The sequence below is a fragment of the Ctenopharyngodon idella genome, chromosome 11 (genome assembly GCF_019924925.1).
Source record: "Ctenopharyngodon idella isolate HZGC_01 chromosome 11, HZGC01, whole genome shotgun sequence".
Classification (NCBI taxonomy): domain Eukaryota; kingdom Metazoa; phylum Chordata; class Actinopteri; order Cypriniformes; family Xenocyprididae; genus Ctenopharyngodon; species Ctenopharyngodon idella.
This window is the reverse complement of record NC_067230.1, coordinates 2,967,476-3,075,840: the sequence shown is the minus strand read 5'-3', so window position 1 is coordinate 3,075,840 and position 108,365 is coordinate 2,967,476. Positions and strand designations below refer to the sequence as shown.

The 108,365-nt window shown below is 40.9% G+C and overlaps 1 protein-coding gene across 12 annotated transcripts; it reads left to right on the top strand.

Moving 5' to 3' along the window:
* Positions 1-16,409: 16,409 nt before the first annotated feature.
* LOC127522648 (uncharacterized) lies at positions 16,410-100,905 on the top strand. 12 transcript variants are annotated; one of them, XR_007932647.1, is made up of 10 exons: positions 31,249-31,379; positions 31,848-38,352; positions 97,682-97,833; positions 98,104-98,203; positions 98,294-98,374; positions 98,488-98,547; positions 99,127-99,214; positions 100,014-100,035; positions 100,123-100,223; positions 100,315-100,905. XR_007932647.1 is itself a non-coding variant. In XM_051912807.1 (8 exons), exons 1-8 carry the CDS (start codon positions 16,426-16,428, stop codon positions 100,362-100,364), a joined length of 480 nt encoding a protein of 159 aa, XP_051768767.1. In that variant the 5' UTR covers positions 16,410-16,425; the 3' UTR covers positions 100,365-100,905. The 12 variants fall into 12 exon arrangements, 2 of the variants coding, with proteins under 2 accessions (XP_051768767.1, XP_051768766.1); XR_007932646.1 differs by lacking the exon at positions 31,249-31,379 and adding an exon at positions 87,378-87,414 and having other exon boundaries at positions 31,386-38,352; XR_007932648.1 differs by lacking the exon at positions 31,249-31,379 and adding an exon at positions 68,533-68,581 and having other exon boundaries at positions 31,386-38,352.
* Positions 100,906-108,365: the final 7,460 nt, after the last annotated feature.

Sequence of the window (108,365 nt, the reverse complement as noted above, 5' to 3'; positions counted from 1 at the left end):
ATTAAACAAAATTAAGTTGATTTAAGTAAAGAAAGAAAATTTGTATTTTATTTTGATTTTTAGTTGACATTTTACCATACGTCACACTGATGTATTTGTGAGGATTATTTATATGTTCAGATAATGAAGAATAGTTTAGTTTGCTCTTTCCTGCATTTTGCAAAGAAGAACTTGCTTGCTTTTTCCGCAAAGAAGAAATTGCTTGCTCTGTTTTCTGCAAAGAAGAATTTGCTTTATTAAAATAAAGTACAGAACTGCTGTTGTCAATTGAATGAGACAAAAATTATCATTAAATCTCCTAAAATTAAGGAAAAGCAGAGCATATTGCTCATGTACAATTGTGATGACAATCTATGTGGGGTCGATTTGATTTATGCCATTCTCTGAGTGTTCAATTTCCAGAAGAGGCTGTCCCAACACAAACAAGAGCGAATGGACTGTGCATGCTAGTGGGGGGAAGAGACTTAAAGACCCAGGCTGCAGAGAAGCACTGGTTGATGGGCCTTCAGCTCACCCCTAAAAGAAGAAGCTGACACTTCTAAGGGGTTGGCAACGCAAAGACTGAGTTAATGCAGAAACAACAATGGAAACAACCTGCCATGAGATGCAGAGAGAGAAAGACAGCTGCATTCATAGTCAACCTTATGCTCTATCTGGTCCTCATCACAAGTGGGGGACTTCCATCTCTTTTCTCTTGTGTGTGCAGGTACTGCATATACAGTGATCACTACAGAGAATGCCTCTAAATTGGACTTGTCATCACAAATTACAAAATTGGTAATTCTCTAGTCTCATAGCAGTTCTTTATTTTGTTAACCTACCGCACTTTTCTTTCAATAAGCACCAGTCCAACCCTTTATGAAATGGAAGTTAAGTGTTTGCTTGACTCACGTTCAGTTAAAACTGGGTCTGGACTTAGTTAGAGTTAGTTACTTACTTAGGACTTAGTTTAGCTCTCATGACAAACGTTTATGTTACAGAGTTCTCTTAAATAGAATATAGATGGTAAAGATATGATATTATAGTCACTCCATCTTGGTTAATAGATATTTATTTATTTTTTATTATAAGGAAACATTCCAAAACTGTGAAATCATTATATCACAAATGCTGTCATCAGAGATTAAAGTTATAGTTAGCCATGGATCCAAAATTATGAGATCTCCAGTTTTATTAGAACAGCACATGAGCAACTGTAACAAGGATACTTTTTTTATTATACAGATGAATGATAAAATATATTTAAGAAATTGGTTCTCTTAACTGTGACATGCCTAGGCTTAAAATAATATTTCTTTAAAATTGGTGTTCGTCACCGCGGTGTTAAAATCAATTCTATTGCGACTGACGTTGTCTGACTAAATCCTTCAAAAAAAAAAAAAAAAAACCTAGACACTGTTGCATGGGGAATGCCACAGTGCCTATGTTTCGTCGTTTCCAACATCATCAAAAGAGTTTTATTCGATTCGACTTGGTGGTATTCCACCCTTAACAATATACATTCCCCATTCCGTTCACTGTTTGCAGAGGCAGTGACAAAACAAAAAAAGATGATACTCTGGCCAGAGACAGAAAGTGTGTGAAAGCGTGTGAGTGTGTGTGTGTGTGTGAGTGATGGTGCACCAAGGCAAAGAAAAATGCCATAAACAGCTGTATTAAATTTTTAATCCACATTATGTGGATTATGCCTAATAAAATAATGGTCATGGATGAATTTGGCTAAAAATCCTGACCTGGGTTATTGTGGCAGAAGAAAGAAACAATGCCACACCTGCGCAGGGGATTTTCTTGGGAAGGCAGAACAAGCAAGCTTGTCCTGTTTACCCCACACCTAACCTTTCCTTTCTTTTCAGCATGTCAGGATGGATTCCACTGAATGAACTGATTCGGTTCTAAATGTATAAAGTTTTATCTTGTGATTGTTAACACCAAGGTGGGATTATCCAGGGTGTTATCCAGGTAGAGAAATTTATATTACTGGGTAAAAAAAACAAACAAGAAATGATTTAATGATAATGTACTTATTTAAACCAACAAAGAAAATCAGATAACTATAAAATCAAATTATATATGATATTGCCAGATCAGGGAATATCATGGGTTCAAGCCCTGAACAGCCCTGGATAACCCTCACACCAAATGAAATTTTACAGGTTTTGTTACCCCAAGGTGGACTGGATGTGGTGATGTGTAAATACATGTTGTCTCTAACAAAAGCATTTCAAGGTTTTCATTCACAGGTCAAAGCCGTGCTGTTAATATTGAGGAAATTCATCCTACTAATCTGAGTGCTAATGTATTGTTAACTGTATGAAAAACGACAATGTTGTTGTCTTGTTTTGTTCTTGTTGTTTTTTTTCCTGTGTCCACTCCATCTTCTCCATGTCTAGGTACGGTACGAGTAGATGCAATCAGGAGATTACGTGTGGTATATTCATCGAACCAGTTTGCTTTTTTGTGTGACACCTGATTGTGACCCCTGGAAAGGAAGAGTCCCTTAGGGGAACCAACGAGGAGAACGAGCAGACCCAACTGGTGGCTTGAAAGCCCACTGTTTGCTCCAACTGATCAAGAGCATCCCAGAACCAAGGAAGGATCGACGAGCACCTCAGTGCTTAGCAACACAAGGGAAATGTGACAGAGAGACTGATTATATCGTCCTACTGATACTGAAGCACAGAAGAAAAAGATTGAGACTTTGAAGGATTGAGTTGTTTAGATAACTGGCTAAAATTAAAGATGAGTGGAAGAAATTTGACCACACCTTTATCCACCTGACAGTTGCGTTAATTCCTCAACCCAGCAGAAGTTCAGGGGACATTCGGGGTCGGGTTCTTTTAGTGGCCCTCGTCGGACCAGCCTGGTGAAGGCTTCCAGTCAATATTCTATGCAGTTAGCTGGAGTTAGAGAGGTACCCGTAGCTTCATCTAGATTTGATGTTTTTATATCTAATTTATTCTGTATCCATTTTGTATCTTTTTTAATTTTGTAATGAGTCTATCAAGACTCAAGTGGGGGATTGGTGGATCCAAAATGGTCAATATTCATATTCATGCATTTTATTCATATTTTATGTTAATCATTTAAGGCTTACGATTTATCAATATTACTTTTGATTTCATATATTCATGTACTCCTACTCCATATATTAATCCTCATCATATTTTCAAGTATTTACTCTTTATTGTACCCTTTATGGTTATTATTCTTTTATGTTTAAGAGTATGTATGCTTTCTATATTCAATTGTTCTTCAAAGTGTTCCATTGTGACAGGTCACGTTGACACGTTTGTGGTTAGATATTGGACACCTGCCAAGTACTGCAGAAGCGATGTTTTCAGAATTAGTTGCTCATTTGAACTCGATGTACCTTTTGTATCAAAATATGTCAATTTCTGTTTCTGCTGACATGTGATAATGTAAGATCTGCAAAATTCCCTTAAGGGGGTCAAAACATCCCCTATATCTATTTTCATCCAATTTTTTTTTTTTTTTTTTTTTTTTTTGACATCGGACCAGTCTATGACATAATGGATAAATTCATTTGACCTTTTCTCATTAGAACAAAACATAAGTTTATGTGGGATGTAAATTTCCCTATGCTTATGGTATAAAAAGGTACTGAGTCGTTGATAGTTTAGCCTTTCCCTTTGCCTTTCCCTTTGCTTTTCCTTTGCTTTTCTTTGCTCTTCTGCTTCTTCTCTTCTATCTCTCATTTCATTCTGCAAATGTCTTAATTTTGTTCCTTCTTTCTGTATATTCTGATCTTCATCTATTAGATACAATACTCTGGATTATACAATACTCTGGATTTTACAATACTCTAGATTTTATTAACTAATTAATTTGTTTGTCTCTATAATTTCTAATTAATAAATTTGTTATTCCTTATTCAAATTTGATCTCTGACATAATCATTGTTGGACTGCCTGGATCTCATTTTCTCAAGTTTTTGCATCAGTGAGAGAAAGGGAACGCTCCTGTTACTGACATAACCTCAGTTCCCTGAGATAAAGAGAATGAGCACTACGTACTCATTCAGCTGTATACATGCTATACAGCTGCACATGAGTCCACGCTGCTGATTCTCAGTCGAAAGATTCTGATAAGATGGCATTTGGTGCAGACTTATATAGGCAGTCGGCCTGCCTGTTTTGGTGGGCTGAAATGCCAAAGGTTTGTGCCACTGCACAGATGTTTACAAATCCAGTATTCGGAGAAAATGGAGAAAATTCGGAGAAAAAAACGAGGTTATGTTAGTAACAGGAGTGTTTTTTAGGTTCAAGAAGATGGATTGTTTTTTTAGCGATGTTCATTGCCACAGTAACTTGCTTTAGAGCAGGTTTTAATCTGGGTAAGAGATTGCAAAACAAAACTTGCAAAGTGACATACACTACCATTAAAAAGTTTGGGGTCAGTAAGATTTTTCAAATGTTTAAGTCTTTTATGCACACCAAGGCTGCATTTTCTCGATCAAAAATACAGTAAAAACAGTAATATTGTAATAATTTTATATATTGAGTTTATTTATGAGTTTCTTTGTTCTGTTGAACACAAAGGAAGGAAATACTAAATAGTTCAGTAAATTTGCTCAACTAAATAGTTGAGTAAATGATGACAGAATTTATATTTTTGGGTGACTATACCTTTAACTCTTTCCTTGCCCTTGACAGAATTTTCCAGCAATCCATGTTTTCACTGTTGTATGGTAGGGGGCGCTATTATGCATCTTCTGAAAGAGTACAGAATCTCCAGATTCAAAAACAAGAAGGCTAAAAAAGAATCAGAAACAAGTGACAAAAGCATTGCTTATGCTCATGCAAGCTAACGTTATCATCAAACATTAAACAGCATATAAATCAAAAATGAGAAGGGAATCTCCATGTGATTGACTTCATCACATACTTCACTGCTATATAGTAGGTGAAAAAAGTATGTGACAAGAATACACAGTACTCATAAAAGAGGTAGGCAAAAACTACCTGGATGACCTACTACTTCTGGTGAGATTCTGAAGTGCGCATTCAAAGGACACTATCCCATGAAGCCATGGGGGAGGATTTGATGAATGTAGAATGTCCAGTTTTCATTCATACAACACACACTCACAGAATATAGAACATTTAGCGGTCGCAAAGTAATTACTTATTAAAAAAAATACATACTCAGAGTGTGTGCTTTTGGACACAGCCATTGGCTGTTTGCTGTTGATGTCACACTTTCAGGTGCACACACTCCAGCCTACATCAAACGTGTGAACCCACTGAACCTGATCTAAACCAGAGTTTGTTCAATTATAGCTTCATGTAATAGGCCACTGGTCTTTGTTCTGTTTTTGTTTTGGTTGTATAAAAAAAATCTCAAAACAAAAATAAAATGCATGAATGCATGAAGTTCTGAGGTAATGGTGAATACTCATAGGTAATGAGGCCATTGAGTCATTCAACTAAACATTTAGCCATCATTCCCATTCATATACTGTAGGCAGTTTGCTATAACAGCAGTAAATTGTTACTGCTGTAAATTGTCACTTGTACCGGAAATTTCCAATTAAACCATATTTTTCATTTTAGAGAGCCTTAAACACTCTGGTAATATTTAACTTGAAATGGTGATACTAACATTGAAACCAGTGCTGTTGTTATGCAAATGACAACAAAAACAAAACAACAGGAATTGTGTGGAGAGGCAAATGCTACTGTGATAGCAATCTGTCCAAATTCTCATATTTGTTGTTTCTTCCTATGTGAGTGTGATTTGGACTTGAATAACATCTGAGAGTCCAGTGACTTCTTTTAGGTAATTTTTTTTTGTCATTTTCCAACTAATTTGAAAATGTTACACAGTCAAAAACTGTATTGCTCCAATATTGCATCACAAAAACTAACAGTCGTTGCCGGAAATGATGTTATTGTCACTAAGAAATATTATATTACACATTAAATTATTTACTCATAATTATTTAACAATTGCTTAATGCATACAATAACTTATTCCAACAATTATAACTGCTTGTTAATGCAAATATCTAGTCAATCACATGGCAGGAACTTATACATTTAGGCATGAAGACATGATCAAGATGATCTACTGAAGTTCAAACTGAGCACCAGAACAGGGAAGAAAGGTGATTTAAGTGACTTTGAATGTGGCATGGTTGTTGGTGCCAGACTGGCTGGTCTGAGTATTTCAGAAACTGCTGATCTACTGGGATTTTCACACACAAGCATCTCTAGGGTTTACAGAGAATGGTCCAAAAAAGAGAAAATATCCAGTGAGTGAAAACTGACTGACGAGCTGATCTGTGATAGGATAGTATGTGGCATCAACAGTGAAAGCTTAAGGAAAGTACTGTTGAGAGACAGCGATCTAACTCTAACTAAAGCCATCTCAATTTGTCGCATACATGAAATGACAGAGGAAAATAACAAAACGTTGGCTATACCTCAGACTGCTTCTAATGTGGATGCAATACAGCCAGTTTCCAGCAGGAGGCGCGAACACACAAGACATAAACAAAGAACAGAACAAGACAATTCACCAACCATAAACAATTGTAGAAACTGTGGAAGCAATCATGCAGCAAAGAAAGAGAAATGCCCAGCTTTTGGACAACAGTGTCATAACTGCAAGAAAATGAATCATTACAAGAAATGTTGCAAAGCACGTAGTCAGTTCGGTCAGAAGAAATTCAGTCACAGGAAAGCGGTACATGAGCTCGAAATAGACAAACCCCTTGACCATGATGACACTTTTTATGTTGATGGCATAGAATTTGACAAGTTTGTCAACACTGTTAACCCTCACATGCCAGGGTTGGAGGAGGGATTTGTCACTTTACATATAAACAAAACTCCAATTGAACTGAAGGTTGACACCGGGGCAAAATGTAACGTAATGTCGCAAATTACTTTTACATTGCAGTGTGGCCTAAATGGGCAAAACCATTCACTTCCATTCTTCTTGGTGAATCAAGATGTCCAACCGCTGCTAGGATTTCGTGCATGCCTCGACATGGGGATCGTTACAATCAGCCCAGATGTGCATCATGTCAGTATGGAGGGCAGCACTGAAGACATTCTCACTGAGTACAAAGACTTGTTCTCGGATGAGCTTGGAGAACTCCCGATAACATATTCTATGACAGTGGACCTCAGCGTACAGCCTGTAGTTCGCCCGGCTCATCGCACTCTTCTGGCAATGCAAAGCCGTGTCAAAGCAGAGCTGGACCGCATGGAGAGCCTTGGCGTCATAGCGATGATCTCAGAGCTGACGGATTGGGTCTCGTCCATGGTGGTTACACATAAAAAGGACAGACAAGAAATCAGGCTGTGTATCAACCCAAAAGATCTCAACACTGCCTTAAAAAGACCACATCACCCAATGCGCAGCGTAGAGGAAGTGGCGTCCCAGATGTCGGGAGCAACTGTATTTTCAGTGCTGGATGTGAAGAACCCTTTCTGGCAGATTTGCTTAGACCGCAAGTCCTCCATGATGACCACGTTCAGCACCCCATTTGGGCGCTATAGATTTCTTTGTATGCCTTTTGGCATAAACTCTGCAAGCGAAGTTTTCCAGCGCTCGATGGAGCAGTTATTCAGTTATATGTGGGACACATCTTTACAAGTGAAGGCCTGAAAGCTGATCCTTCCAAGACAAAAGCAATCTCTGAGATGCCAGCCCCCAAGGATGTCCCTGCACTACAGCGCTTCCTTGGAATGGTAAATTATCTGGAGAAATTTATACCAAACTTCAGCGACATTGCCGCACCCCTCAGAAAGCTGACACACAAAGAGACTGCATGGTGCTGGTACCAGCAACACCAAAACGCATTTGAAACCCTCAAGTCATGTTTGTCCACCCCACCTGTCTTAGCATACTATGATGTAAAGAAGACGGTTACACTAACCTGCAATGCCTCATGTTTCGGGCTTGGTGCTACTTGCATGCAGGAGGGCAGACCAGTTGCGTATGCGTCTCGCACACTCACAGACACAGAGACGCGGTATGCTCAGATAGAAAAGGAGCTGCTAGCTGTTGTGTTTGCCTGTACTAAGTTCAGAGACTATGTGTACGGAAAACCCACACTCGTTGAAACGGACCACCAGCCCCTGGTGACCATTCTAAAGAAACCCATCTACACAGCCCCTGCAAGACTACAAAGAATGTTGCTTAGGTTACAGTGCTACGACATCACTCTGGTGTACAAGAAGGGTAAGCACATGTATCTCGCAGACACCCTATCTCGATCTCCAACCACAGAAGTCCCTCCAGACATTGAAAATGACACATTTGAGGTCATGTCTGTCAATTACATCTCGACTGCCCGACTGGAGGAACTCAGAAAGCATACAGCAGATGATGAGGTGCTACAGGATCTCAGCACTGTGATTCAAGAGGTTGGCCTACTGTGGCAACAGATATGTTTGAGTGGCATGGCCAAAACTACCTGGTACTTGTGGATTCATACTCGGGTTGGTATGAGATTGGCCTTCTCCGTGACATAACATCGTCGGCTGTAATAAAGAAATTGAAGAGACATTTCTCTGTGCATGGCACACCTCACACACTCATTTCTGATAATGCTAGACAGTACACAAGTCAGCGATTCAAAGACTTTGCCAAACAGTGGGATTTTATCCATGTCACCAGTAGTCCAGAGTTCCCACAGTCAAATGGCCTGGTAGAAAGAGCGGTCCGCAGTGCTAAACAGCTGATGGAGAAATCTCACAGAGATGGGACAGATGTATTTCTCAATCTCCTAAATCTGAGAAACATTCCCCGAGACCCAACGTTGGGTTTCCCTGCACAACGCCTGTTGTCACGACAGACACGGTCAGCCATTCCTGTTAATTCTAGGCTATTAGAGCCAGCCTCCATCATAAGAGGATGACCCAAAAGCGGTACTACGATGCCTCAAGTCGTACACTGCAACCATTAGCAGAGGGACAAGTTGTCAGAATGCAAACCCCGAAAGGATACGACCAATTTGGCACAGTAAAGGAAGTGAATAAGGAGCCTCGGTCATACACTATCCAATGCAATGGGAGAACATACAGGAGGAACCGACGCCACATCCTTCCTGTTGCAGAGCCCCCTCCATCACGGCTCAACCCCGAAGACATTGACTCTCAAAACACCACTACACATACACAGGACTTTGCTCCCCCTACACCACACTCACCACAAATACACCTTCCACATCCAGAATCCACTCCTACTGACCTGCCAAAGCACATTGTACAGTCTCCTACTAAGGTCAGTAATGCACCTTACAGAACACGTTCAGGTCGCATCTGCAAGCCTAATCCAAGATACAAACAGTGAGTTCTAGTAATGGTATATTTAGTGACACTTTGGTTATTATTTTGAGTGCCTGTTTAAATGTGTTTATTATGGCCATTTCCATACTGCCAGTGCCATTCTTTGTTGATGTGTTTTCTTCATGCATACAGAGAACATCTTGAGATTTGTATCTGTTATCGTTCATTTATTCACTGCAATGGATACAAGGTTATAATGGAAGTCATTCATATTCTTGGTTGTTGATCAAGTCAGTGTCATGCCAGTACTGTTCATTGTTAAATATGTTTTCTTCCCTTTGATAGGAGGTTTCAGCTAAAGGAAGGGGATGTAGATCATTGTGACAAATGATCTGTTCAGAAATACAATGTGATTTGTGTATTCTAATGTGCTGCACCTCAAACATGTGTTGGGTCCTTTAAGAATGTCCTCCCACCCTCTAGGGCGTATGTACTAAGAATGCCTGAGAGCTATGTTCATGTGTGATGTGTCGTATGTGTGATGTGTCGTATGTGTGACACGAGCTCTGTTAATAAATATCATCACATCCACCTGTGGCTGTCACTGTATAATTTATTGGACAAACAACACCTTCTGTAAGTCATTCGTTCGTAAGATTGGTCTGGACCTTATCACTGTTGACCGTCTATACAAATATAATTCTGAAATTGTAATACACCCAGTGTTCAGTTAGGATAATGGCAAAGAATAAATTGCAAAGATTCACTGCTAAATTCAAATATGCTTTGGCACTGAGCCAGAGACAGACGCTCTCAGCGCTTGTCATATATCACAACTATTTAGTGTTTTCAACCACATCAGGTTTATTTTAGGTTTCAGACATTTAAATACACATTTGAATGAAGTACTAGGCTATATAAAAAAGACATTTATAGTTTGTTAAAATCAAATTCCATACACTGATGTCTATGGAAGTGTAATGAGGAGGCGGAAGCGTGTTGGAATCCATGTGCTGAAGTTTATTAAGGACAGTCCAAAAGGAGCGTGAAGCCAGGCAAAGGGTCAAAACCACAGTAACAGTCCAAAAGGCAAACAGGTAAAGGGGTAATCCAAAGGCAGGTGTCGAAAAGGCAGGCAAGAAGGTCAAACACAAAAGCAATCCAAACAGGCAGCTAAGTCAAAAATGGAAATCCAATAATCAGTAATCAGGGAAAGCAGGCAAATGGTCATACACAAGGTAAACAGACAGTAGATACTAAACGCTCGGTAAGGCAGTACAACTGGCAATACTTCGCAAGGCCTGTTTGGTCATGCCATGCTTAAAATGGCTGCCAAACAGGAAGTGACTGTAAAGTGAGCAGAGGGAGTGGCACACAGTCAGAATTCAGGTGAGGGATCCCTCTGCTGGTGTGACATTACATCGTAGAGAGCCAGGTCCCCCCTTTTTGTAGGGAGGGTGTGGACGTCGTTGTCTGTTGGCCTGGAACTCCTGTGTTCTGACGGCTCTCTGTAGACGGACATGGGCACTGTCCCACACCCTCTCACTATGCCTGATCCAGTCGTCCACAGCAGGGACTGACGAGGGTTCGCCAGACCACGGGAACAAGGGGGGTTGGTATCCCAAGACGCATTGGAAGGGAGTCATGCCAGTGGAAGAGAGAGTCAAGGAGTTTTGGGCATACTCAGCCCAAGGGAGGAATTCTGTCCAGCGGTGTTGTTCACGACTGCTGTAGCTTCTAAGGTACCTACCGATCTCCTGGTTTAGGCGTTCTACCTGTCCATTTGTCCAAACGACAGGACTTAGAGAAACGATCAATGATTACCAGTATAGCCGTAAAACCATTTGAGAGGTGCAGGTCAGTGACAAAGTCTATAGACAAGTGTGACCAGGGACGCTGTGGAGCTGGCAGTGGTTGGAGGAAGCCCGAGGGCAACTCCTTGGGGGTCTTGGATTGTGCACAGACATGGCAAGATTTAACATAGGTTGCAAAATCTTTAGTCATTGATGGCTACCAGAAGGAGTTTTGTAACAGGCGGAGGGTACGGGAAATTCCAGGGTGACCTGAGCTTAGAGATGTGTGGACCCATTGCATGACTCGTAGACGAAGAGCTTGTGGTACATAATGTTTGTTTGGGGGACTGTTGGCAGGTGGTGGTTCTTGTTGATGGGCCCGTTGGATCTCCTCCATTATGTCCCAAGTGACTGGAGCTATAATGACTGATGGAGGGAGAATAGACTCAGGTGGGAAACTTTCAGCAGGGGGATCATGGTGTCTGGACAGGGCGTCAGCCTTACTGTTCTTGCTGCCTGGTCTGTAGGTGACTGTAAACTGGAAGCAAGTGAAGAAAAGGGACCAACAAGCTTGGCGCGGATTCAGACGTTTAGCACTCTTAATGTACTCCAGGTTTTTATGATCTGTGATGACTTGAAAAGGATGAATAGCCCCCTCAAGCCAATTTCTCCACTCTTCAATGGCTGCCTTCATCGATAACAGTTCTTTGTTTCACACATTATAATTGTGCTCGGCTGAAGTCAATTTTCTTGAGAAAAATGCGCAGGGGTAGAGTTTACCTGGCTGACCATGACGTTGTGAGAGCATGGCGCCAATCCCACAATCTGAGGCATCTACTTCAACCACAAAGGGGAGATTGGGATCAGGATGCTTAAGGATGGGAGTTGTGGTAAAACTGTTCTTGAGTTTAGTGAAAGTTTTTGTGGCTTCTTCAGACCATTTGAGTTTAGCAGTTTGCCTTTTAAAAGTGATGTCAATGGAGAAGCAATCTGACTGTAGTTTCTAATGAAGCGTCTGTAGAAGTTTGCGAAGCCTAGGAACATCTGTAATTCCTTTATCGTAGCAGGTTGGGGCCATTCAGTTACTGCTTGAACCTTGGATTCATCCATTTTGACACCTTGATGGCTGATTTTATATCCCAAGAAGGTTGTTTGTTTCACATGGAACTCGCACTTTTCAGCCTTGACATACAGCTGGTTCTCCAAAAGACGGGTGAGCACTGTCTTGACATGACTAATGTGGTCGGCCTCAGACTTGGAATATATTAGAATGTCATCTATGTAGGCCACTACATACTGGTTCAAAAGATCACAAAAAATCTCATTAATGAAGGACTGAAAGACTGCAGGTGCGTTAGCCAGTCCATAGGGCATGACCAAATACTCATAGTGCCCCCTAGTGGTGAGGAAGGCCGTCTTCCATTCATCCCCTTCACAAATTCTGATCAAGGTGTAAGCACTTCTGAGATCAAGTTTTGTATAGATCTTGGCTTCACGTAGCTGTTCTAGGGCTGCAGGAACCAGTGGAAGGGGGTAACGGAACTTGACTGTGACGTTATTCAGTCCTCTGTAGTCAATACATGGGCGTAAACCTCCATCCTTCTTTTCTACAAAGAAAAACCCTACAGCAGCTGGAGATGTCGAGGGGCGGATAAACCCAAAGTCCATGGCCTCTTCTATATACTCCTCCATAGCCTGAGTTTCACTATGTGATAGAGGATACACCTTGCTTTTAGGGTGCATGGCACTGGGCAACAGGTCAATGGCGCAGTCCCATGGTCGATGAGGTGGAAGTTGTGTGGATTTAGCTTTACTAAACACTTTGGTCAGGTCATTATAACAGGCTGGAATCTTCGTGGCTTGCTTGGTGTCTGGGCTTTCAATGCTTGTAGTGAGACATGGTTGGGTTACGGTGGAGTGCATGCAATGGGCTAGGCAGAATTCAGACCAATGAGTCAGCTCACCATAATGCCAGGAGATAACTGGATCATGGATAGATAACCAGGGAAAGCCAAGGATGATTTCACGTCTGGGTGAGTCAATGACAAAGAAAGATATGGCCTCTTAATGGAACAATCCGATATGAAGTGTAAGGGGTTGTGTCTGTTAGGTGATTCCATCTCCTATGGGTGCATCGTTAACAGCACTGATCTTGATGGGTGGTGTGCATGGTTGAGTCGGAATGTTGAATTTAGTGATGAAGTCTTCATGAATAAGGTTCAGGGCTGCTCCAGAGTCGATCAATGCTGTTGAATCAATAGAAATATTTTCAGTAGTCAGCCGAACAGGAAAGGTCAGTGACTTGATAGGGAGGAGAGAAAATTGTTCAGTATTTACCCGGGTAGAAGTCTTGTTGGTTTTCCGGGCCTTGTGAGGGCATTCCATGCTGTAGTGGAATGCTTCACCACAGTAATAGCAGAGGTTGAACTGCCACCATCAAATTCTCTCCTCCTCAGAGAGTCTGGAGAACCCCAATTGCATGGGTTCCTGACTTGGCCTTGATTCATGTATTGAAGTGAGCTGAGGAAGATGGTGAAGCTGATGTGTGGTAGAAGCGCTTGGCTGAAACAATGAAGTTTACTCTATTCTTCTCCCAGTTCACTTTACTTCCAGCAGGATAACGCACCATGTCACAAAGCTCAAATCATCTCAAACTAGTTTCTTGAACATGACAATGAGTTCACTAAACTCAAATGTCCTCCACAGTCACCAGATCTCAATCCAATTGAGCAGCTTTGGGATGTGTAGAGCAGGAGATTCACATCATGGATGTGCAGCCAACAAATCTGCAGCAACTGTGTGATGCTATCATGGCAATATGGACTCAAATCTCTGAGGAATGTTTCCAGCAGTTTGTTGAATCTGTTCCAGAAAGAATTAAGGCAGTTCTGAAGGTAAAAGGGGTTCTGACCTTGTACTAGCAAGGTGTACCTATTAATGTATTATAATATAAATAAGGTTAACAAAGTAGCTAATGTACCCCACACCAGGGTAAACAGCGCATTTGATTTTATTTGCCACAACATTTTGACTTGATTTGATTTGCCACAAAACTTGCCACAGCACTTAATAGATGTTTCCATCAAGAGGTGCATTATTTTTTGGTCACAATCTTGTATTGACAATGCAAGAGTCGAGCACTCTGTAAAGTCTCCTCCAGCACATCCCAACGACTTTCAGTGAATTTAAGGTCTGTACTCAGAGGTGCCAATTCATGTTTGAAAATGATTCTTCATGCTCCCTCCCAACCATTCTTTCTCAATTTGAACCTGATGAATCTTGGCTTTGTCATCCAGGAAAATGGCCATGATACATCTTCCTACATGGTTAAGAAGTATCATTAAACAACAATGTATTTTTAAACAAAACTAACCAAGTTTACCACTTTATATTTCCATGCAAAATCTGTTGCTCCATCAATATTCAATTAAAAACATATTTTTTCTGCAATCATACACTATGGGAGTAGTGAAAAGCATATTTTTCTTAAGCTGTGCCTATAGCCCCGTTATACCCTACATAGAAGATATACAGGTGCTGGTCATATAATTAGAATATCATCAAAAAGTTGATTTATTTCACTAATTCCATTCAAAAAGTGAAACTTGTATATTATATTCATTCATTACACACAGACTGATATATTTCAAATGTTTATTTCTTTTAATTTTGATGATTATAACTGACAACTAAGGAAAATCCCAAATTCAGTATCTCAGAAAATTAGAATATTGTGAAAAGGTTCAATATTGAAGACACCTGGTGCCACACTCGAATCAGCTAATTAACTCAAAACACCTGCAAAGGCCTTTAAATGGTCTCTCAGTCTAGTTCTGTAGGATACACAATCATGGGGAAGACTGCTGACTTGACAGTTGTCCAAAAGACGACCATTGACATCTTGCAAAAGGAGGGCAAGACACAAAAGGTCATTGCAAAAGAGGCTGGCTGTTCACAGAGCTCTGTGTCCAAGCACATTAATAGAGAGTCGAAGGGAAGGAAAAGATGTGGTAAAAAAAAGTGTACAAGCAATAGGGATAACCGCACCCTGGAGAGGATTGTGAAACAAAACCCATTCAAAAATGTGGGGGAGATTCACAAAGAGTGGACTGCAGCTGGAGTCAGTGCTTCAAGAACCACTACGCACAGACTTATGCAAGACATGGGTTTCAGCTGTCGCATTCCTTGTGTCAAGCCACTCTTGAACAACAGACAGCGTCAGAAGCGTCTCGCCTGGGCTAAAGACAAAAAGGACTGGACTGCTGCTGAGTGGTCCAAAGTTATGTTCTCTGATGACAGTAAATCTTGCATTTCCTTGGGAAATCAGGGTCCCAGAGTCTGGAGGAAGAGAGGAGAGGCACACAATCCACGTTGCTTGAGGTCCAGTGTAAAGTTTCCACAGTCAGTGATGGTTTGGGGTGCCATGTCATCTGCTGGTGTTGGTCCACTGTGTTTTCTGAGGTCCAAGGTCAACGCAGCAGTATACCAGGAAGTTTTAGAGCACTTCATGCTTCCTGCTGCTGATCAACTTTATGGAGATGCAGATTTCATTTTCCAACAGGACTTGGCACCTGCACACAGTGCCAAAGCTACCAGTACCTGGTTTAAGGACCATGGTATCCCTGTTCTTAATTGGCCAGCAAACTCGCCTGACCTTAACCCCATAGAAAATCTATGGCGTATTGTGAAGAGGAAGATGCGATATGCCAGACCCAACCATGCAGAAGAGCTGAAGGCCACTATCAGAGCAACCTGGGCTCACCTGAGCAGTGCCACAGACTGATCGACTCCATGCCACGCCGCATTGCTGCAGTAATTCAGGCAAAAGGAGCCCCAACTAAGTATAGAGTGCTGTACATGCTCATACTTTTCATGTTCATACTTTTCAGTTGGCCAAGATTTCTAAAAATCCTTTCTTTGTATTGGTCTTAAGTAATATTCTAATTTTCTGAGATACTGAATTTGGGATTTTCCTTAGTTGTCAGTTATAATCATCAAAATTAAAAGAAATAAACATTTGAAATATATCAGTCTGTGTGTAATGAATGAATATAATATACAAGTTTCACTTTTTGAATGGAATTAGTGAAATAAATCAACTTTTTGATGATATTCTAATTATATGACCAGCACCTGTAGATATAGATCAAATATGAGCCCATGCTCACATAGCTACTCTTCAGTTAAACACGGCTGATCTCTGACAGCCTGCATATGAGACACTGATAATAAAAGTGGTTCACAGGAACTGCTATGCAAGCCACACCTGAAATGAGTCATTGTTTCTGGTGGTTAAAAGCAGATAGTCAAGTATAAAAGATTTTCAGAAAACATTGGTAAGAAACCCTTGTTGCAGCCGAAAACCTAAAATGAACCAAACAGACAGCAAACGTGTTTTGGTAAGTGTAAGAACTGTTCCCTTGCGATACTACACGAGTACTGCGTCGTTCATCTTATTAATTAATATTGATTATTAATAAGACAAGACGCTATGGGGAAAACTCATTTTTCTCCGATTCTGAAGCCTTTATACAATCACGCACTGTGAACTGCACGGCCATTGATTCGTGAAGTTAAAGAAAACGAACCAATGACGGCGCAGAACGCGCAAGCCAATGGTGAGCGAGCCCGCTCGAGCCCGCCAAAAGGGGTGGTGTCTCGGGCTATATAAGCAGCCGTCTCACCATGGCAAATTGATTCATTCTCCTTCAGGAATGCAGATATAATCTCTTCGCTTGATCTACGAGACTTGAAGCCGCCTTCACCTGCAAGCATCTGGAATTTGCCGCTGAGCAGCTCGCCACTCTGCAGCAGTTTGGTCAGCTCGTCTCTCGCTGCTCACCGCTCTCTATTCTGCTCGCCGCTCTCTAGCAGTCGCCGCCTACGAGTAGCCTGCAGCTCTTTCACCGCTCTGCCAGATCGCCGCTCTCGTGCAGCGCTGATCAACCCGCTGCTTCACAGCAGCCAGATCTGCTGAATATGACAGGACGTTCTTCCCTGGCTTAGGCGAGACTCATGATATATATTCTCCCTAAAAGAGTGCTTTTTCCTACATTTGTTGCAAAATGCTGAATCTCTGAACGTATCACTTGCCGGCCACACCCCCGTAAGCCGCTTTCATTGAAAAAATATGGTATGAATATGGTTATAGCTATGGTTCACTGAATATGGTATGACGCTCTCCCCTGACGGAGGTGAGACTCATGGAACATATATTCACTCTAAAAGAACGTATTTCTTTAGCATTGTTGTAATATGCCCAGTCTCTGAGCGTGTCGTTTGTCGGCCACACCCCTGCGAGCCGCTTTCATTGAGGGAGTGTGCTCTCACGTTGAGAGTGCTAGAACAAGCTCAATGCTGACAGCGCTCAGCTGAATATGACATGATGCTCTCCCCCGACTCAGGTGAGACTCATGGAATATATTAATTCTGAGAAAGCAGATTTCTCTGGTGTTTGTTATCTAATACTGAATCACTGTGCGCTTCGCTTGCCGGCCCCGCCCCGCAAGCCGCATTCACTGACCCAAACAGCCTCGTATGTGTTCCCAGTCGCCCCGTTCAATTCCGGGTGCGGGGAAAATGTGTTTATTGCACGCAAGGGGCCCGTTCTAGCGCCCAAGTGTATAACCGCTGTGGTAGCGGACAAGATAAAACACCCCATGTGTGCACCACAGTCCCTCACAGTGACTTAGTGCCAGAACCAATTCAGCCCATCGCCACACAGGCCTGGCAGGCCATCCCCGGAGTGTCAGCTTGGGTGCTGAACATAGTAAAACCAGGTTATGTACTTCAATTTACTCAAAGGGCTCCGTTTTTTAAAAAGCATGGTCCAAACCTCTGTGAAAAGCAAGGACGCAATGTCCTGTGTTCCGAGGTAAACACCATGCTGGCGAAAGGAGCCATAGAGGTGGTTTCCCCAGCACTGATCGAGTCAGGTTTTACAGCAGGTACTTCCTCGTCCCCAAAAAGGATGGCGGTTTCAGACCCATCCTCGATCTCAGACATCTGAACAGGGCCCTGATGAAGCTCATTCAGAATGATCACTTTGAAGCAGATCTTCCTGCAAATATGCCCAGGGGACCGGTTCTTTACCTTGGATCTGAAAGATGCTTATTTTTTACATCCGGACAGCCCCCCATCACAGGCGATTCTTGAGATCCGCCTTCGAAGGGGTGGCATATCAATACACGGTCCTTCCGTTCGAGCTATCTCTGGCTCCCCGCACTTTTACGAAGTGCATGGATGCGGCTCTCTCCCCTCTAAAACAGATGGGTGTGAGCACACTGAACTACCTAGACGACTGGCTCATTCTGGCCCAGTCGGAGGCGGAGCTAATATACCACTGATCCATCATCCTCAACCACTTTGAGTGCTTGGGGCTCAGGGTCAATTTTACAAAGAGCTCGTTATCTCCTAGCCAACGTGCCGTTCCTGGGGATAATTTTAGACTCGACCCACATGAGGGCCACGGTCACTTGAGCGTTCTCTGGCCATTCAGCAGCTCGTATGGACCTTTACGCCCGGGGCTTCTCTGCCGCTCAGAACGTTTGAGAAGATGCTAGGTCTAATGAGTTCAGCATCTCCGGCTCTGCAGCTGGGCTTGCTTCACATGTGCCCTCTGCAGCTCTGGCTGAAACCACAGGTCCCGCCCCAAGCCTGGCAACATGGTCGTTGCTCGCTCAAGGTGAAGCAGGCGTGTGTCACAACCCTGGCCCCTTGGACGAACCCTTGCTGGTTCAAGCAGGGCCTGGCAATCGGGGCGATAGACAAGAGGAAGGTCGTCTTCACAGATGCGTCCAAGATGGGTTGGGGAGCTCTTTGGCGCTTGGAACGGCCCAGAAAGTAAGCTCCATATCAACTGCCTGGAAATGATGGCGGTATATCGAGCTCTCCAGGCTTTCCTTCCTCTCCTGGTGGGTTACCACGTCTTGGTCAGGTCAGACAGCATGACGGTGGTGTCCTTCATAAATTGCCAGGGCTCTTCAAAGCTCCTCTTCACTCTAGCGAAAACCATCCTAGAGTGGGCCCAGTGCAACTTGCTCTTGTTGAGAGTAGTACACATACAAGGCGTACTGAACATAGGGGCGGACATGTTGTCCCGGAGCAACCTTTCCTCAGAGGAGTGGTCACTCCACCCCCGCTCAGTCCAGAGAATTTGGGGCGTCTTCGCAAGCCTGCAAGCCTCCCTGAGAATGTCTTAAACACTATATCTCTCAGGCCAGAGCTCCGTCTACAAGACGTCTCTACCCCCTGAAATGGGCCATCTTACCGCCTGGTGTACAGCCCGGGGCGAGGACCCATTGACTTGTAACATATTCTAGATATTGTCCTTCCTTCAAGACTTAATGGATAGAGGCTGTACTCCCTCTACCCTTACAGTCTATGTTGCAGCTATAGCAGCTTTTCACGCTCCTATAGCGGGGCAGTCGATAGGGAGAAACAACCTTGTTGTTCGCTTCCTTAAGGGATCCAGGAGGTTGAATCCCCCTCGTCCCCTCACGGTTCCTTCCTGGGATCTTTCTGTGGTTCTTGGAGGCCTTAAAGGCCCTCCCTTTGAACCAATCCAGGCTGCTGACCTACGACCCCTGTCGCTAAAAACTGCCTTGCTACTAGCTTTAGCATCAGTTAAGTGTGTGGGAGATTTACAGGCACTCTCTGTGAGCCCCTCGTGTCTTGAGTTCAGGCCTAACGACTCCAAAGTTGTCCTGAAACCGAGACATGGATATGTCCCGAAAGTCCTATCTACCCCCTTTAGGGTGCGGATGGTTGTTCTCTCCGCTCTTCTTCCTCCTCAGGATGAACAGGAGTTGAACCCACTCTGTCCTGTCAGAGCCCTGAGATCTTACATTGACTATTCCGCCTCCTTTCTTTAGGCGGAACAGCTTTTTGTCTGCTTCGGTGGCCGCACAAAAGGTCTTCCGGTCATGAAGCCCAGACTTTGCAGATGGATAGTTGACGCTATAACTGTTAGAAAGGCCGAGTTCTGTGCGCATGCGCTGATTCCGTCAGTCATCAGCGGAAGAGAGAGTGACTCAGCAGAAGGTGCGAGGGGGCTGTGTGTATCCAACGTGTGTGTTGATAAACAAATGTAAGTTGCTGCTTAATCAATAGCTGATAAATATTAGTTAAGGAGTAGGTGCAGCATTAGTACAATGTTATCCTGTTTCTGACAAACGAGTATTTATCTGTATTGAAACCATTATCGCGTGCTGTCGAGTGCCCGTGAATGTGTTGATTATGTTCAATATTACTTGCCATCCGAAGATATATCTTGTAATCAGTGTTTGATATATATGTATAGATGTATTATCATCACATTTGTCGCTGATATAGCTGCTATTTATAGTTTATGTATGCGATGTTTCTGATTACATGCAGTTCGTTTAAATAAATTCACAATTAGTTTCGTTTTGAGTGTTTTGCCGTTTTTGACCACTGGGTGGCAGTATTGTATAAGATTTTATTGCTTGTATGTTGATTTCTTTATTTCATTCTAGATTTAACGAACTTCTTTATTTGAGAGATTTGTGGCTGTTAATTAAAGTAATGTTGTGTAATAATACTCAAGACATATTTGTTAATATATATCTTTATTTCTTTCCTTTGTAGACCACACCCAAATTTACACACACAACAGCCTGTAAAGCCTGTGTACTGCTGTGTTGTGTACCACCTAAACTGTCAACATTAAACCTCCTTTTTCATGGAACTGATCCGATTCAGTGTGTTCTAACCGACACCCCATTGAGGAAAGCTAGAAACAGACCATCACCTAATACTGTCTGACCTTTTTAAACCTGCTATTGAACAATAACACTTGCTTACTCCTCCTTAGGCCTTCAATGCCCCTTGGGTGTGAGAGTGCATTACACGAGAGGTATGGCCTCCTCGTGGGCGTGGTCCTGTGGCGTTTCCATTGCCGACATCTGTGCGGTGGCCGGCTGGGCCTCACCGTCCACATTTGTCAAATTTTATAATCTGGATGTCCCTGTGCTTCAGTTGCAGGTCCTTTCTGCATGAGCCTCCCTGCTGTGTCCAGCTTATGGTTCTCCATTACGACCTCGACCACATCTGGGCGTAACTATGTTCTGTGCCCTCTATGTATGTACCCTAGGCCCCTCCGGTGCCCTAGTTATGGGCTTGAGTGGATGACTACAGTGTTTCAGTACCCCGTTGTCTGGGCTACCCTGTCTTGAGTGTCTGTCGCGAGCCCTTTTTCAAGTACTCTGCACTGATGCTCGGTCGTCCCCCTGCGTAGCACGACGTGATTGTACTGTCCCCATAGCGTCTTGTCTTATTAATAATCAATATTAATTAATAAGACGAACGACGCAGTACTCGTGTAGTATCGCAAGGGAACGTACTCGGTTACTAACGTAACCTCGGTTCCCTTAGATACGGAATGAGTACTGCGTTCTTTGCCGCGCTACGCGTACTCATGCCGTCGCTTCAGTCAAATTTAATCGATTTGCCATGGTGAGACGGCCGCTTATATAGCTCGAGACCCTGCCCCTTTTGGCGGGCTCGAGCAGGCAAGCTCACCATTGGCTTGCGCGTTCCGCGCCGTCATTGGCTCGTTTTCTTTAACTTCACAAACCAATGGCCGTGCAGTTCACACTGCGTGATTGTATAAAGGCTTCAGAATTGGAGAAAAAGGATTTCTTTTTAATCATTTTAAACATTTTCTTTCTTCTGTAGCATGGCAAAAAAGTACACATACTGAAAAGCAAAACAGGCCTTAAAAATGCAGTAAAAGTCAGTTTGTGTTGTGTTACATTTCAATAATTACGACAGTCAAAGTTGACAAGCTTTCTGATGAGAAACACCTTCATGGGTTCAGGCTGAAGATTTTCTTTGGATCTTTTGAGATTTCCATCTGATCTTTGACTTGGGTATTTGGTGCCATCAGGGTTGATTCTCGGAATGAACCTGCAAGCACAAAAAACAAAACAAATAAACATTACTTTTCAGATCAGTGTTTGCAGAATTTGCCCTAACTCTCAAACTTGGTTCCGTGTGCATTTTGATGTTAATAAAAGCACTACACACTACATCTGATTCTGAATGAACCTACAGAGATGGTACATAATTAATAGGGGTGTAACAGTTCAAATTACTCATGGCTCAATTTATCAGTTTTAGGGTCACGGTTTTGGCATGGTTTGGTATGTGCTATGCTCAGGGAAAATAGGACAACTGTGAAATAAAAATGAAAATAAGAACAAATAAACAAATATATATCCAGGTGAAAAAAAGTGCACATCTATATATACTTAAAGTGCTCTATTTTCATGCACTAATTTTGTACTTAATATACTAAAAATTATTCTTGAGTACTTCTTAAGATCATCTTAAGAACATCTAAGTGTACTCAACTGTGCTATTTTGAGACAGTATGAAATATGAACTAAAATGTGCTTTTAATATACTATCTCTGTATTAAAAAAAAATGTATTTAGATATCACTTATAGTACATTTGAACCTATATTTGAACCTTGTGCCGGTGTGTCCTTTAAACGGAGAAAAGTCAGCTGTTAATGCGGTGCTTGCGCAACAGAGGTGGCCGGAGGAATGGCCAAGCTTCAATCAGGGAGACGGATTTATAATGCTTCCTCCAACTTATGAACATTTACACCTTAAAGCTTCCTTTGGGCAAAATAGGAATAAAGCTAAAATATTATCATCAATGTTATCCACACATACATTATCCAGACATTGGTCCACACGTACGTTATCCAGACGTTTATCCACACGTACGTTATTCAGGCGTTTATCCACACGTTTATCCACACGTACGTTATCCAGACACAAAGTAAAAAATATACTTTCTCAACTACGTCGCCGCCATCGCCGCCGCGCACTTTGAGCGCAGCTCCAACACATGACCATGACGTCTAACGTCTCATATCTTACGTCTGACGCCTGAATACTATAGGATTTTGGCCAGACGGCTGGCGAGCGTATACACGTTAGTTCTCCTCTCAGTTTGCTAAGTGTTGCACGCTAGGAATATGTTAAAATTTAAATTTTTTTTTTTAATCGGATGTGAATTTTAGTTTTGAAAGGGGACTATATCAAAATTACATCCTAGTTCTATTGTGTTAAATTATGTTGACTGATTTTGCTACCGATACGTCGGAGGTGAGCAGAAGAGTGACGTCATCAGCCTGAGTCCTCGAGAAAAAAAAAGAGAGCGAACGTGCACTGTTGATTGTGTGTGTAGGCTATGTATAGAGAAATCCTTGCGTGTAAATACGAACTCCAACACTGAACTGAGAAGAATAAAGTTGTAAAAAGGAGAAGACGGAGTCTTGTCTTTCCAGGGGTGCAACATAAACTTGGTGTTTCCGCCCGGTCTGGAGTTTGGACCGCAAGGGGGCTGAGTGTGGCGTTGGCTACGGGCTGTGACGCGGCGAGAGCTGGCGGCTAGCGGGGGAGACCGACTGGGTCAACACTGAAACACTACACACAAGCTGTGGAGGTAAAAAAAAAAAACCAAACAAACAAAAAAAAAAAACTTTTTGCCATGTCTATAACACCACCGATGTCATCTGAGTGGGAAAATGTCGTGACGGAGATAGAAGAAAAGTTACTAACACTGTCCGCGTTGGAGCTGAATGATATTTGCGCAGCACTAAGCTTAAAAGTGGAGAGGAGTGAAAGAGACCTACCACGTAAGCTGAGAAGGCGAATTCTTCAGTATGTGGAAGGAGAAGAGGTCACGTCACGAGAGGATGAGGGTTTGTCGGTGTTATTGCAACTAAATGATAAAATTGACGATATAAAAGAGAAAAATGATGATGATGAAGCCCCACTTCAACAAATAGAGCAACAGTGCCCCCCCGTGGATGAAATTAGTATGACGCCCAGTAACTTAAATGGGAAAAGAGAGAATGTTGCCGCTGCAAACACAATAGAAGCCGCATCTGTTGCGAATCAGAGCGTAGCCTTTGTTCATCCAATGTACAGAAGAGACCTCAAAATAATAGGACAAATTGGAGAACCAAATCAAAAGGATAAATTAGCGTACACTAGTTTGGAAAGACAAATTCAGAGGGCGTTGAAAAAAGGATATGATGAAGGAGAAGTAGTTGAAGCTGTTATTCAAGCCATAGCCCCAGGAACAAAACTGAAGAGTTATCTTGAAAGCAGGGTTGATTTAACATTACAAGGGCTCAGACAGATACTACGAACTCATTACATTGAAAAGGATGCTACTGAGTTGTACCACTCCCTCACGCGTGCTGTCCAGGAGCCAAAAGAAACCCCCATACAGTTTGTGGTGCGCGCTATGGACCTGAGACAACAAATTGTTCTCGCTTCAGAACGAGTTAAATCTGGATTGAAGTACAGTGCAGAACTAATTCAAAATCAGTTTCTTCAAACAGTACTCACTGGTCTCCATGACGACACCATCCGAGCCGATGTGAAGCCATATTTACAAGATCCAGGAGTCAAGGATGAGGTTCTTCTGGGGAAAGTGACGATGGCGTACAACCTGGAGACAGAAAGAAAGAATAAGTTATCATCTACATCAAAGGCAAGAATGATCAGAGTTGCTGTGATTGCTGAGGAAAATGAGAAGGTGGATAAAGAGCTCCAAGCGCACAAAGCAGACAGTAAGAACAAACGTGACACACTGATGGAGAAGGTTGATCAGGGCAATAAAGCCATATGCAAGGCCATTCAGAATCTCACCACTCAAATAGCAAGTCTTCAGCAAACACCTAGGCTTCAACCAGTGAGAATGAGTGAACAGCCAGACAGGAAGTACAGACCACAGCCAAAGACCCCAAACGGTAAACGTTGTCAGATGTGTCAGCTGTCTAAGGTGGAGGGAAGGTGTGATCACTGTTATAAGTGTGGTAGCGCCGAACATTGGGCTTCGGGTTGTCAAAAGAAAAATGCCTCCGTCAGCACAAACAAGATTGATATTCGACTTCATCACACAGAAGACATGGAAAAAGCGGATCTGTTTAGTGCAAATACTCCACTCACTGGCGAGCAGGGACAGACTGCCAAGCTGGTAGGGAAAAGGTGTCTAGTTAGAGCCTCTCTGGGAGGAGTCGACACTACAATACTGTGGGACACAGGTTCACAGGTATCAATAGTGGGAACGAACTGGAAGAAAAAATACCTGCCAGACACTGAGGTGCGACCGGTGAAGGAGTTGCTTGAAGAAGGAGTGTTGGAACTCTCAGTTGCAAATGGAACAGATATTCCATATGAAGGGTGGATGGAGATTGAATTCACATTGTGTAAGGATACAGTAGCTGGAATGAGTGACAAACCTGTACTGGTTCCGATCCTGGTTGCTAGCAGTAACATTGATCGACCTATAATCGGATTCAATGTGGTTGAAGAATTAGCGCTGATAAATGATCCATCTGGAGATGGCACACGATCGGGTGACATGGTGAAGAGGCTGTGCTCAGCAATGGAGGTGGGGCGTAAAACTGCAAGGGCTGTTTTATCTGTTTTAAAGAAACAGAAGCCTGAAGTTCAACCCCATACAGTCAGAGTAGGCAGGCGGCCAGTGACCATACCCAAGAATAAAGTGATGGCGGTGCATTGCAGTTGGCCGAAAAAGAGAGTGTTAAGTGCATCACATGCAGTGTTAGAACCGAGCTATGAAGCACCCTGGCCAACAGGGCTAGTGATCAGAGAACAGTTGGTCTATCTACCTGCAGATGATGAGGGTGAAATTGAGATCTCTGTGGAAAATGTAACGGAAAATGATTTCACACTGGGCAGCTGCACTATACTTGGCTGGTTGCACAATGTGGATGTTGTCTGCCCGCTGCAGACAAAGCCTACTGAGGAGCAGAGCTCAGGGGTGTTGGATGATAATGTCACCTTACCAGTGCAGCAGCCCGGTCCTGATCCACCAGCTGAGCCCTGGGATCCACCTGTGGATCTGAGCCATTTGCAAGATGACCAACAAGAAAAGGTACGGCAGATGCTCAGAGACGAATGTGATGTCTTTGCAAAGGATGAGTGGGATACAGGATGCATTAAAGAGTTGGAGATGGACATACAGTTAAAAGACAATGTACCTGTACAGAAAACATACAATGCAATCCCTAGGCATCTCTACCAAGAAGTTAAGACACACATTCAGGATCTACTCAACCGTGGGTGGATCCAGAAGTCCTGTTCCCCGTATTCCTCACCTGTTGTATGTGTCAGGAAGAGAGATGGGGTCTTCGTCTATGTATAAACTATAGACTGTTAAACGGGAAGACGCTGTCTGACCGTCATCCAATCCCGAGGATACAGGAGATCCTGGAAAACTTGGGCGGTAACTCTTGGTTCACGGTGCTGGACCAGGGGAAAGCTTACCACCAGGGCTTCATGAGCGAGAAGAGCAGACCCTGCACCGCATTCATTACACCCTGGGGGTTATACGAATGGGTGAGGATCCCGTTTGGGCTGACTAATGCCCCAGCGTCTTTTCAACGCTACATGGAGGGATGCCTGGGAGATCTCCGAGATGAAATCTGTGTCCCGTATTTGGATGATGTCCTGGTGTTTAGCCCCACCTTTGAACAGCATGTTCAGGATGTGCGTCAAGTTCTCCAACGGCAACGAGAGTGTGGAATAAAACTAAGGCCAAAGAAATGTGATTTCTTCAAGGGTGAAGTCTGCTATGTGGGCCGGGTAGTCTCTGCGGAGGGATACAAAATGAATCCCAAAGAGGTGGAAGCGGTCCAAAAATTGAAACAAGAGGCTCCAACCACTGTACGAGGAGTGAGAAAGCTGATGGGTTTCCTCAGTTATTACAGAGCTTATATACCAGACTTCTCTAGGGTGGCTAGACCTCTTTATGAACTCTTGGCTAAGCCCAAGTCTGAACTGAAACAGAGCCGAAAGAAAAAGGGAACTGGCCGAAAGTCTGTTCAGCTGCCGCCATCCCACCCAATCCAGTGGGCAGTGACCCATCAGGAGATAGTGAACCAAATCGTAGATCAGTTGACAAATCCTCCGGTGATGGCATACCCCGACCTGGAGGAACCATTCATCTTGCATGTAGATGCTTCGGAAGAGGGCCTTGGCGCAGTTCTGTACCAGCGTCAGAAAGGTGTCCTAAGAGTGATAGCTTATGGGTTGCGGACATTGACAGCAGCAGAGCGCAACTATAAGCTACACTCAGGAAAATTTGAATTCCTGGCGCTAAAGTGGGCCGTAACGGAACGCTTCCGAGATTATCTGTTTCACGCACCTCACTTTACGGTATATAGTGATAATAATCCTCTGACATATGTCACTAAATCAGCGAAGCTCAATGCTACCGGACACTGCTGGGTGTCAGAATTAGCAGATTATCGATTCACCCTAAAATACAGACCGGGGACAGCAAACCGAGATGCGGATTTCTTGTCACGAAGGTCAAAGCCCATTGATGAGATCATGCAAGAATGCACCGAGGAATGCCAACAGGAAGCTATTGAATGTATTGGGAAAGCTCTGGAGAAAAATCACAAGGGAGAAGTTAATTGGATCTCTGCCCTCACCTGTAATGTAGACGCACTACCAGAGGAGTATAACATCTCAGAACTGATTCAGCCTCTTGTACCAGAAGACATCAGAGTCACTCAAAATGCAGACGTAGTCATTAGTAGAGTCTTGACCCTGAAAAAAACGTGTGTGTACTTGAAACATAAAGACAAAGTGGTAGAGGATGGAGCGGTTAGACGGCTTCTCAGGGAGTGGCCTCGTCTGCAGATCGATGAAGATGGCATCCTCAGAAGGGAGACAGCAACAAGGAATCAGTTGGTTGTTCCTGAATCCTTAAAGCCTCTTGTCTATAAGCACTTACATGAGGAAATGGGGCATTTAGGTGCAGAAAGGATGGTGGCTCTTGCTAGGGAACGCTTCTTCTGGCCTAAGATGAGACAAGAGATGGAACACTACGTTACTCAGGTGTGCCACTGCATGAAAAGAAAAAAACCTAATAGTCAAGTCAAGTCAAGTCACCTTTATTTATATAGCGCTTTTTACAATGTAGATTGTGTCAAAGCAGCTTTACATTGATAACTGGTACATTGTTTGGCTGCACAGCAGCTCTTAAAGAATAGTGTCAATGCAGGCAGATCAAAGCACTGTTGAAATCAAATGTCAAGTCAAGTGTCCCCAACTAAGCAAGCCAGAGGCGACAGCGGCAAGGAACCCAAACTCCATCAGGTGACATTAGGTGGCAGACAAGTGGCAAATTGGTGTTAAAATGGAGAAAAAAACCTTGGGAGAAACCAGGCTTAGTCGGGGTGCCAGTTCTCCTCTGGCCAACAGTGCTTTGATACAATTCAGGTTGCTATCATAAGTCCAATAGGATCGCAACATTAAACATTAATAGGATAACCCGCACTCCAATCCAAAGTATTGAGACCTCTGCACCACTTGAAATGGTCTCTATTGACTACTTACACTTGGACAAGTGTCAGGGAGGGGAGGAGTACATACTAGTGGTCGTGGATCATTTTACAAAATATGCACAAGCATATGCGACGAAAAATAAGTCCGGGAAAACAGCGGCCAGGAAGCTCTTAGATGACTTTATTATGCGCTTTGGCTTCCCATCCAAGATCCACCACGATCAAGGGAAGGAGTTTGAAAATACCCTCTTCCACAAGCTCGAAGACTACTGTGGTATCCACCATTCACGCACCTCCCCATATCACCCACAAGCCAATCCTGCAGAGCGCTTTAACAGAACGCTGTTGGGTATGTTGCGTACCCTGGGGGAATCTCACAAGTCAAGATGGAAAGAACACTTGAATAAAGTGGTACATGCATATAACTCAACTGTGCATGAAGCTATGGGATTTTCTCCATTCTTCCTTCTCTTTGGTCGTGAGCCAACTCTACCTGTGGATCTGATGTTCCCGAAGCAAGGAAATAAATGGAGCCAGTCACCCACAGACTATGCAGAAAAGTGGAGGGATGTCATGCAAGAGGCTTATGCTATCGCCATGCAAAATCTAAAGAAAAGTGCGAAGAGAGGGCAGAAAAATTACAACTGAGAAGAAATAATAAACACAGTCGTGGTACTTACCTGTCAGATCCAGATAGTTCCAGCGAAGAAGAGTATCCCCTGTGGACAAGGGCTAAACGGGCCAATCTACCCCTCAGTGTCAGAGCAGAGGAGTTCCACCCAAAAAGGGAAACACCTAAACATGTGACCAAGGAGACGGTGGTACCAGAAGAATCCCTTGAAGAAGAGAACATTGAGAAGGGACAGAACATTGAAAGAGAAATAGAAGCGCCAATCATTGAATCTGAAGATGAGCAGAGTGAGGCTGGGACAATAAACAACAGGCCCAAGAGAGTTATACAGCCCCGACGTGTCTACACCTATGACCAGTTAGGTGTGCCAACGTTTCAGCAGTTGAAGATCTGTCCTGTCGGAGTGAAGTGGTCTACAGGAACCAGCCATGACCTCTCTGCTGGCTCATCCTTCATGTATCCTTTCTATCATTGCTAATGGTTAAAAAAAAAAAAAAAGGAACACAGAGATACAAATTCATAAGTTTTAGTTCATAATTCATAACTAATTTAGTGTAACATTTAACAAATTATAGTTCATGGCAGAAGTTACAAAATAAGTTATCTATGCAATTATTATAAATATTAAGTACGGAAATGGGCTATTATTTGAGTATATTGAAATAAAACAGTAGTGTAATAATGGTTACGTATGCACTTACCATATAAAAGGGGTTAAACTCATAGCTGAAAATATGTAGACATACAAGAAACGGGTGTAAATGGTATTTTCCTTGTCCCTGTGTGAAGATTTGGGGGGCCCACCAACACTTCTATGGATTATGCACCCTTTAATACTAATGGACTATGAACTCTTAGTCTTGTGTTGATGCTATATGATGTTGATGCTAAGGGAAAAAAGTGTGGAGAAATAATAGAGCCCAATTACTCTACAATGTATAGTGTGGAAAAGTAAAACTTATTTGTTAACTCACTCTTCTTCAAAAGTTAGATTGTTAACATTGTTAAATCTAATTAAGTAGGAAATGTTTGACAACATTTTTTTTTTTTAGTGGGGGAGGATGTTGCACGCTAGGTATATGTTAAAATTTACATTTTTTTTTTTTTAATCGGATGTGAATTTTAGTTTTGAAAGGGGACTATATCAAAATTACATCCTAGTTCTATTGTGTTAAATTATGTTGACTGATTTTGCTACCGATACGTCGGAGGTGAGCAGAAGAGTGACGTCATCAGCCTGAGTCCTCGAGAAAAAAAAGAGAGAGCGAACGTGCACTGTTGATTGTGTGTGTAGGCTATGTATAGAGAAATCCTTGCGTGTAAATACGAACTCCAACATTGAACTGAGAAGAATAAAGTTGTAAAAAGGAGAAGACGGAGTCTTGTCTTTCCAGGGGTGCAACATAAGCAATCATCAAATTTTGTAGAAATCACCCCTCATAAAGCATAGATATTTATGATTAGGACGACTCGTAGAGAACGCGCCTGGCGCTCGTGCACCTTATCGTGAGGGGAGCGAGCTCGCGTGTCTGTAAAAGTGCTGAAACAGACGCGTCGAGTGAGCGGTGATTTACAACAGGTTACTTACTCATAGAAATAATCTTAGACAAGCTGTCCATATTGTATGTTTTTCTCTTTTTATCGTTCTGATTATTGTTTATGCATCATTTATAGGCCTATTAATAAAACGACATGTAGTCCATCTGTATGCTAATGAGTGTTATTTATATAATAATAATCATAATAATTTCTATTCCCAAAAATAATGCTCTTTAAACCCCTCTTTCAGACACTAGAAAGCACCCCATCCAGCCCATCTCTAATGCTTTTAAAATTGACTCTGGTCTAGTGATGTCGAAATTTCTCTCTTCTCTATTTTAGAAATATTTTGGACGGCCAATATAGCACGGATATAGGCCTATTTCATTTTCTTCTTTTTATTTTTTTTCTACTTCAATTAAAATGTTTTTATTTTTATATGAACATTTTATTTAAAACTTCTCAACTGTTAATGTTCCCTTTCGATACTACACTTTGTACTGCGTCGTCTGCCGTTTAGGCAAAACGCAACGGGGAAACTCCTGTTTTCACTGATTCTGAAGCCTTTTTTAATCACGCAGTGAAACTGCATGGCCATTGGTTTGTGAAGTTTAAAGGGGTCATGTATAAAATCCCTGTTGACTCTTATTTTGAATTCGGTAGTGACATCACATGTGGGCGGAGTCGTGGACATGCCCAAACAAGTTCAGTAAAAAGACTGTTCTGCCGCTGCAACGAGAGAGATCATAGTTTGTTAGATGTGTGTGCGTTCTTGACAACGTAAGTTTACATTAATATACATTGCCGTGTGAATGTGTATGTATATAGACGTTTGTATGCATATTCAATGCTATATTGTTTTGCCGTGATATTTATGCTCGTGCTAAGAAGAGTTTCTATTAACAGACGGACAAATACGTGATAAAGTTCTGTGTTTCCTGCAAATACCTATACTAATGATGCTGAAATGGATCGCTGGAATATTTGTGCTGATATTATATTTGTATTACAGTTCGATTGTGTTGTTTACGTGATGTTTAACGAGTAGGCCTATTTGATTGTGTTCAGCACGATATCATGACGCAGCAGTTGTTCTATTACTGGAGCAAGAGCTCCGCCTAGTGGGCATTAGTTTAATTTCAGTCTGTATTCCCAATTCAGCGTTGCTTTATGGGTGATGTATATTTGCAAGCATTGCACTTGATATTTGAGAAGTTTATTTAATTTATTATTGTTATTTTATTTCAGAAACCACACACACTCACACAAACTGTATCAAACCCAAACTGCTGGACTATTGGAATAAATCAATGCTTTAGAACCGAAGCTGTCTTGAACTTTTGCCTATAAACCTTCTGATCGAGGTTGAGGATTAGATGTTGGCAAGCCAGTGCATCCACGCACATACATCTTTAACAAAGTGGTCCTTCGAGCCGGATACAACATCTCATCCTCATGGCAGCATCACGGGATTACATTGAAGAACAGCAGGGTCTCCATCCTAGCAGGATCCGCTAGAATTCCTGGACATCTGGAAGACTTTGTACTTACTTCCCAACCACGGCAGCTCGTTCCACCCTCTTTGCAAGAGGATTTACAGCATATGCATATTAGTGAGACTGTCTCTGCTACCGATGTGGACTATAGAACTTCTACTCCAGAAAGGCATTGGACTGAGCAGTATGCTGAGACTACAAGGTTACGTAGAGTAGAGGAGTGTGTTTGGAATGTACAAGAGCAAATCAGGGAACTACAAAGCACATTACAAATGTCTCTCGAGCAAGGCAAAGGTTCACCACGCATGCATCAGGACTACTACCATGCCGCAGGTGCTGGACATCAAAGGTCAGTCCCTCACTTAAGCAGTCAACGGCAGTCCATCCAGCAACGTAGTGCCAGCTTGCCTCTTCTCTATGCAGACACAAGACCAGGTTCACAAAGCCCTGATAACATTGAAGTATTAAAGTACTCTTCTCAAATGATACCTGCACACTCATCAACCACAGCATTACCTCAACTACAGAGTCAGCCTCCAGTCCAGCTGCCACAGGGGTTATTACCTCAAGCTCAACAGCCCTTGTCTCGTCCAGCATCTGTCCCTGTTACTGAACGTCATGTAGCACAACATGAGCCGCGCCCAGGGTCTGCTCCAGCAGGTATGATACATCAGCCGTACATTTATCAACAGACTGGTGATCATCAGCAGACATATCAGCCACAAGTCCCATCTTTTGCACAACAACATGTACCTCCAATGACATCATCTACGTCTACAGTGTACCGAACTGTACCTAGCAAACCGCCAATTTATGCACCTTTGATTACACCTGTGCAGAGCAACACTGTGAATCCCAATTACGTCCAACCACAGTTCACACAGTCATTCCCAGCATTTGCTCTAGCACAGCCTCTGATGTCTCAGTACTCGGAACCTCCCCCACTGCAATCTGTAAATTATCCAGATCCATACACACAGGGTTATAGACCTACCAGACTCCTAGATGCAATACCTCAGCCACAGTCATATTCTGCACCATTCCCTTCCACTGTACAGCCAGTACAAGTTCCAAGCATGGTGGAGATGGCTATCGCTTCCTCTTATGGAATACCTAAGCCTAAGCTCATTCATTTCACCACTGGGAAGGAGAGTGATTTTACTCTGTTAAAAAAGGGACTTGATGGCATCCTGGGCCCACATCTTCATTTAACGGAGGACTATAAATTCCAAGTGTTACTTGATCATCTCAAATTACCAGCTGCCTTTCAGATAGCTAAGAGATACATGTATGACCCCATGCCTTATACAAGAGCCATGCAAGCTTTGCAACAGCGCTATGGACAGCCCCGACAACTGGTACAGGGAGAAATCGGCAACATTCTCCGCACACCTCCACTGAAACCAGGAGATGCTCAAGGATTTGAGGACTTTGCATTATCAGTTAGTACTCTTGTTGGCCTCCTTAATACATTGGAGGGGTCTTCCAAGACAGAGCTTATGTGTGGTTCCCATGTTGACAGATTGCTCACTAAGCTTCCATCCTCTCATAGAGATAGCTTTGTTGAATACTGTATGACCAAGGGCATTATCCAGAATGGGACTGATAGAACCTACACTCTTCCTGAGTTTGCAGAGTGGCTTGAGAGAAAATCACAAGCGCTTCAGATATCAAGGAGAGCAGCTGATCTCTACAGTTCAGATAAACCTCTCTCTGAGAATAGAGAACAGAAAACCCTGAAGCCACCAAAGATACAATCCACAATCTACTATGGCAAAGATAATGCGACAGAAAAGCCCTCTGCCTCATCTACCTCGTCTTTCCAAACAAAGAAAGAGCAGACAAAAGTCAAGAAACGGGAAAGCTTTAAGCCGTACTGCCCCTTCTGCAAATGTCAACAGCATTACCTCAACTCTTGTCCTGAATTTGGTAAACTGAATGTTGAACAAATAACAGCATGGATAAAGGACAACAACAGATGCTGGAGATGTGGTAGAGGTCATGAGCCTGCAAACTGCACCTTGAAAAAGCCATGTTCCAATTGTGGTGAACAACACTTGTCAATTCTTCATGAAACCGCATCCAACATCAACAAGAGCATCCTTACTGTGAATACAGTACCCCGCACGGTTTACCTCGATCAAGTAACTCACTCAGGTAGAGTTATGTTGAAAGTTGTTCAGGTCAGACTCCATAGCAAAGGGAGAACATTGGACACATTTGCCATTCTAGATGATGGGTCTGAAAGGACCATAATTCTCCCCACAGTAGTGCATTACCTTGATCTGGAGAAGACAGATGAATCACTTGCCCTCAGGACAATTAGACAAGAGGTAGTAGAGATCCAGGGTGCATCAGTCTCATTTGAAGTGTCTGCATCTCTGAATCCGAACATTCGTCACAAGATACACACTGCCTTTACCGCACAAGAGCTGAACATTGCCAAACAATCCTGCCCTGTGGACATTTTAAAGCACAAGTTTGTACATCTGAGGGACGTTCCCATTATTCCTTTCAAAGAGGTACAGCCCATGCTCCTTATCGGTTCTGATTACCCTCAACTCATCACACCGATAGCTCCAGTACTTATGGGCCCATTGGGTAGTCCTGTTGGAGTTAGTACAAGTTTGGGCTGGGCCATTCAGGGTCCAACTACATTCCTTGACCAGCCATTGGAGACTACTTGTCTGAACATCTCGCTGTTCCACTCTCCCACACAAGATCTGTCTCATCATGTTGAAAAGTTATGGCAAGTAGACATACTTCCCTTTCAGCCTGTGAAAGACATGACACAATCCAAGCAGGACAGAGATGCTCTTCAAATGCTGGAAGCTAAAACGAAGAGAGTAGAAGTGGATGGAGTCTCTCGCTATGCAACTCCTCTTCTTCGCAAAGGGAATGCAAAAGTCTTGCATGCTGGAACAGAATCAGTCATGGCTCTTCTAAGGGCCACTGAGCGCCGTTTAAACCGAAATTCAGAGCTTGCAGAAGTCTACAAGAAAGAAATACACAAACTGGAGCAGGCAGGGTATGCAACAAAACTCACACCTGAAGAGGCTATGGGTACAGATGAGTCATGGTTTATTCCCCACCATCTTGTGCATCACAACAACAAAGCCAGGGTTGTGTTCAACTGTTCTTATCAGTTCCACCAAGCTTCACTGAATAATCAGTTACTCCCAGGACCTACATTGGGTCCATCATTGCTGGGAGTTCTTCTCAGATTCAGACAATATCCTGTGGCCATCAGTGGGGACATTCGTTCAATGTTTCACCAAGTGCGCCTCCTTCCAGAAGATCAGCCTTTGTTACGTTTCTTGTGGAGAGATCTGGAAAAGGAGAGAACGCCTGACATCTATGAGTGGCGTGTTCTTCCTTTTGGGACCACATGCAGTCCATGCTGTGCCATCTACGCCCTCCAGCGTCATGTCATAGACCATCGCGAAGGCAATGAAGACGTGGTAGACTCAGTATTGAAATCCTTCTATGTGGATAACTGTTTGCAGTTTCTTTCCACAACTGATGAGGCCAAACAGCTCATAGACAAGATGAGAGCTTTACTATCTGCTGGGGGATTTGAAATAAGACAATGGGCCAGTAACTACCCAGAGGTAATTGCTCATCTACCAACTGAAGCAAGGTCGGAAAGCTGTGAGCTATGGCTGACTGTAAACAAGACAGACCCACAAGAGTCTACACTCGGGCTCTCTTGGCACTGCCCCTCTGACAAGCTTGGCTATCGAAATCGCCCACTATCCACAGAGGAGCCCACTATGCGCAATATTTATAGATTGCTAGCCTCTCAATATGACCCTCTTGGTTATATTTTGCCTTATACCACCCGGGCCAAAATCTTTGTTCAAGCTCTGTGGATAAACAAAAGAGGTTGGGATGACTGCATTGAAACGGAGATGCTTGCCAAATGGCAAGAGTGGACCAATGAACTGCAGTATCTACCCATGGTAGGCATGCCAAGGTGCTATTTCCCAGTCTGTCCAGAACCTGACAATGACAAGATAGAGTTGCATGTGTTCTGCGATGCTTCTGAGAGGGCTTACGGTTCGGTGGCATATCTGCGTCTCCAAGACAAGGAGGGCAGGATTCATACCTCATTTGCTATGGCTAGATCCCGTGTTGCACCCAAAAAGCAACTATCAATGCCAGGACTGGAACTGTGTGGTGCCCTTACCGGAGTACAACTGGCTAAACTCCTCTTAACAGAAATTACTCTACCCATCCATAACACTATTCTCTGGACAGACTCCACTACAGTTCTCACTTGGATCAAATCTGAATCCTGTCACTACAAGGTGTTTGTTGGCACACGGATTGCCGAAATACAGGAATTGACCAGTGCAGAGAACTGGAGATATGTGGAATCAGATCTAAACCCTGCTGATGATATTACAAGAGGGAAATCTCTCTATGAACTCTCTCAGGTATGTCAGTGGAACCAGGGCCCTTACTTCCTCCAGCAGTCACCAGAAAACTGGCCCACACCACCTACCTTATCCTCCACTGATGAGAATGAGCTAAGAAAGTCATTTTTCTGTGCTCATGTTGCTGTTCTTCACTCCTCCCTACCAGATCCAGAGCAGCACCCAACATGGCCAGACTTGGTTCAAGCTACCTACCGGTCTGCACATGGGGCCTTAGCACCCTCAATGTCAGCCTCACAACGTGTTGATACTGAACTGCTTCTTCTCAGACAAGCGCAGCAGGATAGTTTTCCTGATGAAGTCCATGCACTTCAGAATGGCAAGGCCATACGTGCTAGCAGTAGGTTAAGTACTTTGTCACCTGAATATGATCAAACCTTGGGAGTAATTCGGGTAGGAGGTCGCCTTCGCAAAGCTGAGAAACTTGATGTTGAAACCTTGCATCCTATTGTATTAGCACCTGATCACCCCATCACTAAACTCATAATACAAGATTACGACAACAGACTTCTTCATCCTGGTCCTGAGCGTGTCTTCGCAGAGTTGCGAAGAACTTACTGGATTATCCGAGGCAGACAAGCCATAAAGAAATATCAACACCAGTGCAAAGAATGCAGGAAATGGCGCAGTAATCCAGTCAACCCTAAAATGGCAGATCTCCCTGCTGCTCGTCTTCGCTTATACCAGCCTCCCTTCTGGTCAACTGGAGTCGATTGCTTCGGACCATTTACAGTAAAGATAGGCAGAAGACATGAGAAACGATGGGGAATCGTTTTCAAGTGTCTCACCACAAGGTGTATCCACTTAGACCTCCTGCATAATATGGATACTGACTCCTTTCTCATGGCTTTACGCCGCTTCGTTGCACGACGAGGCAAACCCTTTGAGTTAATATCCGACCAAGGTACAAATTTCAGAGGTGGGAATCGAGAACTCCAAGAAACCTTCTCTGCACTTGAGCCAGAAATCAAAGAAAAACTGAGTGAACAGAGTATTTCCTTTCAGTTTAATCCTCCACATGCACCTCATTTTGGTGGAGCCTGGGAGCGTGAAATACGCTCTATTAAATCCTGTCTTCAAGTAGTACTTAAGGATCAAGTTGTGTCAGAGGAAGTACTGTCTACTGTTCTGGTAGAAGTGGAGGGAATACTAAATTCTAAACCACTTGGGTATGTATCATCAGAAATATCAGATTTGGACCCAATTACTCCAAATCTCTTGCTGATGGGGCGGCGGGATGCCTCTCTCCCTCAAGTGGTTTATGGCACAAGAGAATTGCTCGGAAAGAGAAAGTGGCGACATAGCCAAGTCATAGCTGACCAGTTCTGGAAACAGTTCATTCAGAACTACTTGCCAAGTCTACAACCCCGTGCTAAATGGCAAAAATCTACACCAAATCTATTGGTGGGACAAGTAGTTATGGTTGTGGACTCTCAACTGCCACGAGCCCTCTGGCCAGTAGGCAGAGTAAGCAAAGTTGTTCCCAGCAGCGACGGAACAATTAGAACGGCTGATGTAACTATTGGGAACCGTGTCTACTGTCGCCCTGTTTCTAAGCTAATTGTTCTACCAGAGATGCCCACTGAGACCAATGGTACCTAACTTCAGAGAACAGGGATCTTTATTTAATTTCTAATTTGCTGTACAAATTAGGGGGCGGCTGTATAAAATCCCTGTTGACTCTTATTTTGAATTCGTTAGTGACATCACATGTGGGCGGAGTCGTGGACATGCCCAAACAAGTTCAGTAAAAAGACTGTTCTGCCGCTGCAACGAGAGAGATCATAGTTTGTTAGATGTGTGTGGGTTCTTGACAACGTAAGTTTACATTAATATACATTGCCGTGTGAATGTGTATGTATATAGACGCTTGTATGCATATTCAATGCTATATTGTTTTGCCGTGATATTTATGCTCGTGCTAAGAAGAGTTTCTATTAACAGACGGACAAATACGTGATAAAGTTCTGTGTTTCCTGCAAATACCTATACTAATGATGCTGAAATGGATCGCTGGAATATTTGTGCTGATATTATATTTGTATTACAGTTCGATTGTGTTGTTTACGTGATGTTTAACGAGTAGGCCTATTTGATTGTGTTCAGCACGATATCATGACGCAGCAGTTGTTCTATTACTGGAGCAAGAGCTCCGCCTAGTGGGCATTAGTTTAATTTCAGTCTGTATTCCCAATTCAGCGTTGCTTTATGGGTGATGTATATTTGCAAGCATTGCACTTGATATTTGAGAAGTTTATTTAATTTATTATTGTTATTTTATTTCAGAAACCACACACACTCACACAAACTGTATCAAACCCAAACTGCTGGACTATTGGAATAAATCAATGCTTTAGAACCGAAGCTGTCTTGAACTTTTGCCTATAAACCTTCTGATCGAGGTTGAGGATTAGATGTTGGCAAGCCAGTGCATCCACGCACATACATCTTTAACAGGTCATGAACTGCGTTGGTTTATTGTTTTATAATGTTTCCTGGGGTGCACTTATAATGTTAGTATGCTTTTTACATCCAAAATTGTCATAATTCATGAATAAAAGGCATTTTTCCTACCCTGATTTTAGCCTCTGGTTTGATGGCTCCGTTTTAAGGGGCGTGTCTGCTGTGAGACTTCAGTGTAAACGCCCACTGCTGTGATTGGCTAACATCTTTGCATATCTAAATATACTCTCTCTTTTAGCGCGTTTTTACTATTACAGCTCTAAGGTTAACTAATCGTGAAAAGTGTTGCATTATATTTAGATCGTGGCATGAAAGGTTGCAGAGATGAACATTGTAGCCGATCACAGACAATTGAGCGCATTAAAGCAGTGATCTCGTCATTGCAGCTCAATTTCTGTACACTAACAAATGCTTTCATTTTCACTAACAGTGCAAACGCGATATAACTAAAAGATTCGCTGAATAAAACGGGAGTTTTGCGCGTCAGTCACTGATAAACTCGCTGTTTGATTGACAGCTTCAGCACGCGCTGCTCTAACGATTACAAAGGGGGCTTTCTTTGAGCTTTCTTTATATAATTTGATCACCGTTAAATAACAGATTATTTTATCATCCTACTAAGAGAAACAAAGCAAGTTGACGATTAGTCACTGGTTTGATTTACTGACACACAGACAAAGAACATCTGACTGTATATGAATCATACATATCAGATCAGGCATTAGAATTAACACAGTTACTTACATGTTGTTGCGTTACTGTCAAGTCCAGGCACTGCACAATATTTTGTAATCCTCAACGGCATGTTTATTGCTTGGTAGCTCGATCTGGTTTAGCACCACATACTTATGTGCGATTCGGTGGGCGGGTCTATACAGGCAGGGATGAAGTAGGCCTTGATCTTATTCCGCAGAGGAGGTGCTTGCTGCCCTTTGACGTCATAGATCCCCACTTTGTAAATCCTGTCGTTTTCTGGGTCTGGTGTCAATTAAAGCTTTTATTGGACTAACAAGGAAGTTTTCAGCTCTAAAACTTACAGGATATTCTTATAGTATGATGACCTCTTATATGTCAAAAGCTCAAGGAAAATTTGATTTCTCATGTCATGACCCCTTTAAGTAAACAAACCAATGACGGCGTGGTAGAGCCGCGCGAGCCAATGGTGAGCGAGCCTGCTCGAGCCCGCCAAAAAGGGCGGGGTCTTAGGCTATATCAGCGGCTGTCTCGCCTTGGCAAACTGATTTATTCTCCTTCAGCGAAGCAGATCACATCTCTTCGTTGATCCCGAGACTTCAAGCCGCCTTCAACTGCAAGCAGATGGAATTCGCCACTGATCAGCTCGCCGCTCTGCAGCAGCAAGATCAGCTCGCCTCTCCTCTGCTCGCCTCTCTCTATTACAGGTCGCCGCTCATGAGCAGCCTGCAGCCTGTTAAGCTCGCCGCTCTGCCCGCCGCTCTCGTGCAGGTCTGATCAGCGCGCCGCTTCGTCAGCAGCCAGATCAGTTCATCACTCTCAAGCAGCTCTGCTCTCCATGCCGCTCTCAAGCAGCATGGTCAGCGCATCGCCCCCGAGCCGCCTACAGCGCCGAGCGCGTGCATCCCGGTGTTTTGCAGCAGCCAGACCAACTCTCAAACATGGTCTGGTGAATATAACATGCTGCGCCTGCTCTTCTTCAGTTGATCGCACCACTCACGAGCCGCCTTCAGCGTCCTAGAGCACCTGTTTCAGCTCATCCAGCCTGCCGTTTTCCGTCAGGTGAGCATAGAGCTTAATTTTACTAAAGCACATTCTCTCTGGTGTTTGTTTCGAAATGCCGAGCCTCCGAGTGCATCTTTTGCCGGCCCTGCCCCGCTAGTCGCATTCACTGAGAACGAGCGCTCTCTCACTTCTAACAGCACTCAGCTGAATATGACATGACGTTCTTCCTTGACTCAGGTGAGACTGAGGTGTATTATTCACTCTGAAAGAGCATATTTCTCCGGCGTTTGTTGCAAAATGCCGAATCTCTGAGCGTGTTGCTTGCCGGTCCTGCCCCCGCAAGCCGCGTTCATTGAGAAAGAGCACTCTCATTACAAAGGGCGCGAGAGCAAGCTCAATGCTGACAGTGTTCAACTGAATATAACATGACGTTGTCTCCTGACTCAGGTGAGACTCATTATATTCAGTCTGAAAGAGCATATTTCTCCAACGTTTGTTGTAAAATACCCAATCTCTTAGCGTTTCGCTTGCCGGCCCTGGCCCCCGCAAGCCGCGTTCATTGAGAACAAGCGCTCTCACTATGAGAGCGCGAGCCTCGCCTCACTGCGTTCACAGACTGCTTTTTCTAAAAAGCAGCTCCTTCCCTCATTTTCCACTGTTCTCTTCTCTCAAGCTGAGATGAGAAACAAAGGGTTACAGGGCCAGTGAATGGGACTAAGTGAGTTCTCGCCTAGATCCCGCGTGTCTCCCTCTTCCTGCAGCAGGGGATTTCCCGGTGCTGCGCACGCTGTTTAGGATTCAGCTGAGTACAGCACTAACAGCTTTATGTCATGACAATCTACCCTGTAACTATCAGGTGAGACTCATGTAATATACTTCTTCTAAAATAACAATTTAATTCGTGTTTGTGGTAAAATGCCCAATTTCCGAGTGTGTCACTTGCCGGCCACGCCCCCGCAAGCCGCCTCCATTGAAGATGGACGCTCTCACCACACGGCATTCACAGACCGTTTCTCTCCAGCTATGCATGCTGTGAGAGCAAACATAACACTGACAGCACTCAGCTGAATGCAGTGCTAACAGCTCGTTAATGTATGACGTTCTCCCTTATAACTAAATGGAGACTCATAACTATTTTGTCTAAAGAGCTTTCTTCATGAATATTTATGCCACCTAACACCCCGTTCTGTTCCGGGTGCTGGAGACAATGTGTTTGTTAGCACTGAGCCCGCTCAAGTTCCCGCGCCCATGCAATTTATTGCTGTCATAGCAACCAGATTACGAGTGTCGGGTCCCCTCGCAGTGACCCATCACTCGAATCAATTTAACCCCTTGCCACACCGGCTGAGGCCTGGCAGGCCATCCCTGGAGTGTCAAAATGGGTATTGGGTGTAGAAAAATCGAGGTTATGTACCAGAACACTCAAAGGGACCCGTTATTCAATGGAGTGGTCCAAACCTCTGTAGAGAGCAAGGATGTGCATGTCCTGCGCTCCGAGGTAAACACTATGCTGGCAAAAGGAGCCATAGAAGTGGTTCCCCCAGCACTGAGCGAGTCAGGCTTCTACAGCCGATACTTCCTTGTCCCCAAAAAAGGATGCCGGTCTCAGGCCCATCCTTGATCTCAGATGCTTGAATTGGGCCCTAATAAAGCGCTCATTCAAAATGATCACTTGGTTCTTTTCCCTGGATCTGAAAGATGTTTACTTTCACATCCAGATAGCCCCCCATCACAGACGATTCTTGAGATTCGCCTTCGAAGGGGTGGCGTATCGATACATGGTCCTTCCGTTCGGGCTATCTCTGGCTCCCCGCACTTTTATGAAGTGCGTGAATGCGGCTCTCTCCCCTCTGAGACAGATGGGTGTACGCATACTCAACTAGCCAGACGACTGGTCCCAAGCCTGGAAGCACGGATGTTGCTTGCTCAAGGTGAACCAGGTGTGCGTCGCAACCCTGGCACCTTGGATGAACCCCTGCTGGTTCAAACAGGGCGTGGCTGTAGGGACTATGTGCAAGAGGAAAGTAGTTTTCACAGACACCTCCAAGATGGTGTGGAGCTCTGTGCGATGGCCACTCTGCCTTAGGCGCTTGGAGCAGCCAGGAAAGCGAGCTTCATATCAACCGCCTGGAAATGATGGCGGTATATCAGGCTCTCCAGTCTTTCCTTCCTCTCCTGGTAGGACACCATGTCCTGATCAGATCAGACAATATGACAGTGGCGTCCTTCATAAATCGCCAGGGCGGGCTCTCGTCCAACCCCCTTTTCACTCTAGCGAAAACCATCCTAGAGTGGGCCCAACACAACCTGCTCTCACTACAGAGCAGCACATGTCTCCATGTGTTTGAGTTGTTTTGTAGCTCTTCCAGCATGTCATGGAAGCCTTATGAAGGCTACTCTGTTCATGCTCTCTGAATGATTCTAAAGCCCTTTTCCAGTTGGAGAAACCTGCACTTGTTAATGTGTCTTTGCTGTTTAGAATATGATGCTTCCCAAAGAGACGACAAGAAAAGCAGAATGCAGAATTTCTGGATACGGAATACTCAAGCCACTGAAATTCATCTAGCCAGTTCTTACTAAAAGCTCTCTGCTGTGTTCCAAATTGGGTAAAGGGATACTGTTTAAGTTTCTCCTGTTTTGGGCCTGTCTACAGTGTTCCTAGATCATCCCTTTCACTTTCTGCCCCTCTCTGTGTTCCTGTTGCAAAAGCCTCTTCTGTCCTTGCTGATTCATCTGAGACATGGTAAAATGGCAAGCTCAGCTATAATATTGTTTTAATAAATAGCCTTCACTTAACAACATGATTTTTGTGAGAACAAATAAAAAGTTGAATAAGAATCTGTATAATAACTTAAAAATATTCGCCCATTCTTCATGCACATATTCTGTTTTATAGGCTATCCTATTCTTACTTTATACATACTCGCATACACACACAAACATTTACACTGCACTTACAAATTGCATAAATAATCTTATAAGACTAATGTATCAAATATAAAAATTGGAATACAGAAATATAAAATGATGAGAAAATTTTAACAGTATTTTGAAATATGGAAGTAAAATTGCCACTAGGTGGCGCCAAGCCACTGTTTTAATGAGTGAGTGCTCTCTATACTGTATGTGCAGAGAGCAAGTCTGCGGTTCCAATAGAAATTTTTTCGGTTTTATTCTTTAATAATTATATGTCAAAGTCATACACTATTTAGCCTACCTCTATACAGACATATTTTAAAAAACAGTGAAAACAGTAAAAGAACATGAAAATCACCACAGTGGTACTTGGGGAGATGTAGAACAAGAATCAGGTGGAGTTTGCAGAAAACAAATTGATTTCATATTTTTATTCATTTTTAAATTTGGTCTGTATAGCAACGTAAACTGTATTTGTCATAACTTTGGCATATAAATATTAAAGAATAAAACAGTAAAAGAACATGATAGTCACCACAGTGGTACTTAGGGAGATGTAGAACAAGAACCAGGTGGAGTTTGAAGAAAACAAATTGATTTTATATTTTTATAAATTTTTAAAATTGGTCTGTATAGCAACGTAAACCATATTGGTCATGACTTTGGCATGTAATTATTAAAGAATAAAACAGTAAAAGAACATGAAAATCACCACAGTGGTTCTTGGGGAGATGTAGAACAAGAATCAGATAGAGTTTGCAAAAAACAAATTGATTTCATATTTTTATAAATTTTTTAAATTGGTCTGTATAGCAACATGAACCATATTTGTCATAAATTTGGCATAATTATTAAAGAATAAAACAGTAAAAGAACATGAAAATCACCACAGTGGTTCTTGGGGAGATGTAGAACAAGAATCAGATGGAGTTTGCAGAAAACAAATTGATTTCATATTTTTATGAATTTTTAAAATTGGTCTGTATAGCAACGTAAACCATATTTGTCATAACTTTGCCATATAATTATTAAAGAATAAAACAGTAGAAGAACATAAAAATCACCACAGTGGTTCTTGGGGAGATGTAGAACAAGAATCAGGTGGAGTTTGCAGAAAACAATTTGATTTCATATTTGTATTAATTTTTAAAACATGTCTGTATAGAGAGGTAAATAGTGTATGACTTTGACATATAATTATTAAACAATAAAACAGTAAAACAACATGATAGTAGTGTGAGTGCAAATGCATTTAAAAAAATAACATTAAAATGGTCATTTTGCTACAATTTTTGCTTGAACATTTTAAACATATATAATCATTTCTGTAATACATTTTCATTTTAATTTTGCAACTTATAAAGCGTTAAAATATACGTTTAAATTATATGTTAAAACTAGTGTAGGAAATAGCAAATGTAAATTATATTATTGAATTTGAATGATCATTTTGCTCCAAACATTGCACATATAGACTAGTATGGAAAATGTAAATTTAAATACAGAAATGCATTGCCATTTTGCATATTACATTTTAAATTGAATATTGCTACACGTGTGCTTCCATAAATGTACAGCAGGAAACTGACAAACCAAGGGCTTAAATACAGAGTAATTAACCAAATTAAGAACAGGTGTGGAAACTAATAATGACAGAGAGCACAGGCAAAACGAGAACAGGGAAAATGAATACCAGAACTAAACATAACCATGACAACATGTACATTACATTCTTTCTTTTTTCTTTTTATTAGTATTATAGACCAGAGAGGAGAGAGAGGATCTTGATCAGGAGTACTTTTTTCAGCTAAACCTAAACAAAGTTGATGACACTAAATGCTGGAGCTCAGAAAAATAGAAAAGCAGGCAAAGCAAACCATAAACTCAACAACAAGGCTGTTTAATGCCACTTTAGGGTAAGTTTACATGACAACAATTTACTAAAAACGGAAATGTTTTTCCTTTGCGATTTTGAAAAGTTTCGCGTACAGATGACAATGTTGTCAAAATGATCCTTGTTCACACAGATCTGCGACACCAACTAAAAACGCTGTATTATGCATGTAAACGTCCCCTAAGAATTCCCTAAGCATTTTCCCTCGGTGGAATCCCTGCCACCATTTTGAAGTGCGTTCAACTTTGTCAAGTGGACGACGAAAGTTTATTTGGACAGCCCCTGACCCCTTGGGCATATCTACTCATTTATACCCTTCAGGCAGATCCATAGACCACAATGCAACACGACTGATGTCAGCAACTCGCAGTGCTCGCACTTAATTTACCTACAAGTGATCAAGGGCCTAGGGCATTCCATTTAAACTCATTGCAAGGGTTCCACCAGTAGCAGGCACTCATGCAATTTAAGCATTGACATACATTTGAGCGAACAAGATGGAAGAAAGGGAAAGGCATAAAAAAGTTAACTTAAACACAGCCAAAGAACAGAAAACCAAAGATTGAAATGCAGGCCTATAAATACATAAACAAGCTGAGGGGTAAAACAAGGAACAGGTGTGACATAATTGGTCTAATAATAGTATGATTTATCATTTTGTGATATTATTAACAACTTACAGAAGTAGTTATTTTAAATGATCAGTAGTTAGTTGGTTGTTCTTCAAGTATAAAAGATTTGGGAATTACTGATTATATAGTAGTGAACTAACTAGTTAAATACATAGACTTAGTGGCTGAAGATGAAATGCTTCATTGTTGCTTGTTCTGCATTAGTTTTTACACAGTGATGTATTAACTATTGTGTTTAAAAATATGAAATGCTGCGCAGCAGAGTTGGGAAAAACATCTTGAAGCTCATTTGTAAAAGATGAACATCAAACCCAAAATCAGATGTAGCTTTAATTTAACAGAGCTGAGTACTAACTAAAAATTGCATTTCAACAATGGTGTAAAGTATTTGAGTAAGTGTAATTATTTACTGTACTTTTGTACTTTTTACTTTGACTGAGTATCAAGGATATTAGCAACTTTTACTCTCTACTTTTGTGCAGTTTTGCCCTTACCCAAACTTGTCAACAAGGCTACTGTATGTGAATGTGAGCACATTAGTAGGTAGTTTCATATATGAATCGCAGGTGTTTCATATATGAGATGAGGACATGGCTGCAGATGGTGATGAGGCCGAAACCAGCACATCTAGTGCAAGTAGGCTTTGACATTTCTAGGATTTAAGTTCACATAATTTTATATCCATTCTTTTGAAGAGACCATTTTGAATGATATAGGTTTACTTATGTTTTTTAAGCACTTGAGCTTTACCTGAGACTTCAATGTTTGTGGATGTTTAAGAGGCTGTTTTGTCGATTGCTAAATATTGTGTGCTGTTTTATTTCAACTCTAAGACTTTTACTCAAGCCATACTGGAATCGGTGACTTGTAACTGAGTCATTTTTACTGTAAGGTCTCTGTACTTTTACTTAAGTATGGTTTTCAAGTACTCTTTACACCTCTGCATTTCAAGTTTAAATTTAGATTCAGATGTGACTGAAACTGACAACATTAGAGAGAGTGAGCTCTATTTCCATCAGTTTCACCCATCCAGGCCAATATGTCATTATGATCAAGAAAACGCCAGTGGGCCTTATTGCATTGATGATGATGAGTCAGACATTAGTTATTACACAAAGGTGGTAAATCCTCCTTTACGTGTCTTTTTACATGTCTTTTGCAGAACCTTCCCCCACATTCATTTCAAGGCTTGACATGTATGTGGGGGGAGGTTCCGCAAGATACATTACAAGATAAAAAGACATGTAAATGAGGATTTACCACCACAGTGAATTTTTTTACAGTCTGTGGTTTGATCCCAGGGAATGCATGTGCTCATAAAGTGTATATGCACTATAAATCACATAGTTTTAGGGGTGGGTGTAGTCGTTAATAAAAAAATTAGTTTTGCTAAATGGAAATGGGACAAATTGTGTAAAAAGTCCACACATTGCATTTAAATGAACACGCATTTTGATTGGTAACGACAGTCATACGTCATTTCATGACGACAGACGTAACACGACGCTGGCTGCGTCCGAAACCGCCTACTTCTCTACTCTAGTATAAAAGCACAATGGGAAACGACTTGATGACGACACAGCTTTATGCTTGGTTTAAACAACTGTGATGTATTGATCTGTTTTAAAATGTTTGATTTTAAAACTCTAATATCATGTTTTTATGTGTAAAAATAATATGCGAATATTCCCAAACTCTCTGACAGTGCGATCTCTCTATGGGTTATGTGATTGTTGTCATTTATAAAAAAAATAATAATTGTAAAAGTAAAAATGATTGATACACATCTTTCGAATGGCAATAAATAACAAGTACTTTGCGTGTATTGTTCATTATGTTTATTTTCATATAAAAGCAACAGAACTTAAATGACATCTAGTTTATCAGCAACAAAGCGCACGAGTGTGAATCCCGCGATATTCACCTTTGATCTCCTAAGTGTCTGATCCACTACGAGAACAGAGAACTGTCCGTCTTGCCTCCTCCCCTCACTGCAGGCGCCTACTCTCGCCTACATTTCAGGCGAGGCTAGGCGCACCTCAAACAAGCTTAGTATTCAAAAAAGAGTAGGCGAGAATTACTTGGGTGACGTACTAATTCTCGCGAGATTTGGATAGGCTGTGCTATCATTAAACTGTCTTCCTCCAGCTTCCATTAAAAAGAGGTGCACTACTCCAGATTTCCAAAAAACAAAACTTTAATCCAGTTGATATAGGCTAAAACAATCTTGGGATGCTGTTTGAGAAGAGTGTTTATGTATGTGTGTTGTTTCCAACAAAGAAATGTAGAAAATACAATAGGTTACACACTATCACTTAATGATATCACAGCCTATCCTACATGACGAATAAAAATAACAAACACATTATGTAATATAATTTTATTTCAAACGAATGAGGAAAATAAAGCGGGTTTAATCTAATAATTTTTAGAATTATAGAATAATCTGGCATCTTTCTGAAGGCACTCTGGCTGCGCTTGAGATGTTGAATGCTCTGTTGATCATTAAACATGTTAATTACACAAATGAAATGTTTAGCGTACATTTATTGAACAGTGATTGATTAGCCTATATGTATTTATTTATTGTAAACTTTATTATTAAGTGAAGTAAACATTTTGCTGAAATATCCACAAGATATAAGAGCGCATGATTTATCCGTCGATCAGATGCGCGTGAAAGTTGTGTTCGTTACTATAGCAACAGTAGAATCCGGGTACAGTGTGTTTCAGAATCAATCACTGTAAAAAGAACTTTTATGTCGAGATGACGAGAAAACAACTTTTGTTATCTCGAGATCACGAGAAAATTAAGTCGTGATCACGACAAAACAAGATAGAAAAAAATAATCCATGGCCGTTTAGGGCTTCCGTAGTAAAGTGTTGAAGGTGTAAAGACGCTAGATAGTATAGTATAGTGCGATTTTTTTTTTTTTTTTTACTGTAAAAACACGTTTTATTATGTACAGCTAGCAGGGGAGCTCCAGTAAGCACACGTTCGTCTCCAAAGTGGATTTACATGAATTCTAAACCATATACATCATAAAGTCGATTACTAAATAAATACTAAATAAGTATTGCAGATGATAAGCATGTCACAACATGAAATAGACATCTGAGTGATGTATGGGTGCTATTATGAAGAATTCACTGTTGTCTACACTGATTACATTATACATGAATGCAATAAATGTAAATAAACAAATCTACAGTAACTACACATAATTTATCTATTTTATTTGTCTGTTAGTACTGTTGATAAATTAAGGAACATTTGTATTGGATAAAAAGTGAGTTAGAAATGACAACAATCACATAATCCATAGAGAGATCGCACTGTCAGAGAGTTTGGGAATATTCACATATTATTTTTACACATAAAAACCAAGCTGCAACCTCCCCCAGTATCTCGTGAAGCCTGTCTTGACCTTTGCCTGTGTTTGGATTACTCTTTTGCCTTGCCTTCCTGTATCTGTTTGCTGGTGTTTGACCCTCTGCCTGTACGACTACGCTCATTCTGTTTATTAATGCCTGCACGTGGATCTCCAACTCTGTTGTCCCGTTACAGATTCATTGATTAACCATTAAGTTAAGTTGGATTAATTAATAGATATGTATTAAGCTGAACGAAAAGAGATGCAAATAAAAAGTTTGATAGTAATAGCATTATTAAAGACAGTTACTGTGAATGAAACATTTAATAGATGAAACACTTATTTTGCGTAGTGAAAAGGATACTTTGTGATTTTGTGTATTGTACTAACACAATTGAAAATATGCTGAAATGTTTGAAAAAAGTGCACTTTTGATGATCTGTTGTGATATTAGTACTAAGAGTTTCGAAAATTTACCAATTGCTTGTGAAAATTGCACAAAAGCAATTAAAAAAAACTGCACTGAAAAAGCGATGTACATGTTGTTGAACATGCAGTAAAGTGTGATGCATTTTTGTTCTGTTCTGTTTTGTTCACAAGTGTGTGCGCACACACACGCACACACATTCAAAACACACCTGCCAGGTGAGATACAATGCCTGAGTTCACTGGTGCTTATTGTCACATGATGACCTTTCTCCAGACTCTACCCTTTTGTAAAGTCACATGGAACAAACTCCTACACAAGCACAAGGAGTGTCAATTTATTTGTGTAGTGGAGTGTAAAAGACTGTAATTAAAGGATTAGCTCACTTTGAAATGAACAGGCCACAAAACTTAAAGGGTTAGTTCACCCAAAAATGAAAATAATGTCATTTATTACTCACCCTCATGCCGTTCCACACCCGTAAGACCTTCGTTAATCTTCGGAACACAAATTAAGATATTTTTTTTGAAATCCGATGGCTCAGTGAGGCCTCCATAGCCAGCAATGACATTTCCTCTCTCAGCCATCACTATGTAAGTAGTTTTTTTTTTTTTTTTTTTTTTTTTTTGGCGCACCAAAAATATTCTCGTCGCTTTATAAAATTAATATTGAACCACTGTACTCACGTGAACTGATTTAAATATGCTTTTAGTACATTAATGGATCTTGAGAGAGGAAATGTCATTGCTGGCTATGGAGGCCTCACTGAGGCATCGGATTTCAACAAAAATATCTTAATTTGTGTTCAGAAGATTAATGAAGGTCTTATGGGTGTGGAACGGCATGAGGGTGAGTAATTAATAATATAATTTTTATTTTTGGGTGAACTAACCCTTTAACACTTTCAATAAGACAGCCTAGAATGTGGTGGTTCTTACTAATTTCGTAACGTTGTGACGACGTACAGCTATCCGGTAGCTGTCGTCCAACTATCTGTGTGGCAATGTTGACCGTCCCGAAAACCTTTTCTTGTTCAAATTCAAAATTGTTTTCAAATATTTTTGGATGTCACTTCAGCTTAAAAATTATTAAAGGGATAGTTTACCCAAAAATGAAAATTATCCCATGATTTATTCACCCTCAAGCCATCCTAGGTGAATGTGACTTTCTTCTTTCAGACGAACACAATCGATATATTTAAAAATATCCTTCCAAGGTTTATAATAGTTGTGAATGAGGGGCCGCGTTTTGAAGCAAAAATAATAATGCATCCATCCATAAAAAAAGTAAACGATATGACTCCAGGGGGTTAATAAAGGCCTTCTGAAGTGAAGCGATGCATTTTTGTAAGAAAAATACCCATATTTAAAACTTTATAAATTCAAATAACTAGCTTCCAGTGGACGACCGTACGCAGAATGCACAAGTCGATTTGGGCAGAAGAGCAACCTTTGAGCGGGATGCAATGACGAATGCGGAGGCACAGAGGAGAGAGCAAAACAAAACATCAGTCACGAATTAGAAGTCTAAAACGAGAAATTTTAAAGAGAGATGTTGAAGGATTTTGATATATAAGAGAAGTGGAGCTTGAGTTTGTTGCACAGCCCAGCCCATCCGCCGGAAGCTAGTTATTTGAATTTATAAAGTTTTAAATATGATTTCTTGATATTTTTCTTACAAAAACGAATCGCTTTGCTTCAGAAGGCCCTTTTTAACCCACTGGAGTCATATGGATTACTTTTTTTTTTTTTTTTTATGGATGGATGCATTATTTTTGTTTTCAAAAGACAGCCCTCCCATTCACAACCATTATAAACCTTGGAGGACTAAGGATATTTTTAAATATATCTCTGATTGTGTTCGTCTGAAAGAAGATAGTCTTATACACCTAGGATGGCTTGAGGGTGAATAAATCATGGGATAATTTTCATTTTTGGGTGAACTATCCCTTTAATATGGGTATTTTTGTTCCCACCAATTGCTGCACAAGTTAAGGTTACGTATGATGACGAAAGCATGTTAGTGCTATCCCTCACAGAACCCATAGAGATTACATTGCAGTGCCTCCTCACGGTAGTGCAAGCGGCAGTAACCAACCAGTCAGGATCACGATCATTTGACTGCTTTAATTGGGATAACCCCCCTTAAAATGTCGATCATATAAACAAATAGATTCTTAAGAATATATTCACAATAATAAAATAAAGTTTTTCCTTGCAGTGAGAGTGATAAGGAATGCGTTAAACAGTTCAACAGCAGCTGGCTGGATTGAACGACCAGCGAAGCATCAGTAACCGACCAGTTGGGGTCACCGTCATTTGACTACTTTTTTCGGGATAAAGATCTGTTGATCATGTAAAAGAGTAGATCCATTAGAATAGAATTACACTAATAAATTATTGAAATTTCTTGCAGCAAGAGTAGTAGGGGACATGTTATACCTCAGGTATAATACCTGGATCTCAGTAGCAGCTGGCTGGACTGAATGAGCTGTCAGGAGTGGCAGTAACCAAACAGTCGAACATAAATGAAAATAAATAAATATATTAATTTATTCAGAGTATTTTTTAAACAATTTACAGAAAACAGAAAATTATTGAAACTGTTTTATTAATTTAATGAGCCTAAATGAATAAATCCGTATTCATTCAGTAATCAAATAACCTGCCAGAGTACGGTGACAGGTCACGTGACCTGTCAGTGGCAAATCCTGCCGGTCTAAATTAGCCTATTTTAAAGCTGAATCCCAAATGGCACCCTAAACCCTCACAGTCTTCCTCTGAGTCCGCACTTTTGTGATGTAATGCCGCTTTGAAAGTCCTCTGCGTAGCTCGCAAACTTGCGGGCTCAGCTGAAGTGCGCATCAAGGGCACATAGCAGCCACAAAGGGGGTGCTCGCGAGCACCCTTCTTAAACCTAAAATGATGAATGCGACACTCTATGGGACTTGGACTTGTGCATGCGGCAGCCATTGTAAGTCCACAAGACCAAAAGTGCATAGAAGTGTGCCATTTGGGATTCAGCCTAAATTAGCTACAGAAAGATAGACTGCAACAACTTTGTGCTTTTTCTTAGCAGAGCCGAGGATTAACAATTTCAAAAGCATCCTGAAAGAGTGTAACAACTCATAATGTCATAACTGCACATAATTTAAAAACTGCACATAATGTAATACGTATTAGGTAACACTTTATTTTAAGGGTCCAGAATAATGCATTAGTTAAGCATTAATTAATGATGAACTTGTTCACAATTAAGCATTAGTTAAGAATGAACACACTAGTAATTAATGATTAACTTTACATTGTAATGGTAAGAATTATGCATTAGTTAAGCATAAATAAACTAGTAATTAATGATTTACTTGTTCACAATTATGCATTAGTTAAGCATGGACACAATAGTAATTAATGATTAACTTAACATATAGTAGGGCATATTAGCCATTATTTACAAATTATTAAACATTTGAAAGATACACATTTATGCTATAAATAAACAAAAATAACCTAGTAATTAATGATTAACTGAATGTATAGTAAACGCCTTTTAGTCATTATCTACAACTTAATAAACCGCATATTATTTTTGTGTAGTGATGTAATTATATTTCTGTGCCATTCTATTAAGTTAACCGAACAATAAACTAGTAGTTATGTTTAATTACTGCTGGTTTTCAGTTATAAATTGTTAAAATAGTATAATAAAAACAATTTGACCCCCAAAGTAAAAGGTATATCCACATTAATTGTGGCACTTATTGAGTGATATTCAAGTTTATTAAGCAGAATAAGCCAATAATTAAAGCTAAACTGCCACTAATACAGTACTAATAAAGGCAATTTGACCCCCTATTCTAAAGTGAAAGCTAAATCCTCATTAATTATGGCACTTATTAAGTGATATTCAAGTTTATTGAGCAGAATATGCCAATAATTATGGCTAAACTGCCACTAATAATAAAGACAATTTGATCCCTTATTCTAGAGATAGGTTCTTATTTACACTATTGGTTTTAGTTATTCTGCAACGTGATCGCACGAGAATGTATTTTTACGCAAAGTGTGGTTCTACAACACATATATTTACTTACGTTTTCATACACTGTAAACGTACAATATTGACAGCACTAAAATGATTAAATGTAAAAACATTTTGCTCTGTTCGTGACTTTCACTGCAAACTCATTTCAAAGAATTACGTTAAACAAAACTACACTTTAAAACCTTAAAATGAATAACATTTCTGTAATCATCTAACCATTATTTATCATGTAATACTTATTTTGTTCGCCATGGGACACAAAAGGCGTTTTCTCAGACACAGAACTAGAAAATACACCAAAACGCAGCATAAATTAACAAAAGACGTCATTTAATCCGCTTTAATCCACATCTTTATAATCCATACGACTGCGAGGAACAGATCCAAATTGAATTCTTTATCCACCGATTTTCATCTCCATCCTCAACAGCAACCGTAAACAAAACCAGCGATCGTTATTAATTCAAAAATTGCCGCCTCAAAAAGCTTGACACGACACGTTTTATGGCAGTGATGTGCCGTAAAGTGAAGTCAAGTGAAGTGAAGCGGAATACCATTTTCGTGGATTAATAACTTAATTCTGCTTGTACCTGATACAAAACTATTATATATCACCAGAGAGGACTGCGACTGCAATACATCGTCATTCGGACTACTATTGGTATCGCTTTTGACATTTTCTTAATAAAGAAATTAGTGTGATTAAGTTACACTTTTCTGTCTGTTATGTTTTTCTTTATAACTACATATTTTTAAGAAATGGTTATGGGTAGGTTTAGAGGTTTGAGTGGATTTAGTGGCTCAAAATATCCTTTTAATGCAATATAGTGTTACTAAAATTGTCATTTTCCTAAATATTAATGTCCATTACATTCATTTTATATTCTCTATAAAATGGTTATGTTTGGGTTTAGGGATATAACAGTCATCCATAAAATGGTAAAAGGGAAATTATACAGATATCTTTATGATATAAAAGATTTGTAAATATTTTAAGTATTTCTGTTGTAAAAGCGTAATATGTTTACGTTGTGATCCATGTTGTATCTTTCACCATTTATCCAAACGTACAAAAAAGTATGTTTTGTGCCTGTAAAAGTTATCTATTAATAGTTATATAACAATGAGACCATTCAATAAGTGCCTTAATTGAGAATATAACTTTTACTTTACAATATGGGGTAAAATTGTCTTAGTAATGGCCGTTTAGCCTTAAATATTGGCTTATTCTCGTCAATAAACTTGAATATCACTCAATAAGTGCCATAATTAATGAGGATTTAGCTTTCACTTTAGAATAGGGGATCAAATTGCCTTTATTAGTACTGTATTAGTGGCAGTTTAGCCTTAATTATTGGCTTATTTTGGTCAATAAACTTGAATATCACTCAATAAGTGCCATAATTAATGTGGATATACCTTTCACTTTGGGGGACAAATTGTCTATATAACACTATTTTTGCAATTTATAACTGCAAAACCATCAGTAATTAAGCATAATTACACAAATACAATTTTAAACTGATAATTGTATGATGCTCTGTCTGTGTGTTCTGTATGTTATCTGAATCAGTGTCGGCTGGGAAGATGAAATTCATTTAGCACGCTCCAGTTCACGCGCAAGTGATGGCATTCACTTTAAAGAAATGCTTTCTACCAAACAAAACTTGAAGTGGTCAAAATCATGTCTGACCCACTCCATGTCTCCTGATATTTTGCGCATCTTATGATGCATCCTATCTTACTCATGCTGTTCACTTTTCATAAGATGAATTTAAAATATAACATAGGCCTATTTAAACATAAATATGAAATTACGTTTTCTTTAATGGCTACCAACACGTAGTACAGTACAGAGAAATTTCATGTTGTGAGCAAGAGCGGATCTGTCACAGTCACCGTCTGTATCACCTTCCCTGGACTCCATTTCCCAGCATCCCTCTGGTTCCTCACCTGCACTCTCTCACCAATCACCTGCACCTGAAAGTCGTCACCTTTGTTAGCACTCTTCAGCACCACTATTTCTCTATATATAATAGAGACATTGGGTTACCATTCCAGCTAAGTTCCATTTCCTACGTGCTTCAGTATTCTCTACTCACCTGTTAGCTCCTCTGTCAGATCCGTGGCTCTGTCTATAAATAAACAACCTGTTATTCACCTACCTGTCTGCCTCCGTCTGTGTCTGTGTGCCTGACAGAAGACCAGACCCCATGCAGAGCACCACGGATTCTGCCGTCTCGTCCAGACCAGCTCCCTGGACGATGAAAAAAATCAAGAATTTGTACAAGATCGGGGCAAACTTCGTTGATCCCAGAGAGCTCCCCGATCTCACTGGTTTGGACTGGGAGGAGGCCACTTATCAGTGTCTGGAAAGCTTTGTACCACTATCGGCCTTCCTACCAGTCCAAACATCCCTTCCCAAGCCGGCCGCCACTTCAGCGTCCTGTCGCAAGATGGTCGCCACTCCCGAACCTCATCTGAAGATGGCCGCCAGCCCAAAGGCCCTTCCTAAGATGGCCGCCGCCACGCCTGAGCCCTCGGTCAAGATGGCTCCCGCCACGCCTGAGCCCTCAGTAAAGATGGCCGCTGCCACAGTCATGGATCTCTTCCTCATTCAGGATCCGTCCCCGAACTTGGTGGCCGAGCCTGGGGATCTGGGCCAAGGCCACGGAACCCAAGGAGCCTGCCCCGCCCAGGCGTCCCAAGGAGCCTATCCCGCCATTGCATCCCAAGGAGCCTGACCCGCCAGGGCGTCCCGAGTGGCCACCACCGCCATGGTGTCCTGAGGAGCCTGACCCACCATGGCCTCCCGAGTGGCCAGCACCTCCATGGCTTCCCAAGCTGCCAGACCCACCATGGCACCCCGGTCAGCCAGTACCGTCCTGGAGACGATCTGCCCTGTATTACCCGGATCACCCATCACGTCTCCAGGACGCCCTCCCTCCCTCCCTCCCGGTTATCTATCCATGGCGCGAGGACACACCTACCGGGAGGGGGGAGTACTGTCACATTCACCGTCTGTATCACCTTCCCCGGACTCCATTTCCCAGCATTCCTCTGGTTCCTCACCTGCACTCTCTCACCAATCACCTGCACCTGAAAGTCATCACCTTTGTTAGCACTCTTCAGCACCACTATTTAAGCCCCACGTTCACTCCTCCACATTGTCTGGTCTCATCAATGGATGTCTCTATGTATCTACTTGCCATATGGACTACTTACCTGTTACCTACCTGTGTCATCTGTTTTCTGTGTTCCATCTACTGTCATCCACCATCCATCGTCTGCCAGCCTTCCTTCCAGTCTCCACTCCTGCAGTAGAGACATTGGGTTACCATTCCAGCTAAGTTCCATTTCCTACGTGCTTCAGTATTCTCTACTCACCTGTTATCTCCTCTGCCAGATCCGTGCCTCTGTCTATAAATAAACAACCTGTTATTCACCTACCTGTCTGCCTCCGTCTGTGTCTGTGTGCCTGACAGGATCATAAGTCACGAGTAGGATCAAGCATAATTTATTTTTAGACTCAATATTGGGGGCATCCAAGTTATTTGACATAGGCCATTTCATTTTTTTTTTTTTTTTTTTTTAAGTAACGCAATAGTTACTTTCCCTGGTACTTAGTTACTTTTATAATGATGTAACTCAGTTACTAACTCAGTTACTATTTGTGAGAAGTAACTATAACTAATTACTTTTTTAAAGTAACGTGCCCAACACTTCTTAATCCTACCCAATACCTAAACTTAACAACTACCTTACTAACTATTAATAAGCAGTAAATTAGGAGTTTATTGAGGGGAAAAGTCGTAGTTAATAGTTTATTTGTGTTCCCTATACTAAAGTGTTATTGGCTGAAGCAGATAGCGTGACCTGTCGCACAAGTGTAACTCACGCACAGTGTGAGTTTATAATGTAATACATTTCTCATAATGTAACTATTGTTATTACATTGTGGCCTGGTTTCACAGACAGGGCTTAGACTAAGCCTTAGTTCAATTAGGACATTTACGTAGCTTTTATAAATGTACCCTAGAAAAACAATTTTCTGGAGACAAAGATGGATATAGACAAAACAGTGGCTCTGACGTATTTTAAGATGAGTCAGGTTGCTTTCAGTTAAAACAGCTCAAACATGCATTTTAGTCTGGGACTAGCTTAAGCCTTGTCTAAACTAGGGGAATAAGCTCAAGATTTCATTATGTTTTTGAGAAAATTATTACATTATATCCATTTGGTAACACTTTATAATAACTGCACACTATGAATTACTAGTTAAGCATTAATAAATAGTTCATCATTTATAAAACATTAATAAACATTAGTAAGCAGTTTATAAACATAGCTATAAATGATTTGTTCTTAAGCATATAATGTGTTTAATAATTGTATTTTCATACTTTATTAATGATCAATTTATCATTTCTATCATTTCTATTTACAAAAAGTTATTTAGGAGTTGTCAGTGGTTCATAAGATCATTTAGAAAGTGCAAGTAAATGATTAATTGTAACGACTCGTCACTCAAAAAAGTGGGATCCATAAGCAGGCTTTATTGATACTCGTGGTCAAACAGGCAGTGGTCAGATAGCAGAAACAGTAACAGAGGGCAGACAGATTCGTAGTCGTAGAACAGGCAGTAGATCAGGGCAGGTGGAGAACAATCACAGGTCAAAATGCAAAGCAAATAGTCCAGTGGGCAGGCAGCAGAGAATCGAATACTGAGGATCAAGGCAAAACAATAAAGAATGCTCAGAAATGCAAACCGTAGTAATACAAGACCTCGCAAAGAGGACTGGTGCAGTGACAGTTTATATAGGCCAATAAACAGGCTGCAGCTGGGCAGCGTAATCAGTGCCAGGTACAGGGCCGATGGGAAATGTAGTGTGTGTGTGTGTGGGTGTGCGTGTGTCAATATTCGGGTGAGGGCGCCTCTGATGGCCAGAGGAGGGAATCACGGAGTTTGTCTCTGTGACATTAATAAACTATTTAAATGTACATTTATACAGCTTATTATTTAGACAAATAGTAATAGTGGTAACACTTTACAATAAGGTTCATTAGTTAACATTAGTTAACTACATTAGTTAACATGAACTAATTATGAACTGCACTTCTACAGCATTTATTAATCTTTGTTCATGTTAATTTTAACATTTACTAATACATTATTAAAATCTTGTTAACATTAGTTATTGCACTGTGAACTAACATGAACAAACAATGAACAACTGTATTTTCATTAACTAACGTTAACAAAGATTAGTAAATACAGTAACAAATGTATTGCTCATGGTTAGTTCATGTTAGTTAATACATTAACTAATGTTTTACTAATGAACCATATTGTAAAGTGTTACCGTAATTGTAAAATATTGTAAAGTGTTACCGTGCATTAAAAAGTGTTATTAAAAGCGCATTAAGCCACGAAAGAGATACTGTTCCCTAGGCAGCTTTCTGTGCCTGCGCTCCAAGACGGGGCGGAACATGCATAAGCAAAGTACACTGTGGCTTTGGATACACACCTAAGCGGTCAAATAGCATACACACAAAATGCTGAAATGCCGTTTTGGCAAGTATCCTCGTAAACACAATTGATTATGATCCGCCCAGCTCTTAAAGTGACAGCAGCCTATAAACCTGCTGCAGTCTGTCATTAATCAAACAACAAAAGACAAAGATAAAATCACTCACTGCTCTTGAATGAACTAACTTTTGTAATTTGTAATAAGGATTAGTGTCAGGGATCTATGAGGGAGGACTCAAACGCAGGATGAGTGTTACAGGTTTATTGATAAGACAAGACGTAAGACAAGATATTGAGATGAGGAGGTGAACACAGTCCGAACAGTAGGAAGGGAATGAGGCACGATGACAGGCAGGCTGAGAGAGTGGCCGCTGATTCCAACCCAGGATGACAGGAGGTTGGAGAGCAGAGATGGTATGGCAGTGCAAGACTGAAGAGAAACAGCGTAGCCCAGGCAGGAACACACAGTTCGAGAAGATAGTCACACATGGACTCACAGGCACTGCACAGGTCTTGCTACTTGGTAGACCGAGAGAGTGGCCAGGGAAGCTCAGCCTGCTGGAGAGGACTAGGGGAGACCAGAGACACGGCAACCAGGACTAGACAAGACAGATGGTTAGGAACAAGGCAGATCAAGACATGACTAGAATGACAAAAGGATATAAGTAACTCCTACAGACTTTAGTAACAAAAGACTAGTACACAGAGGCACAAGGTTTAACGAAATGGCAAAGACAAGAGGGAAAAATGGCACAATATAAAGGGAGCAAAGAACATGAGGAACAGGTGACAACACTCAGACTAACGAGGACTCAACAAGAAAGGGAGCAGGGAACATAAGGAACAGGTGAGCATACTTATACAAACGAGGACTGAACAACGACTAAACAAGGGGGCGTGGTAACAGCAAACGAGGTGGGAACAGAGAAGCACATGGCAAACACAAAGACAAAGCCATGTGCTGACACACAACACAAACAGAGACACATTAAACAAAGACAAGACTGACAAGGCTGCCAGGGCAGAACCCTGACAATTAGTCTATATTTAATGTATACAGCAGTGTTATTTTACATTTGTTTACTTTATTCAGTTTCTGTTGTAGACTATTACTTATCTGAATACCACTGTTAGTGCTTTAGGTTTTTCAGGAAGATGTACTGTTTATTTAATTTGTATTTTTGTTCTGTTGAACACTGCAAAAAAATGCTTTTCTTATTTTGTATTTTTGGCTTGTTTCCAGTCTAAATATCTAAAAAAAAATTTAAATCCAGATGCTTTTACTAGATAGTAAAATGTAAAGTAAGAAATAATGATATAAGATTTTTTTTTTTCTTGTTTTCTGGAAAATAAAATAAAAAACAAGCTTAAAACGAGCAAAATTATCTGCCAATGGAAAAAAAAAAAAAAATCTTTGAAATCTTATTTCATCTTGTTTTTTCTTACCCCATTGGCAGATAATTTTGCTTGTTTTAAGCAAAAACTTTTTGAAAACTACCGTTGGGATTTACTAAAGACACACAGTGCAAAATTAGTGCTGTAAAGGCATGGACTGAGTTGTTTTTGCAACTGACCTTATTGCGTATGCATTAGTAGGAGTTTCCCTTTCAGACACTAAATTTATGGGAGGAAAGTATTTAAATGAATCACGCAACGCGATTTACTAATGTTTGCGCTCGTCAGCTTACTGGTATTTGCACCATTATTTAATGCCCGGAAACAGCATGTCTTAACCCATTTTGTGACATGGCTGCAATTGGGTAACACTTTAGAATACTGATCCTTCATTAATGAATAACTACACAGGAACAAATGAGTAATGCACTATTAACACTCTAGTAACTTCTAATAACTAACAAGAAACTCTGATTAATGAATTAGTAAGTAATAGTGCAACGTTGAAGGTGGTAGTTCACTATTAGCTAATCAGTAACTACTATTTTTTTTTTTTTATACCTCCCAGAGAACTACTAAGAACTACTATATACAGGTTCATAATTAATGTGAATAATGCATAATGTATAATTAATTCTAAAGTAAAAGTCATGGTAACCCACTAGTAATGACTGAAGTATTACCAAATCCTTCAGTAGGAATTACTAATTATTTGGATCAGTATTCTAAAGTGAAAAACATAATAACTCTCTAGTAACTACTGAAGTCATTGTAAACTTTTGAGGTTTTTGTAAAGTATTGGATAGTAATACCTCAAGAGGTACTACATAATTCTGAAGGAACTACTACTTATTTGGATCAGTATTCTAAAATGAAGATCATGGTAACCCACTAGTAATTATTTAAGTGTTACCAAATACATCAGAAGGAAAAACCTCAAACGTTTACATTGACTTCAGTAGTTACTATTAATTATACATTATGCATCATTCATGTTAATTATGAACCTGTATATAGTAGTTCTTAGTAGTTCTCTGGAAGGTATGAAAAAACAGTAGTTACTGATTAGCTAATACTACCACATTCAACTGAGCATTATTACTTACTAATTCATTAATCAGAGTTTCCCTTTCGAAAGGGAACTCGCTCTGCGTTTGAAACGCTATGGGGAACGTCACACGTGACCCGGTGTCTGAAAGCCAACTATCCAACAACTCCAATCCCTATTGGCCGGCGACAGCCTATGACGTAATATGACGCGACCCGGAAACATAAAAGGAGCGCCTGGAGAAACAGTCAGTATCTTTTTGTCTTTCGGGTCTGTTCTGTCTGATCGCAACTATATCGACTCCGGTAAGGGATTCTATAATATGCCTTACAAACGTTCAAGAGAGTGAGTTCATCTGTGTCCCAGGTTTTGACACTTGATATACACATTTCTGGGCGTTTTCTGTGTGGAGAGGAGAGCGCATAGACAGTGCTTGAGGGCGCTGTCTGTGTGTTTGTCTGTTATTTACTGTGAGCATCTTCCTATTGGGATGCTCTGTTCTCGTTCGGCACTCTTCTCGAGGGAAGACGTGTCCGCATCTGTGCCTGGTGATTCTGGCCCTGTTTGTGCTGAGGCAAAACGGCGGCTGCAATCATAGGGCTTGCAGGTGAGCTCGTTGGGAAGTTTGAGAGAGTTGTAATCTCTCTCAGCTCCCCCGGGGCTGACGAGGATGAATTGTTGGATGACGATGACGTCCGTATTTGACGTCATCGCGTCCGGCAGCGAGCGCTCCTCTGGCTGATGTGGAGCTGCTGGTGTTTTTGGGACGCGCTTTTTGGCAGGCTGCAGCTGCCGTGAGAGCGCGTTAAGAAAGGGGCCGTGCGCAGACGGCTCGACGAGCAGTTCCTTTCTGTCCATGAACGCTGCAGCTCCCATAAGCTTTCCATTCCTTCCGGATCTCCGCGTTGAGATCAGGAGGGCATGGAAAAACCCCTAGCCATTCAGATTTGTATCTGAGCCCAGACAGACAGGAGGAGGAAGAAGTGAGAGTGAGATGGGTGATCGATTGTAAACACCTCTGCGTTTGTAATCGATCCCCCAGCTGCAAGGGCGATTTATATCTACCCTCTCCTTTTCTTCTTTCACCTCCTATATATATGTGTATATATATATGTTTATTTATATACATGTGTATATATATTTTATGTAGGAATGCAATCGGTGAGGTTAACAGCTAGGTTGTAGACTGTTTTTAGACTCCCTGATGCTGTTTTCTCAGGTGGTAGGCCCTTATCTTTGCGTAGATAAGTTATGCAGGTGTATGTTAGGCCCCACTTCTATAACTTTTCATGCTATGGAAAATGTTTTTCCTCTGAGCCACTTGATTTTCTTAATCAAGTTTGAGTTGACGGTGCTAGCTTTTAGCCTTTGTCCTCCAGGGCTTAGTACAGATTTGAGAATCTGTGTGGAGAAAATGTTTATCCTCATTGGAAACAGCATGTATGTCAAAGCATTACGTTTGCTTTGAGTTCAAGACTTTTGCCCTACATTTGTATGTGAGCTTACTTATGCTGCCACAGGTTAGCACCTGTTCTCATAATAGCAGGCTTTTTGATGTTAGCCTCTATTGGAGAGATTGGTGACTATTATATTCCCCAGTTGAGGTTTATTTGTGTCACTGAGTGCATCACCTGTTGGATTGCATACTCAGGGTAGTATAGAACCACTTTTTGAGAGAAGCTGGTTTCTATTAGCTCCCTTTTGTGATCTTGTTAACAGCTATATTGCATATAACTTTGTAGGCTCTTATGGTTAATTAGCCTCCTTCTAGTTAATGTATTTCTAACAAGTGCTGTTAGTTGATCATAGTTTGCTCACATAGTTTACACTGCCACAGGCTTTTGCTACGTGTCCGTTTGAGGTAGTAGGCCATATAGGCCTCCCTTAGACCATGTTGGCATTGTTTGGTTCCCTTTAGTCACATATGATTTAGGGTATATTGCCTGTTGGAATGTGTAGCCTAGCTCAGGTTGCAGTTAGCTTCCCACAGCTATTGTTGGGTTAGAGCTGGTCTCCTGTAGCTTGGTTCCCTTTATTTCACGAGCTGAAGCCACGTGTCATTGGAACGGTAGGCCCCAACAGGCCTCCTTTCTAGTTCACATCTTGGCACAGTTTGTGTTTTATTCTGCAAACAGGCTGAATGCCACTTGTTGCTGAGATTGTAGGCCCCACAAGGCCTCCTTTTTAGCTGACTTGCTGGCAGGATGCCTGGGAATCCAAGAACCCATACCACCATCGGCCACGCCCCACCTCTGTTGAGTAGGCCTTAAGCAGGCCTCTCGTGGAGTATGGTGGCGTAATATGCATTCCTTCTCTCAGTATTATGCGTGAAAGGTTTTTCACTGAATGCATGGCCTGTTGGTTGGTATGGTCTTGGACTGGCTGATGCCATGTGTTTACTAGGGTAGGCCCTAATAAGGCCTCCTTTTTAGTTTACATGTTGGCACAGTTTGTGTTTATATGGACAAACGGGCTGAACGCCACTTGTTGCTGAACTTGGAAGCCCCATAAGGCCTCCTTTTTAGCTGACATGCTGGCAGGATGCTTATGAATCCAATACCACCATCGACCACACCCCACCTCTGTTGAGTAGGCCTTAAGCAGGCCTCTCGTGGAGTATGTGGCGTAATATGCATTTCCTTTTAGAAACTAAATCGTTGAATGCATGGCCTGATGGTTGGTGTGGTTATGGTCGCCACTTGCTGATGCCACGTGTTTACTAAGGTAGGCCCTATGGGCCTCCCGTGTAGCATGTTGGAGTTCAGTTATGTACTCCTCTCACTTTGAGAGTAAAAGGTGCTTTTACCGAGTACTCTTCTGAGTGACTGACCTCTCAGGGGTGAGTTTTTGTGGTAAAAACCTTACTGAGGTTTGGTTTTAACTACATCAGCCTCCTTGAGTCTGGGTTTCTACTCTAGTTGAGCTAAATAGCCACCTAGTATCTAGGTTGGTTCTATTTTTGCTCCTAGAACCCTAATGGCCACTAGACTAACGCCGTATGTCTTAAAGGTTTTTAGGCCCTTTGGATGGCCTTTTTTAAACATACTAGCGTATGTTGTAGTGTATCCTCTTACTAGAGAGCTATCAGTATCCTACTGAATACACTTCTGGTTGGCCAGGGCCCCAGGTGATAATTTAACCTCCATTTGGTTCGGTTATTTATCCTTCCTGGTGCTTTAAACACTGCCACGAGCTGATGCCACGTGTCTGCTGAGGTCATAGGCCCCTCAAAGGCCTTCCTTAGTGCGTGCTGGCGTACGTTGTACTCCTCTTGCTTTAAAGAGTAAAAAGGGTTCTATTACTGAGTACACTGCTCGTTGGATTGTGTTAGGTGGATTGTCATGTGGGCACTTTACAGTTTAACTACTGTCACTAAGTCATATGTCCTGCTCCAACAGCAAGACAGGTGTTCAAGGTGGCCCTCACAGGCCACCACTGAATGTCCTTCTAATATGATGAAATGCTTTTCGTATGTGAGTCATGTTCCATATAAAGCTATTATAATGATGTAGGCCCCTTTCTGGCCTCCATGATTATGTGCCCACAGTATGGTCTACCTGTTAGGTTGAGCTTTGCACTTCCCTGCTAGGGTTGTCTGTGTAATAGTGCTTAGCTCCCTAAGCTGATCATGGGTTGTAGGCCTCCTTAAGGCCTCCTCCTAAGGTTCAGCCCTAGGCTGGTTTGTGCTCCCCTGTATCAGGGTTTCTAGTGCACAGCCTCCTCAGTGCAAATAATCAAGCGCTGAATAGATCCTAGGATGAGTGGATTATACTCCCCTCAATATGAGGGTTCATAGCACTCAGCTGAGTTCTGCTCTCCAGGATGCCCGTCTCTACGTGGCCACTAGACTAACGCCGTATGTTTTACAGGTATTAGGCCCTCTGGGCCACCTTTTGAACATACTGGTGTATGTAATAGTGTACTCCTCTCGCTGAGAGAGTTACAAGTGTTTTGTTGAGTACATTTCTGGTTGGCCAGGGCCCCAGGTGATAATTTAACCTCCTTATGGTTCGGTTATTTATCCTTCCTGGTGCTTGAAACACTGCCACGAGCTGACACCACGTGTCTGCTGAGGTCATAGGCCCATCTTTGGGGCCTTCCTTAGTGCGTGATGGCGTATGTTGTACTCCTCTTGCTTTAAAGAGTAAAAAGGTTCTTTTACCGAGTACACTGCTTGTTGGATTGTGTTAGGTGGACTGTTATGTGGGCACTTCACAGTCTCATTTTGCTGTATACTAAAGTCATGTTTCTTGCTTCCAGCAAGACAGGGGTTCAAGGTGGCCTTCGTAGGCCACCATTGACTCTCCTACTGTTGTGACAAAGTACTCTAGCTTATGTGAGTCGTACTCCACATAGAACTACTATCATGATGTCGGCCCTTTCTGGCCTCCATGGTTATGTGCCCACAGTATGGTCTACCTGTTAGGTTGAGCTTTGTACTTCCCTGCTAGGGTTGTCTGTGTAATAGTGCTTAGCTCCCTAAGCTGATCATTGGTGAAGACTTCCTTGAGGCCTCCCATTGAGGATCAGCCCCAGGCTGGTTTGTGCTCCCCTGTATCAGGGTTCTTTAGCGCACAGCCTCCTCAGTGGGAATAATCAAGCGCTGAGTAGATCCTAGGATGAGCGGATTATACTCCCCTCAATACAAGGGTTTATAGCACTCAGCTGAGTTCTGCTCTCCAGGATGCCCATCTCTACGCGTGGGTTTGAGTTACTTACTGCCCTTCTTGCAGTCGCTCTTACCTGCTCTCTTCTCTGAAGAATGCGTTATGGAGATTCTGTATTCAGACAGGGTTGGCCAAGACTAAGTTTGTCCTGCATCAGACCAGGTCGGCCTCCCTGGTGGCATTGGGGGTGGCTTCGTTCCACTCTAGTGACTGGCCGGGGCTCTTTTTGGTTCCCTGGCCATATTCCCAACTTTTCTGAGGAATGCCTTGAGCGGCATTAGTAAGCTTTCTACGGAAGGCCTCTTTGAGGCTTAGCTTGGGCTGTTGGCCATAGCAACCCGAGGGTGAGTTGCTAAGCGTTTCCTTCGAAACTGCTCGACATTTGTCAGCCATATTTTTTGGCATGCACTCTCCTTAAGCATGGCGGCATGGGTATATCGTTCCCCATAGCGTTTCAAATGCAGAGCGAGTTCCCTTTCGAAAGGGAATGTCTCAGGTTACGTATGTAACCATGGTTCCCTGAGAAACAGGGAACGAGACTCTGCGTTTCCTTGCCATGCTTCGGGCTGCCTGCCTGCAGAACAGTTCCTCAAGACGATAGATACTGTTTCTCCAGGCGCTCCTTTTATACTTCCGGGTCGCGGCATATTACATCATAGGCTGTCGCCGGCCAATAGGGATTGGAGTTGTTGGATAGTTGGCTTTCAGACACGGGTCACGTGTGACGTTCCCCATAGCGTTTCAAACGCAGAGTCTTGTTCCCTGTTTCTCAGGGAACCATGGTTACATACGTAACCTGAGATGTTTTTGTTAGTTAATAGTAGTTACTAGAGTGTTAATAATGCATTACTCGTTTGTTCCTGTGTAGATATTCATTAATGAAGGATCAGTATTCTAAAGTGTTACCTGCAATTGTTGCTGCTAGGAGGAGACACCGCAGAGAACAGAGAGCGCGTGGTAGAAGGGAGAAAATATTTTCCACTCGTATTAATTTCTTTGGAATGCCAGAGGAAGACGTTATCCAAACATATCGTTTGCCAAGCCATGTTGGCCTATATATATATATATATATATATATATATATATATATAATATATATATAGCTTGGCAAACAATATTATATATGTGTACGTGTTTGTCAGATTACATGTAACAAGTTGCGCCGCACCTGATGAGAGCATCAGCTCTGCTTATTTGCGTCCCAACGCTAATTTGCGATGCTCTTGTTAGATTGTGTTGGTCATTATGCAAATGATTGTGATTGTGTCTGTGTTCTTTAATTTGCGCGTCAGCAGATCACGTGCAAAACTTGCCAATCCCATCGGCGCATTTGTGGAATTGCACTCTCACGCTAATTTGCCCAGTTTAGTAAATCTGGCCCTTAGACTGGAATAAGACAAAAATACTGAATAAGAAAATCATTTTTGCAGTGTATTTATTTGTCAGTTTTGTTTGTAATTTGTTTCTTTGTTCTTATTGTATTGCTGACTTTTTACTAAAATTAAAAAATCTAAAATTGCACATATCATGAAATAAGACTTTGATCATATCACCCACCAATAATCGTGTTACATAATCATAATTTCAATATTGGCCAAAATAATCATGACTATGATTATGATTTTTGCCATAATCAAGCAGCACTAGTATGTATTATGCAAACCTTTGTCTCATATTGTCAGCATTTCCTAATGTTATTTTCTCAGGCTCTAATGGAACATTTGTTAACATGTCTGAGCTCTTGAACATGTTGTTCTCAGTGATGAAAGAAAGAAAATAAATCGGAACACTTTACACAATCACAGACATTACTGACAACATCATCTGTCTCATGTCATTTTATAAGTGACTTTTTTTAATTAAAGTGTAATCTTGTTCTAACTCGTCTATATTTTGCATCTCTTCAACAGTCATCTGTATTGTTAAAGCTGGAAAGAGGATCTGCCCTTGGAATTTTAGGTACAGTAAACATACATTCCAAAGAAAGGACTCATTGAAATTGGTAAATAAATGATGCCATTTGTTGTATCATTTGATCTCTGGGAAGAATCTTACCATGCAATGACAGTAGAAGACTGAGAAATAGTTTCCCTGTAACTCACTTATGTTATCAACCGACCATGTTCAGTGCTTCCTGGACATATGAGCAGTAAATGATGATTTCACAGTGAACGTATTTTTACTGGCCATTCCACAGGTTGCCCATTTACTATATGCTCTTTTAAGTGGCATATAAGTTGTTTAACTGTGTGAAATTGTCAATCACACAATGAAAAATCTGTAACAAAGGCTCCAGCAGTAACAGAGGGTGCAAACCCATTGTAAACCCTACAGAAATGAGCTTTAAAAGCAACGTAAGTACAAAATGTCACCCTGCTCGGGTGACACTGCAAAAAGCTCTACTCAGCATTAAAGAAACAAACTTTCTTTCTTTAGGAAACTGGGATTTCTTCTTAAAAGATTGTTTTCAGTTGAATGAAAGAGTAGAATAGAACAATTAAACAATAAACAAGTTCTCAGAATTTTCCTTTTAACCTTGGTAAACCTTCAAACACCTCTGTTTAACACATATAAGTTATATAATTTCAATATCAGGACACATAAACTGATTTACAAACAACACTTGATGTTTCAAAAGACATTCTGAATTACATTAAGGACTCTTATAGTTCAATTCCAATAACTCTAATGAACTCTGATAATCTTCGTAACTTCATTCAAATGACTGTCAACTTATGATTCAGTTTCCTTTTGATTCAGTTCTCATATCAAACACAGTTCAAACTCTCAGTTCAGTTCAGTCTATATCAGTATAGAGCTCATGTGTGTTTAAAGAACATTCGTACCAGATTGTAGCAATGATGACTTTGATATGTTGACTTGCAATGACTTGAAACAATGAAACAAACAACTGAGACAGGACAGTGAAGAGATGTTGACAGGATGGCAGGGTGATAAGCAAACAAACAAAAAGACACACACACACAAGAGAAGTTTCAGCGCGGACCAGGAAAAGCTTAGGAACTTTCTGGAACAAAATGACGTGCATGCGACACGCATGAACAGAGTCTGACTCACAAAATTTATCTCAAAAGCAAAACTTGATCGTAAATGATTGTCAGTCTCTCCAAAAATCTCAAAGAAAAAGAAACCACTTCATGCAAAACTAACATTCAGTTCACAAATGTGTTCTTCTTGAGCACTATTATTTATTTATTATTTCATTATTATTTGAGCGAAACGAATTCATTTCATTTCATTAATTTCACTGTTTGGTTTTACAGTGTAGTTAGTTTCAGCCATCCCTGTAGAACGCTGAGACTGATCAGACACATTAGCTGCTTCAGCACCTTGTGAACAGCGCCTGCTAGTGTGCCCAGGTTTGCCACATGATTAACAGATGTATCGGCTATCACTATCCTTCAGGGGTTTTCTTTTTGGACGGCTCTGTTGAAGTCATACTCTGCTGTTACTGTGAACTCCCTGGTAAAGTTCTTCTTGATGGTCAGCAATCTTCTGTATGGCTTAATGCAGTTTTTTCCAGGGTTAAAGTAGAGGAAGCTTGTTCTGCATCAGCATTAACTACTCTGACAAGGGGGCTGGGTTTTGGATTGTTTGCCATTTGTGTCTCTTTTTCTTTAGCCCAGGTGATTGCAGCTTGCGTTACCTGAACGAAAGTCAAACTTGTGTCCTCTTTAACGTTTCATTTCACGCCTCAAAAAATAATATTGAAGGCCCAGGACAAATTGTTCCTTTACCACACTTTTGGCATCTGGAACACTGTTTGGCTCCCAGCGCTAAACTCGACTGAGTCCCTTTGTAGGTCATATGTGTGACCGAATCATCCCTCCATTTCTTTACATTCGTAGAAATTTTTCAGTCTGGTTCCGATCGGCACTTTGTCTCCATATGTGTCTAGTAGGACTAGATATCGTCAGCGGACTTTTCACCGTCCCCCAACATGAACCTCACAGCTGCGTTTGCTTAATCTTTGAGATGCTGTTTCGCTAACTCTACACAATATTCTGCAGGTACTCACATTACCTAGAAGGCAAATTTCATTGATGCAAACCATTCTTCGATGCTTAACTTTCCAGTAATGGTTGAACGGCCGATGAACTAGTGACAGATCTTCTCTTTGTTCTTGCTTGCTCAAGTGCTCCTGCCTGCTCTGCAAACTGCCTCTGCATCTCCGCCATCTCCTACTTCAGTTCCTCAAGCATTCTTCAGCTTGTAGGCCTGGGACTTGTGACACACACAAAAAAAGATAAATGCACTGTCTAATTCAATCCTGTTTGTGACACCAAATGTAACTAAACTGTAAGTCTCACCTCGTATGGGAAAATTACAACGTTACCCTGGAAGACTTAAAAGTGAAAGCATCTTGGTCCCCACTCCAGTGCCTTGAGTCTCAATATGCACAATATGTGTATATGTTTTAGCTTACACTATTGTATGGTATACTACAGGAATAGGAAGTGTAGGCTTCAGGTAAGTAGATGTCAGTGTGGTGGATCCCTGAAGTATGAGCATGTGATGTAAAATAATAACTCAAATTTACATTCCCAATCTCCTAAACCTAATAGTGTAAGTGATTTCAATATCAAGACACATAAACTGATGTTTCAAAAGAAACTCTGAATTACGTTGAGGACTCTTATGGTTGAATTCAAATGATTCACTTCAAATAACTCTGATGATCTCTGATAACTTTTATAAATTCATTCAAACTCTTATGAATCAATTTATAAATCTAGGGATTGCAATGAAGTTGATATGAAAATTGTGAAAAAGGTCATTGATGGGAACTCAAAACCAATAACATACATCTGTAATTTATCATTTCAAACGGTACATTTCCAAACAAAATGAAAATAGCTAAAGTTGTGCTACTGTATAAAACTGGGGATAGACACAAATTCAGATTTAAAAGAGCTACTGAAGATTACTTCTTCAGAAATATGCAAATTATAAAGGTGGTTTGACAGAAATAAATCATCATTAAACATTAATAAAACTAAATGCATGTTATTTGGTAAATGTAAAAAGAAAGCACAAGTCCAGATGCAGGTAGATGGTATGGACATAGAAAGGGCTGATGAAAATAAGTTTCTTGTGGTTATAATAGATGATAAATAAATAAATAAATAAATAAATAAGCAGAATAAATAAAGCTGGAAATCTCACATAAATCATGTACACTAAACTTTCAAGAAACATTTCAGTACTGAATAAAGCAAAGAATGTTATGGACCACAAATCACTTCACATTCTTTATTGCACTCTGATATTACCATATTTACTCTAAATTACTGTGCGGAGGTTTTAGGCAATACTTATAAAAGCAGGCTATCATCATTATCTATGTTGCAAAAAAGAGCCATAAGGATAATTCATAGTACCGCTTATAGAGTGTCAGGACTCGGGTTTGACTCTCCTTCTGTTTTCTATGGAAGCCCTTTTCCGCCACAATTGAGTAAAAAAATATAATTCTGTAAGTCATAATAATGAGAAACTTTCTCATAATTATGACTTAGTATCTCATTATATTGAGAAAGTTTCTCGTAATGATGACTTAGTTTCTCATAATAATGAGAAACTTTCTCGTAATAATGAGAAACGTCTACGCATGCGCAGAGCAGCGGAGCAGAAGTGCGTGGCACGCTAGCGACATCCGCTGGTCAAAGTCTCGTAAATGCGAGAACAGCAAACATGGCACGTTATACAAAACAGTTGTTTTCGTTAGACTGCACTTTGTAGATTACTTTATCTATAGTATCATTAAATAACATAAGTTATTATAAATTATCAGTATATCTTCAATACTTTTCCATGCGCACGAGAAGGTGGAACGCAAAGTGGTTTCCGTGGTAACGGTAGAAACTGTTGCATGAACGCGACGGCTTACAAAACTATCAGATTAACGAAGGAATATGACATGTATTCGTTAAGTTTAAGTGCAACGTTTTCATAAAATGTGTGGGTTTATGTGTTAACGTTAACACGTATTTCGCGGAAGAGTCTAGGCTATTTGATGTGCAGGTTTGCCTAGACAAGGCGCTGGAAAGCTTTTCTAATATAAACCGGGTCCTAAAGCACTTGCCCAGTCATAAACCTTCATTCCAGTGATATTCCTACAGAAAACACCTTTTAAGATGTTTATGACTCATTAGAATGTATGCAAAAGACAGCTTTCCAGGTGAAGCATTCTTTAACAGACTTGGATATGTAGGTGTGTGCTTTCTTATCATTCCTCTATCTGTTTGAAATCCATGGATCACCACTCTGTGTTTCTGCTTGTTCATACACAAAAATACAAATGAATGTTACAAATGAATAAACGACTATATCCCGTCTCATAGGCTACTGATCATTTATCAATAATGTTATTTATTTAATGATATTATAGATTACACTTTTGCAAAACGCGCCATGGTTGCGGAGTTATCGCATTTGACCAGCGGATGTCGCTAGCGTGTCACTGCTCCGCTGCTTTGCGCATGCGTAGAAGTTTATTATTATGAGAAACTAAGTCATAATTACGAGAAAGTTTCTCGTTATTATGAGAAACTAAGACATTATTACGAAAAAGTTTCTCGTTATTATGAGAAACTAAGACATTATTACGAAAAAGTTTCTCGTTATTATGAGAAACTAAGTCATAATTACGAGAAAGTTTCTCATTATTATGAGATACTAAGTCATTATTACGAGAAACTTTCTCAATATGAGATACTAAGTCATAATTATGAGAAAGTTTCTCATTATTATGACTTACAGAATTATATTTTTTTACTCAATTGTGGCAGAAACGGGCTTCCATAGTTTTCTTTTGTTTTAATGTGTGACTGTTTGTGTTTTCCAGTCAGCGTGTGTGTGTGTGCGCACAGCTGTTTGTTTCGCAATCAGCGCGTTCGCTCATTTGCACTCACCCGTTTCCCCTTATCACTTGATTTCTCCGCTATGTCTATTCTTCCTTTTCCTTTGTTTTCTGCCAGTGTGTTCAGTATTGTTTGCTGTTCATTTGCCAGTTTTTCTTGTTTAGTTATTATTTAATTTTGGTTGTTTCTTTTATCTTACAAATTTTTTGTGTTGCGGTCTCCTGTTTCTCTCCAGAAATTACTGGTCTCGGATGTTTCCCGTGCTGTTGAACTTTTGGACTGTTATTGGATTTTTCTGGATTTCCGCTTGCAACTCTGGACTGCTTTCTGTTGTGAACACCTGCATGCTTATGATCGTGAGTTGGATGTCTCGGTTGGTTCTGTTTGCCCCTCGCCTGACTAGCTTGCTTGTCTGACACCGATTTCCGTCTCATGATTTGGATTTGTTTGCTCTGGACTCTGACCCCTGCCTGCCTGATGATTCTCTTTCCATTCTGGACTGCAGTCTTATTGCGTTAACTGTCTTTAATTTCAATAAATCGAAATTCAGCATTCTACTGCTTTTGGGTCCTTCTTCCTCTCGTCACATAGAGATCACATAAATTCATTATTTTTAAAATCAAAGACAATGAAATTTACTGATCTGGTTCATTTTCAAACAGTGCAAATAATGTATAAAGCAAAATACAACCTACTACCTGGTAATATTCAAAAATAGTTTTTAATAGAGAAGGGAGATATAATTTTAGGGGGGAGTGCAACTTAAAACATCTTTGTATTTTGTATTTCTATATGTGGAGTGAAACTGTGGAACAGATTAAGTTCAGTACTCAAAAAAATGTCCAAGCATGACCCAGTTTAAAAAGCTGGGTTTTCACAAAAATATGGTTTTCACAAGGTAGAGGGAGGAAGAAGGGTTTTAACTAGGTGTTCTCACAGATTATTTATTTATTTTTATATTACTTATTCTTTATGGTGGATATATACATATATAAATATGTTTGCTTTCTTTGTATTTCTGTGGTGTGGGGATAACATAAATATATACGTAAAATTGTAAATAATGAATCAAGATCGGATTAAGACGATATAATTATGAAGACAATATGATGATTATTAATGTAGAATATGCAGTGAATGAAAAGGATTTAATTTAGATCACTGTGCTGCTGCATTGCATAGGAAAAGAGGCGCTAGACATTTATAACTCGCTCCAGGTCAAATACGAGGATCCACAACTTAAAAAATGATCAGAGGCACTGCGGAAATACCGTGCTTTGAGCGACATCAGTTCTGGGCCCACACATTCTCTGAGCATGCAGGCATAGACAAATTGATCACAGAGCTAAGAAAAAAAGCACGAACATGTGAATTTGGAGAAACTGAAGATCTCATGATACGAGACAAAATAGTATTCAGCATAACTGACTCTGGGCTTCGTGAACGACTGCTGTCCATATGTGATTTCACGCTTTCAAAAGCCGTTGACATATGCAGAGCTAAAGAAGTCATGAGGGCACAAGTTACAGCTATGGAAGCATCATCAGAAACACAATTTGTGCATGCCATCACAAAAAAAGGGGCAGCAGCCTGCATGCAGATCAAACCAACCAGCAGCACATAAACAAATGGCAAGGCCAACGGGAGGATATGCAAAAAATTGTGGCAAAATGCGGACACATTGACATGCCAAGACCGTGCCCTGCCTTTAATGAAGTGTGTAAAAAATGTGGCAAAAAGAACCACTTTGCGATTGTGTGCAAATCAAATGTTAAAATGGACACATTCGACATAGACACTGAGCTATCAGGAGTGGACACACTGTTTATTGGTTCAGTGGTTCATAACTCTGCGTGTGGAAAGTGTCAACTTCAAGCTCGACACAGGCTCTAAAGTGAATGTCATTCCAAAGAAAATCATTGATCAACTTCACATTCCTGTAAATATGCAAAAAAAAAAAAAAAAACAGTGCTGATGTCATATGGAGGCACCTGCATCAAACCAGAAGGTGTCATTAAGCTACGTGTGCAGGCTAGAGACAAAACCACTGACATGATGTTCTTTGTGACCACAGCATCAGACACAGCCCTGCTTGGGAGACAGGCATGTGTGCAGTTGGACCGCATAAGAAAAGTTGAGACACTCACACCTTCACCGCCCACAACAAAAAATTATCTCTTCAGCCGCTATGCGTCAGTGTTTCAAGGCTTAGGCCAATTTCCTGGATTGCATCATATTCACACTGACCCTAATGTAGAAGAGAATGTCATCTATGCAGAGAATGGAGAATCGCTCTGTGGTAACATCATCCACATGATCCAACAAACCACACAGTCAGATCCTGAGCTTCAACTGATACGGCAGCTACATGAGCAAGGATGGCTGGACAGAAAGAAAAATGTCCCACTAGCTGCTCAAGCTTATTGGCCAGTCAGACACACCATTAGCTTAGATAATGGGCTACTCATGAAAGATGATCGCATTATCATCCCTTGTGCACTGCGACCAGAAGTGCTGAAACAACTTCATGCGGCACACCAGGGTATACTGCGGCCCCTAGCGCACACCAGATCATTCTTCTACTGGCCAGGACTCAGTAAAGCCATACGTCACATGGTGGAAGCCTGTAGTTACTGCCAAGAGAGTTTTCCTGAAAATCAGGAGCCACTTATCTCACACCCAATTCCAGACAGAACCTGGCAGAAAAATAGCTGCTGACATTTTTGACTTTCATGGACGAGCATTTCTTCTGATAGTGGACTATTTTTCTAAATATCCAGAAGTCCTACAGCTGTAAAACAAAACGTGAGGCTCACTGATAGCACAATTCATGGCAGTGTTTGAGATACATGGTGTGCCTGAGACACTGATTGCAGATCATGTACCCTTCGCCAGTGCTGAAATGGCTCGATTTGCTCATAACTGGGGTTTCAACATCACACACTCCAGTCCAAACTACCCTCACTCCAACTATGCTGAAAGCTGCTGCTCAGTCTGGCACTGACCCTTACCTAGCTTTATTGACTCTCCACAACACTCCTGTCACTGGTCTCAAATACTCTCTAGCCCAGAGCTTTATGGGTAGAATCCTATGTTCCACCTTACCGGCCAGCAAAGCTATTCTGCAGCCTTCTATACCTAAACATGTTCAGGTAGCACTGCAGCATCGTCAGTCACAGCAGAAGCGATGGTATTGATAGAACGGCAGCTCCGCTTCAAGCCTTTAAGGGGGGACAGAGAGTATACATGAGAATCAAAAACACATGGAAACCAGCTACAGTTGTCAATATCAGAGATGAGCCCCGCTCATACGATGTTGTCACATCATTGGGCACAGTTTACCGCAGGAACAGACGTCACCTCAGGCCTGACAGGTCAGCCAAACATGATCCACACCCTGACTGTTCCATGTACACTGACAATAACGAGTGCAATGACACAACTCCAGAACCTGTTCAAACTGAGCTATCTCAAAACATAGAAAGCAGAATGTACAAGAGCTGGACGAATCATCAGACAACCCGCACGGTTTAAAGATTATGTGCTTACTTAAGTATGCTAGACTAGAGTTTATATTGCTTGTTCATGGCAAATGTTATTTTATACACTGGTGATATTTATAGCATACTGTTCTTGCTTTATGTCTGATTAATACTTTGTTCAAAGCTTAAGAAGGGGTATGTAGTATAAGCAGTGAATGATTCAGTCTAGGTCACCCCCACGCAGTTTGTGTAGTTGGTATGACCCACAGATGTACTGCATGTTGCTTTTAACTATGCGAATCAAGTTCACGCTAGTAAAGAAGATCAGCATGAGAATTCCTGTGTGCGTGTCTTTATGTTAACTAAAAGTTTAACAAAGAACACAACAATTAACGAGTAATAGAGAAGGGGTAGGATTAAAAAAGCTTATGCTTCTTCCTACTCCTTTTTGAACATGCAATTTAATACTGTTTGGGTTTTTTTCTCTTTTTTTTTTTTGTATTGTTTTGTTTTTGTTTATTAGTTTTTGCATTATTTGCATTGCATTATTTTTACAAGTTTGAAATAAAGTCTTTCAATCAATCAAAAAACTTAAGATTCATTTTTCTTTTGACTCAGTTCCCTTTCATGGGAACTGCGTCGAATGCAATGGGAACGCCTCTGCGTGTTTGCGTCGTGAAGCACTCGTGAAATCTAACCAATAACGTGACGAGACGTCAGAAGCGGGTGACGTCACGGACCAGGAAACTATAAAGCGCTCAGTGTTATCGTGTGTTTTATTTGGTGTTGTTTGTCTTGCTACATATATACAAGTCACGATCTCTTCATCTGAGGACAAGAGTATCTCACACCACACTATATATACATAAAAAAGACACGTATTATGGCGTCAAGTGTGTTCATCCCTGCCCCCGTTTCATCACGGGTGGGGATACACACGAGATGTGTGTTGTTTGTCTGGGAGTTGAGCATGCCCAGGCAGCTCTCGAGGGGGCTGTCTGTGTGCACTGTGAGAAGTTCACTCTCAGGACACTAAGATCGCGCCGGGCACTCTTTGACAAAGAGAAAGAGGGTGCCACGGCCAGTGTTCCCCACGGATCGGGTCCCACTTCTGCCGAGGCAGAGTGGCGGCTCCATTCGTGGGGTTCACCAATGGATCTGACAGAGGGGTTAGAGACGGGCCCAGCCTTATCTCTGCCTTCACCTGTCAGACCCAGTGTCTCTCCTCTGGTGGTGGAAACACGCGCTGCAGTTTCTTCCCCCCGGAGAGAGGCATCGGCGCTTCATCTATCCAGCTCTGAGGAGGTGGATGTGGTGAGCGTCGAGGCTGGAGAAAAGGACTTGACATCCTCATCTCCAGCATATGAGGAGCTTTTAGAGGTAGTGACCAGGGCTGTGGAGAAATTAAATATTGAATGGCCCGCGGAGAGGAGTGAAGCGAGAATGAAAAGTAAATTAGATGAGCGCTTCCTCCCCACTCGGTCACTACCTCAGCGTCGGGGACTGCCGTTCTTTCCCGACCTCCACACCGAGGTGTGGAGGTCGTGGCAGAGACCAGTGCAGTATCGTGTGTTCAGCCCCCAATCGTAACATCGCGGGGCTGAAACACCATGGATATGGGGCGATGCCTCGGGTAGAAGAGACGCTTGGGAGCTATCTCTCTCCCGAGTCTGCATCGTCCCTGAGTCGTCCCAACTAGGAGCTTTGGAAATGAAACCTTTAACAAAGGCTTTAAAGCAGGTTGGTTTATAAGGTGGAAATGGCTTCATTATGTAAAACTGTCATAAGCCGGGTTTGATTTTCTCCTCGCTTCTCTCACTCCTCTCATTAATGCTACTGTGGTGGGGGTCTGAGGGCAAAAGGGGATTTGCTTTAAGTACAATGGCAAATTAACAAAATGATACCAGTCCCGATACTATGATTATGAGAATTATAATAAACCACCTACAGAGGCATAAAAAGATTTGTATCACCAATTAGAGTCAGAGACATGGGTCATAGTACAAAAATGAATTCTTTATTGACAAATCTTGAATAAAACAATGTTGAAATAGATACTGAATGTTTGTTCCAGTCCAATGGGCCACTAAGGGTTTAGAAAAAGTCAAGGCGAGGGACTAGAGTGTACCAGCAAAGGCAGAAAGCACCCGCAGATGAATCACTGCATTTCACTGTACACACACACACAGAGACAAATGTTAAGACAAGTCACAACACACGGTTGGTGGTCATAGCACACAGTGAGGAAGATACCACAACCTAAAATAAAGCCAGTCCTCTGCCCCTGGTGCTCAGGCCCTGCCAAGACAAAGAAGATGTGCATCAAAGCTGGTTGGTTAACAAGCTCAGTCAGCCAGTTAAAGCACAAAAATAAACAAAATAAATCAAATTTTGCAACCAATGAGTCAGCAAATAAATAGTTGTTTGAAACAAAACCACAATACTAACAAAATACAAATTTATAAGTATATATATATAAAAAAAAAAGTGAAACAAAATGCAAACTTTATATACAAATTATATAATCACAAAACAAATCTAATGCAACTGAAGAGAGCAAGTAGAAAAACTAAAGAAAAAAATCACAAAAATATCATTAGAATTAAAGACAAAATAAACAATTCAAACTTCAGAAACAAAACAAAACAAACAAAAAAATCTAAAGCAAATGAAAAGAGCAAGCAGAAACAACTACAGAAAAACCACAAAAATATAATTAGAAACGAAGACAAAATAACAAAAATTCAAACTTCAGAAACAAAACAAAAATCTAATGCAACTGGAAAGAGCAGTCAGAAACAATATAAAACAGCCAAAGGAAAAAAAAAAATTAACAAAAAGAAGGTGAGAATTGCAGCCATAAACGAACACGGAGCACCCTGACTGGATTGCAGTTATTGGCCGTCACCAACCGATCGTCGAGGGAAATAATCAATGTTTTATCAAGAGCCAACAAAACCATAGCTTTTCCTGGTAAAGGCCAGCGCAGTTCACTATCGTAATCAGTGCTTAAAATGCACACAGCACCTGTTCTTTCTTTACCCTGATTCTCTCTGCTACTTTACTTTGCTGTTCTCTCAGTTTCTTTGCCAGATTATTGTTGGTCTTCTAATGCCCGTACCTGTGATCTTCGATCTAATATTATCAAGTGCAGTTAAGTCTAGTCAAGTCCTGTCCTGTCGTACATGTCATACCTGTTCTCTGTCCAGTCTTCCTGCTGCCTGTGGTTGCTAATCCATTCGCTGTCTGCAGTGCTGAGTCTGCCAGCTGAGGACTGTGCTTCTATTTCTGCGTGCCCATTGCCAAGCCCGAGACCCTCTTCTACTGACTCCGCCTGACAAGTTTATTTTGAGTTACTACCAAATCTGCGTCCACCAAGAGTGCTGGTTTTTAGCTCGAGAGGGTTTGCCTATGAGAGGATGGTCTCATCGTGATGGAGTGTTTTGGCATCTTATGCTTGAACGCATGTATTCGTTACCAGCAGCTTGTGAATGGCTGCTTAAGAGAGACAATTGGATGTCTGACACAATACAGAATGAAGTCTTGCATATGCTGTTGAGTGTGAAATTGTCTCTTGGGCTTCAAGCTGTCCATACTATGGCCTTACTGCCAACGGAACTACGAACATAAGCTCAAACAATCAGTTCTTTTGTCACCTGTACTATGTTGACACTAGCCTTGTACAGTAAAAGTGCATTTTTAGGATTTTATAAAGTAACAGACACTTCATCTGAAACTTTATTTTCCCTGTGTGAAAGATGTGTTTTTACATTTGAATCTCCCTTTGGAAAAACTGAAAGGGTATTGCTTTGATGGCACTCATAAACCATGCCTATGGCCCTGTTTTGCAAACCCTAGATACACTTCAGCAGAACCCATATATTTAAATGCTTAAATTACTTCCCGTAGACCGGTCCATTCATTAAGATTGCAAGCAGTATCTATAATGTCAAAATATGATGTTCAAAATGTCTTGGTGTGTATACTGTTTAAAGGAGTGTTCTCACCGATAAGCATGTTGTGCTCTGCGGGGTTTTGACATGTTTTATAGACTTGATAACACACACACAAATACACACAGCACCACCAGCCTAAAACATCTTTCCGCACCCCTGCATCAAACACAGTTCAAACTGTCAGTTCAAACTCTCAGTTCAGTTCAGTCTATATCAGTGAGTTCATGCGTGTGTGTAAAGAACATTTGTACATTTGATGACTTGTGATGACAGGAAAAACCCCAGAACTTTCTGGAACAAAATAGCACAGCTCAGGCATAGCACGCACGCGACACGTCTGAACAGTGTCTGACTCACACACAAAAAAAATGCTTCTCATAAGCAAAACTTTGGTGATTGTCAGTCTCTCCAAAAATGCCAAAACACTCAAGAAAAAAAAAAAAAAAAGAGAGAGAAAAGAAATCATTCCATGCAAAACTAACGTTCAGTTCACAGTTCAGTGTACTCTAACAAGTGTACTTAAAGTTCACCCCAAAATTAAATTCTGTCATTAATTACTCACCTTCATGTTGTTCCACACCTGTAAGACTTTCGTTCATCGTCAGAACACAAATGAAGATATTTTTGATGACAGAATGCTGTCAGATTTCCTTCCATTGACTGCCTTTGTAACTACCACTTTGACGCTTCATAAAGAGATCGGAAAACTAATCCATATGAATCGAGTGGTTTAGTCCAAATTTTCTGAAGAGACTCGATCGCTTGTTATGATGAACAGATTTAATTTAGGCTTTTACTCACATGTAAAAATTGATCAGCGAACATAAGCAGAAGCTCAACCAAACCTGTTTCACACGCGAGAACAAACCTCTTCCGGAAGCTCAAACGTGCTGTGTAACACACGAGAAAGAGCCTCATTGGTTACTTAGCATGTTTGAGCTTCCAGAAGAGGTATGTTCTTGTGCGCTATTCATGTTAAGTTGAGCTTCTGCTTATGTTCGCTGGTAGTTAAAAAACAGGCAATGGAAGGAAATCTGACAGCATTCTGTCATCAAAAAGTTCTTCAGTTGTGTTCTGAAAATGAACGAAACGACATGAGGGTGAGTAATTAATGACAGAATTTTTATTGTGGGGTGAACTAACCCTTTAAGTGGTTCACAGGAAGAAACACAGAAACACAGCAGGACCACCGCTGGCCCCAGGGCACCTTTTAAATAAAAGAGCAGTTTACAAAATCTCTGGATCATACTGGGTCTGTGCTGACAGTGGGTGACACACTGCTTCCTCACTCTCAGCCGCACCCTCATTTACTACGGGCAGGGCATGGGCACCTCGGGGATGCACAGCCTTCCCACGCCTCCCTGCCCCGTCCCTCAGGGGACACTCTGAGCCATGTGAGTGCACCCCATTCACTGCCTTTACCTTGGGACGCTCTGCCTCCTGGGTTGGGCCTCAGTGCTCCACGCATTCGCATTCTCAACTATCTCGACGATTGGCTCATATTGGGCCCAGTCCCAAGATCAGTTGTGTGAACACAGGGACCTGGTGCTCAGGCACCTCAGCCGGTTGGGGCTTCGGGTCAACTGGGAAAAGAGCAAACTCTCCCCCGTGCAGAGTATCTTTTTTCTTGGTGTGGAGCTGGACTCGTTCAACATGGCACGCTCCATGTGGTCATCACACTGAGTTGCCGGCGTATGTTCGGCCTGTGGTCGGACCTTGCTTTTCTACAGGCTGGAGTGCTCCTAGTACAAGTGTCCAGGCATGTTGTTGTCATGAAAAATGCCTCCACCACTGGCTGGGGTGCCGTATGCAATGGGCATGCTGCGTCGGGCTCCTGGATAGGACCCCAATGGCAGTGGCATATCAATTGCCTTGAGTTGCTAGCAGTACTCCAGTGCTCCTGACCGCGATCGCTTCCTTTAAGAGGGTCGGGGACCTACAAGCATTTTCAGTCAGCAAATCATGCCTAGAATTCGGGCCGGCTTTGTCTCATGTTATTCTGAGACCCTGACCTGGATATTTGCCCAAAGTTCCCACCACTCCCTTCCGGGACAAGGTGGTGAACTTGCAAGCAGCTCTGAGCAGTTATTTGTCTGCTTTAGAGGTCAGCAGAAGGGAAAGGCTGTTTCCAAACAGAGGTTGGCCCACTGGATAGAGGATGCCATCGCCTTGGCGTACCAGTCTCAAGGCGAGCCATGCCCCTTCGGGGTGAGAGCCCACTCCACTTGGGGTGTCGCTTCCTCCTGGGTGTTGGCGCACGGCGCCTCTCTGGCAGACATTTGCAGAGCTGTGGGCTGGGCCACACCGAATACATTCGTGAGATTTTATAATCTCCGAGTGGACCTGGTGTCCTCCTGTGTGCTGTCTACAAGTAGGTAGCCACGGGTTCTTGCTTGCTGTGCCATTTCCCTTTGACGAGGGAATGCGAGCACTATTCTACTCCCCAGTTCAGTTCCCCAGATGGCGAACCCTGTGGAGTTCTTCCTGCATCCTGCAGCAGTCAGATGCGGCGGAGGTGTCCGACGCCAGGTCCAGTACTCGTGTACATGCCCAGTTGGTCAGCCCTTGTACTGGGCTAGATGCCCATATGATGTGATTACCTGCAGGTAATCCCATATGTGTATTGTCCACGGTACGGTTTCCCTGATGGTAAACTCGTGTCTTTCCCTGGGAGGCTTTGTTCTGCCCTATCTCTGTACCGTAGTGCTCCTCCCTGGTTAGGTAGGTCCTACCTCAGAAATTCCATATGTGATACTGCCCCACGGGTCAGTCCATGTGTGTTTTCCACATGCCACCTCCCTTTGGGTGGGGTGTGGTCTCCGTAGCATTCTCCTCCATGAGGACTGGGATCACTTCCCTGGTGTTTTGGTCATGGCTGAAAAAACGTGGGAATTGAGTCCCGAAGCACTCTTCCCTGGGGGTAGGAACAGCAGCTTTGACCATCCCCCGAGTAAGGCCCTGTCTACTCCATCCCATTGGTATGGAGGACTACTCTCGGGCTTACTCTGGACGCTGGAAGGTTACAACATCTGTGGTAGCACTTGAGCTGGGCACGCCACGGCTTGCCAGCATCTGCTTCCCCAACACTCGTAACGTGGTTCAGTTGCTATGGCATTTTCCATTGGGACCCCATTACGTCAGTATCGACGTAACGTCAAACGTGACTGACTGAATTTTGATAACCCAGTGCCACACTTTTAATGCGTTACCCCCAACACTGGTTGTTAACCCTCAAAAACCGAGATGGCCGCCGGCAGCCAAAAAGAACTATCGTTCTAAAATGTTTAATAAAACTGCTAATCCAATCTGTATGCTTTGAAATGTAACATAAAGAGGAGATTCTCCGCTTTCCAGTGATATCGCATTTATCTCATTCTGACATTCAGAGGCTCCGTGGTGAGACTGGTTACGTCATCAAAATCTGCAGCATTGATTCGTCAAGGTAATGCATGTGGTTTGTTCCTCTAAGCCAAACAGGAACGTCACACACTGCTTTCTGGAACGGGATAGAGAGAGAACGTTAGTCTGCTGTCTCATGGAGAGGCTTCTCCACCTTTGTCTGTGAGCATGCTGCTTATATGCAGGCAGGTTGATCAGCCGCAGGTGTGGCCGATCAGCCTGTGACGACCTGTGAGCAGGTGCTCCTCGTGAGTTTCCAGGGCAACGCTGATGTGGACTCAGGACGCTCGTCACAGTATTTAGTTGAGAAACCGAGCGTGTACACCCGAGAGAAATTACGAGCATATAAATCACTGGATGTTTATGAATACGTTAGAACCACTGGGGAACAACACCACTTCCGTTGCCAAAATGCACGCGTGACTATTTGATTACGTGGGCTGTAAAAGGGTCTATAAACATAGGTTTTGGTCCTTTGAACCACAATACTATCATGTTTCTTTGGAAGGATGAATAAGCGCAAAGTGAAAGTATTTGCGTGCAGGTGTATCTGTGTGTATGAAAACAAACACAAAAATTACAGATTTGAATGAGAACACTCATGTTACAAAGCATGACTTTGACATAACATGAACCAAAAATGAGGATAAAACAGGTACACATCAGATAAGTTATTGCAATTTACGTTTTCAAACGTGTCTCTACGCAGTGAACCGGTTGCATTCAAATGGGACGCTTTCAGTGAGGAGTACAGCCACAAGGACTGCTCTGTTTGGTTGTTATGTTATCTAAATACTTATTTTATAGTTTGTAAAGATCATTAACATTAGTAGTTCAGTTGAAGTACTTATTTTTCTCTCTCATTTTGTGTGTATTTTGTGAAAAAACCTTTGCACTGTTTTTATTTTTGTTGCACAAGACAATTTTCATAATTGTTTTCATTACTTGCAACACTATTTGTTTTTATTCATGTTCAGATTGAAAATATATTTCTCTAATAAGTCACTTGCTTAAGTGTTCTGTTATATAACATTTTTTTTGTATTAATTTTACTCCCTGGTCTTTTTTGGACAAACATTATCAATAAATAAAGTAATATTGTAGTTTTATCTAGAGTAATATTGTAACAAATGGCTATAACTTGCTTAGAGATTGTTAAATTTATACAGAATTTCATCTGAAAGTTTAAAACATCCAAATATTACTTTTTAAAATAAAAAATTCAATCTTCAGGAGGTTTTGTGTGAGTTTACAGTGAAAAACACTAGATTTTTGCTGGCATTTTTTTTTTTTTTTTTTTTTAAATTCTGGGAATTTTATCCATTCTCAGACAAAATAAATGTAAAATTGGCACTTTAAATGAGTTAAACTGAAACTTCAAGTTTAAAATGTATAAAATGATATATGGCACTTGATGCTGACTGCCAGAATGGGTTAGAAAACCAGAGAAAGGTGCAGGCGAGTCAGGAGCCCCCAAAATGCTCTAGGTCTTGAAGGGTTAAGAAATACCAGTGAGGACGTTGTCGTGTCAGTGGAAATAGAGTCATAAGTGTCCCAATGTGTAGTGAGCCAGGGTCCTTTGCTGTCCTTACCGGTGCCCAAATTAGTGTACATGGTATACTGATTCTCGACCTACTGATTGAGACGCACACATAGTTTTACATTCAAACACAGATGGTCATTTACATGGGAATGTAAATTTTACACTGACAAAAGGCATTATAAATATTACTAAATTACATTATTCTGTAAATGAAAAAAAAAAAAAAAAAAAAAAGAATAATTTTATTTTATCATATACAATTGATTAACAATTAATTTATACTGTTCAAAACTGATGAACAGTTATTGTATTTAATAACCCTTAACTGTCTATTTGGAAGACACAGATAAAATGTATGCAATTCCATTACCAGATATTGTTATTAAGCTAATGTCTTTTTTACAATGCTGATTTATTGTTGCCTACTTTAACAGACCCATTGCCTGTTTTTAAACCCTTCATATTAAAGGGGATGTCTGATGCTATTTCATGCATTCTGACTTATTTAGAGTTGAATTCTCATGCTAAACATGGATAAAGTTTCAAAAAACTTTTCAAAAACGAGTTGGACGTATGACAGAGTATTTAGCTTCCCAAAGAACCCAGCTTTAAGGGAACAGTGGATGCAGTTTGTTTTTTCCGGGGCACCAACGGAGTTGCTCAAGTGTGTTTGTTTGTTCCCAGCATTTCGGAGCTGAATGTTTCATAAACAAGGCCCAGTTTGACACTGGATTTGCATATCGTTTAAAACTGAAAGATGGAGTGGTCCCAATGATACAAGATCCCAGTCATGAGTTGGAACCACAGGCGGCAGTAAAACTACATTATATGCACTTACGAGCCGATTGCCAGCAAAAGAGATATTTGATGCAAACAACACAAACGTATGGTGAATCAAAAGTTATCCAGGGATAATGCGACTGTGTATTGTGTGTGCTGACCATGCTCGTGACTCTTTAGCTCCAACCACAGCATGTCTCCAGGAGCTCAACTGTTTTCAGAAAGAAGCAGTACAGCTGTATCTGTCTTTTATAAATTTGATAAAACTAAAGACTCTTTGAAGATATGAAGGATGCAATACTACGCTATAGGTACTCGAGATTAACATGAGATTGGCAGAAACTATGCGTGTTATGTCCCCTTTAACATAATTTTGCTGTACTTAAACATTTTTTTATCTGTAAAGTATAACATGAATTAAAAAAAAAAAAAAAAAAGTTTTCTTTTTATATATAGAGGCGACTGAAAATCTGCCTGCCAAAAAAAATTAACAGTCATGTTGTAATTTTAACTGCATTGTATTGCTTTCTGTATTACAGTGTAAATTGCAGTAATCTGTCAATTCTGCAAATAAATATGCTTATTTTAACATATTCTTTCAAATTAAAAGTTTTTTTTTTTTTTTTTTTTTTTTTTTTTTCCCTGCAATGGAAATCAATGGCTACCGTCTGGTTACCAACATTCTTTAAAATATTTTATGTTGTGTTTTAACAGAAGAAAGAAATTCATACAGGTTTGGAACAACATGAAGGTGAGTAAATGATGACAAAATGTTTATTTTTGGGTGACAATCCCTTTAACTCTTTCCCCGCCATTGTTGGAATTTTCAATTGTTGCAATCAATGTTTTCACTGTTATATGGTAGGGGGCGCTATTACACATCTTCTAAAAGAGTATAGAATTTTTTTGTTCAGAATGTTGCTTTTTTTTTTTTTTTTTTTATTAAACTTACTCTCATTCAGTTGTCCATAAAAAAGAATGCATGAAGCTAGGACTCCACTAGACCCCTGAAGGTGTGCTCTGGTATCTGGCACCAAGATGTTAGCAGCAGATCCTTTAAGTCCTGTAAGTTGCAAGGTGGACCTCCGTGGATCGTTCTTGTTTGTTCAGCACGTCCCACAGATGCTCGATTGGATTGAGATCTGGGGAGTTTGGAGGCAACACCTCAAACTCGTTGTTGTGCTCCTCAAACCTTTCCTGAACCATTTTTGCTTTGTGGCAGGGCGCTTTATCCTGCTGAAAGAGCCATGTGTTCCCCAGCTAAGAGACGCACACGCACCCGGCCATCCACGTGATGTAAAAGAAAACATGATTCATCAGACCAGGCCACCTTCTTCCATTGCTCTGTGGTCCAGTTCTGATGCTCACGTGCCCACTGTTGGCACTTTCGGCGGTGGACAGGGGTCAGCATGTTCACCCTGACTGGTCTGCGGCTATGCAGATCCATACGCAACAAACTGCGATGCACTGTGTATTCTGACACCTTTCTATCAGAACCAGCATTAACTTCTTGAGTAATTTGAGCTACAGTAGCTCGTCTGTTGGATCGGACCACACGGGCCAGCCTTCGCTCCCCACTAGCATCAGTGAGCCTTGGCTGCCCATGACCCTGTCACCGGTTCACCGCTGTTCCTTCCTTGGACCACTTTTGATAGATACTGACCACTGCAAACCGGGAACACCCCACAAGAGCTGCAGTTTTGGAGATGCTCTGACCCAGTCGTCTAGCCATCACAATTTGGCCCTTGTCAAACTCGCTCAAATCCTTACGCTTGCCCATTTTTCCTGCTTCCAAACACATCAACTTTGAGGACAAAATGTTCACTTGCTGCCTAATATATCCCACCCACTAACAGGTGCCATGATGAAGAGATAATCAGTGTTATTCACTTCACCTGTCAGTGCTCATAATGTTATGCCTGAGCGAAAAAAAAAAAAAAAAAAAAACCCTCACGACAGTAAATGTGTTTTATGTTGTTGTTCACTAGTAACATTTGTTTCATTAAAAACAAATCAATAATCAATACAGTGCATTCTAATGGTTGACATTTTTCAGATTACTTTTGACTGCATTTCAGTATGACTATTATTTAAACATGCTGCTTTGGAATTATATTCTCTGTGAAAAGTGATACATCTGAAATTAATGTTTTATCTTATTCAAGTGGGTGAAAAAAAAAAATTAATATGAAATAAATATTTCCAGATGATAATTTGTTTTTTTGTTTGTTTTGTTTTGTTTGTTTTTTGTTTTTTGTTTTTTTTTTTTTGTTTTTTTTTTTACAAATTTTGCTTTGACATTAGTGGCAAAAGCTAATTATTCAAGAGTGTAGTTTTGGTTTAAACATTAGTTAAAAATGTATGAGTTTCACAAACAAACAAAAACCGCAGCCAAGTTAAATGAAAATTTAAATCCACTCTCTGTCAGTAGGTGGCGCTTATGGAAGAGCAGAAATAGAGCCGTTTCCCCGGTAACCTCAGTAAACAAAGCTGCTTATACACACTATGCGTTACATGGAGGGAAGATGAAAAGAAAATGCTATCAATACTTTTCTCAAGTCAGTTCCCTTCAGAGATACATTCATAGAATTCATTTATAGTTTAATTCATATAATTTCATATAATTTCCCTCAGCACTCGCTTGTAAAACCTCTCCTTCTTTCCGTAATTTTTTAAACGAAACGAAACGCTACATGCCTGTGTCTGTGTGAGACTGTTGCTTACTTTCATAATTTTAATTATATAAAAATATTAAACTGTGATATACTAACCGTCAGAAATTGCATTATGGTTATGTTTTGTATTATTTCAGCACCCGTAAGCTTATCAGTTTGAAAGAATTTCAAGTCAAACTATAACATTTTCCTTTTTTATCATATCATTTGTTATGAAAAATAGCAACCTCCACATAGCCTATAGACACAATAGCTACAACATGTCACATTTGTAATAGAAATCTAGTGAAAATATATTCCCTTAATAGATTATAAATTCTACAAGTTAGCCAAATTACAATTAATACAATAATACGTGATAAAGTCTAGTAAGGGTTAGTCATAAATAGTTTAAAAAGCTTTCTTGTCTTTTGTTCATTTTGTTCACCAGTCTCTAGATCATGTTCGACTTTCTCTATAGCATTTTAAAGTGTTTAACTCAATAGAATTCAAATGGATCGCACATTGTATCATCAGTGTCACAACAGGAATGGCTCGTGGAAATCTAATCACTTTTGGAGCGTTATAAGATTCAGAGTAGGCTTATTCGCGCGCCACTGATGCATTAAATAAACCGGGCTTCAAGTGCGCTGATGGTCTTTTCTGTTCGTACGGGAACTTAGCGCTTATAAAAGCTCCGAACTCATGATGTACATAATCAATTAATATTCTTATTCGCTCACCACCATATTTCTCACGCCGTGTCCGCTGCAGTGAGAGAACTGCGCTCAATGAATGAACCGCTTAAAACACAAAGCGGCTTTGATCGGAGTTCTCTCAGGCCTGATTTTTTTTTTTTTTTTTTTTTTTTTGTCGATGATGGGCGGGAAAAGGTAGAATGATGGTAGTGCTAATGCACCAATTACAACAAAGAAACGCGGGTTTACACAACAGCATTGGACACACAGTTAAAGGGGAAGCTAACATGACAATAGATTATGGACTTTCGAAGCACAAATACAATACGCAAATACTGATCCTTAGAAGTTGTAATACGCAAACAGCCGTGGGCAAAAAGTAAGTATACGGCGTATAGGTGCGTATGGCCCCGACTACACCACTGGTATGTTCAGATATTCATAAAACAAAATATTCTGGGGCCATGAAAGTTTTGTGAAAATTATTAAAAATGGCTGGTGTGGAAAGAGTTAATCCTTAGCAGAGAATTCTGCCAACTCTCTCACGAGAAGGGACTCAAGCTGATGCTCTCCATGTTTCATGTGATTGGCTTCATCACATACTTCATTACTAAATAGTAAGCAAAAAACTGTATGTGACAAGCAGTCCCGGAGCCATGGGCGGGCATTGGGGGGCCTGGCCCGCCCTGTGAGTCACTAGTGCCCACCCTGGACGAGTCAACTCCTTGCTTTTTTATCAATAGGCTACTGTTCTCAAAAGTTATCGTTTTGTATATTCATAACTCCTGGATAAAAATAAAAATGTTGAAAAATGTGTTTGGTCTGATTAAAAAAAAAAAATGTAAATGGATTTGATTGGTTTGTCGATAGTGAGCGCGGAAATGTTTGGTTGTGTGCTAAGCATAGGGCTGCACGCTTAACGTTAGCTTTAATTTTTTAAACAACTATGCTGAGCTATCTCGTGACAGTAAGGATATACACGGTGTTTCTTTAATCAAAGACCACCAAAGTTGGCAGGAGAGATCAGTCTGTCAAACATCATTAGAGCGCCACCCTCAGGCTGAGTAACGCATGGATATATGTGTCTAATGTGTTCAGCGATTAGGATATAAAGTTTGCAAAATGTTTATCATATACTAGCGCTAAGACCCAGAATCTGCCCTACCTAAATGTATGGCCAGGAGCCGCTACTGGCAGCATGTTAACGGAGTTTCTTTGTTTCTGCTGCGCTCATGTAATGATACGGAAGCAGGAACTGCCAGAATATAAACTTAAATCTGGAAAGTTGTCTTTAGCAGGGCTAGAACCCTGATCTTCTGGACACAGAGCTGGTGTTCTTCCTGAGTGAGCTAACTCAAGGATGAGGAATCTTAGACGAGAGGTATGAACTTGAAGTAGCTTTACTTGTAGAAGATCAAAAAATAAGGAACAAAGTACAAACAAAACCAGAGCTTCCAATAGTAACAAAAAAGAGAAAACAAAACAAGCACAAAGGCTTACCAAAGACTCACGGTTTGCAACAGGATACACAGGTAGGTAGGCTCAAGACTGAACAAAACACAATGGCTAAAGGCAAACTTAAATAGGGCCCTACACAGGTGAGTATCATCAACAATGATTGCTTAGCACAACTGAGAGTTCTTGCCAATGGTTGCCCCCTGGCAACTGGGAGGAAGATTGCAGGCAACAGGCATCCTGCGCCCCTTTGTGGCTGGGAGCAGTACTGCTGGTCCTGGCAGGAGTATGACCCCTAGTGGTTGGAGGAAGTATTGCTGGCTAGAGTCTTACAGGAGCCCTCTCTTGATGAACGGCTCCTGACGTTCCTTTTAGTGCAGTTCGACTGTTGTCGTTGGAAGTCCTTGATGAGCTCTGGGTCCAGTATGTCTCTGGCTGGCACCCACGAGCGCTCTTCTGGACCATAGCCTTGCCAGTCAAAAAAATATTGGACCCCTCCCCGTACTTTGCGCATGTTCAAAAGTCTCTGCACGGAGTAAGCTGGTTACCCCTCCACCATCTGAGGAACTGGAGGTGGTCTAACTGCAGGAGACAAAGGAGAGTAGATGACAGGTTTGAGGCATGAAACATGGAATGTGGGGCGTATGCGCATAGACCTGGGCAATAGGAGTCGGTAAGAGACTGGGTTTATTCTCTTGAGAATCTTGAAAGGTCCAATGTATCTAGGACCTAGTTTCCGTGACTCTAGGCGCAGTGGAAGATTTCTAGTTGAAAGCCACACTCTCTGCCCCGGACGGAGTGACAGACCAACCCGCCGACATCGATTGGCCTGTTTTTGTTGTTCGCGGGATGACTTTAACAGGGCTGCCCGAGCTCTCCGCCAGACTCCCCGGCACCTCCGGACTAACTGGGCTGCTGCTGGAACCTGTGCTTGAAGGTCCTGTTCAGAAAACAGAGAGGGGGGGAACCCAAACTGGCATTCAAATGGAGACATACCCAGTGATGAGTGATGGAGGGTGTTATGGGCAAATTCTGCCCAGACCAGCTGGGAACTCCATGTACTCGGGTTGTTCGAGACCAGACACCTGAGGGTCTTCTCAATCTCTTGGTTCACTCTCTCTGTCTGGCCATTGGATTGGGGATGGAACCCTGAGGACAAGCTGATGGTGGAACCGATTAGACGTCCAAAAGCCTTCCAGAATCTTGAGGTAAACTGGGAACCCCTATCAGACACCATATCCTGAGGAAACCCATGAATCCTAAAGACATGTTGCATGAGAAGTTCTGCCGTCTGGCCTGCTGTAGGAATTTGAAAGGCGGGAATGAGATGACATGCCTTAGAAAATCTGTCCACAACAACAAGTATCACTGTGTTACCTTGAGAGTTGGGTAGGCCACTAACAAAATCCATGGATATGTGGGACCAGGGTCGTCTCGGGATAGGGAGGGGATGTAGTTTACCTTGAGGGGAGACTCTAGGTTCCTTATTCTGGGCGCAAGTGGAACATGCACCAACTATTCTCCGAACATCAGTTCCCATGTTGGGCCACCAAAACTTGGACTGGATCCACCTCAGGGTCCTTAGGACCCCTGGATATCCAGATGACGGTGCGACATGACCCCACTGCAGTACTTCGGACCTGATGGTGTTAGGCACAAAGAGGCGACCCGATGGGCCATTACCTGGGTCAGGTTGGTGAATTTGGGCCTTCCGTACTGCCATCTCCAAGTCCCACTGAATGCCTGCCAGCACTCTGTACCTTGGTATGATGGGCTCTGACCTGCCCTTCTCTTCCTGGGATTCAAACTGCCTTGACAGAGCATCAGGCTTAATATTCTTGGAATCAGGTCTGTAAGAGAGGACAAAGTCAAAACGGTTAAAGAAAAGGGCCCACCGAGCTTGTCAAGGATTTAACCTTTTGGCTCCCTGGATGTAAGTAAGGTTCTTGTGGTCGGTCCATATCACAAATGGGTGTTTAGCACCCTCCAGCCAGTGCCTCCATTCCTCTAATGCCAGCTTAACGGCCAGCAACCCCCGATTCCCAATATCATAGTTCTTCTCTGCTGCTGTCAGACAACGTGAAAAGAAGGCACAAGGATGGAGTTTATGGTCCCTAGTCGCTCTCTGGGACAAAACTGCTCCCACCCCCACGTCCGATGCGTCCACCTCGATAATAAACGGTAACTCAGGATCTGGTAGGGTCAATATGGGAGTTGAAGTAAACAGCTGTTTGAGTCGTTCGAAAGCCTGGTTAGCCTTCTCTGTCCACTGAAAGGGTGTGCTAGACTTCCTGGTGAGAGCTGTGAGAGGTTCTGCAATGGAACTGAAGCCTCGAATAAATCTCCTATAAAAGTTGGCGAAACCCAGGAAGCGTTGAACTTGTTTTAATGAATCAGGGTGGGGCCACTCCAGGACTGCACGAACTTTGCTGGGATCCATCTGTACACTGCCACATGACAGGATGAAACCCAAGAAAGAGACTAGTAGTGCTGTGGAACTCATTTTTCTCCAGTTTGACGAAGAGGTTGTTCAAGAGCAGACAAGAGAGAACCTGTCGGACATGTTGAACGTGGTCTTCATAACTCTGGGAAAATATTAAAATATCATCGAGATATACAAACACACATTTGTTGAGCAACTCTCTCAAAACATCATTGATAAGGGCTTGGAAGACGGCTGGGGCATTAGCTAGCCCGAAGGGCATCACCTGATACTCGTAATGCTCTGTAGGGGTGTTGAAAGCCGTCTTCCATTCGTCCCCCTCCCGGATTCTCACCAGGTGGTACGCATTCCGGAGGTCTAACTTAGTGAAGATGGTAGCACCCTGGAGAAGTTCGAAGGCTGTGGCCATAAGTGGTAGTGGATATCGATTTTTCACCGTGATGTTATTTAGGCCACGATAATCAATGCATGGGCGAAGACCTCCGTCCTTCTTACCCACAAAAAAAAAAAAAACAGCCCCTGCCGGTGAGGTGGAAGGCTGAATAAATCCATTCTCCAGTGCCTTACAAATGTAATCATCCATTGCTGACCTCTCTGGAGCTGACAACGAGAAGAGTCTACCTCTAGGAGGGCAAGTACCTGGCAGCAATTCAATGGCGCAATCATAGGTTAGGTGAAGACTATCAGCCCGGGATTTACTGAACACATCCTGGAGATCAACATATTCCTGGGGAACTCGAGATAGGTCAGGAGAAGAAACAATCAGAGCAGGAGGTGTTAGTTTGACTTGAGGAATGGCTAGTACCTTAGTACCAGTTGGCCAGTCAATCTGAGGATTGTGAGAAACAAGCCAAGGGTAGCCAAGAATGACTGGGAACTCGGGTGTGTCTATAATGAGAAAAGACAGTGATTCTTGATGAGAGTCTATTTCAACTGAAATAGGAATGGTACAGTGTGTTACCTGGCCGGACCCCAGAGGTCTGTTGTCTAGAGATGTTATAGTGAGCTTATCTTGGAGAGTTATGAGTGGTATCGTCCAGCTCTTGGCCAGAGTGTGGTCCATGAAATTGCCAGCAGGTTCAGGTTGAACTGGACTGGCATAATGTTGGGCTGTGACTCTGTCTTGTTGTTTCTCGGACCTCCTATCCCTAATACGGTTATCCACTCGGATGGCGACATCAATGAGAGAATCTAAGTTAGGCGCAGGATCTCGGAAAGCCAATTCATCTTTTAACTCAGGTGCAAGAGCCTGCTGAAATGCTGCTTGAAGAGCCTGTTCATTCCAGCCACTCTCTGCTGCCAGAGTACAGAACTCAATAGCCATTTCTGCTACACTGCGTGCTCCTTAAGTGAGTTGAAGTAATCGTTGGTCATTTACTACACCTCCTCCTGGATGATGGAAGACCCTCCTCATCTCTGCAAGGAATTGCTCAGAATCAGCAGTGAATGGTGAACAATGTTCCAAGAGAGCTGTAGCCCATTCCAAAGCTCTTCCGGTTAATAAGGTGATAATATAAGCCACCCGACTGCTCTCTGTAGGAAAACTACTGGGTTGTAGTTTAAGGCTAGAGAACATTGGGTGATAAAGCCTCGACAGCCCCTTGTATTTCAATCATATCTCTCAGGAGGTAGTAGCCTGGGCTCAAGAAGAGGAGCCGCTAGAAGTGGTTGAGGTTGAGGAAAGATAGGAGGTGGCGTGGGTAACTCAAGAACCTCCAGAGATGGAGGATTTTGGGGCAAAGCTAGAGAGTTCAAACGCTGAAGTATTTCTGTGAGTATCCGTTCATTATGTTGAATAGCGGTAGCTTGATTGGTGAGCTCGGATAAAATTCTCTCCACATTTGATGAAGGGCCTTGACTCTCTGCTTGGTCCATTTTTTGGTTCAGTCTTGCTGTAATGATACGGAAGCAGGAACTGCCAGAATATAAACTAAAATCTGGAAAGTTGTCTTTAGCAGGGCTAGAACCCTGATCTCCTGGACACAGAGCTGGTGTTTTTCCTGAGTGAGCTAACTCAAAGGTGAGGTATCTTAGACCCAAGTGCAGAGGTATAATCTCAAGGAGACGAGAGGTATGAACTCCAAGTAGCTTTACTTGTAGAAGATAAAAAAATAAGGAACAAAGTACAAACAAAACCAGAAGCAGAGCTTCCAATAGTCACAAAAAGAGAACTCTCGCTCATAGCAGGCTAACGGTCGGAGGGGAGTGGTTTAAGCGTTTTCAACCCAAGCCGTCAAACTGATGTCATTAGAAAAGGGGCACCGTTGCAGAGGGGAGGAGAATTTTCAGATTTTGATTAAATATTACAAAGCCAAACAATCTTTTTGTGTGGATTGACTTGCACGGATGCATTGTTCACCACAAAACTAGCAATTTGAGCTAACAAAATAAATAAGGTCAATTTTGATTTCATGTGTAGGCTACTTTAAATGAGACACAGCTACAGTATAGACTCTGCAGTGAGTACACACACTCCATACAGGTGCATACACTCCAGAGATAATCAAACCCGCTGAACTTGATCTAAGCCAGGTTGGTTGGTTTGGTTTTGTCAACTCTAAACCTACTCTAAACCTTTAGTTTGTTCTATAGCTATAACTATAGCTTCATGTAACAGGCCACTGGTCTTTGTTTTTTTTTTTTTTTTTTTTGGTTGTGTATAAAAAAAAAATAATAATAATAATAAAATAAATAAATAAATAAATTACTCAAAACAATATACATTGCAATATACAATATGCATTGAAGATAATTTCTGAGGTTTTTTTTTTTTTTTTTTTTTTTTTTTTTTTGGAATACTCACAGGTAATGGGGGCATTAGGCCATTCATCTAAACATTCACCCGTCATTCCTATTCATGATTGATGTCCCTCCCCCACCTTTTTGAGCTGGAAATATTTAACTTTAATAGTGATACAAACATTGAGACCAGTGCTGTTGCTATGTGTCATTGCTATGCAACAGTCAACAAAAAACAAAACTTGTCAAACAGGAATTACGTGGAGAGGCAAATGCTGCTGTGATAGCAGTCTGTCCAAATTCTCATTTTACTGCTTCTTCTCATAATCACTCTAAACATGTTCTCTTCAGTGATGTAATTTACACTCACCAGCTACTTTATTAGGTACAATAAAGTGTTCAACTGCTCATTAACACATATTTCTAATCAGTCAATCACATGTCAGCAACTCAATGCATTTAGGCATGCAGACATGGTGAAGATGATCTGCTGAAGCATGCACATTGAAAAAGCAAATGCATGGCTTATAAGTAATTATAAAAATAATACAAATGTATCTATAACTGTTCTTATAATGCAGTAAAGAGCTTTGTAAGAGTCTTTATAAATATATTTATTTAAAGAATAGTAATACTTACTTATAAATAAGTATAAATGTGGCTGTAAATCATTATAAGCATGGTCTTCATAGAAAGTGTTACCCAAAGTTTTTATCAAAATAAACAGAAAATATTACAAACTTTGCTAAAGTAATTGTTTTGAACAAGTATTAACTTAAACATTATTCAAAACATTATTTTAGCTGAAGTATTTGTATCAATAGTGTGTGCCTTTTGCTTCATGCTGGTGAGTCAAGGTCCAACTTGCCACCTCATTTATAATATTATCATACACTATGGAAGCAGTGAAAAGCAAATCTTTCTATATATAGATCACATATGAGATGACACCCCTGCTCACACAGCTACCCTTCAGTTAAACTGATCTCTGACCGCTTAAATGACACACTGATAATAGATGTTTTACAGGAACTCCTATAGAGACCACACCTTAAATGAGTCATTGTTTCTGGTGGTTAAAAGCAGAGAGTCGAGTAAAAAGGATTTTCAGAAGACTGGTAAGAAACCCTTGTTGCAGCCGTCAACCTACAATGAACCAAACAGACAGCAAACGTGTTTTGGTAAGTGTTAGAACCGTTTCATGAGTAAACTAAACATTTTACCTATACTGTGAAAAAAGTCTTAGTTTGTTGGTTTTAACAATATGATAAAGTAAACATTACAAAGCATGTTCACTCTGGACTGACTGAAAGGGATTTTGTTACTGTTTTCTATATTCTGCAAAAATGGTTTTTGGTTTCCATTTTCTTGTGTTGAACTGTTTCTAATCCCTGATTCAGAGATATGTAATTTGAGAGTTATATATTGAAACATTATTTTCATGACTCTAGGCAATATTTGTGGGGGCGCTTAGTACTCTATGTATCGAAACATGCCCAGAAAACCATTTCAAACTTCCAGATTCGCTGTGCTGCTACAAATGCCCAGAAGGTGAGCTCCACTGACTAAATAATAATAAATCTGAATATATTGAGATCACCATTGTTAATCACTAAATAATCATACAATGCAAATCTACAGGTATGTATGTTACCAAGAACTGCTCCGAAGCAGCCGGAGTCCACTTTGGTGTGAGTTGTGGTAAATGCCGCAGATGTGAAGGTAAGCAACAAATTGTTTCATCACTGTTTACATGACAGATGCCTTTCCATAAGAGACTGAACTGTTCATTTCTGTACTGCTCCGAGAATACAATTATTTTTCTCAATCTATAGAATTTGGACAGATAACTGTTTCCAACTGCACGCTGTTCTCAGACACACAGTGTGAAATGGGTGAGAATAATACTTAATTTCTTTCATTTCTATATATTATTGCAGCTTCATTATGTTTTTGTCATCTCTTAAAATGTTTCTTTAGTACAAAATGGTATGCAGATAAAGGGATTTTCCTCTGCAGGGAGGAAAAATTCTGTTTCAGTGCTTTGTGTTTGCTTTGTAAACATTTGCATTCATTGTATTGCGTTCCCTTAAAAACTTGCATTCGCTTGCAAAAGCACTGAAATATTGATTTTTCTCCCATTGAATCATAACATTTCCATCACTAGTTTTATGCCCACTCACAAAATTTCTTGGGGGATGCAAAACTTTTACATGTTTCTCGGGGAAACTCAAAAGTATTGATATAATTTGTACAGTAAACCCATACTGTATGTATGCTAGTTTGTTCTAACTGCTGCCTAAATATTGTATCATTTCAATTAGCCATTATTATTTCATTCACCATGGTTTGTGCAATTTTTCTCAGATTGCAAATATTCCTGCCTTTGTATCTGACATTGTTTTTTTTCCCCCTTTTCATATACTTTTCCTTTTACCTGCTGCTTGCATTTGCATTTTATTTTTGGTATTTAGTTTATTTTTCCTATTTTTCTTTTTCTTTCGTTTCTCTTCTTTCCTATTGCAGGCCCTCCTGTTCCTACACATCAACAACAGATTGACGGTGAGTTATATTTCATACAATCCATCATCAGATGGGGTTTTTCAGTTCCTTGCCACAGTTGCCTGTGGTTTAGAGAACTAAAGAGAAAAGTAATATTGCATGACTTTTAATCAACTTCTTGATTAAAATTTTGCCAATATGACCAAAATTGTAAACCCTGATATGCATCATTTTAATCATGGCAGAGATAAAAATTGCCTAACAAGCCTAAATCTGGCTGAAATAGGTTTGTCACTACTCCAAAATGTAATGAATTGGATTTCATTTTGCTATCACTGCAAATGAATTGTCTTAACTATTTGTCAAATTTTACATATTCCTGAACAATTGCATATAGCATGCTAATTGGCAGTACACTCAGGGGCCATTTACACAACACCGTTTTCAACTAAAAATGGAAAACTTTTTATGTTTTGGCCATTCATTTATACAACAATGGCAATTTGGGGGACTGCAAATGCAAAAAAACAAAAATGTGAATTTGTGAAAAGAGTTACATCATGTGCATGTGTACGTGTTCACTCTATAGATGCATAGTGTTTCTTTGCAATGTGACATCTCCAACTACTGACCTGGCAGCAAAATACAGCATTTTGTTGTTCTTGTGGATCCGTTTGAATGGGGATCATTTTAGCATTGTTGTCATCAGTATGTTAAACTTTAAAAAAACATAAAGGAAAAACATTTCTGTTTTTAGCTGTTGTCGTGTAAACGTACCTTCAGATACCCCTCAATAAACCCATGCATGAATATATATGCATACAGTATATGCTAATTGTTTTCTCCCCTTTTCCCCCAGGACAACTGTCACAGATGACCTTGTGAGTTTATCTTCTTTTTTAACCTATTTGCTTTGTGAAAACTGAACTTATTGTAAGTTTAATTTAAAATATTGTATCAATCCTCAGGTATGGGTGCTCAGTTGCTGTCTTCATGCTGGCTGTGATCATGGCAGTCTGTTTCTTCATCAGAATCAGGAAATCTGGTGAATCTGATAAAAGCTCTAAAGGTAAACAACCAATCTGCTCTTCATCTTGTTCTTCTGTGTACTGAAACAGACACTAATGAAATCTTAATTGTGTGTTGATTGTGTTTTTCAGGAGAACCATTTAAAAGACACAGAGACAGTCTAAAGAAAATCTTAATTTAGGAAAAGGCCGACATCAAGTGAATTATCATAAGGATTCAATGAAATTAGAAATACAGCAATACAAAAATGTCTATAGTTGGTCATAAGGTTCAGGCTAGTACAGATTTTTTTATTTTTTTTATTTGAAAGTCTTATTTTTTTAAGAGTCAGTATAGAACATACCTCTCTGTGACAGGAGATTGTACTGTGATTTGAGTTTATAGAGCTGTAGTTAATAAGATGCTGTGAATGTGTAGGTATGTGCACATATGTTTATTTAAAAATGTATCTATATTCAGATATATCTGCTTTATTTTTCTCATGATGCTGTGTATCATTTTTATTCTATATTACTTTTTTATTTTTAAAAAATTGGATTTGTAAATTCATTAAGTATCTTTTTGTATGAGAGATTTGCATGTTGACAATTTTATTTGTCTAAATAAATATATTGCTGTTTATTCTTCAGTAGAAAAAAGTTGGCTGCACTTTGAATTAGGCATCTTTAACTACTATGTACTTACTTTCAAAAATAAATAAATAAAATAATTGTTTGGTACAATGTGCTTATTGTGCTCATGTTGTATTGCAAAACATTTGTGCTGCTATTGAGGTGTGATATGGGTAAAGTTAGGACAGGTTTAGTGGTATGGATAGGTTTAAGGGTGGGTAAAGGTGAAGGTTCAACAGTGTCATTATAGATGGAAGTACAAATTACATGCAGGTATTTTTAAATAAAGTTTTTTTTTTTTTTTTAAAGTACAATGTAAAAACGTATGTGCACAATAAGTGCATTGTATTAATTTAAATGTTATTACATAGTAGTTAAAAACACTAAATATCAAGCAGGACTGAAAAATCTACTGAACAAACACTTATACCTATGTTGCAGTCTGTTTGTTTATCAGCTCATGAAAATGAAAAATTATTACTTTATAGCTATGTAACAATGCCAAAGGAACTGTTATTGTGGACTTTGTTTGTTATGAATTTTGAAGTGTAGACTGCCAAGACAAATATAAAGTTTACTCTTCTTTTTTTTTTTTTACTAAGTCAGTCCTTGTGTGTTCATTTGCCTGTATTTGTGTTGTGCAGTGTAAAAGACTGTAGTTGACGACTGTAGTTAACTGTGTTGTAACATGCTTAAATGCATGTTACAATTTGACTGTAATATCATCAAAAACACCAGTAATTTACAGTATGTGCGTCATGTAATATACTGGCAGGTGATGCAGAACTCAGATGCCGGTGGTTTATTCCAGTGGCTTTCAGTGTTGGTCCTAAGGAACCCACAGCACTGCACATTTTGTTAAATAAGGATGACATACAAAATGTGCAGAGCGGTGGGTCCCCGAGACCAGATCTGAAAACCACGGGTTTATTGACTGACTCCAAACCTAACCATATCCCATAAGCCCATAAAATATCTAAATGAGTGAATAATTGTACATATTTTATAATTCATTTCACTGATTCAGTCAATTTATAAACTAAATAAACAATTATTGTAAATGCAATAAAAAAAGAATATGTAAATACATCATGTAGCCTACACAGATTTGTACATACTAAGCATAAACAAAGCAGTAGCATGTTTGTTATAGATGACTGTAAAAATAAAATTCACATGTTCATTGATATCTGACCTACCTGGCTCATGTATGCAGGTAGCACACGAACCTTGTTGCTTTTGCTAATTTCATAGTTTCTCATGCTTACTATAGATTAATGCAAAGTTATGTTATATACAGTGTGGTCTTGGAAATTAATTATGTCTTAGTTTAATCATTTTAATCGGTCAGGATTACACTGTAAAAAATGAATGTGATTTTAACAGTGAAATATTGTAAAAACACTATGGAAAAAATTTGTAAATAGGTTAACAGTAAGTTCCAGTACTATATACAGGGAAAAACTGTAAAAGCTCTTACCAGACATTTTATGTAATTTTCACAGTAAAATGCTGTAAATTTTACAATTTGTAGAAGTAAAAAAGAACAAATTAATGTATAATTTACAGTCAAAAACTGTAAACTGATATTCCCACAATTCCCTGTGTGACACTCCACATTTGAAAGTATTTTGTTTAAAAAATCATGTTTCTTAATAGTTTTTGTTATCAGTTATGTACATTAGGGTTTTATGTTACATCTTCTGTTGTTTAATGAATGTTTATTGCATTATGTAAGTGTTGTGGATTACCATGATGGTGTTTTGCGTTTGCGTGAATGACTCTTTGCACCCTCTTTACATTAGTATATACTTCAGCTCGTGGAAAAGCTATTTGTGATGAACTCTGATTCTTCATGTGCCTTTCTCTTTTACCACCTGCATTATTATGGTAGTTGTCAGTATATGTTAAAGGTACAAAACAGATTTTAGTAGTAGTGTGCATTGTTGAATTTACTTGTTTACATTAAAATTTTCTTGTTTGTAAATTACAGTTTTATACTGTAAAACTGACAGTTTGTTCTGTAAATGTGTTTACAGTTTTTCTGTATTTTTTACTAAATTATTCTGGCAACCACAGCTGCCAAAATTATTTTGTAAAAACTACGGAATATTTTTTACAGTGTAGTTGTAACATATGCTTGAATGCAGGATGTAATGTCATGAGATTAATATATGCTATATATTTTTAAAAATGTATTAAACTCACAACAATATTATGTATCTCTTATATCCTGCATAGAAGCATATATTGGGAGTTTAGTTTTTATTTAAATTATATAAATAAATGTGCGTCATATGGTGATACGAACAGGGGAATTGCTGAATGAGTAGCTGCGTAGCCTATACTGTATGACAGCTGGTGAAATAAAACTGTCCACCTGTAAATTCGAGCAACAGTCTGAGTGGCCGCATAAGCTACAAAGAAGTAGAAATTATTTTATTTGTAAATTATGCAACAGCTACTTGGAAAACAGACAAAACAGAAAAGTTAAGAAGCGATATTTGAGAAAAGAGCATATAAATCTAATAGCCCCAGACCCATAGCGGAACTAACTTTACCCCGCGTCACGTGATTTCTGATTCTTGTAAAAATAGTTTATATATATGCTTAAAACGGAGAAGTTTAAGATTCACATTTTTGTTGTTTACACGGAGACCATTTTCAAAAACTTGCACTTTGAAACCCGTTTTCAACAGTTTGCGTTTTCAGGCCACCAAAATGCCGTTGTTGTGTAAATGAACGGCCAAAACGCATAAAAAAGTTTTCCATTTTTTGGAAGACACAGAGATTGGGTGACACTGTAGGTCCTGGAGACCAAAGCAGAGCCACAGTGACAAGCGATCGAAGTGGAACCAGGATGCCGTAGGACTGAGGCGTAGCCGGTGGGACTGAGGATAAAGGCGAAGCTGTAGGGATGGCGGCGCCTGACCAAGACAAAGGTGTGGAGGGACAAAGTGCAGCTGAAAGTATGGAAATCTGTGGAACAGACAGAATGGTGACTGACCAAGGTACTCTTTACACCTCTGCATTTCAAGTTTAAATTGATCAAATGACTGATCAAGGCTCCACCTCGACCACTTATCACCTCTGCTTTAGCCTCTAGGACCTACGGTGTCACCCTCAATATTGCAATAGACAGAACAGCCTCTTAAACGTCCACAATTATTTCGACTTTAGAAAATAAAAGTGTTTGCTCTCCTCAAATCAACGATTTCTTGTTTTTCACTGGCATGTCTCTTACAGTATCTTATAAAAGTGTGTACACCCCTCTCATTTCAGCAACCATTTTATTATATGTTCTCAATGGACAATACTATAAAAATTAAAATTGGATATACTTTAGAGTAGTCAATGTGCTTGTATAGCAGTATAGATTAACCATCCTCTAAAAATAACTCAACATACAGCCATTATTGTCTAAATAACTGGCAACAAAGTGAGTGCACCCTAAGTGAACATGTCAAAACTATGTCCAAAGTGTCAATATTTTGTGTGAGCACCATTGTTATCTAGCACTGCCTTAATCCTCCTGGGCATGGAATTCACCAGAGCTGCACAGGTTGTTGCTGGGATCCTCTTCCACTCCTCCATAATGGCATCACGGAGCTGCTGGATATTAGACACATGGCTCTTCTCCACCTTCCGCTTAAGGATGCCCCACAGGTGCTCAATAGGGTTCAGGTCTGGAGACATACTTGGCTACTCCATCACCTTCACCTTCAGCTTCCTCAGCAAGGCAGTTGTCATCTTGGCAGTGTGTTTGGGGTCATTATCATGCCGTTCAGCTCAGTTTCTGAATGGAGGGCATCATGTTCTGCTTCAGAATGTCACAGTACATGTTGGAATCCATGTTTCCCTCAATGAAGCAGAGCTCCTCAGTACCAGCAGCACTCATGCAGCCCCAGACCATGATGCTACCACCACCATGCTTGACTGTAGGCAAGACACAATTTTCTTGGTACTCCTCACTAGGGCGTCGCCACACATGCTGGACACCATCCGAGCCAAACAAGTTGATCTTAGTATCATCAGACCACAGGACATGGTTCCAGTAATTCATGTTCTTGGACAGGTTGTCTTCAGCAAACTGTTTGTGGGCTTTCTTGTGAGCCAGCTTCAGAAGAAGCTTCCTTCTGGGACGACGGCCATGCAAACCAACTTGTTGCAGTGTACGGCGTATGGTCTGAGCACTGACAAGCTGACCTTCCGCTTCTACAACCTCTAAAGCAATGCTGGCAGCACTCATGTGTCTGTTTTTTGAAGCCAGCTTCTGCACCTGACGCACAGCACAAGGACTCAACTTCTTTGATCGACGCTTGCGAGGCCTGTTCCAAGTGGAACCTGTCTTGAAAAACCTCTGTATGACCCTAGCCACTGTACTGTAACTCAGTTTCAATGTGTCACCAATCTTCTTATAGCCTAGGCCAACTTTGTGGAGAGCAACAATTCTAATTCTCAAATCCTCAGAGAGTTCTTTGCCATGAGGTGAACATACAGTGATCAGTATGAGAATTGTACTCAAAGTACCAAATTTTAACTGCTCTAATACAAGATACACAAATTTGTATGGTCTTGTCAAGCAGATAAAAACACGAACATGATGAATAGGACATGTGGTTTTGCATGGTTAAATGACATACAACTGTTATCACTTAGGGTGTACTCACTTTTGTTGCCAGCTATTTTGACAATAATGGCTGTATGTTAAGTTATTTTCAGTAAATCTATACAGCTATACAAGCAGTACATTGACGGTAACGCTTTAGATTACAGCCCGGAAAGTACTGCATAATTACAACCAATTTACAGCGTAACTTTCGATAATTATAGTGTACCTATATAGTAAGTAAGTGTAAGTATAGGGGAACAATATGTAAAGTCTTGGGAATAAAGGGGTAACAACCAGGAAAATAACAAATTATTTATACTGTAAGTATTTTAGAACTAAGGGGTACTTATACTATTATGATAGACAACAATCTTACATTTGGGAGCAATTTAGCGAGAAAGTGCACTGATTAAGTTGTTTCAAGGCAAGTAGAAAGAACTATTGCAATCTTTTTTAATACATGGGGAAATATACTTTTGTTTTATGTAGTTACAGGGTAAGTATGACATTGCGGGCTGTAAATTAAAGTGGTGCTTGTTACACTCTTGTTTCATGTAGTTACAAGGTAAGTAATAAAAAAAAACAAAACAAAACAAAAAAACGCAAACAATCTGATATCACTGACTTCGAAACCTTAAAAAACAACTTAATTAAAAACAGGTCTACAACACTTATTATTATTTATTCATTTTTTAAAATCAACTTTTCATTTCAAATTCTAAAGTCCTGACAGAAAGTAACACGTTTTGTCCCTTTATTTGTTGTTGTTGTTGTTTCTCTTGCTTGGCTTCCTCCTCCTCTTGTTTCTCAACTGATGATCTTAAGAAGGAATTTCATTGCTATTCTGTATTAAAAGAAAATATTTTCTCATGGTTTAGGCTATTCATCTTTTTGCTTCCGACCAACTGTCACCAGCGCCTGCATGAGAGTCGACTTTGCATTCAACGAAGCAAATTGTAATAGAGTACCTCAGGGATGACGTGTTTTTGTAGGTAAAACACGGAAGCGAGTTAGCATTTTAGGACTTCCAGTTCCATCGCCCTAAAGTCAGTGGGTTTTTTGAATGGGTTTTTGCTAAATCGCCTGAAATCAAGCATTCTGTGTTAGTTCAGGCAGGCCTCGTAGTCAAGCTCCGCTATCAGCTGATTCGCAAATTCCAACCCCACCCATATCAGCTGATCCGATTTCTATGGACTCAATTGGCAACTCTAAAATAAGGCGCATTACTTAAACGCAGCTTCTGTCTCTCTGCTTGCTTGCCTGCATCCACTGCACGTTGCTTGCAACCCACCTCCTCCCCCAGCTCCTCCTTAGATTTGTGTTTAACTTAATCAGTGTCATTCTGTTGTCATTGATGCATGCTCTGTTCTCAATAAGGGGGTTTTGTGCTGCTCTCCCAGTTTAAAAAATGGGAGGTTGCCTCCAGAAGCTGCTGCTGTTCCTGGTCTTCGCTTTCATGGAGCTCATGAAAAGGACAGAGAATTTAGAACAGAGCCATACAGCCAAATGTAACTTTAGCAAAATATGCCAATAAAAATTTGACTAAAAAGTTTGTCTCTTGTCATTTTTGACTTAAGTGATCCTGACTGAAATAAGGTCTGTGGTTAACAAAGCCTCTAAATATTTTCACGTTTTGATCTATGACATAAAACACACCAGTTATAACCCACTTGTAATTTTTTAAACCTTTATTGTGTCTTAAAAACGGCGGTTGCTAACAAATTGCTAAAAGGGACTACTTCCTTTGGTGGGGACTTTAGACGTCATCATGACAAACAGGACATTTGGACAGCATTTCTCATGAAAAAGTGGATAAGTATTCATACACAGCGCAGATCATAATCAGCGAGCATGTTTTTAAATAAAGTTGTTTTTTAAATAAAGTTTGAGGACCGCAACCATGGTGTGCTGTAGTCCGTTTATAGCCTACTGTTAGCTTTTTATATCTGACGACTTTATTTAGGCTTCAAAATGTATAAATGTTGTGTTAACTTGTAAAAATTATCTTGATAGACAAAACGTGTAAGTGTCATAACCCTTTGTTAAACACAGAACTTATTTTTTGAGATTTTCCAAAAGTCTATGGGAAAAATGCATAGGCTTTTGATTGAGGGAACCCGTGCGCCACTAACTTCCGGGTTGGCCTACAAAAACACATCAACCCTGAGGTAATCTATGAGCAATGTGAAGCTTTCATGACGTTCTCGCGGGAGATTCATGTGAAACTCGCATGAGAACTGCCGTCTCTGTTATTCTGTCTTGTTTGTTTCTCATTAACATTATCTGTTATTCTGTGTATTTTGTTGTGAGCATTAATAAAAAATAAATAAATAAACTGACGGCATCTGACATCCATGTGGCTTTTCACGTGAGTTTCTCGGCACGCTTACGTCACACTTCAAGTTACGTCAAGCATGAATTCTCAACCCTCTCATGCACACACAGGTGACAGTTGGTCGAAAGTTTAAACTTTTAAAACATTTGGTATTTTTCTTACAAATAGGTATCGTTTCACTTCAGAAGACATTGATTCATCCATTGGGATCGTATGGATTACTGTAGTTATTGCTGTATGTGCTGTTTGATGCTTCGACTTTTAGGAATTCACATGAGCTTGCATTATAAAGCATTCCCAGAGATTATTTATTTTTCTAAAAACCTTTGTTTGTGTTCATCTTAAGAAGGAAAGTCGTATAGGCTACATCTCAGATGGCATGAAGGGTAAAAGATGAGTAAACGATGAGCACATTTCCGGGTATACTGTATTTTCTTTTAATACAGAATAGCAAATGACATGGGATTCCTTCTTAAGATTCATCAGTGGAAAGAAAGAAAAAGAAGAAGAGGAACAGGAGGAGGAGGAAGCCAAGCAAGAGAAACAAATAAGAAGTGTTGTAACTTTAAATCTGTTTTGAAATAAGTTGTTTTTCAAATAAAGGTTTCCAAGTGATATCAGATT

Excerpts from the sequence above, each read along its gene's own strand:
- LOC127522648 (XM_051912807.1), top strand. The coding sequence starts at position 16,426 with ATGAACCAAACAGACAGCAAACGTGTTTTG. Across the intron at positions 16,456-98,103 it reads CAGACAGCAAACGTGTTTTG|GCAATATTTGTGGGGGCGCT; the intron begins GTAAGTGTAAGA and ends TCATGACTCTAG. Across the intron at positions 98,548-99,178 it reads AGACACACAGTGTGAAATGG|GCCCTCCTGTTCCTACACAT; the intron begins GTGAGAATAATA and ends TTCCTATTGCAG.